At 36.3% G+C, this 144,179-nt stretch overlaps 7 protein-coding genes and 3 long non-coding RNA genes across 10 annotated transcripts in view; 7 read left to right on the forward strand and 3 right to left on the reverse strand.

Annotated features, from left to right (window-relative positions):
- The first annotated feature begins 9,349 nt into the window (after positions 1-9,349).
- LOC128559865 (uncharacterized) lies at positions 9,350-10,315 on the forward strand. Its single transcript, XR_008372687.1, has 2 exons — positions 9,350-9,911; positions 10,183-10,315. It is a non-coding gene; the product is annotated as an uncharacterized LOC128559865 (long non-coding RNA).
- Positions 10,316-19,372: 9,057 nt separating this feature from the next.
- Positions 19,373-22,066, forward strand: LOC123547610 (uncharacterized). The gene is made up of 3 exons (XR_006685679.2): positions 19,373-19,617; positions 20,468-20,573; positions 21,188-22,066. It is a non-coding gene; the product is annotated as an uncharacterized LOC123547610 (long non-coding RNA).
- Positions 22,067-35,049: 12,983 nt separating this feature from the next.
- On the reverse strand, positions 35,050-62,036 carry LOC123532151 (ecdysteroid-regulated 16 kDa protein-like). Its single transcript, XM_045313517.2, has 4 exons — positions 61,888-62,036; positions 56,511-56,627; positions 44,275-44,450; positions 35,050-37,312 (listed from the first exon to the last, which is right to left on the reverse strand). Exons 1-4 carry the CDS (start codon positions 61,961-61,963, stop codon positions 37,226-37,228), a joined length of 456 nt encoding a protein of 151 aa, XP_045169452.2. The 5' UTR covers positions 61,964-62,036; the 3' UTR covers positions 35,050-37,225.
- A 6,529-nt stretch (positions 62,037-68,565) lies between these two features.
- On the reverse strand, positions 68,566-73,639 carry LOC123545426 (uncharacterized). The gene is made up of 3 exons (XR_006685351.2): positions 73,305-73,639; positions 71,743-71,872; positions 68,566-70,089 (listed from the first exon to the last, which is right to left on the reverse strand). It is a non-coding gene; the product is annotated as an uncharacterized LOC123545426 (long non-coding RNA).
- A 317-nt stretch (positions 73,640-73,956) lies between these two features.
- Positions 73,957-74,698, forward strand: LOC123545424 (uncharacterized). Its single transcript, XM_053521313.1, has 3 exons — positions 73,957-74,061; positions 74,275-74,303; positions 74,467-74,698. Exons 1-3 carry the CDS (start codon positions 73,957-73,959, stop codon positions 74,696-74,698), a joined length of 366 nt encoding a protein of 121 aa, XP_053377288.1.
- A 131-nt stretch (positions 74,699-74,829) lies between these two features.
- LOC128545842 (tigger transposable element-derived protein 4-like) lies at positions 74,830-75,555 on the forward strand. Its single transcript, XM_053521366.1, has one exon. The coding sequence runs from the start codon at positions 74,830-74,832 to the stop codon at positions 75,553-75,555; it is 726 nt and encodes a 241-aa protein (XP_053377341.1).
- Positions 75,556-82,953: 7,398 nt separating this feature from the next.
- LOC123564765 (uncharacterized protein K02A2.6-like) lies at positions 82,954-84,676 on the forward strand. The gene is made up of 2 exons (XM_045358571.2): positions 82,954-83,652; positions 84,221-84,676. The coding sequence occupies exons 1-2, from the start codon at positions 82,954-82,956 to the stop codon at positions 84,674-84,676; spliced, it is 1,155 nt and encodes a 384-aa protein (XP_045214506.2).
- Positions 84,677-89,016: 4,340 nt separating this feature from the next.
- LOC123564751 (uncharacterized) lies at positions 89,017-90,228 on the forward strand. The gene has a single exon (XM_045358530.2). It carries the CDS (start codon positions 89,017-89,019, stop codon positions 90,226-90,228), a length of 1,212 nt encoding a protein of 403 aa, XP_045214465.2.
- Positions 90,229-90,687: 459 nt separating this feature from the next.
- LOC123564742 (uncharacterized) lies at positions 90,688-95,588 on the forward strand. Its single transcript, XM_053521582.1, has 6 exons — positions 90,688-90,752; positions 91,281-92,098; positions 92,200-93,798; positions 93,913-94,232; positions 94,456-94,602; positions 95,550-95,588. Exons 1-6 carry the CDS (start codon positions 90,688-90,690, stop codon positions 95,586-95,588), a joined length of 2,988 nt encoding a protein of 995 aa, XP_053377557.1.
- Positions 95,589-137,863: 42,275 nt separating this feature from the next.
- Positions 137,864-144,179, reverse strand: part of LOC123532141 (uncharacterized) — a 16,281-nt gene continuing 9,965 nt past the window's right edge. The window contains exon 3 of the mRNA XM_045313505.2: positions 137,864-139,002. Within this exon, the coding sequence (XP_045169440.2) occupies positions 138,446-139,002 (557 nt within the window). The 3' untranslated portion in view covers positions 137,864-138,445. The remainder of the gene's footprint in view (positions 139,003-144,179) is intronic.

Below are 144,179 nucleotides of genomic sequence, written 5' to 3' on the forward strand. Positions count from 1 at the left end.
TCAATATTATTTAGACAACTGAAGTGCTAAAATGCGAGAAAAGACATTTACTAGGTCCTAAAACGAACCAAAATAGTGCCACCTGGTCGAAAATTCGATCTAAATTCCAAAAACACAAGAAATTTAAGCGTTTTCAGCCATTTTTTACCGTTTTACATCACAAAGAATAGATTAATGGCATTTCCATTCATTTTCGAGGGGTTTCAGAAAATAACATGTATTGCCCCTTATATAAGAGAACTTTTTTGTTTGATTTTTCCATGAATTTGCATTCATTCTCAAGGTACACCTATTTCACAATGATTCTGCTTTGTTTTGGTGCAAAATATTGAGAAAATGTAGAGAAATGACAATTCATTACAGGTCACCCCCATGCCCAAAAATATGCAAAATTTAGCCCTGTGCAAGCAATATTTCAATTAATTTTACCTTATTCGTGGAATTTACATTTAACACCCATTTAATCGTTACGATGTTTGTCATTTTCATTCAGAAACATGCTAATTTCAATATTATTTAGACAACTGAAGTGCTAAAATGCGAGAAAAGACATTTACTAGGTCCTAAAACGAACCAAAATAGTGCCACCTGGTCGAAAATTCGATCTAAATTCCAAAAACACAAGAAATTTAAGCGTTTTCAGCCATTTTTTACCGTTTTACATCACAAAGAATAGATTAATGGCATTTCCATTCATTTTCGAGGGGTTTCAGAAAATAACATGTATTGCCCCTTATAGGCTGAACACCACTAAATCCAGCTGTTCTTTATTTCATATAAAATCCACTCACTTCATAACGGTGTTTCGACATTTTCTAGCATATCAGATTTTCAGAGACTTATATTCCCATAAAGAACTAGATCGCTACTTTAGAAAAACAAAAAGAAAAGGGGGTGTTAACTTTTATATAAGAAAACTACAGTTCGTTAAATACAACCCGCTGATTTTACTACTTTTCGCTTCTTTCAATTTATCTTTTCGTGACATTAAATTCTTACGCCGCCATTTTTATCTAGCAGGCAATAGGAACATGCCGATTTCATTAGAATGCAAAGTGATACATACTGAAACGCGGTAGGGTAAAAGTAAGCACGTTGCTGCCGAGAAAATGCACTAGGAAAGGAAAAAAAGATTAGTACTATTTATATTTGGACTACTTGTGACTAGACCTGCGGAGGCTTACATTCTATTTGGTAGTGATCAGCCTAAAGCAAGTCGAATTTCTCACTGGTAACAGAACTTGTAATAAACGAATCGTCTACAATGGGAGCATGATCCACGCTGGTTACCTGTCTCGGTTCTTGGTCATCTGGAAAATACATGTGAAAGAGAAAATCGTATTCACTGTCTTTAAATGCCATCGCATCATACGAATATCTGGAGAGCAACTGCAGACCGTCTCAACGACAAATCTGTTAAAAGTTCTCACAGAACCTGCGGCACAAATAACGAGTGTTATTCACATATTACTGCAAGATGTAACCGTATTGAAGTATGGCAAACAGCTCGATAGTTTTCCATGTTTTCAAGAAACTGCGCATTAAAGGCATTTTCACATGAATACTTTATCATTTTAACTGGACAAAAGCTAGCTTATTTGTAAAACGGCATTTGCTCCATTGTGATGTAAAATAAATTTCCTCTTTAATCGAGGTTTATAGTTTTAATGTACAAATTTAAATCATAGTTGCTTTCCTTGCTAAAAAACATTACCAGACAAAACAAACCCTTAACTGGTTAAGTACTGAAAACTATCAATGAGATATTTCTCTATATTACTCACAGAGCCGAACTTCTTTATTCCAGAACAAAATATCTCCTTTGAAATATATTCTTTAATTACCTCCCTTTGTTGCCTATAGAACTACTGGTACCTTATTGCTAGTCTAAATTTCAAGCCATACACGAGTCATGTACAGGTAAACAATCCAGCAGGATTAAACAACCTAGCTATCTTAAAGTTTTCAAAAGATATAATGGTAATGCTCTAGGAATGTTACGTTGGTTGTTGAACTTGCCATGCATGCATGTGTGTGCTTCTTCCACTTTTCATCTGTTTACTTTCGTTTGGTAGGTCACACTGGCGGTAGCACATTTAGTTGGTAGCTGTCTTAGTTACATATCACAAGACATCAACTCAACCTTACGTAATAAGCCAGCATTTTCGTCGAAGTGTTTTCCCAGCCAGTTGTCAGTTTTGTTCCATCCAAATTTTGCGACATAATTTGTTATGTTATGCAGCTCCTAGAGCAGTATTTCCTAGCTATTTCTTTTGAATATGTGATAATATTTTGCAGCTTAATTAATCATTCAGCAAGATAAATGGACAGTCCGATTGAAACTTAGTGGCACTACTAAACGTTCTTCTTACATGAAAATGTCTTAACAGTTAAGTATCAAACTGTGTAAGTGAAATGAATACAAAACTTCGAATCCAGTTTCATACTTATGTAGGGATAACGCATGTTTTTTCGTGTTACAACGTCTCAGAATCTTGGTACACTCTCGCCCTACAACGGAGACATGAAGAACAGATCGTCTACTTAGCTGACACTATATGACAAAATTCGTCTCTAGACAAAAAAGTTTTTCTAAAGAAAAATAAAGAGCATTCGATCTTGATGCAGTGATTGGAGGATCTATATTGTATGTTCTTCGCAAATTTATTCAAAAATTTATGAAAAGGAAAATACACTAACGAAAGTATTGCATATCTGTATTCAAACACATTGTAGCTAAATAAAATCAGGGTTTTTTCCAAGACTTCAAAACATCATGTTAAAAGTACCGAACTGATACATACATCCTCAGCCGTCACAACAGTTAGTACAAAACGTAGACAGTTATCGACATCAAACCGATACTCTACTCGTCATCTAACCATTCTTTGTGTTTCCCAAGACGCTGTATAACAGTTAATCAAAAGTTGTTTAAGAAATAATAAGTTCATAAACGTGGTTTATCGTAGAATAACCCGAGTTTTGAGTTCCTATGCGTAAGAATAAAACACGAAGGCCGTAGGCCTATAAGAATGAAAAAATCGGGTTATTCTACGATAAATCAAACTTGGGAACTTACTATTTCGATTCTAACACGACATACTAGTATCAAAAATGTTAGAAAAAATGGTAACTACTTTTTACGACCATGCTACGCACCTAGATCGGATAATGTCATTTCACGCGAGTGGTTTGTTGCAGAATAACCCGAGATAGATTTTGCTCTACATGTATGTAGGTTATTTGCTGGTCGTGTTAGAATATTTTATAATTACAATTATACTTAATAGACAAACTACGCGCAAAATCATGTATCTATTAACATTAGAAATGGGAAAAAAAGCAATTAAAAAGATAAAAGGTAAGGGTAGATTTCCCGGAAGCACAGAGCACCAAAAACACAGCCCCAGAGCCACGCATTTGCATAGTAGGCCCACAACAAAAAGAAGCTGTAATGGAAAATATTTCAGACGGGTTGCGTCAAACATCCAACAAGTACATATTAATTTATGCTAAATATAGATGGAGGGGAAGGAAATGGTAAGGGGCAAAATGGGGGCCGGGGGGGGGACCCTCAGGGGAATGTTGAAGAAGGACGAATATACAAGGGAATGCCATGCTCTTATTAACAGTCACACTACAACGTAAACCACAATAGCGCAGACACTCGTGTACCAAAAATAAACAACACACAACCACGATCAACTGAATAACATAGAAAAACGAACAAGCAACACATAAGAAAACAGTAGGACACCTTTATAGACTCACAAGCATACAAACGCACCCACACAAGTAGCAAAAAACAATCGTGTACCGCCTTAGGATTCCGACTGCCAAAACAAAGGGGAGCCACGAAAATAACATAATTTTAAAATAGCCTACTTTGGAATGATCCACCCTTAATATGCTGTATCGTTTTATGATCACTCTTACCATGCTAATGCCAAATTATTTGTTTGATTTTCAGATAGAGCAGATAACTGTCCAAAATATCCGGTCCTTACCTGATGTTGGGCATTTCAAGCTACTAAATCGATTCATTCAGTCTTTCACGAATGATAAGGTTTTACTTGCTGTTTTGTGTAGAACATTTCTTCAAGAAAACTATACAAATATTTACGTCACTGTTATTGTTTTTACGTTTCCAATTGCCAGATGAGTGTCATTTTCATCCCTCAGTTGTTCATTCAAAAAGCAAAACGAGTATGCCGGATAGATCTCCTGTTCTATTATGGATCTACGGTAAAACCTTTAGTACAATCATAGATATAATCCACGATTTACCTCTGACACCATACAACCTTGATTGATATCTGGATTTACTACAATTCAAAAGTAGACATAGGGTACTATGCAATCATAATTAACAACTGATTCTTCCAGGGATCCGTATTGCCTGGAAAGCACTTGAACAAAAACTAATACTATGCATCCTGACAGATACTTGGTTCTTCTTTGATACAAAGGTAGACCTAGGGTACTATGCAATCATGATTAATCACTTGTTCTTCCAGGTAGTCTTGGTAAATGTTTGATACTATGCACCATGGCCGATATTTGGGTTCTTCTGTAGTACAACAGTAGATCTAGTAAGGTACCATGCATTCTTCCGGGGAACCCCAGTAAAGCTTTCATACTATTCACCATCACCGAAACATGTTTTTTCTTTCGTTCAAAAGAAGACCTAGTAAGGTGCCATGCAATCTTCCACGGAACCCCAGTAACCAATTGGTACCATGCACCATGACCGAAGCTTGGTTCTTCTGTGGTACGTAAGTAGACCTAGTAAAGTACCATGCACTGTTGCAGGGAACCCAGTAAAATTTGATACCATGCACCGTGACCGAGACTTGTTTTTTCTGTGGTACCAAAGTAGACCTAGGAAGGTACCTTTATTAATCATTGCTTCTTTCAAGGAACACCAGTTACCTTTGATACCATGGACTATGGCCGTAACTTGATTCTTCTGTGGTACAAAGGTAGATCTTAGGTACCATGCCATCATTATTAATCACTGGTCATTTCAGGGAACCCCGGTAAACTTTTGTACTACGCACCATGAACGAAAGTTAAATTCTCGAGTGGACTTGGGCTTTGGTCGGAGATGTACTTAAAAAACTAAACTGGAAGCTGTTAAGAGTACTTGAATTAATTGGCGTCAATGAAAGTAAATTCTTTTTTAAGCGAGAGGGCTGTAATGGCCCTATATCACTCACCTAAGTGTTGGTTTTATCATATATACAAGGCGAACATTTTATGATTTAACGCTTTCCATGATATAACATATGGACATATTTGCAATATCCATGTAGAGTGCAAATATCGTAATGCAAAACGCACAACTTAATCATTTAAGCCAAAGATTTTCTTTAAAAATAAGCTTAGTATACGAAAGAGTCCGAATACGCTACCACAGACATTAAGGTCTATGACCCCCACCCTCATCCCTTCCTCCGCCCTTGTCAACTGTTGGCCAATATCTTCTTCTATATCCAGTACCTTACCAGAACACTGATGGTAAAATGCATTTATATCATGCTGTAAATGTAGTAAAATGTGTTGTAGGATCACCTATGGTTACTTCGTGTTCAAATGCAAAGATGTCTGCAGCTGGCAAGGGCGGGGGATAGGGAGGGGTCCTATCCCAAAGTGTCTGTAGATGGTAGGTGCATGTCATTATACTTGCTTTAAATGAAGAACTTTCAGCATGTGTTTCTTCAAACTTACCTTAATTATCGGTCAGAAGATGTTTCGCTATCTTTATGCTCCCCGAAGGGAGTGTAATAAAGCCATCAAATAAAAATGATAATACACTAGTGTAATAAAGCTTTGACGTCGACGTCATTTATAATATAGGAGACGTTGGTCAAATTGACTTGCTTATATAGTAAAAGAAAGTTGAATTTTTTATGTTTCCACAGAAAGACTAACATGTGATAAAAAGAATATTGCATTTGTGACTTTCCACATTGAATTTATTCAACTCGTTTAATAAATTCAGTATGAAAAGACATTCATATCATATCCTCTATATATAATGTCGCCGCATCGTCTGTCCGTCCCGCAATTCTTGTCCGAAGTATTTCTCATCAACCACTTGTTGGATATTTAGCGATTAAGAGAAGATGCTTAAATGTATTCGTGTTCATGTCGGATGATTTTTCACAGAGTTATTGCCCTTTTATTATTCAATAGCAGTATACCATAGTAAATTCTTGTCCGGAGTATTTCTCAGCAACCACTGATTGGAATTTTATTAAACTTCATAGGAAGCTTTCCTGTACGAAATTTTACAGCTGTTAAAGACCTGCATTTTTTTGTTCAAAAGTATAATCATGATTATTTCAAATTCACACCCGTAGATTTTATATTACATTTATTTTACAGCTGTAGATTTCAAATTACCGCTGCAAAACGACTGTAAAATAAGTCGAATTATGTAAATGAGATACTAGTACATCACTGGGTCTATTACTAGTGTTTAGACAGATACATACATAATAGGTGGCGAAAGGAACCAACTAGTCAGTTTCTTCCCCGTCACCGTCTATTATTCAGACATACAGATACATACATACTAGGGAGGAAAGAACCATGTAGTCAGTTTCTTTCCTCTTTTACCATGTATTATTCAGACATGCAGATACATGGGCACTAGGGGGAAAAGAACCAGCTACAGCCAGTTTTCCCCCTCCGTCATGTATTTTTCAGAAGAACCAACTGGTCAGTTTCTTCCTCCTACAGCGTGTATTCAGGTACTAGTATGTAGATATATATATTAGCGGGAAAGAACCAACTACTCCGTTTTTTCTCTCTTGTTTGTGTACAAAAACTAAGGTGGAAACAATTAACCAGGGGGTGGGGGTGGGGGGAGGGGAGAAAATACCAACTGATTTGGGTTTTTTTCTCTGTGTACAGGGGTAAAAAACTAACAAATTGGTTTTTTTTGTTCTTGTTCTTATCTCAGAAAAAATATAGGGGGAAAACTAACCAGAGGGGAGAAAAAATACAACTGGTAAGTTTTTTCTCCCTTGTTTTTGCACAAAAACTAGAGGTATGGAACTAACTAGGGGGGGGGGGGGGGGGGCGGGGGAGAGGGTAAACCAACCAGTTGATATTTTCCTCGGGGAAAGAATCAAGCGGCTTTTTTTCCCCGGAGAAGAAATAAACCGGTTACGGCGGAAGAGGTAAAAACTACGAGGGTCCTGCAAAATGTTCTGTCATTGGTTTCGGATTTCTAAAGTGCTACGTTTTATCAAAATTATTTTTATTACAAACCTTCCAAATATTCCCCCTTTATCGAAACACATTTTTGTAACCTTGTACCCAATCGTGAAAAGCAGATAAATAGTTTTTTTTTAAGGCGTTCTTTCTTTTGCTCCTCACCTAGCGAAAACCTTTCTCAGGTCCAAACGCATATTTAGGATTGTTTGCACACTGCTTCCTAATATGCCAGTACAACTGGCTAAACATTTCACCGACAATCGCGCATCCTGTTCGACCACATCTTTTACAGCAGCGATATTTGCCTTGGTAACAGAGGTTTTAGGCCTATCAGAACGGGTATCGTCTTCGACAGATCATTCCCCAGCTTTAAAAGCTTTAACCCACCTAAAAACTGTGCGCATTGAAATAGCTTGGGGTCTATATATACTACACAGGCCTAATGCGGCATTTAATATAGCTACGAATTTCAGTCTTTACGTCCATTCTACAATGTGAAAAGTAAATTGGCCAGTGTATATGACTGCATGTATTCCAATTTGAAATAACAGCAAATGACACGAAATAAACACATATCGTTAGCTAGTGGACACACCATTCAAGTGCAATGTCCAATGAAACGTGTTTTTCTTTTAAATACTGGGATAAAACTAGGGAAGCCCATTAGTGACAGAGCATTTTGCAGGACACTCGTACTCGTCATCCAACCATTCATCCTGTATAACAGTATAACTCAAAAGTTGTGATTTTATAGATACAATAATGCTTATTTGACAAACAACGCTCAAAAATCACGTATCTATTGATATGGGAAATAAAAAAATGTAGTTTAAAGAGACAACTTTGGTGCTCAGTACGAAAATAGGACCTGTTTTACAGCTGTAAAACGTCTGTAAAATATTGGAATTTTAGCTGTTATCGAGTAAATGCAAATGTTTAATTATCGAATACGGTTGTAAAATGACATATTAAATATTTACACTATATTTGAACCTGATAAGTTTAAAAGTCATAATGACTTAAAATCATAAAATGTTCGCCTTGTATATATGATTGCCATATAAAGATTGCCATATGTTTTCATGACAAAGTTTTATAAACAAGATATGAAGATATGATGCATGGTTTCTACTTTGTATCCTACTCTTTACTTTTGCAGTTGCTATACTATAAACATATTTTATATTGTTCTTTACTTAAAAGATCATTTAATTTTCTATTTGTGTAGCTATTGCTTTTCAGAAAATAACAATTCATCCTAGAATTTCTGTACCTCTGCTTTCGTCCCTTAAAATAATGTTCTCTTTTTCAACACCTGTAATATTTCTACAGCTGTAACTTTTCGGCATATTTACAGCTGTAACTTTTTTGATATTTACAGCTGTATGTTTTGTTTACAACTGTATCTTATTTGCCTAATTCGACCTATTTTACAATCGTTTTACAGCTGTAAATTGAAATCTACAGGAGTAAAATCAATGTTTTTATATAAAAATCTACAGGTGTTAATTAAAAATAATCATGACTGTAATTTTGAACAAAATACAGGTCATTTACAGCTGTAAAATTTCGTACAGGTATACCTCCTAAAAACTCTATATCGTTTTAGGTTCACTTTAAAATTGTTAATGCCAAATTATTCATTTGATTTTCAGATACAGCAGCTATAGACAAATGCCCAAATATCAGGTTCTTACCTTTTGTTAACAGTTATGGGCATTTTAAGTTAGTAAATCTATTCATACGATCTTCACGAATGATAAAGGTTTACTTGTAGTTTTGTGTATAACATTTCTTCAAGAAACATTACAAACGTTAATGTTATTGTTATTGCTTTCAAATTTCCTAAATGTTTTAGCAATTACCGTTGCCAGATGAGTGTTATTTTCCTCCATCAGCTGTTCTTTCAAAAAGCAATAGCAGTATGCCGGAATATACCTCTCGTTAAGTTATGGATCTACGGTAAAATCTCTGGTACAATCATGATCCACGATTTACCTCTGATACAATAAAACCTTGATCGATATCTGGTTTTACTGCGATTTAAAGGTAGACCTATGGTACTATGCAATCATGATTAACAACGGATTCTTCCAGGGAACCACAGTAAACCTATCCCAGTAAACACCTGACGTCGTACCGACGTTGGTTAGACGTTGGATTTTGATCGCGACGTCGGCGACCTGAATCCAACGTCTAACCAACGTCATATCCACGACGTCTATCAGACGTCAGACTTAGACGTCTAGAATACGTTGGAATTAGGTTGGATAGAAAGTCTGATAAATGTTTTTAGTTATAAAACTAACTGGTATAATTTTGCTAGTATAGTTTAAAGATATTTACTCGTTTTCATAAAGGCCTGGACATGCGCTTATTAATAATAGTTCATTCTTACAACAAACATTATATTAATTATGTTACAATATCGCATGAGATTGTCTATTTTCGGAGACGGATTTTTTCACGAACTTTAAACTGTTCAAGTTAAAAATGCATTCTATACACATGTATAAATTATTCTAAATTCACATACATCTTCTCTTCTACACATGTTGTCTATTAGTCACACATTCGCGAGATAAGCCTGCATCGGTTTACACAGTCTTCCTGTAATTTGATATTTATTGGGATAAGATAGAGCAAGTTTATAAATACTTTACACAAAGGGAAGGATCCGCAACGTGAGTAACAGATTTTTAAAAATTATACTTATTTTAAAAGTTATACTGATTTATATTCCGTATTTTTTTTTTTTAAATTGACTTATTTTTGTTTGTTACTTTAAAAAGCAATTTCATTTAATTACATTTTACGAAGTTATAGAATATTTTTTTTCATAGAATTTAAAATATTACATATTTGTTTGGCACGTATTAATTATGCTCTTAGTAATAGCACTAGTATTATTTGTATATGTTAAATAATGAAACTGTCAAATTTTATACATTTCAGGTGGAAATGTTGGCGGAGTTGAAGAATCATACAAAAATGACGAAACTTGAAAGTTTCAATTACTGCATTACTTTTTGGACTTATTGTATTAGACTTACGTCGCCATAATATGAAATAAAGATGATAAAATACATGTGTTGATTACTTGTTTGATTACGTTGAAAATTTGGTCAGATTTTGATTGAAAAGCGGTTAGATTTAGGTTGGAAAATGGTCGGATTGCGACGTCTAGCCAACGTCAGGATCCGACGTCTAAACGGTTTGCAAATCCAACCAAAATCCAACGTTAATCCGACGTCGGGGTCCGACGTCTATACGACGTCTAACCGACGTCAAATGCCTACTGGGATGCTACCATGCAATTATGACCTACTTGGTTCTACTGCGATACAACAGAGGACACTGGGTACCATTCAAACAATCTACTGGGAAAGCACTGTAGCAATACTAATAATATGCACCCTGACCGATACTGACGTGGTTCTTTTGTGATACAAAGGTAGTCCTGGGGCTCCATACAATCATGATAAATCACTAGTTCTTCCAGATTATCATGGTAAATGTTTGATACCATGGCCGATATCTGGGTTTATCAGTTGTACAAAGGTAGACGTAACAAGGTACAATGCCATCATTATTAATCACTGATTCTTCAAGGAAACCGCGGTAAACGTAAGGTGCCAGGGACAAAGCTTGTTCTTGTTTTTATCCAACTCATGTAATATACGTACCAGGGAATCATGCTAGAACTCTGCATGATGTCTTGGAATCATGCCAGAGTTCTAGTCAGTTGAGCGCGAATTTGAGTGAGCACTAGTTCTACATACGGTGCTTTGCAATCTATTTTTTTTTCAAAACTGAAATCAACGTCAAAATTTCTTTCAGAACAATTATGTTAAACGGACTGACCTCCAGATCGCACAATAAAAAATGAGAAAATTGCTACATTTCTCAAGTCGGCTTTGAAACTTTGTTACTAACCGATTACATGTTATGGAAATACATGCGAATTAGTTGGGGGTTTTACTTACCTTTCCATTCAAAATTGAATAGTCAGTACCGAGGGTCATCTGCCTCCGTTCTCAGTGTGGCTATACTAAGTCATCGGTCACGTGGTTTTTTGCTACGACGGGCAGCGAAATAAATCAACAAAACATCTATAAATCCAGGAATCAAAGACCCACCCATCACAAACTAGCGACCTACTTTTTCCTCCCGCATGTACTTCGTACAAATCATTCTGATACTACTGGTCTTCTACAAGATGAAAGGTGGACAATTTAGGCTGTGTTTCACAACTTCATCTGCAAACTTATTCCTTCATTTTCTTTTCATTATAGCTTTAAAACCTAGAATAACAACTATCGTACACTGTAGAAACAATTAAAGTATGCTCTAAATTCATCTTAATATTTCAAGAAATGTTCATGATACTACTACATTAATTCAATGATATGTTTAGACGTTAAACACATTGTCTTGGTCTTACATATGTCACTGTAAAGAGAAACTTGTTATTACTCAATTTTTTCATGCAAACCATGTATAATTACCATCATGAAAATACAAAAGAATACACTTACTTTGTGGCGCGTCTTTAAAGATTGACAGTGATATATTCAAAGCCAAGACAATAATTGTTTGCACGGTACTTGATTTATTAAGATGAGTTTAGACCACGTACACTTTGTTAATACAGTGCAAGATAATTATTATTTTTAAACTGTTTTTAAAACTATAGGTTACAATAGCAAAAATAGTATTCTCTATATATTCTATATAAAACTGACATTTTTTGATGAGCTACCAAACATAGCTAGACCCATTTTAGAGAACAAATCCTTACTTCATTTTAAAAGATAAAACTGACATAAAATGAAGAGAAAAGTAGGGGTCATGTATCTTCTAAGAGAGATTTCTCTTGTCACATTTGATTACTGTAAAATCACATCAAAATCACACTGCTGTGACCTGGAAGTACTACTCATACTAAAATCGAGTTTCACTTCACAAAATGCAACCTCCTCTCTAAATTTTTCTTCCAAGATGTCAAAAATACACCCACAATGAAATTTAAACAGAAACCAGCTTTAATTTAGACCTCGCTGGCCATGCCAAGTGAAAGAAAAATTAGTGTTCAAATACCTGGCAGCCATTACGCAAATAGACCAGATGGCTCCCACGCTGGTTCCTTTACTACAGTTAGGCCTATACTGAAACCGGTTCCAGTATAGATTACAAAGGCTGATGTGAAAATGTGCTGTATGTCCGTCGTTGTTTAAATCGCTTATTTAATTCGCATTGCACATTTATGCTGCATATACACATTTTTAGTCCGATCAATTCGTAACAGAAAATGTCAAAATACTTCAGAAAATGGGAAAAGCACCAAAATTGGCACAGCTTTTTATTAAAGCATAAAAAACATTTTTTTCATGGGACCCATTTGATATCTGTCAAGATGGCCGATACGGCAGCCATTTTCCAAAATGGCCGCTAAAACTCAATATTTACCTTACAAGATTCTAATGAAAGGTCATTATATTTACATTCATCCCCAAAAATGCATCAAATAATATGAAATAAGGCAAAGCCTCAAAGCGAGCTCAAAGAAATCGGATTAAGCTAAAAAATATATGCATCATTGTCACAAAGAAACTATTCACTACTCACAAGAATTCAGGAAAACCTATTCACTTGAAAAAGTTTACATTTAGTGTCACCATACCTATAACAGTGAATGTCATACGTTGCAAAATTAATGGGAAGCCGGTGTCACGGTGACGTCATTATCGCGTTCCCTTTTCTTTCTGCTTATTAATGACATTTTTTCCATTTTCTGGCCGATGCTTGATCTTTTAAATTAAAATAATAATTTTTTTAACAACTTGAAATCATTCTTTCATTATTGTTGGGTGATGAATAATTTTTAGCAATTGAATGAAGTTCTGTATTCACTCCGGAAAGAATTACTTCCTGTGAGCACCTATCCGCTAGGGTGCGCTTTTTAAAAACTTCCGACGAAACTTTTCAAATCCATCACCAAGTGTGCAAGTATACTTGCGTTACCGTAAAGCTCGATTCTCGAGCAGGCCCTTCGGGCCAGCTCTTCGAGCTCGCTATAAATGTATATGATAAAATAAATCCTAAATTTGCATCAAATGCAAAAATAAAAATTCAAATGATGTTAATTTCTTTCTGTTTCCATGGTAACGGCTAAAATCTAGCCTTTAAAACTCAGTTTAATATTATCATTGTGTTTTGTCATATTTTAAAGAATGTTTTGTTTTACTATATGTAATTTATATTATTTTACTTGCATTCCCTCAGCAGCAGCATATATAAACATTGTTGTTATTCCCCCACCAGTGTTAAGCCAGAGTGGGGCTTATAGGTTGCCCCATATACATGTCAATACGTCAGCCATGCAAAGTGGAATAGCAGACAGCAGATGTTTTCATGATACATTGTACATGGATAGATGGCAATGTGGAGAATGCCAATGTCATTTGAATTCTAAAGACTTTTTTATGAAACCTTGTTTATAGATGGTAGGTAATATGGAGAATGTGAAGGTCAATTAACATAGTTTCTATATAAAATTGTAGTTCATATGACACCAAGTACGACAACTACCCTTTTCGGTTTGGGACTTCGAAATGCAAGAATAGATTATAGCGACGGGCTAGTAGAATCAAATGAAACAATGTTCCCTATTATGTACAATATCTGCATAATAAATCATTGATTATGTAATGCTACCTGTGTAACAAAGAAGAGTAAGGCTGAAAATATTAAAGTTGCTTTCATGGATAACGTTAACTATAACGATAACTATTCTGCGAAATATATTACTCTGCACAGTGAGTTGAAATCTGAAATAAGGTACATGTCAGATACTTGTGTCAGTACACACAAGCACGAGATTGTCGACAACTTTAGTTAACTTGCATAAGGCAGTGCAGAGCATTTCAGCACTTTTGACAAATTACATCTCCCTCCACAGCCTTTATCTAGGTTGCAAATGCACTTGAGGAGCTATTGGTATAAGACTTGAGGCAAAAACTACCAGAAAGGTTCCAATATATCAAAGATACCTCTGGTCAGCCTTATTTGTATTGACTTGGAATTTTAGGAAAGTGATAGAACACATGACCCCCATATGTGCCCGACCTAATGGGCAACCTTTTTTAGTATGTTCAAGAGGTGTAGCAGACGATACAGGAATGCACACTATAGTCCTAATCTTTGTGTGAACAGATGGTTGATCAGCTACTTGAGATGTTTTGTTGTAAAGAAGAGTATCGAAAGCCTCCATCTATACCACAGAAATACTATTATATGAACAGTTTGTTTGTAGGAAGGTGTAGAAAATGCATTTAAAAGCTTGATTCACCGGTAAGCGCGAGCTGTACTTGTTAGTTTTGTTTTACAAGACAGTGTTATTCTTACATTGGACTGCTTAACTGGTAGTGGCATAGTCTTACAAATGGCAAATAGATAATATTTGTTGTCCTAAAACTAGGAAATTGGTATTAAAATTGTGTTTTGAATACATGTGCTCATTAGATAAATCCTCAAGTACTCACATTTAATATGTCCCTATCTAATATATTTTAATTTCAGTAAAAATGTCCAAAAATAGATATTAGAGCACACTTTTTTGTAGAAATGATAGATTCTTCTCTTAATTTATACACCTATCACAGCCACGTTCCCACTACATCCTAAAAACTGGCAGGACGCAGTAGGAACTTGTACAATGTAGAAGGAATACAGTAGACACCGATAAGAACATGATAATTATGGTCTCCACGAGTGTGGAGGACGCGGTCGAACTTTGGACATGTTCAAAACAGAAGTAGTGAGGACGTGGTCGAATCAGAAAGCAGGAAGAACTTAATAAGGACGTAGTAATGGTGTAGCTAAAACCTAGTAAGACATAGTACAAGCGTGGTGCGGACGGGAAAGACAGCATGGCATGCTCATTGCGCTATCACTGGGTTGTCATTGTGTTCTTGCTACGTCAATGGAGTTCTCTCTACGACTTATCTACGCTTGTGTGCTATGACCATGCTACGTCCATACCACATTGTAGAATACCGCATTAGGTTATCAATACGTTCTTTCGGTGCTTAACATGTCTATGTCACGTTTGCAGCAGGTTCTCACCGTGTCTGTTTCAGATTCTGAGAATTGAGTATGAATACTGGATCCAATTCCCCATCACTTCATTTCCAACCAGCAATGGGTTTGATTGCATATCATCAGGAATTACCACATATCATGGACGCATCAGCACTGGCAGCTTGTAGTAGATATCCAGACTTTCGTATATCCTTCACGCTGCCTTTGTTTTTTTCCACTATGGCCTCTCTATAAGACTGCTCTGATTTCTTCGGGGGAAGGATGGTGGCCTTGTCGTAAATTGTATTTGACTGTTGTTGAGTGTAGATGCGGACACAATATAACTTGCAGAAGAAATGAAAAAGAGGCGCGTGGCTTAGTATTTATAAGTAGCCGACGAAAGCAGTGAAGTGATAAGCGCATGGTTAAAGCATGGTAAGCGAGAGGTGCAATCTGACTGGTCGTACTAAGAATGTAGTAAGAACGCATTGGACGTGAAGAGGCGCGTGGTAAGAAAATTAGTGTGAACGTGTTAGACGCCGTGAGAAGCTGGCAAGGATGTTGTAAGGGCGCAGTATGATCTTTAGAATTGCACATTTTTCGAGTTTGACCCCCGTCCCCACCGTGTCAAAATTTTCAGGACGCAGTGTGATCTTCATGGTCTTCGTCTGAGAGTGATCAGGGCATTAGTGACTGTACATTATATGCTTATGACAGTAAACTATAAAACTATTGTTATGGCACAGTGTGCTACAATTTGACAAAAACAGAACATTACTGGAACTTGCAAAAATTTTAATGTAAATTTGATTAGGCTGATCAAACGGCAATGACTTTTTCCCAAAGAAATCATGATGGTCTGACAGGCCAGGGATGTTCACATGGTCTATCGCACTAACATAGTTAATGAATTATATAGTTTTACTACTAAGTGTCATTAGTTCTCTTAGTGTAAATAAATTGAAATGAATACAGCAACATTAACAATTTCTGAGTCGCGAAAACTAATGACAAAGCGAAACACATGTCATTTATTCACTTATTCATACTACAGACAAACTTCGTTCGCTCAAACTCTGATGATTCGAACACCATCCTTCACTTGAACCTATCGTCAGGTCCCAACCAAATTCCTTTATAATATATTCTTCGATCACTCAAACTACCGATAACTCAAATACATTTTGTCGGTCCTGACGGGTTCCAGTTATCGAAGTTCGAATGTATCTATATTAATTTACAATTGTTGTAAAGTTCTGCACAGGACTGTTGCCATTTTAAACATTCTTGATATGCCAGTTACTATTATATACTTAATTTTGACTCACATAATTGCATTCTGACTTTTCTTCTGCTTAATAGCAAATTTTATCCAAGGGAGACAACTTTTTCATTTTTGTTGGAAGAGCGGTATTTTTGTTAATATAATATGTTTGAATTTATTCAAACAGGTGATTTTAGCTAATTATACTGATGACTGTAAGTGTCTATAGAAGTTTTATAGATAATATTAGGTATTTCTGAAAATATATACATGCATGGTGGCCATCTTGGATTTTTCGGCCATATTGGATTTTTTGGAGTGGGTCTCATGCTCATTTTTAGTGTTTTGCCCTAAAGTATTTATTTACCAAGTTTTGTGCTTTTCCCATTTTCTGAAGTATTTTTACACCATTTTACTGGACTATTTAGCGTGTATAAATGTACAATGCGAATTAAAGATATCACTCGGTCAGACCAGAGTTATGGCCCTTGACTTAGTAGAAAAGTATGCATAAAAATGTGCCGCACATATCTAAAAAATTATCACATAGGGTCATGAAACATCATAGGAATATTATTCAGCATGTGAAGTTGCGTACATGGAACTTTGCTCTGGATGTTTATCTGTAAGGCAAGAGTTATGGCACTTGACTGTCAAAAATATGTATAAACAGGCCACTTGTATCTCAAAAAGTATTTAACATAAAACATTATAGCATGTGAAGTTGCGCTCCCGGTGTTCTGTTTGGAATTTCACTCAGCCATATTGGAGTTATGGTCCTTGACTTAGTGAAAAATATACATAAAGTGGTTGTGTTGTATATATCTTTAAAAATTCTCCTACAGTCGTGGAATCATGTAGGAATATTATCCAGCATGTGAATATTTGTGCACCTTTTTTTTTCACATTCCTTGACTAAAGTTATGGCCCTTGACATAGTAAAAAAAGTAAAACTTTTTGCTGCATGTATGTCAAAATGTACTTGATTAGAGTTATAAAACATTAGAGGATTGTTCTATAGCCTATGAAGTTTTTCGTCAGGTGTTCTCAGGGATTTTACTTAGTCTGTTACACTGATCTGTCTTATCGAATACAGTAGTATTTACGCGTGGAAGAGTCTAGGATTTTACTCAACTAGGCCAGATGTTTGGCCCTTGACTTAAGTGAAAAACACACATAATGTTCTCAAGTCAAAAATATTAACCATTGAGTCATAAAGCCATGCACAGTGACAGGAGTTCTATGTTCTAGTGTGTTTTTTTTTTTTGTAACGATGATGAAAGCATGAAATATGTGGAGTATCTCTGCAATACGAAATATTAAGACAATGTAGTTGGTGCACGATGGAAGATACATTACCAATTGAATTGTTCAATTCGTACCCATTCATATCGAACTGCGCGTTTTAGGTGAGTGTGTACGACTGAAATGAACATTTAGTGTTGGGCCAAATGTTTAGGGTAGGTCGGGATACCGGAAACAAACAATTGTTTTGTTTTTGTTTTTTGTTTTTTTTTTGTTCATGGTTCTCATACCTAAGGGTAGGGTATAAACATGTACAGTGGTATTTTCTGGTATGGTGCATTGTTTAAACTAGTTTAGAAATCTAATGTACACAGTATGACAAAAAAGATCTTTAAGCAAAATCTGAAGTCCTGTCCCAAACGAAAAAAATAGTTAACAAAACACTAACAAAACATCAACAAAACATATTTTGATATTTTGTTAGGATGTTTTGTTAGTACAGCATTTAACAAAACACCAATACTGTACTTCCAGGATTTTAGGTGTTTAGTATTTTGTTAATGTTTTGTTATATCAGTAATGTTTTATTGATGTTTTATTACACTTTGGAGAATGAAAACTATGTTTTCTTAGTGTTTCATTACACTTGAATTTGTACATGTTACATTTTGTTGGTATCTCATTTGACTTATAGAAACAGGAGCTTTTGTCTTGGAAAGTTGGACTTAACCCTTTGTGTGCTGGCGGCAAGTGTCTATGCCTTTGCGACCAGTGCAGACCAAGATCAGCCTGCACATCCCTGCAGTCTGTTCATAGTCTGCACTGTTCACTATTCAGTCTGTAAATTTTCAGCGAACACCCCTTTTAACAGTTAATGGTTCTGTCCAAATTGAAACATGGACAAGTTCATTATAGAAATTTAGCAGGGTAAGGGTTAATTAGTAAAATTTTGGAATGGAAAATAGCATGAAAATAATAACTTAGAAAGCTTTTGTGATGGAAACTATAGTCAGAGAAGTTTTGGGAGGTATTTCTTGTGAACATAAAATATTTTAATGGATAAGTATTTTTATGACCAATAACTACAATAAACTTAATAGGATAGGTAATAGAACAAATGGGATTAAAGCATGAAGTGTAATGCAACTTGTATATACTATAATGTATTCATGCACCTTGCAGAAAAGTTCATTTTGAACTAATTAGAAATTTATTGAAATAATTATCATTACTTTTTCTCCTAGAGTAACACCAAAAAGAACATCATTAACAGTAGTTGCAAAGATATATAATATTGCATTTTCTTCCACCTGGCTACAATTAAGGGGTGATAAATTAATTTACTGCAGTGTACATGTTGCTTATCTCACAACAGGAAATTACCACAGACTGATAAGATCTTGTCTGCTTTATATTTAGAAACACTACCAAGAGGTCAGCCAATGAAAATAAAGTCAGGGAACTACTTCTGGGGGCTGTGCATGTACCACAAAAAGTAATCCTTAACTTTTTGGGTTTTTTTTATCAGAGTAATCTTTAAAATTTATGTGTATCTAAATGGAATAAAATCTTACTCTAGTACAGAAATAGTTTCAACATCCTACATGTATCTTTCATTAGCTGACTGTAAATGACACATTTGCCCAAGAATATCAAAAATTCAAATCTAAACAGGAAGTTCTGTGAGAGCAGGAAGGAGTTATTTCACTATAAAGAAGTTTATTTATATAGCTCTTTGTTTACAATGTGCAGTTCATATTTAACATGGAAGTTTAAGCGTGATGAAAAGAATACAAATGGTGAGTCAATATAATTTATTCATTTTCCAACAGTAATCTAGATTACCTGTAACTATAATAAATCATGGATTCAAACTGGAAGCAGATTGTTTACGTTTGGGTATAGCTTTCACAAATGACTGTTGCTTCACATATTTTTTTTGTTCAAATGCTTCTGTTTTGCAAATTAAGCAGCTGTATTGTTTAGCTTATCATGCTTTTAATTTACTAAATGAAAAGTGGATACTTTTAAATGAAATTATTCAACAGAGACAAAAACTTTAAACCAGTAGAGTTATCTCCCCAATTACAGGGTAAACAATGCTACCAGTCTGCTTACCATGGCACTGCAATTACTTCAGTCTGTAAATTCAGAAAATAATATTTTGCTTTAAAATTAGTGTTTTAACCTGTTTTTTTTACTTACTAATTAGTCTATTGGTGTTGCACACATTTATGTTAAGGTAAATGAAAATTATTGTTAACAAAAATAATTGTTTATGGATTATTTACTTGCTGTTATAAATAATTATATGAGACACGCCATGAGAAAACCAGCCACTATGTTGGTTTTCTCATGGCACGGCTCATAAAAAAAGTCATATTGTTTATTTAAATAAGATTGGGGTAATTAAATTTATTAATTTAATCATGTTCATCCAGATAATTCTTTTAATCTATTAAAGAGTATAATGTAATTAGAATAAAGACTAATGTAGCTCTCTATTTGCTTTACATTTGGTAGAACTAGTGACATTTTTGACCCCATCATCATAATGTATACAGTTTAAATTTTAGTTCATTGACATACCCAATAATAAACTAAAGGTTTTTATGAACATTTTAAGTTTTAAACTAAATCTATTTTCAGGTATAGCACCATGTGTATATTAAATTTGGCACACATGAATGAATTGGGACCTTATCAACGTATTGTGTTCAAAGAAGACTTAACGAATCCAGCAGTTCAAAAACATGTAAGTATACTGGCATTATATATTACTATATACATGTATACACTACCAATACCATAGTTGTATGTTTGATTAAATGTGGGCAATTGAAAAAGAATTTCCTGAACATGACTTAATAGATCAATTTTAAAACTTATTTCCATCAAACTCATGGCAGGTTTTATAATAATCTCCTATTAGTCCAAATCAATATACGGGTATAATAATTAAAAATACCAAATTAAGTAATCACAATTTGAGGTGTAAGTGCAGGTAACTGGCAGAAATCAAACTAAGTTACTATTTATTATAACAATATGGTAATGGTAATAGCTCATAAGCACAATCTGTTAATCATTTTCCCAAATCATTGAATATCTGTCTGCCATCGTTGGAATCTTATCAACATTTGAAATCCAATTTTAAAAGAATAAGTTTCTTGAAAAGTATAACAAGTAATGTTATAGTTGTTACTGGATTAAATCTGCAGTGTTGCCTGTATCATAAAGATGCACTATTTTGAATACCAAATATTACTATGTATGATAATTTAATTTTGAAACTTTAAACAAAGGAAAAAAAACTAATGAAGAAACTGCTTTTATGGTTTAATATCTCTTGGTTTATTACATCTTCAGGTTTTGCAGTGAGACGAATGGTGACAATGGCTTTGTGGCAGTTAGTAAAATAAAAAAAAATGTGGCATTTTACACTGATAATGGCTACCATTTACAGAAAATTTCTCAACCAATAGTGACATTCAGTTGAAAGTAATAGCTTATCTTACACTGACTATACATCAGAATGGTGTTGAAAAAAACATGGCAAAAAGTGGAAAATACTGATCAATATACTTCAATGACTTTGGAACTGAGTAGAAAATGGTGACATTTTAGCACCATATTGTGTGTATACTTTTTCTTGCATCCGCACAGTCCGTTCGGGATCCATGCTGTTCACTAATGGTTTCAATGGTTGCAATATAGCATTTGAAAGCGAACAGCATGGATCCTGACCAAATCGAGCTGATGCACAGGCTGGTCTGTATCCATGCTGATCGCAAAGCCATTATGTTGGTTTTCTCCTGGCACGGCTCATATATAAATTTGTTTCATGCATGTAAATAATGTTTTGCTTATGGTATTTTGTCAGCACAGGTAATGAAACACTAAAAAAACATAAAATATTTTGTTAGTGTTTTGTTTAAATTTGTAACCTTGCTCTTTTGCTTATCATATGTTTTGTTGGTATTTTGTTAGCAGTGTTTTGTTAGTGTTTTCTTTGGCACATATAATAAAACACTAATAAAACATAAAGTATTCTATTAGTGTTTTGTATAAGCCTAATTTGCATATCATGTTTTGTTGGTATTTCGTTAGCAATGTTTTGTTAGTGTTTTGTTAGTGTTTTGTTACCTCATTTGCATGTCATTTGCTATACTAATAAAACATCATCAAAACACAGTGTAGTATTAGTGTTTTGTTTAAGTGTTTTGTTTCCCCTTTTTTTTCGTTTGGGGTCCTTTTAAACATTCTAAAGTCAACACTCTTTATAAAAGGAGGCAGTACATTTTAACTTATTTGCACAAAGTTTGACCCACATCAGTCCGAAGTTACGGAGTAAGATGCAGAACATGTAAAAGATGCAACAAATTGATAAAATACGAGAATATCGAACAAAATATAATTTGTATCTATGTCGAGCAGAAAAGATATTCACCAGAGTTGTTATAATATAAACTGGGCAAATTATTGTAAAAGCTTAAAGGCTTTCCAAGAATGTAACTACAAATACACACTACCATACTATTACAGATTGTTGTATGAATAAGCTACTTATTGAAGCTAAATATATGCATACCGTGTTCTTGTACAAAGGTCGATGCGAATTAATTGTCACGAGTGGACTTGAACTTTGAACGCAGATCCAGTTAAACCATCTAAACAGGATGCTATTGAGAGTACTTGAAATAATTTGTGTCAATGAAAGTAAATTCTTTTTTTAAAAAAACAAGAGAGCATCGCACATCTAACTGCTAGTTTAAACATATATGTTTAAGACGAACAATCATGATTTTACGCTTTTACGGATGTAACTTACGATCATATTTGCAATATCAGTGTAGTGTGCAAATATCAACTCACAACTCACAACAGTTTTTTTTTTAAATGATCTTAATATTAGAAACTGAGCTTGACCCCAAATGCTAGCACAGACACTTGGGGTCTCGGGACCTTCCCATCCCTTCCTTCGCCCTTGTCAACTGTTGGCCAATATCTTCTATATCCAATGTCTTACCAGTCTTCTAATATAACGCGCATTGATGGTAAAAAAATGCCTTTTTATATCAAGCTGAAATTGTAATAAAATAATTTGCATGATCGTCACCTATGGTCTGCCAAAAGATGTTTGCCAACCATTGGTAGGGGCGGAGGATGGGGGAGGGGTCCTGACCCCAGGTGTCTGTAGATGCTAGGTGTCATTATAAAACTGGCTTTAAATGGAAAATAGTCAGAATGTGTTATTTCAAACTAAACTAAGTCTAATCGGTCAGAAGCTGTTTCTCTATTTTTAATAATTGCATTGACCTTGCCCAACCAACAGAAATGCATAAAATTACTGAAGAATTGAGGCCGTATTGTCTATTTTCATAGCTTTTTCTATTTATCTCTAAAATCAAACAAAAGACCCCAAAACGAGGACAATTTCAACGCGAAGGGTTTGAACAACTTTGAAGGGAATAACTAGGTAGTGCTAAATACCGAAAATCTAAGATCAGTGCATTACTGTTTTAGACGAGATTATTCTTACATTTAGTTTTCCTGTAAAGGTCAATGTAAACAAAGGCAACCTTAAGACATGGTCAGAGTCAGATTTCAATATAAGTTGGTACTGGACAACTGTCCAAGGCTACATATGTCTAAGATATGGCGTTGATATTTTAGACAAAATGTGAAAAAAAGATTTTCTTGTATGAAAAAGTGACCCCGGGCTAGGCCTATTTTAATCCTAGAGGTATGACCATTTTGTAAATTACCACTACACAAAGCTACATGTAAAATATCTGAGCACTAGGCCTTGCGGCTTTCTAAAAAAATCCTATATAAGTCTTTGTAAAACAAGTGAATTTTGATCTCCAGGTTCATGATTGAGAGGATCACTTCATTAAAGCTTAATGCCAAATATTTTAAGTTCAGTGTATTACGGTTTCGAACAAGAATATTTTAAAATTTATTTTCTTTCTATATAAGTCTCGGTAGAACAGCTGTGCAGGTTTTGGCCACTGAGGCATGACTAAACAACATTGGTAGAGAACGACTACACAATGCTACAAGCCAAAAACTCTTAGCTCATGGCATGGCGGTTTTAGACAAGGAGATTTTTTCCTATGGAAGTATATGTAAAACAAGTAAAGCCCAGACAAGTCAGTTTCAATTTTGACCCCAGGAGCATTTGAAGAACTTGAAACTAGGTAGATGACTACACAATACCACATGCCAAATATTTCAGCTCTATTAAGGCAAGAAGATTGTTCCTAATGAAAGTCTCTGTAAAACAGGACTGGTGAACCCTAGGGGTATGTACATGACCTCCAGACGATCTACGTACCAAATGTCAAGCATTTGCTCTGATTCTTGCAGCTTGGGACAGGAACATTTTCAAAGCTTTAACTCTTTAGCTCTGGCAGTGCATCGGAACAATGTGAACAAAAAGAGAGTTGGTGCATCAAGCAAACCATGAAAAGCTGTTTATGCCAGTTGCTAGTGTCGGATAAGCACAGTGTTTAAGAATACGAACTAGATGCTTTTGTAGCAAAGCACATGTCTCCCTCAAAGGAAAAGGTAAGAAGTCATTAGAAGAAAGGAGAGAAAGTCAAAAGGACACAGATGGTTGGCTAAATGAATTAAATGCAATCCGGTTCTTCTGCTTGGCATGTCCAATCATCCCATGAAGTTTCAACATTCTGGGTCGAGTGGTTCTCAAGTTATGGATTGGAAACGGTTTTTCATGTTTCACCATGTGACCTTGACCTTTGATCGAGTGACCAGAAATCAATAGGGGTCATCTATTCTATATGTCCTATCACCTTATGATGTTCCCAAGTTATTGATCGGAAACGGTGTTCAATGTTCTGGCCCCTGTGACCTCGACTTTTGATAGAGTGAGCCCAAAATCATGCGGGTCATCTACTCTGCAATTCAAATCATCCTATGAAGTTTCAACAATCTGGATCAAGTGGTTTTCAAGTTATTGACCGGAAACAGTTTTCCATTTTCAGGCACCTGCGATCTTGACCTTTTGATCGAGTGACCCCAAAATCAATAGGAGTCATCTACTTCATACGCCCTACAACACTATGAAGTTTGAAGGTTTCAGATCAAATGGTTCTTTTATTTATTCTTCGGAAACTGTTTTCCATGTTCTCGCTCCTGTGACCTTGACCTTTAATCGAACGACCCCAGAGTCAACAGGGGTCTATTCTGCATGCCTAATCATCCTATGAAGTTTCAACATTCCGGATCAAATGATTCTCAAGTTACTGATCGGAAACGGTTTTGTATGTTCAGGCACCAGTGACCTTAACCTTTGATCGAGACCTCAAAAAATCTACTACGAAGTCCTATCACCCAATGAAGTTTGAAGGTTCTGGATCAAATGGTTTTCAAGTTATTGATCTGTTTTCCATCTAGTTGACCTTTGATCGAGCAAGCAAAAGTCAATAGTGGTGATCTACTCTGCATGACTAACTAGAACTGTCACAGGAGTGACGAATACCCCCACAATACGGAATTGTCACAGAAGAATGGCAACCATAAGAAAGACATGGCCACAAGAAGGTGCAATTTAAATCGAACTTTACCTGTATCTTATGATGTTCCACATGTGTACCAAAATTTATCTGAATTTGTCAAGCCTTTTGTGAGTTATTGTCCAGCAACCATGAATTTGACAAATTTTAAGTTGGAAAGGGGCCATAACTACATATAAAATTACGAAAATTTATCAAAATCTGTCAAGCCTTTTGTGAGTTATTGTCCGGCAACCATGAGTTTGACAAATTTTAAGTTGGAAAGGGACCATAACTACATATGAAATTGGTGGTTTGTAGCAAAAGTCAAACTTTACCTGTATTTTATGATGTTAAACCTGTGTACCAAAAACATTTACATCTGTCAAGAACTGTCACTTCAGTTTTTAATGACTCCAATGGTGGATGAATATTGCACAATAGCTTGAGTTTGTGTTAAACAATATCAAATAATAAGAGAAGTACAAAAATAAAGTGTATCAAAACACTATATAAGTATAATTCTAAGCAAAAAGGGGGCATAATTCAGTAAATATTGGTGCAAGGGTTATGCATCTTGTGTCATATGATGTGGGTGATGATGTGGAACAACTACTTCAAGTTTGAAACAAACGCATTTCGTAATAACCAGTAATTGATGGGAAATCAATTGTGACCAGACGGACACGGCAAAAACATGTGTAACGGATATGCTTATTTTAGAAACAATTACTTACTAGTCTACCGGTTACCATTAATTAAATAATCATATTAGGCAGTTTTAAGGCCTAAAACAAAGATATTTTAAGTCTGTCCTAATTCATGTTCAGTCAACTGGGACTTTTCTACCTATTTTTGATTCTTTATAGTGCAGAGCATGCATTTCTTACTTTTATCCTTTTCTTCATTTATTTGAATTAGTAAATACAAGAAGGACAGTTCAATAAACTTTCATACAGCTACTTTTTTTCTTTGGCAATTTGAAACTTATGTCATTTTATACAGTACAAGGATATTTTTGTATCATCCCTTTTTCAGATAATTTTATCAGTAGGTTGTATTTCATGTCAAGTATGACTTTTCTAATTTTGGCGGGAATATTTTGCTATATATACTGAATTTTCTGCATGTACTTTGGCCAGACCTACAGACGCTCAAGGAAACGTTTACCTGTTGTCGCCAGGCTGGTCATTTCTCCCTTCTTTCCTCTCACTAAATTTATAACTCAGATTTTATTTTCGAGTGCATTTCAGATAATTAACATTGATAAAATGCAGTAAAACATTATAAGTAAAATAAAGTATTTGTGTACTCTGAACTGGGTTTTCTTTTAGTTGCCAAACAAAAATAGATTTCCTAAGTCCAAAAGGGGATATAATTTGCCCAAAATACATGTAAGTGTTACGGGACTTGAGTAAGTGAGGATGGTAATTGACCTAGAAAAAGAAACAAGAGGGCCATGTTGGCCATAGGTCGCTCACCAGAGTAACACAACATAACAAACATATCTGACCTAGCGACCCAGTTTAAAACTCGTCTAAGTTCTCAAGGTGATAAACATTCTGACCAAGTTTCATGAAGATTGGAGCAAAACTTTGGCCTCTAGTGTTTTTTTCTTTGATTTGGCCTAGTAACCTAGGTGTTTACCCAGCCGGACTAATTTTTAACCTGTCCGAAATTTCATGGAGACAAATATTCTGACCAATTTTCATTAAGATTGGACTAAAACATGTGGCCTGAGTAAACAAGAATTTTCTTTCATTTGACCTAGTTTTGACCCTACATGACCCAGATTAAAACTAGTCCATGATTTCATGAAAACAAACATTCTGACAAAGTTTTGTGAAGATTGGGGCAAAAAAGTGGCCTCTAGAGTATAAATAAACGTTTCCTTTGATTTTACCAAGTGACCTAGTTTTTGGCCCTACATGACCTAGAGTCGAAATCATACAAGACTTTATGATACCAAACATTCTGACCAAGTTTTATGAAGATGGAATAAAAAAAATGTGACCCCTAGAATGTGAACAAGCTTTTCCTTGATTTGACCGGGTGACCTACATTTTTACCCACATGACCCTGATTTGAACTTGGCCTAGAGTTCATCAAGATAAATATTCTGACCAAGTTTCATGAAAATAGGGTCATAAATGTGGCCTTTAGTGTTAACAAACTTTTACTTTAATTTGACTGGGTGACCTGGTTTTTGACCCTACATGACCGTACATGATTCAATCTTGACCTAGAAATCATGAAGACAAACATTCTGACCAATTCTCTTGAGTTTAAAACTTAAAATGTGGTCTCTAGAGTGTTAACAAGATTTTCCTTTGATCTGGTCTATTGACTAGTTCTTGACCAAACATGACCCGGATTCGAAGTTATCCTAGGGGTCATCAAGATAAACATTCTGACCAAGTTTCATGAAGATAAGGGTCACAAATTTGGCCTATAGTGTTAACAAGCTTTTCCTTTAATTTGACTGGGTGACCTAGTTTTTGACTCCACATTGCCCAGATTCTAACTTGTCCTAGAATTCATCAAGACAAACATTCTGGCCAATTCTCACGAGTTTCAAACTTAAAATGTGGTCCTGAGAGTGTTAACAAGATTTTCCTTTGATCTGGCCTAAAGACCATTTAACTGTTCCGAGTCACTGTGACCTTGACTTTTGACCTACTGACCTCAAAGTCGAACCTGACCTGTACGTCATGATGATACACCTGTGTACCAAAATTCATGACCCTAGGCCCAAGCGTTCTTAAGTTATCATCTGGAAAACGTTTAACTGTTCAGGGTCACTCTGACCTTGACCTCTGACCTACTGACCTCAAAAATGATTTAAATCAGTCAAGCCTTTCATGAGTTATCATCCGGAAACCATGAAAACCAACAGACTGACAGACCGACCGACAAGCTCACTCCTATATACCCCCAAACTTCGTTTTGTGGGGGTATAATACATTTCAAAGCTATATGCCATTGAATGATAGCCATATAATATACTTGCATTCAAAATTTTAACCAAGGTGTGACACCGACGCCAGGGTGAATAGCTAGAAGAATAGTCGAGCTAAAAATAATTCTTTGGTATTTTTTGCTATCAGTCTAGTGGCTAGTCTAGATTTTTTTTTTGGATTTAACGTCGCACCGACACATGATAGGTCATATGGCGACTTTCCAGCTTTAATGGTGGAGGAAGACCCCAGGTGCCCCTCCGTGCATTATTTCATCACGAGCGGGCACCTGGGTAGAACCACCGACCTTCCGTAAGCCAGCTGGATGGCTTCCTCACATGAAGAATTCAACGCCCCGAGTGAGGCTCGAACCCACATCGATGAGGGGCAAGTGATTTGAAGTCAGCGACCTTAACCACACGGCCACGGAGGCCCCTGCTAGTCTAGATAGTTGCCTCTTGTGACAGCTGTGTGTTAAACAAATGGTTTAAAAACTCTACACAGCATGATTATAATAATTAAGAAGGCAGGTTACCTAAATATTTGTATGTGCGCATGCCCAACCGGAAGCTAGCGTGACAATTTACGACGACGTTTACGACAAACTAAATGTTTGCGTGCGTGCGTGCGTGTGTGTGTTCGGGTTTAACGTCTTTTTCAACAATTTTTCATATAAACGACGGTGTCTACTTGTAGCCACAGGTGGCAGTAACGTACCTAGGATACAGTATGGGTCCATGAGCAGTATGCCCTTAAATTTACTACAATTTTAATGTTTTCTTAGGAAAAAAATGACAAAAAGCCATTTTGAAAAAAAAAATTGCTCCTGTGACAATGAGCCATGAGAAAGGTGATCAAGAACAGTTTGACATGTGCACTGCTTCCAGGTCCGTATTTTTTTTTCAAAACAATATTTCCTTATCAATTGTTGGCCGCCTTTTCGGCAAAGGATTAATCTTTCTGAAAAACCTTACTTCGAAACCCAGTTCCAAACCGTTTACGCATCACAAGGGAGCAACGGCATACGAAACGATAGTGATTTCTCCACCCGAATAAATCCCACACATTTTTCGCATCGAAGTCTCCCCCCTAAAACACATCAAGCTCACAGTGCGAGTTTAAAATAACGATATAACCGTTCATAACAGACTAAACACAAACTGACAAGACCGAAAACTAGGTTCAACCCTACTTTGTTACTTACAAATTCGCTATTTAACATTTTCGCTTTCGGAAATTACCTTCGCCTGCCATGATTGCCGTTGACAAGACGGTGGTTGTAAAGAACGTTTTCATTGGCGGAGACAGTTTACGTATTTCAAACGTAGCGATAAAATCAAAAGAGTACCCGAATATAAACAAGCAGCGATGGCTCACGAGGATTATTTACCAAATTCAAATAAATAACAACTGGTAAGTAATTAAGTAGAATTGAACCTTATTTTTAGTCTTGTAAGCCTATATTTAGCCTATTCTGACTGCTTGCAGTGCTATTTTTAACTGACATGGTGTACTTGATTTGTTTTACGGGGGAGACTTCGGTGCGAAAAATGTGTGGGATTTATTCGGGTGGAGAAATCACTATCGTTTCGTATGCCGTTGGTCGCTCATGATGCGTAAACGGTTTGGAACTGGGTTTTGAAGTAAGGTTTTTCTGAAAGATTAATCTTTTGCCGAAAAGGCGGCCAACCATTAATAAGGTAATATTGTTTTGAAAAAAAAATACGGACCTGGAAGCAGTGCACATGTCAAACTGTTCTTGATCACCTTTCTCATGGCTCATTGTCACAGGAGCAAAATTTTTTCAAAATGGCTTTTTGTCATTTTTTTCCTAAGAAAACATTATAATTGTAGTAAATTTAAGTGCATATGGCTCATGGATCCATACTGTATCCTAGGTACGTTACTGCCACCTGTGCTTGTAGCAGTGAGCATAATGCCCACCTTTATAGTGCTGCCTCACTGGAATATCACGCCGTGGACACGTGACATGATACCCCACCCAATCACATTATACTGACACCGGACTGACCAGTCCTAGCACTACCCTCTTAATACTGAGCGCCAAGCGAGGAAGTAGCTAGTACCATTTTTCACGTCTTAAATGTGTTTGTATATTCATTCTTCTGAAGAAAAAAATCATGAAACTGTCTCCGATCTGATGCTTAATGGTTTAATAATGCAGAAATAATAAATAAATTGCCACAGAAACGCTTCAAAACACCTGCTTTAAAATGACGTCACGTGTCAGTTACCGCGCAAAATTAATACCTTTTATTTTTGAAAGTACGTAATTCTGTGCATTTTCTTTGTTCGAACTATTATTAAAAATCCACTATTTGCTGAATTATTTTTATGAGTCTTTCGCTCTGAATAATGATCAATATTTTGCTTCTTTTATGTAGTTATATTGAAATGTTATGCAGAGTGTAAGAAAACGGATGATGGTAACTGATGTTATTGGAAATATAGTTGGGTGAAAGGTTACTTATTATGATCATTTTCAAATAAAAATTGGGCAGTTTCATTTGTAATAGTTATTTTTCAGTTTCTGTTCATAATTTGTTACTTATATACTAAAACTAAGCTCTAAAATTGTTCAAATTTCAATTGAAAAGTGTGGTTTCTTGAATTAAATTGATGTTACCACGGAAACGAAGCCCGTGGCCTATATATCTAAATGCAAAATTCAAAAGCGTCGACACTGGTCTATTAAAGGGACACAGCTTTGGCTTATTATTTTCATTTCAAAAATATCAATGAGAATAATAGCAGCCTGCAGAACGATTTTTCCATGAAAAATGTCAGACAAAAGGTACTGTATTTATTTTAAGCTGTAAAATTTGTTAAAATAAATGCGAATAAAACATTATATTACTAACGTTAGAAATACAGTTTTCTAAAGCTACATTAACAAGAAAGATAATTTTATTTAATATATTTCTATAAGAAATTATGATAAAAAGCAAGATATAAGCTAGTTACCATGGTTACTTTAAACCATTAACAAAATTGCACTGAAGTCGTCGAAACACCCATTTTTAATACATAGTTGTTTAAAAATGAGAGCAAATGCGTTACCATTGAAACACGACATATACATTTTAAGCTTATATTAGAAAGCTAACACGCATACAAGTAAAATTATCAATTATGAAAACTTCTACGGATAACAATGAAACCAAAATACAAGGAATAGTGTTAAATATCTGTATTTTCCTTCTTCTTTCAATATAAAATACCTTTGGAGTGTCATGTATTTCAAACCTGGATAAAAATTCTACTTGAAGGGACAGAGATAAACGAAACTTAGATTGTAGCAGTTAAAACATTAAATTACACAAAATACAAAAAATTACTGCAGTTCAACTAAGAACATCGTACGATTTGATGGTATTTGGTCCTCATTTTCAACCATGAATATTTCAAAGAGTAGGCGCACAAGGGCAAAAAAGTGAATTAAATCTTGTAGTTTGATAAGTCTCCAGTACACATTCATTGAACAACTCTTTGAGTTTCGATTATTCAAAGAAAAATAAGATTAAATTAGCAATTGATTTTTAAAAAAAATATTTTTGAGTACATTTTTCATTTAGTAATGATCTAGGATTAAGTAATTACAATTTTGATACACGTTTAATATATAGTTTAGCAGAAAATATGTTTCAATTAAGAGTTTAAGATAATTTTCAATAAAAACTGCACAGAAAAACATCACATCGTAATAAAACTTATAGTCCACCCTGTATCATTGAAATCACCCATGCGTTTTCATATCAACCTTAACCACTCTATTGTGTATAAATCAGGACATGTATAAACAGATGGTATGTTTCTACATGTAGTGGTCAATATCTAGACTGATTTATATATCAATCCGAGTGCATTGTACATACCTGGGTTATTATATTGTAAAATATGGAGAGATGTATTTGGTGCAATACTAAACAAGAGCACCGCCTTGCGGGTGCTGACGCTCATCTGATTTTTTTTGTATAATAGAAATATTGTCCTACCCATGATTTTCTAAGTCTAAAAAGGGCCATCATTCTTGCAAAAAGCAGGATAGAGTTATGTTTCTTGATGTACAGCGTCCGCTTATGATGGTGAAAAACTGTTGCAAGTTTTAAAGCAATGGCTTTGAGAGTTTAGGAGAAAAGTTGACTTAAACATAATACTCAACCAAGAAAATGATTTTCTAAGTCCAAAAGGGGAATAATTATTGCAAAAGGCAGGATGGAGTTCTGTTGCTTGCTGTACAGGGTCAGCTTATGATGGTGAACAAGTGTTGCAAGTTTCAAAGCAATAGCTTTGATAGTTTAAGAGAAAAAGTTGACCTAAACATAAAACTTAACCAAGAAATCTGATATTTTCTAAGTCCAAAAGGGGCCATAAATCTTGCAAAAAGCAGGATGGAGTTATGTTTCGTGCTGTACAGGGTCAGCTTATGATGGTGAACAAGTGTTGCAAGTTTTAAAGCAATAGCTTTGATAGTTTAGGAGAAAAGCTGACCTAAACATAAAACTTAACCAAGAAAACTGATTTTCTAAGTCCAAAAGTGGCAATAATTCTTGCAAAAGGCAGGATGGAGTTATGTTTCTTGCTATACAGGGTCAGCTTATGATGGTGAACAAGTGTTCCAAGTTTTTGATAGTTTAGGAGAAAAGCTGACCTAAACATAAAACTTAACCAGGCAACGCCGACGCAGACGCCGACGCCGACACCGCTCAAGTGATGACAATAACTCATCATTTTTTTCAAAAAATCAGATGAGCTAAAAAGAAGAAATCTACATACAATAACAGAAGAAAACTGTTGATGAGGGCCTTTTAGGGTGTGATAATGCTGTTGCTAAGGGCCTAGTTTGGCCAAGTAATGTTGTTTCTAGGGGTCTTGTAATGCTGCGGAGAGCCTTAAAGCAGCATGCCTCCAGATTTGGCTAAAAATAATCTTTCTTTCAAATTGAAGTTTGGTCCTATTACGAACATTAGAATATGAATTTTTGTTTCTAAAATATTTTAAAAGTTCCAAATCAAGAAAAAATATGACCGCGCCGGGAATCGAACCCCGGACCGCCGCGGCAATAAAGACATTTCCCATCGTTGTAACCAATAGCGCTATATAGCTGAAGTAGTGAATAATGACTTCAAACTATAGATATTTGTAATCGAGACAGTTTAAAAAAGCGTGACAAACGCTTTCCGATTTTCATCGTAAAAAGTAGTAAAAACAGCAAATTCTCATGTGTTTCCGTAACATAAAGTTTGTCAGTAATTAAGTTTTAAAGCCTTCTTAAGAAATATAGCATATATTTCAAGATATCTAAAAAATATATTTATTTTTTGTTGTCGAACGATCTGAAGGCATGCTGCTTTAAAGGGCGTGATGATGTTGTTGTGAGGGGCGTAGTAGGGCGTGATGATGATGTTGTTATGGGTCTAATAGGGCGTGATAATGTTGTTGCTAGGGTCTTATATGGAGTGATGATGTTGCTAGGGGCCCAGTGGGGCATGATAATGTTGCTGAGGGCCTAATAAGGCGTGATGATTTTGTTGTTAGGGGCCTAGTAGGGTGTGATGATGTTGTTGCTAGGGGCATTGTAGGGAGTGATGATGTCGCTAGGGGCGTAGTAGGGGGTGATTATGTTGCTAGGGGAGTAGTAGGGGGTGATTATGTTGCTAGGGGCGTAGTAGGGGGTGATGATGTTGTTAGGGGCGTAGTAGGGAGTGATGTTGCTAGAGGCCTAGTAGGGCGTGATGATGTTGTTGCCGAGGATCTTGTAGGGTGCGAGGATGATGTCGCCGAGGGTCTTATAGGGCGTGATGATGATGTTGCTAGGGAATTCGTAAGGCATCATGACATTATGCGTATAAAAGCAAGAGTAGCCCCTAATCTCACGCAAGAGGTGTTGTTTGTGGGCGTAAAGCACTGGTAGGGGTGACATCAAAAATGCCCAAAGAAATGAGGTTAATAAGACCAATAGTATGATAATTAAAAGTGTCCAGGAACCATGAGAATGTTATTTAATGGTTAATATCGCCCTATTCAAGTGTAAAATATTTTCTTTGATAGAAACTCATCATACAAAAAAAATGTATGTGTCAATAATCATGGTAAGCCTGTATGTGCATTTTTTGGAAATAAAAGTACTTTCCCCCCAATGCATCAGAAAAAATATTAACACATAATGTTGATTATTGATATATACACATATTCCATGAGTGGCTTCTTGATGCACGGGGAAGGGTGGGGGTCATGCCATTTGAAAATGAAATTGTATATGAAATATAAGGGTAAAGTACTCAGACAAAACGTTTCTGTCATTTTTTTGTGAGTGAAGACATTGTGGGTCGTTTTTATTCATTATCCGGGTCATATTTTTCTTTCCATATAAGTTTAGTAGAAATTTTATTTTTAAGGTTACTTGAGGAGAATGATAATTGAAATCACACATTGTCCTTTGAATTTACCCTGGTAACAAGGTAACCTACCTCGTTAACATCTCTGATGGTTTATTTTGATTCTGGTTGTGTTTTCTTCACTCACCAAAAAAGAATTCTCACTAAAACTACAGGTTAGAGAATATTTGTTCACATTAGAATTTTTTTTTGATCTTCCTGAATCACTCACCGAAACACGTCCTAATAGAAGGAGGTGTTTCAATCATGTTACGAAACCACAGGGAAGTTATAAAACGGATCACATAATCAGTTTTAACAGGAAGTTAGAACATTCACAAATCATAAAAGAACAGTTCATGCTGGATAGTTTTATTACAAAAATAATCATTATATAAAATCAAGCACTTTATCAAGAAATGCAACAGCCATACTGCATCATTGTGATTTAATAACAATTTAAAAGTTCCTACATATACAATTTCTACATAATTTATATACAATTTGATCAACTTCTACAAAATGTTTTACCCATCATGGAGTTTCATGTGCTGTCATACTTAAATGAACCAGTTAGATTTACAAAAAAAGACTGATTTTGTACAATGACAGTTCAAGCAAACCATGTATACATACTAGTAACTGTAAAACGGTTGGATTCATTATTGTTATGTTTTCTGATTCTTTGGGATCATTTAGTCCATTCAATTTTACTGACAGAATTCTACTCAAGCCAGTGCTACGAGATGCGAGTTGTTTTGCACATTTCATTACATCTTATGAACAAACGATCTGTCTATAAATGATTCAGATCAGTGTATATCCATACTGTTGATTTATACACACATCCATACTGTTTGTTTGTCAATTGCAGCTTATAAAAGAACAGCATGGATCCAAATCAGACTGCAGAGTCGTAATGTTGTTTTTGCCGATGCACGACATTTGGTTTTGCAAAGCGGAACTCGCTATTAAACTAAGTAATCTTAAGAAAATGCTGAAAACCCACTGATTGAGTATTAACCTGTAAAACATACAGATGTAAAACCTCTTTTCAAATACAAATATATCAAATCAATGTCACATAACAATACAATATTCAGTTAGCATAATATATGGAGAGTTCGTATAATAGGCTTAAAACTGTAAGCAGGAAACAAAACTCTCAAAATGAACACACGAGATACTTAAGGACACTCGGTGCAAAAATTGTTTCAACAACAAAACATATCAAAAACATACAAGGCATGTGTAATCATCAATGTGACATTTATTCATTTGGTAGGAAAGCTAAATACATCTTTCAAAGTGTTTAGGTAGGCGAGTGCAGACACAGCAATCTTCACGTAAACCAAATAAGTACTAGACAAAAGGACTACATTTATATTTTTCTTTAAACCATTTGAATGTTTCCTAAATATTTTCACCACAAACTTGATTAGATCAAAACAGACAAAAGACTAAAATTACTAAAATACATTGATAAATTTTCATAGTTTATTGCATGTTTAATTGTCTCACATAAAAGGTGTTCCCAGTGTTCTCTAATTTTGGCATAAACTAAATTCTATTCTTAGACTAACACTTTCAAATAAACAAAGAAGGATTTTATCATGTATTGTTTTGTCGATTCGACCACATTTCACAAAATAACCTACGTTTGGCTATTCTAGTTTACTCAGTCCATTTATGCCTAAAAAAGGGATTCCAGATTAGTATCCCTTCCTGGTGTAATTCAAATAATATTATGTTAGAATGGAAATAGATTTTAGGTTTGCTTGCTTTGTTAGCACAAATGCTTCGTAATTAATCACTCAGACCTTTTGCCTTCGTGATTAGATTACTTCGAATCTGAACTCAAAACTGTGTTTTATTTGCCAACAAAGCACACAAAACTAAAATCTATTTCCCAATTGTACAACGTCAGGTATATCAGTAAGTTGGCTGTTACTCAAAATGCCCGAAACAAAATCTAAACATTATCTTATTATTAAAGGAGTTGAGATTATACACATATCTACAGATCTATTTGTTTTAAGATTCTTTAAAAGAAATTGGAATACAAAACAAATCCAGTGGATCTACTGGCTACTACTGCTAGCACACCACTGCATGAAGGAAATTGAATGAAATTAATCATAATGTATCTAAAATCATCTTAATACTTTATTTTGGACCATTTCAAATTATTATGCAAGATGTTTTATGTATTATAGTGCACATACATGGGAAATGCATGCAACTGACATCTGCTTTAATTTGTGTGATAAATTAATACCTCTGCAAAGCATCATTTAGCTTGCTTTTTTGGTAATCTTCAGATGCTGGTTTAAAAGTAGGCATATTTTTAATAAGTTATCATTAATTCTGAGAAATAAAAAAATAATATCCTGAATTCAACATTGCAAACATTACAAAATTAGCTCTAAAATCTTACTATGTGCATACAACACATACCCATACAAAAACAGAAATTTTGACTTCTCTGTCATTAGCATATAACACTTTTCTCAGCAGATTTTCATCACACTATTATTTAATTTGGGCAGGTATTAAAAGACACCACATATCCTCATTCGAACTGGCATCAACTTCTTCCCATTTGATTACAAGCCGAATCTGCAACAAAAATGTAGATACCAGTTTATACAGTGTATACGAAAGTGTGATACTGCTTTTAAATATACCCTGGCCACAAACTGAAACTCGTAACTACAAATAAAGGTAGCACCAATGCAGTTACATTGCAATAATCCACGTAAGTAAAGCAGTATTTTTGTTATTGTTGGGCTTAACATCGCACCGACACAATTATATATCATATGGCGACTTTCCAGCTTTGGTAGTGCAGGAAGACCCCTCCGTGCATTATTTCATCACGAGTGGGCACCTGGGTAGAACCAACAACCTTCCATAAGCCAGCTGGATGGCTTCCTCACATGAAGAATTCAACACCCTGAGTGAGGCTCGAACCCACATCGGTGAGGGGCCAGCGGCCTTAACCACTCGGCCACGGAGGTCGTTAATATTCCAGAGTAACTGTTGAAAAACTGTGGACAAATGCCAAACTTCCATGGAAAGTAGGTACCTTAAATGGAACAGCATGGGTCACCTGTTATAGGTCTACAGTGATTGCAAATATTTTCTACAGACATCTCTGGAAATCACTCTGGACATCTTTCAAAATGTTCATGGAATGTTCACTGACACTACGGAAATGAAGCAGTTACAAAAATTTCTGGTCCTTTTAACTCTGGAAAATAACTTTTAACACATCAGAAAACAATCAGCATCAGACTGGGTTCAGCCAATTAGATCAACTGATCTAACAACTAGAATGTGTCTGTAGGACACAGGGTGTGCCCCCCAATGGTACATTTGTCACAAATAAGGGGCAATAATTCAAATGTTTGCAGTCTTAATGGGGTATAACCTCAACAAACATTTTATGAAAAGGATTCATTATTCTAGGCCCTATACTTTTTGAGCTATGAGCATCACAAACAAAAAATCCACTATTTTGGCTATTTCAAGGGCCATAACTCTGTAAAGACTCCAGCAAGGTTTCCTGATTTTACATCTAATACTTTTTGAGCTAGGCACATAATTAGGTGGAAAAGTGCATCTTTTTACTATTTCAGGGGCCAAAACTTAAAAAAATAGGGGATGGAGCCAGCCAAAACATTAGAGATGTGCAAGTTTATATCATGATAAAGACATATGCAAGTTTTCCACCATTTATATTAAATACTTTTTGAGCTAGGTGCGTCACAATTTGAAAATGTACATTTTTGACTATATCAGGAGCCTTAACTCTAAAAATAGGGGGCGGACCCAAAGAAAAATAGGAGGTGCGCAAGTTCATATCATGATTAAGACTCATGCAAGGTTTCATGAATCTATATCAAATACTTTCTGATCAAATACTGTCACAAGGTGAAAATGTGCATTTTTGACTATTTCAGGGGCCATAACTCTGAAAATAGGGGGCGGAGCCAGATGAAAAATAGGTGCGCAAGTTCATATCATGATTAAGACTCATGCAAGGTTTCATGAATCTATATCAAATACTGTTTTGAGCTAGGCGTGTCACAAGGTGAAAATTTACATGTTTTACTATTTCAGGGGCCATAACTCTGAAAACAGGGGGCGGAGCCAGACGAAAAAGAGGAGGTGCGCAAGTTCATATCATGATAAAGACTCAGGCAAGGTTTCATTAATTTATATCAAATACTTTTCCAGTTAGGCGCGTCACGAACTTCGGACGGACGGACTGACGCACGGACAAGACCAAATCTATATGCCCCCACCACTCATGGGGTGGGGGGGCACAAGAAGTGCTCCACCAAGCGGGGCAATATATGCCCGAAGGGTTATATCAGATGATGGGAGCAAAATTTAAAGAACTTGACTGGTGAAGCCCAAAGGACAGGAAAAACAAAGGGAAGAAATTCCAAAAACAAGAGGACCATGAAGGCCCTATATCGCTCATCTGACCTGGGAATCATCAAGATTAACATTCTGACAAAGTTTCATTAAGATATGGTCATAAATGTGACCTCGAAAGTGTTAACTAGCTTTTCCTTGGATTTGACCCAGTGACCTAGTTTTTGACCTCGCATGACCCAGATTCGAAATTAACCTAAAGATCATCAAGATTAACATTCTGACCAAGTTTCATGAAGATATAGTCATAAATGTGGCCTCTAAAGTGCTAACTAGCTTTTCCTTGGATTTGACCCGGTGACCTAGTTTTTGACCCCATCTGACCCAGATTAAAACTTGACCAATCAAGATTAACATTCTGACCAAGTTTGGTCATAATTTATTTATTTATTTGGGTTTTACGGTGCACCAACACAGTATAAGTTATATGGCGCCAAACAGGACTACAAATTTTGATTCCACATCTCATTTAAATCGAAATAAAAACCTGAGGTATGTTATCAGAATTTGCATACCTGCTGGAATCACCGAGTTACTGCAAAACCAAGTGTTAAGACCCTATTAGTCGCCTCTTACGATCATGCAAGGGTAAGGCAGTGGTTCCAAAGTTTGGTCGTAAATGTGGCCTCTAGAGTGTTAACTAGCTTTACCTTTGATTTGACCTGGTCACCTAGGTTTTGACCCTACATGACCAAGATTCAAACTGGACCTTGATATCATCAAGATTAACATTCTGACCAGGTTGCATGCAGATACAGTCATAAATGTTGCCTCTACAGTGTTAACAAGCTTTTCCTTTGATTGACCTGGGGATCTAGTTTCTGACCCCAGATGACCCAATATCGAACTCGTCCAAGAATTTATTGCGGGTAACATTCTGACCATGTTTCATTAAGATTGGGCTAAAACTGTGACCTCTACAGTGTTAACAAGCCTTTCCTTTGATTTGACCTGGTGACCTAGTTTCTGACCCCAGATGACCCAATATCGAACTCGTCTAAGATTTACTGAGGGTAACATTCTGACCAAGTTACATTAAGATTGGGCCAAAATTGTGACCTCTTGTGTGTTAACAAGCTTTTCCTTTGATTTGACCTGGTAACCTAGTTTTTGACCCCAGATGACCCAATATCGAACTCATCCAAGATTTTACTGAGGTAACATTCTGACCAAGTTTCTTAAAGATTGGGCCAAAATTGTGACCTCTAGAGTGTTAACAAGCTTTTCCTTTGATTTGACCTGGTGACCTAGTTTTTGACTCCAGATGACCCAATATCAAACCCGTTCAAGATTTTATTTAGGGTAACATTCTGACCAAGTTTCATTAAGATTGTACCAAAAATGTGACCTCTAGAGTGTTAACAAGCTTTTCCTTTGATCTGACCTGGTGACCTAGTTTTTGACCCCAGACGACCCAATATCAAATCGTCCCAGATTTTATTGAGGGTAACATTCTGACCAAGTTTCATTAAGATTCGGCCAAAATTGTGACCTCTAGGGTGTTAACAATCTTTTCCTTTGATTTGACCTGGTAACCTAGTTTTTGACCCCAGATGACCCGATATCGAACTCGTCCAAGATTTTATTGAGGGTAACATTCTGACTAAGTTTCATTAAGATTGTGCCTAAATTGTGACCTCTAGAGTGTTAACAGTCAAATTGTTGACGACGACGAACACAGGGCGATCACAAAAGCTCATCTTGAGCACTTCGTGCTCAGGTGAGCTAAAAATATCCAATAATAAGAGAGGCCAGATAAAGTGTATCAAAACCCTATATAAGTATTTATTTATTTATTTGGGGTTTACGGCGAACCAACATAGTATAGGTTATATGGCGATAAACAGGACTACAAATTTTGGTTCCACATCTCATTTACATCGAAATAAAAACATGAGGTATGGAATCAAAATCTGCATACCTTCTGGAATCACAGAGTTACTGCAAAACCAAGTGTTAAGACCCTATTAGTCGCCTCTTACGATCATGCAAGGGTAAGTATAATTCTAAGCAAAAAGTGGGCATAATTCAAGAAATATTGGTGCAAGAGTTATGCAGCTTGTGTCATATTATGTGGATGTTGATGTGGAACAACTACTTCAAGTCTGAATCAAATGCATTTCGTAATAACTGAGATATTGTGAAAATGCATCAAAATTGTACATTATGTTACACATATGTACCAAAAACATTTAAATCTGTCAAGAACTGTCACTGGAGTGTTTAATGACTCCAATGATGTGAATATTGCACAATATCTGGAGTATGTGGTAAAAAATATCAAATAATACGTGAGGTACAGATAAAGTGTATCAAAACACTATATAAGTATAAGCAAAAAGGGAGCATAATTCAGGAAATATTGGGGCAGAGTTATGCACCTTGTGTCATATGATGTGGGTGATGATGTGGAACAACTACTTCAAGCTTGAAACATATGCATTTCGTAATAACTGAGATAAAGTGAAAATGCATCAAAATTAACATTAAATTCTAAGTAAAAGGGGGCATAATTCATGAAAAATTGGTGTCAGAATTATGCACCTTGTGTCACATGATGTGGGTGATAAGGTGGAACACCGTTTTTAAGCTTGAATCAAATCCATTTAGTAATAACTGAGATAGAGTGAAAGTGTATCAAAACTTTAACCTGAAATTCTAAGTGAAAAGTGGGGGGGGTGGCATAATTTATAAAATCTTGACCTTTGACCATAAGGCATAGGTGATGTGTTCAACACGTCATCTGGTCTTGAGGAATAATAATGTGAAGTTAAATTAAAAGCCTTCCAGGCATATAGATTTCGGGATGCGATGGGACTGGACATGCCAAACTGACTCCCATATAGCCCCCCAGCAAACATATTTGGTTGGGATATAAAAAACGTGGCCTCTTCAGTGTAAACAAGCAATCTCTTTGATTTGACCTAGTGACCTAGTTTTTTACCCCACATGACCCAGACTGAACTTGTCCAAAATTTCATGAAAACAAACATTCTGACAAAGTTTCGGGAAGATTGGGACAAAAAAGTGGCCTCAGGAGTGTATACAAGCTTTACCATTGATTTGACCTAGTGAACTAGTTTCTGACCCCACGTGACCCAGATTTGAAATTATCCAAGACTTCATGATAACAAACATTCTGAACAAGTTCTATGAAGATAGAATCAAAAATTTGCCCCCTAAACAAGCTTATTCTTTGATTTGACTTGGTGACCTAGTTTTGACCCCACAAGACCCAGATAAAGATTCATCTGTGATTTCATGCAGAAAAACATTCTGACAAAGTTTCATGCAAATCAAATGAAAAATACAGCCCATATTGCTTGCACAAGGCCTTTCTTTGATTTTAACTGGTGATCAAGTTTTTGACCCCAGATGATCCAGATTCGAACTTGGGCTAAAGATCACCAAGATCATCATTTTGACAAAGTTTTAAGAAAATCGGGTCATAAACATTGCCTCTAGAATGTTCGCAAGCTTTTCCTTTGATCTGACCTGGTGACTTAGTTTTTGACCCCACATGACCCAGATTCTATCTTGACCTAGAGATCATCAAGACAAACAATCTGACTAAGTTTTATAAAGACTGAGTCACAACTGTGGCCTCTCCGATGTTAACAAGCTTTTCCTTTGATTTGACCTAGTGACCTAGTTTTTGAACCCACATGATCATGTTTCAAACTTGACCTAGAAGTCATCAAGACAAATATTCTGACCAATTTGCAGGACATTCAAACTTAAATTGTGGTCTCTAGAGTGTTAACAAGACTTCCCTTTGATCTGGCCTAGTGACCTAGTTTTTGATCCAACATGACCCAGTTTCGAACTTAAGCTAAAAATGATCAAGGCAAACATTCTGACCAAGCTTCATAAAGATTGAGTCACAGCTGTGGCCTCTAGAGTGTTCACAAGCCTTTTCTTTGATTTGACTGGGTGACCTAGTTTTTGACCCTCTATGACCCATATTCAAACTTGACCTAGAAATCATCAAGACAAACATTTTTCTAAGTTTCATAAAGTTTGAGTCACAACTGTGGCCTCTAGAGTGTTCACAAGCTATTCCTTTGATTAGATCGGGTGACCTAGTTTTTGACCCCACATGACCCAGATCTGAAGCTGACCTAGAGATCATCAAGACAAACATTCTGACAAAGTTTCAAAAAGATTGAGTCGCAACTGTGGCCTCTAGAGTATTCACATGCTTTTCTTATGATCTGGCCTACTGACCTAGTTTATGATCCCACATGACCCATTTTCGAAACTGACATAGAGATAATCAAGACAAACATTCTGACCAAATTTCATAAAGATTGGGTCACAACTGTGGCCTCTAGAGTGTCCACAAGGCAAATGCTGACCGTCAACGCACGCCAGACAATGACCGATCACAATACCTCACCTTTAGCACTTCTTGCTCAGGTGAGCTAAAAGAATAATAATAATAAAGGTTTCCAACCTATCTACCCTAATTATTTTTAGCATGTTACCGGAAATGAAGTACTTTTTTTTAGGCCTAATTGACCAACTTCTGTGATGGAACAATATCAATACATACATTTCTTGTGAAAAACAAACTACCGGTAGAACTTTACAAGACATTGATTTCAGTTTGTGCTGTTTTGTTTAAAATTTCGGTTCGGCTTCTAGAAAATCAGTCTTATGAAAAAGTCGGTTTTGTTCCGACGCATACCTATGTTTATAGTTGATGGATCGTCCATACACTACACGAAAGCTGCAGGTCAGTACTGCCGCATGCACATAACTACTGACCAATTTTTTGTTGAGACTTAATCTCATGGTTGAGCAGAACCACGAAAATTAATCCCCCACGAATAATAATGATTTCCCAGTAGTTACCTTTGGCGGCCCCTATGTGTTACCTGAACATTTTTCAAAGGTCATCAAATGATAACCATTCCCTAGTTACACTTCAACTCCAGTCAAGAGATTACTGAGAAGTTTGAGAAAATGTGGGCAGGCGTATGATATGTGTATGTAAGTAAATGATGGAAAGTTCAACTTGGTGACTGTGCACTTGTTAGCTACAAGCAGAACAATAACAACAGTTACCGGTACTGCCACCTAAGACAGTCTGTTTCACTATTGTAACAAACGTGTAAATGTAAATCACTTACTGAAGGGTAAATTGATTTGACAAAAATGTTTGTAGTGAATGTTTCAGTAATTCCAGCAGCAATAGGACACTTTGGGTTCATTCCATCGCAACCCTTTTCATCAATGCCTTCAAATGGAACTGGAACGCCTCCTATTATCCCATGGCAAACTGATGATACACTTTTGTACCCTTTAGCTGAAAAGAAAATAAGTTGTTAGCAAAACAATGTCTTTATAATAGAGGCAGCATCAGTTTCCTCCACGCATTATTTCATCAAGTGCAGGCACCTAGGTAGAACTACTGACCTTTCATAAACCAGCTGGATGATGCCCATCCTCTTGTAACACCTTGGTGACCTTGACCTTGTGTATAATGGGCCCAGCCCCTGCACATACTTTGTTTGTATGCTGGACAATTTTTATGTGATCTTACAGTAAGATATAAGCAATAGTAACAAAGATAAAACAGAAAAATAAAGGTTGCAGAATACCTTTAACCTTAAAAATAACCTAAGTGAAAAACATCGGGAGAGGACCTTATAATGATGCTACAGACATAGTTTGATGAAGATCCCTTAAACAGTTCTTGAAAAGCAGTCTTTTAAAGGGTTTTCATTTTTTAGCCCTAGTAGCCCCAAAAAGGGGCCAAGTGTCCCAATTTGAACGCGAGTTGTCACAGGAGTGACGAATTATACCCCCACATTATGGTCTTGTCACCAAACTAAGCCAATGTCAAAGCCGAACTTGCTTGACCTTTGACCTATGGCCTCAAAATCAATACAGGTCATCTGCTGGTCATGATCAACCTCCCAATGAAGTTTCATGATCCTCAGCCAAAGGGTTCTCAAGTTATTGTCCAGAAAAGGTTCAATGTTCCAGGTCACTCTGACCTTCTAACTCCAATCAATAGGGGTCATCTGCTGGTTATGACCAACCTCTCTATAATGTTTCGTGATCCTAGTCCAAAGTGTTCTGAAGTTATTGTCCGAAAAAAACAAAGACAAATATCAAACAGGGAATGTTACGTACCAAAAACGCAGCCTCCCAAAAACGAAACCCACAGCACGCAGACGTGCACACACACGCACGCACGCGCGCAAAGCTAACACACCGTTTTAAATGTTCAGGGTCACTGTGACCTTGACCTGTGACCTACTGACCTTAAAATCATTAGGGGTCATCTGCTGCTCTTAACCAACAACCGTTCTCAAGTTATTATCCAGAAACCGTTCGTGTCTTTGTGACCCTGACCTTTGACCTACTAACCTTAAAGTCGAACTTGACCTGTATTTTATAATATTACACCTGTGTACAAAAAATTATGATCCTAGACCCAAGTGTTCTCAAGTTATCATCCATAAACTGTTTAACTGTTCCGAGTCACTGTGACCTTGACCTTTGACCTACTGACCTCACGAGTTATCACCCGGAAACCATAAAAACCAACGGAATTACAGACCGACCGACAAGCTCACTCCTATATACCTCCACCCCCAAACTTTCTTTTGTAGGGCTATAATAGAATTGGGAGAGGACCTTATAATGGTAATACAAAACAAGTTTGATGAATATCTATCTAGCAGCTATTAAAATTCCTTCGAATGGCAGAGTTATGGACAGGACAGGAAAAAAGCCCTGTTGATCTTTGACCTCCAATTGTGGCCTTGACCTTTCAGCTAGGGCTCCGGGTTTTGTGCATGACAAGTCATCTCATCATGGGGAACATGTATGCCAAGTAATATTAAAATCCCTTCATGGATGACAGAGTTATGGACTGGACACGAAATTGCGGACAGATGCACGGACGACGGAATGACGGACGGACGTAAAAGCGCATTCCTATAGTCCCCGAAACTGGTTTGAAACCAGTAGGGGACTAACAAGAAAGTAGGTCAATAGGTCACATTCCTTGTCACTGAAAGTCAAGATTGGTGTGCTAAACTGTACACGTCATCCAAATTTAAAGGCTATATATTAAAAATAAGAGGGCTATGATGGCCTATATTGCTCACCATATTTGATCTGGCCTACTGAAAAAGTTTTTCATTCCACACGACCCAGTTTCAAAATAATCATCAGGACAAACATTCTGGCTGAGTTTCATAAAGATAAAGTAACAACTGTGGACTCTAAGAGTGTTAACACACATTTCCTTTGATTTGAACGGGTAACCTAGTTTTGACCCCACATAATTCAGATTTAAACTTGACCTAGAGATAATCAAGGCAAACATTCTGACCACTTAGTTTCATAAAGACTGAGTCACAACTGTGGCCTTTAAAGTGTTAACAAGCTTTTCCTCTGATCTGACCTAATGACCTAGTTTTTAACCCCATATGACCCAGTTTCATACTTGACCTAGAGATCATTAAGACATTCTGACCGGATGCTGAATAATGAGCTAAAAAAATATGGATTTGTTTTGTACGATATTTTTCACTAAAACTGCCAAATTTCTGTACGTTTAGCTCAGCTGACATTACAAATATAACTAACTTTACGACAATTGGTCAATATTTAGGACTACCTTGAGTAAGACATCCTAAGAATACAAGAGCTCGTCGAACACGAAATGTCCCCTTGATTCATTCAGTAATCGCACAAGGAACAGAAATTATAGGCTCACTGTAAACAAAAGATCTACTGTTCTGGGTCACTGTGACCTTGACCTTAAACCTACTGAGCTAAACATGGGTCATCTGCTGGTCATGATCAACCTCCCTTTTAAGTTTCGTGATCCTAGGCCCAAGCGTTCTCAAGGTATCGTCCAGAAAGAGTTTAAATGTTCCAGGTCAATGTGACCTTGACCTTTGGCCTACTGACCTTAAAATCCATAGGGGTCATCTACAGGTCTAACCAACCTCCCTAACAAGTTTCATGATCCTAGGCCCAAGCGTTCTCAAGGAATTGTCTTGAAACGGTTTAAATGTTCCCGGTCACTGTAACCTTGACCCTTGACCTACTGACCTCAAAGTCAATAGGGGTCATGCCGGTCATGATGAACCTCTCTATAACCTTTCATGACCCTTGGCCAAAGCGTTCTGAAGTTATCGTCCAGAAACTGTTTAACTGTTTCTGGCCAATGTGACCTTGAACTTTGACCTAATGACCTCAAAATCAAAAGGGGTCATCTGCTGGTCATGATCAATCTCCTGATCCTAGGCCCAAGCTCTCTTATCGCCTGGAAACCATTTTACTGTTCCAGGTCACTGCTCGGCTCTCTGGATTTCGTCAATCGCCAGACTCCTGTGGCATCAGTGTACTCGTACTTATGGTTTTCTGCATCTCTGTAGGAAACTCAATACTCGTAGCAGCTTTTTACAGTGGCTATATTTTTTATGTTGATGATTTTGTTTATTCCAGTCTCACATCCTGTACTACTGCTCATTTGTTCCGGTAGTGTTTCCTAGTTGTCGGTCGCAGTCACTAATGCAGGTGTGGGATGTTCTAGGTTTAAGCTCCTTTTCAGCCATTGGGTTTTATCAGTTATCCACTTAGGTCCATGCCACCATAAATTGTTTTTCTTGTGCTGTTTCGCTTCTATTCAACGTGCGAGTAAATCAGCAGGGTTCTGTTGCGTAGGATATTAGTTCCCCCAGAAACATCCGGACAGTTCATGTATTTCATTGATGTGGTTCTGCACGAATCTTTGTTTATTTATTTATTTATTTATTTACATGTATTTGGGTTTTACGGCGCATCAACACAGATGGCGCCAAACAGGACGAATCTTTGTAATGGCTTTGACCTGTTTGCTTGTAACCAGTGTAATACAATCTGGCTATCGGACCACATGAACACTTCCTGAAAAAATTAAGAACGGTTTGAAAACTTTGAAGATGTCTGGCTAATCTTGCACCCACCATGGCGGCCAAAAGTTTGAGCTTCAGCAATTTCAACGGTGTCACTCTGTTATTCGCCATTACCAGAGCAGATTGTCTCCCTTTCACTATATACGCTGCTGCAACATATGACTTCATACTGGAATCTACGAAGACGTGGAGGGTGGTATTGTCGATAACTTCTGAATTCTTGTCTGATGCAAAGTTCCGGAAATAGTATCTTTCGACACACGTTTTCATAGCATCGTTCAAATCTTGAACCAAACTGCTCCAAACAATCTGTGTCTCAACTGGTAAAACTGTGTCCCACATGAAATCATGTTTCCATATATCTTGGATCAGTATCTTAGCTCGAACAGTCACGGGTGTGAGCAGAACTAAAGAATCGTAGATTTTGGAGGTCTGGCGCAGTATTTCGCGTTTGGTATGGGGTTTGAGAGAAATTCTATGTCGAATGGGGTATCCCAAGTACCTCTGGAGTCTGTTTTGGATCAAGGACATTCTCGGATCCTGCTAAAATTTTCAGGTTCTCCCTGTTTGGCGTCCTCGCTCTTAAATTAAATCCTGCGCTTACATGAGATCTTGTGAATTGCAGAAGTACTTCAACATGGCACCCACATCTGGAAAGCTGGATATAATGTTGTCTACATATAAATCGTTTTTCATTGTTTTACTAGCATAGTTTTGGCTGTTTTCTTGTAGATGTTTTTGCAAAGTGGCATTTAAAATAAAAGGTGCGCAGGTGGCTCCAAATAGAACTGTTTTAAACCTGTATGTCTGGGGACTGTGTACATCAGATGGATCAAGTAACCACAAGAACTTAATTACATCTCTGTCACTTTCATGTAGGCCCACCTGAAAAAACACCTTCTCTATGTCTGTGGAAACCGCCAATACACGTAGTTTAAACCTCTCCAGTAAGGTAGTAAAGTCATTCAAGGCTGGTGGGCTTGATTGCAAACAATCATTCAGACTTGGAACTTCTTTGGATTGGTAGCAACTACAGTCATAGACTATTCGTATGGGTAATGTGTCCGAGTCTTTCTTCACGGGATGATAGGGTATATAATGGATATGTCTATCGTCTCTCTGTAGTTCTACTTCCAGCACCTTTTCAATAAAGCCTCTCTTCTCTTGGTCTGCTATAATGTCACTGTACATTTTAAGTATCTTCCTATCTTTGCTCAAATATCGTATCGTACTCTCTGTGCGTCTCTTTGTTACTTTATAATTCATGGGTAGGGGATCATGATCATGTTCTCATGGTAATTGTGCCTTGTATTTACCATTATTAAAAGAAATATGGGATTGTTGATACTCTCTCATTGTGTTGGCTTCTGCTATGTCATTTTCGTCTGCTGATATGCCTAATCTCTCAAGTTTCCAGAACCGGTCGGTGTTGTCTGCTGTAGGTGGTGCTGTTACAACATTCATGATATAGTCTGCATGTGTTTGGGTAGAATTCTGGCTCATGAAACCTGATAAATATCCTATCTTGGATTTTACGGCTATGTGACGATTTCAACGAATCACCCTGTCTTGTACAATATGCCAATAATAATCGGCACCTATTAACAAGGAACTTTCAAGAATGTCATCTGCTGTAACCAGATGTGCGAGCCCGAGTCCCTGTACTGGTAAGGTAACAAATTGTGCTTCTTTCTGGATGCTATTTTGAAACAGAACAGCAATGGTAGGTACTATAAGCACATGTATTTTTATCTTTTTACCATAGTCTGTTTTTCAAATTTATATATTTCAGCTTTGTGTCATACATCTTAGTACTGGTTCCCAAACGATGCTACAGAAATAACTTCAGTGCCAGTACGACGTAAGTGTAAATCGTTCGCAATTTTTTCAGTAATAAAAGTTCTCTGCGCTCCTTTATCAAATAAAATATTTGCCGATATCGTAAACTGGACATAAACTCGTAATCCAACCTCGGCCACAGCAGTTTTTAACAACATGTCGGGCCTGGTGTCACCTGTGTTTGCGTAAAGTATGGCTGCTTCCGAACTGTTTGGCGGCTCCCTATGGAATGTTGTGTTTTTAGAGCAAATACTCAAATGGCGTCTTCTGTTACAGAAATGGCAAGCTTTCCTCTATTTACAGTGTAAAATTTGATGTTTGCCCAAACAATTAAAACAAAGATGTATCTGCTTTACATCAGTTAATCTCGTATCCATGTAGGGAAAAGTTCTACACTTGTTTCTATGTTGACCTTTCTGTCAAAACGCACATTTGACAGACTGTTGTTCATTTAAATTTGATGCACTAAAATTTGAAGCGTTCTTACCTCTAGCTCCGGCATAGAACAGCGCAGCTGGTTCGTGTGCATCCAATTCCGGCCTGGGATTCGAACTTCCGATCTCAAGAAATTTGATTTCTTGTAACAATGATCACACGTCTCAAGTCTTGAATTATCCAATCATTATTCTCATTCACACGGGTGAGATTTTCATCCACAGATCCTCATCTATGCAGTGCGTATCCTGGGGCTTTATCTCGATTTCCTGTGTTTCTTTATCTTTATGACTAGATCTCTCTGGGATATATCGTCTGAATTTGCGTAATCAGATTTCTAGGCTGAGTGTATATTTTTCGGATTCTACCATCTTATTCTCTGTGGCATCTACATCGGTTTGTGCAAGAATTTTCTTGTTCAGGCTCTGGAGAATGTCAACTCTACTCTGAACAGTCTCTAAGGTAGCCTCGAACTCTATCATGTCATTTTCTTCACTCTCTTCTGCTAATTTCGTGATAAATCGATCGATGATTTTCTTAATACCATTTCTCTGGCTCTGTAACTTCTGTAAATTCATTGTCTTTTTCGCAGCACTCCCCAACATCAAGTAACAAATGGCGTGTCACGTTACGTTACTTTTTCCCAAAACCCAGATTTGTACTTGGACTAAAGATCATTAAGATTAACATTCTGACCATGTTTCATGAAAATACAGTCGTAACTGTGGCTTCTAGAGTGGAAACAAGCTTTCCTTTGATTTTTTTGGCCTAATGACCTAGTTTTTGAACCCGCATGACCTAGATTTTTACTTGAACTAAAAATCATTGAGATTACTATTCTGATCAAGTTTCATAGAGGTACTGTCATAAATGTGGCATCTAGAGTGTTAACAAGCTTTAGTGGTTACTGACATAGCAGCTTCTATACAGGAGGGCCAAGTTGACCCGAGGTTGCTCACCTGAGAAACACCATAACAGTGTAAACATGTTTAACCTAGTAATATCATGGAGACAAATATTCTGACCAATTTTCATTAAGATTGGACAAAAATGTGGCCTTTTGAGTGTACACAAGTAGTTTTTGACCCCACATGACCCAAATTCGTGCTTGTCCAAGATTCCATAAAAACAAATATTCTGACAAAAGTTTTGGGAGGACTGGAGCAAAAATATGGCCTCTAGTGTATACAAGCTTTTCCTTTGATATGACCTAGTGACCCAGTTTTTGGCCCCACTTGACCGAGATTCGAAATCATCCAAGACTTTATGATAAAAACATTCTGACCAAGTATTATGAAGACAAAATAACAAGAGCTGTCAATAAGACAGCCAACGCTCTACTATTTGAATTATTGTCCCATAAGCAGGAAAATTTTACCCTAAATGTAAAATATATATAGAGTTTCAGTCAAGTGTTTGCATTAGTTTTAAGTTCAAAAGGGGATATAATTTGACCAAAATGCATGTCAGAGTAATGTATTTGTAGCTAATTGAAATTACTGACATTTATATTTTTATGCCCCCGGCATCTACTGATGCGGGAGGCATATAGTGATTGTCCTGTCCGTCCGTCCGTCCATTCGTCCGTCCGTTTTCCATCTGTACGAGGTCAGAGTTATGGGACTTGATGCAATCAAGTAGTTTTATAACCCTGAAGGCACATGTGAGGTTTCAATTTAATATCTGCATTTGTTCTGCAGATAGTAACTTACATGCAAAACTTTACCCAGAATTTCCAAGTTAAGTCCAAAAGGGGCATAATTTGCCCAAAATACATGTCAGTGTTATGGGACTTAACCTAGTGAGGTTGATTATTGATCTAGAAAAAGACCAAGAGCTCCGCCAAGCGGGGCAATATACGTCCGAAGGGTGACATCAGGGGATGGAAGCAAAATTGAACAGAGGGAAGAAATTCCAAAAAAATTCTATGTCCACAAAAACCTCCTTACCAAATAAAGGTATGTCAAAATTCACCTAAAAATTGGAGTTACCATTCATGTTGTACCACAGAAAATCGGTCTTGGTTTTTTCCTACGTCAAATAATAAAAAAGTTTCAAAATAGGCTATTTATAGTAACAAGAAAGGGAAGTAATTCAAAACAAGAGGGTCATGATGACCCTGAATCGCTCACCTGAGTAATATAATATATGTATATTCCTATATAACTCATATAACAAGTGACCCCCAGGGCGGGGCCTCTTTTCATCCCAGGGGCATAATTTGGGCAATCTTGTTAAAAATCCACTTGGCAATTCTACATACCAAATATCAAAGGCCTAGGCCTTGAACTTTCAGACAAGAAGATTTTTCCCTATAGATATGTCTATGTTAAATCTAGGACCCACAAGGGCAGGGCATCTTTTCACCCAATGGGCATTATTTGACTAATTTTGGTAGAGGAACACAAGGCAAGGCAAAATACCAAATATCAAAAGCCTAGGCCTTGCAGTTTCAAGCAAGTAGATTTTTGAAGTTGTTTCCTATATATTAAGTCTATGTAAAACTTGAGACCCCCCTTGGCAGGGCCTCTTTTCACTCCAGGGGCATAATTTGAAAAATTTTGGTAGAGGACCACAAGGCAATGCAACATACCAAATATCAAAAGCCTAGGCCTTGCAGTTTCGGACCAGTTTTTTCCTATATAAGTATATGTAAAACTTGAGACCCCCGGAGCAGGGCCTCTTTTCACCCAAGGGTTATAATTTGAACAATTTTGATAGAGGACCACAAGACAGCAATCTTCATAGAGGACCATATGATGTCACATGCCAAATATCAAGGCTCTATGCCTTGCGGTTTTGGACAAGAAGATTTTTAAAGTTTTTCATTTCGGTTGCCATGTCAACAAGAGTTCTGCATGGAATTCCATTCCTTAAACAATTTTGAAAGGGGGTCACCAAAGGATCATTCCTGTGAAGTTTTGTGTAATTCTGCCCAGTGGTTTTCAAGAAGAAGATTTTTTTACAAAATGTTGACGGACGGACGACGCACGTCACACGACGGACACTGAGTGGTCACAAACCTCACCATGAGCCTTTGTCTCAGGTGAGCTAAAAATTATTGTACATGTAAGTGAACAAAAAAAGTATCTGCAAAATACTAGATGCCCACGGGCAACATGTCGAGCCTGCCAGCTGTAAAAAGGACTAGGAGTTGCACATGACACCCTGTCTCATTGAGGCAAACATTTATGCCAAATGAAAAATGACTGCAAAGAGTTACAATATAAGTTATCTTTAGTAACAACAAACGGAAGTAAATCTTTAAAAAAATCGAAGTCCACACAAAAATCCTTACCAGCAGAGATAGGTCAAAGTACACCTCAAAATTGGATGTAACATGCATATTACACTACAGAAAAGTGGTCTTTTCCATACGACCAGTAATAAAAAAGTTACAATATAAGCTATTTATAGTAACAACAAAGGGAAGTAATTTTAGGTTCTTGCACATGACACTCCGTCTCATGATGGTGAACAAGTGTGCCATGTTACATCAAAATCCCTCCATGAATGAAAAAGAAATGCTCCGGACAAAGTCATTCTTGTATCTGACCTTTGACCACTAAGTGTGACCTTGACCTTAGACTTAGGGACCTGGTTCTTGCGCATGACACTCCATCACATGGTTGTGAACATTTGTGCAAAGTTACATTAAAATCCCTCCATGCATGAAAAAGAAATGGTCCGGACAAAGTCATTACTGAATTTAACCTTTGACCTCCAAGTGTGACCTTGACCTTTGAGATAGGAACCTGCGGTTTTCGCATGACACTCCGTCTCACTGAGGTTAACATTCATGCCAAATTTAACGAGATTGCTCCATGCATGTCAAAGTTATGGTCTGGACGAACAAATCCGTACGGGCGCATTCACATAAACTGAACAGCCATTTGGACAACTATGCCTTCGCTTCCTCAAGCGGGCTCGACAAAAAACAAGAGCAGTGCAATGCAGAGCAATATACACAAAGCAAAGTCATATATGAACTTTGACCCCTAAGTGTGACCTTGACCTTGAAGCGAGTCATCCGAAACATGTGCTCTGCATGTTGCCTCAGTGTGGTGAACATTTGTGCCAAGTTTCTTTGAAATCCTTCAAGCAGTTCAAGAGCTACAGAGCGGACACAGTAAAATCATATATGGCCTTTGACCCCTAAGTGTGACCTTGACCTTGAAGCGAGTCATCCCAAACATGCGCTCTGCACGTCGTGTCAGTGTGGTCAACATTTGTGCCAAGTTTCTTTGAAATCCTTCACAGTTCAAGAGTTACAGAGTGAACACGAAACAAACTGATATGACCTTTCACCCCTAAGTGTGACCTTGACCTTGAAGCAAGACATCCAAAACATGAGCTCTGCACGTCATCTCGGTCTGGTGAACATTTGTGTCAAGTTTCTTTGAAATCCTTCAAGGGGTTTAAGAGTTACAGAGCGGACACGAAATTGCTAACGGACAGACAGACAGACAGACAGACGGATGGACAGACAGACAGACAGACAGACAGACACTGGGACCATAACATCAGTCAGGGGTGTAAAACTGGTTTAAGTTATGTAACCTAATTCAGTTACTTTTTCAAGCATTTTATAAGCTGTATTAGTTACAAAATACAGTTTACTCAGTTAAGTTATTCAAAAAAGTCTTTTTGCTGTTCTCACAAAGTGACCTTTAAAGTGAAATTAGTAGCAGACTGTGGTTAATCAAATTCTCTTTTCGTCTCATCATGACCTGATAAGCATAATGGGATATTAGGAGTTTTATAGCTTTAAAGCTTTTGCGTAAAACTTTATCAGCCTTGCATAAAAAAATTTACTGCATAGCTGGAAAGATAAAAGTTCAAGGATTCAGGAAATAATTGCATTAGTCTCATTCAAAATGAGGAATTGGCACATTTATTTATTTATTTATTTGGGTTTTACGGCGCACCAACACAGTATAGGTTATATGGCGCCAAACAGGACTACAAATTTAGGTTTCACATCTCATTTACATCGAAATAAAAACAGGAATTGGCACAGGAGGGCTTTGTAATATTTTATGATAACTGAAACAAGTTATGAAAGTATAGGCAATAACTCAAATGGGTTATATACTGCGATAACTTGAAACAGACACTCCTGACTGAACATAATACGTCCCCTCTGGCATATAAAAAGTAACTTTCATGTGTATGCCTTTAAGTAATTGCTGTATGTACTTGCATGCAAAATTTTAACCAGGATTTTCTAAGTCCAAAAGGGGGCATAATTTGCTCAAAATACATGTCAGATTGGACTATGGAGTGTTAACAAGATTTTCCTTTGATCTAGCCTAGCAACCTAGTATTTGACCCCATTAGACCTTGTTTCAAATATGACCTAGAGATCATGAAGACAAACATTCTCCCAAAGTTTTGTAAAGAATGAGTCACAACTATGGCCTTGTGAGTGTTCACAAGCTTTACCTTTCCTCTGACCGGGTGACCTAGTTTTTTACCCATCATGACCCAGTTTCAAATTTCACCTACAGGTCATCAAGACAAACTTGACTAATTCTCATTTGTTTCAAACTTAAATTGTTGTTTCTAGAGTGTTAACAAGATTTGCCTTTGATCTGGCCTACTAACCTAGTTTCCGACCCCACATGACCCAGTTTCAAACTTAAGCTAAAGATCATCAAGGAAAACATTCTGACCAAGTTTCATAAAGTCACAACTGTGGCCTCTGGAGTGTTCACAAGCTTTCGCTTTGATTTGACGGCTGACCTAGTTTTTGACCCCACATGACCAAGATTCAAACTTGACATAGAAATCATCCAGATTAACATTCTGACCAAGTTTTATAAAGATAAAAGTAACAACTGTGGCCTCAAGAGTGTTAACAGCTTTCCCTCTGATCTACCCTTCTGACCTAGTTTTTGACACCACATGAACCAGTTTCTAGTGTTCACAAGGCAAATGTTGACAGATGTCGCATGACGGACTACGCACGATGGCGGACGCCAAACAATGACTGGTCACAATACCTCACCTTGAACACTTTGTGCTCAGATGAGTTCAAAAAGCTTACCCAAGTAGGAAAGCCAAGGAAGTGATGTGTACAATAACTTAATCTATTCTTCGCAGTCAAGACAGAAAGATGCAGTAAACCACCTACAGTAGCTACCAATACTGTTATTGTAGTTTCTTACTTGTTTTAAACGTAACTTGAAGAGTAGCATTTTTCCCTTTGGTCAAAATGCATTCTGTTTTTTTGTTTACATCTTCACCATTACAAAGGACTTTTGCCACTGTAGCAGGACCACCACCTGAAAAAATTAAGTTTCCATGCAAATGACATTTTATACATTCATCTTTTCCTCTTATTTTAAAGGCTAAGCACATGCTTCCTTAGCTAGTTCTTTTTTCTTGCCTTTCTTTGCCACATGCCCTTTTTACTGCCTGTTTTCTTAATCTGACATGAACTGAAGACACCTTACTGTGTATTTCACGCTTCTCACTTCCCACAACAGGTGAAATGTATCAAGAGATGTGACCATGCAGATGGCGGTACTTTTGCATACACGTATATTAAGCTTAGTACTAAAATAATTAATTTATCAATTAACAAGATGGCCATGATGGCCCTTTATCGCTCACCAGAGCTGGTCTGGCCTACTGACCTAGTTCTTGACCCCACATGACCCGGTGTCGAATTTAACCTAGAGATCATCAAGACAAACATTCTGATCAAGTTTCATAAAGATTGAGTCACAACAGTTTCCTTTAGAGTGTTCATAAACTTTTCCTTTGATTTGACAGTTCTGGGTGAGTACATCTTCATCCTTTTAAACTGGAGGGATCCGATGTATTCATGCCTCGCCGATTTTTTATCAGCAAATTAATTAAGTCATGGCGAGTGCACGCAGTTGATGAGAATCAATGAAGTGTTAAAATCAATCGATAAAGAGTACTGATCTTTTGTACTGTCAAAATGGTGCCAATTAATGAATTGTCCATAAGCTGATTACCGAGCGCGTGAAAAGCACCCTGTACGATTTCTTCATGCAAGCCTTAAATTAGACCATTGTTTAATACAAGAGGGTCATGAAGGCCCTGTATCGCTCACCTGATCTAATGACCTAAAGATCATCAACATTAACATTCTGACCAAGTTTCATTAAGGTATGGTCATAAATGTGGCCTCTGGAGTTTTAACTACTTTTTCTTTTAATTTGACCTAGTGACCTAGTTTTTGACCCCCACCTGACCCAGATTCGAACCTGACCTGAAGATCATCAAGATCAACAGTCTGACCAAGTTTCATGAAGATATAGCCATAAATGTGGTTTCTAGATTGTTAACAAACTTTATTTTTTATTTGTCCTTGTGACCTAGTTTTTCACCCCACCTGACTCAGATTGGAACTTAACTTTAAGATCATCAAGATTAACAGTCTGACTAAGTTTCATAAAGATATGGTCATAAATGTGGTCTCTAGAGTGTTCACTAGCTATTCCTTTGATTTAACCTGGTGACCTAGCTAAGGCTAGCTTTTTACCCCAATGACCCAGATTCCAATTTGGCCTAAAGATCATCAAGATTAACATTCTGACCATGTTTCATGAAGAAACAGTAAAAAAATTGACCTCTAGATTGTTAACAAGCTTAATGCTTACAAGCTTTACCTTTGATTTGACCTGGTGACCTAGTTTTTGACCCCACCTGACCCAGATTGAAACTTAACCTGAAGATCTTCAAGATTAACAGTCTGACTCAGTTTTATAAAGATATAAATGTGGTCTCTAGAGTGTTCACTAGCTATTCCTTTGATTTGACCTGGTGACCTAGTTTTTGACCCCACCTGAGCCAGATTCAAACTTGGCCTAAAGATCATCAAGGGTAACATTCTAAGTTTCATTAAGATTTAGTCTTAAATGTGGCCTCTAGAGTGTTAACAAGCTTTACCTTTGATTTGAACTGGTGACCTAGTTTCTGATTCCACCTCACCTAGATTTGAACCTGACCTAAAGATCATCAAGATTAACATACTAAGTTTCATTAAGATATGGCCATGAATGTGGCCTCTAGAGTGTTAAGTAGCTTTTCCTTTGATTTGACCTGGTGACCTAATTTTGGACAACAGACCCAGATTAGAACTTCATCTAAAGATCATCAAGATTAACATTCTGACCAAGTTTCATTAAGATATGGTCATAAATGTGGCATCTAGAGTGTTAACTAGCTTTTTCTTTGATTTGACCTGGTGACCTAGTTTTTGACCCCACATGACCCAGATTAGAACCTGACCTGAAGATCATCAAGATTAACATTCTGAATGAGTTTCATGAAGATACAGTCACAAATGTGGCATCTAGTGTTGACAAGCTTTTCCTTTGATTTGACCTAGTGACCTAGTTTTTCAACCTGCATCACCCAGATTTTGAATTTTGTGATGTTGTGTTGTCATCCTGGAGAGAGCTGAAGCTGTTGTGTAAAGATACAGGAAGAATGCTAGAGATATTTGTGAGATTAAGGTTTTCACATGATTTGCATGTCCAAATAAAGGAAGTGTCATTTTCTACTAACTGCTGGTACCAACTGGGATCAATATTTTGGCATGAAATGTGATACCACATTGAGCAATTATCACATTCAACAGCAGGGTCATTGTCTTGCACTTCTATACCACAAGAACCACAAGGAAATTCAGGACCTGTGTTTAGAGATGGTACCTAAGGCTACGTATTCAACGACAACAACAACAAATCAAGTGCAAAACTGAAGCACATATTGTTTATCTCACGCTAGCAATACTTTAACATAGCACCTTACAGTAAATACGGGAACTTTTGACAGCGAAACCGGCTTCGTTCTTTTGATGGATTAGCTAAAGAAAGGTGATTGTCATTTCTTTTTAACTAACACAACCATTTCATTTATACTAAAGAACATCTATATTATATTAACAGAAGTTTCTGTAACAGTAGATTCGGCAAGGTAAATGCGATTTCGCACACCTCAGTCAATATGTAAACACAATGTGCGTGTCATAAAAAGTGAAATAACTTCTTTCGGCACAGTTTTTGCTCATCTAATCAGATCACCTGTTACAATGCAGGTTCTGCCAACTCCAAGATGGCTTCCAACTTCTCAAAATACCATGAAATTGAAATATTTTGCTAGAATATAGTCATTTGTTGGATCTGAACAAGGTAAACTGTGGAACTGCATACCATTTTGTTTAAATCAGTGGTAGTTATAGCGATATCATATACCGTCAGAATGCGTCTGAGTCGCCGAAACGACGATATCCTATATATTCCACATTGTTTGGCAAATGGACATATAGCACACTTTATACCTTCTAAGAAGTACTGTTTTGATAGTTGGGAATTTTTTCTCAAGGTTGTATCAGGGCTCTTGTATGGGATATTACGGAACGCCCAAGAATAGTCAAAATAATTCGACGTTCAGATTGTTTTATATTTGTGACGGGCAATCTCAATGTCAAAACTTTGAAGGACCAAAATAATGGAAGTTAAATCACAGTACACAGTCATGTAAAGTTATTGGTTTTATATGGCGTGTAAACACACGGTAAACGTTGATCGTGTACAGTACATACAAAGGTTTAAATCACCAGAAAATTTGTAATTTTGGATATTATTTGATAATTTTTACATAAATTAATAAGGAATTGAATCCCCTTTCGATACATGTAAGTTTTATTTTAATTTATGGCCAATTCTTGAAATAATCGGCATTTAATCCTATAGCATGTAAAGCGTCGGCAGCGATGAAAATTTCATCGGAAGTTGCTTCAACTATTTTGGTCTTTTCAGTGTTTGACGCGAGTGGGGATATTGCCCATTAGTCCAACTTATTTGACGCGATCATAGGAAATATTGTAATGAGATATTTTTTCATATGGGCAATATCCCCACTCAAATGACCAAAATAGTTGAAGCAACTACCGATGAAATTACAAAACCATATAAAACCAGCAATAACTTTACATGACTGTGTACTGTGATTTAACTCCCATTATTTTGGTCCTTTAAAGTTTTGCATTAAGATTGCCCGTCACAAAACAATCTGAACGTCGAATTTATTTTGACTAATTGCCCATATTAAAAAAAAACAAAGAGCTGTCTCCATAGGATGACACATGCCACCGATGGCACTTTGAATGAATAGTTATGGCCGATGTTAGAGTTAAGGACCTTTGACCTACGGAGCTGGGTCTTGCGCGCGACACGTCGTTATTTTAAAATCCATGCATGAATGACAAAGATATGGACCGGACATGCCCATCAATGCACTATCATGAAAAATGACCTTTAACGTCTAAGTGTGACCTTGACCTTTGAGCTACGGACCTGGGTCTTGCGCATGACACGTCGTCTTACTGTGGTACACATTCATGCCAAGTTATTTGAAAATCCATCCATGGATGACAAAGATATGGACCGGACACGCCCATCAATGCACTATCCTTTAACGTCTAAGTGTGACCTTGACCTTTGAGCTACGGGCCAGGGTCTTGCGCGCGACATGTCGTCTTACTGTGGTACACATTCATGCCAAGTTATTTGAAAATCCATCCATCGGTGACAAAGATATGGACCGGACACGCCCATCAATGCACTATCCTTTAAAGTCTAAGTGTGACCTTGACCTTTGAGCTACGGACCTGGGTCTTGCACGCGATACGTCGTCTTACTGTGGTACACATTCATGCCAAGTTATTTGAAAATCCATCCATCGGTGACAAAGATATGGACCAGACACGCCCATCAATGCACTATCCTTTAATGTCTAAGTGTGACCTTGACCTTTGAGCTAGGGACCTGGGTCTTGCGCGCGACACGTCGTCTTATTGTGGTACACATTCATGCCAAGTTATTTGAAAATTCATCCATCGATGACAAAGATATGGACCGGACACGAAAATTGCGGACAGACTGACAGACGGTTCAAAAACTATATGCCTCCCTTCGGAGGCATAAAAATCTCAATATTTCCTAGGATCGCCTCAAATTAGTTGGACTAGCCTAAGAATGTCAGAATTTGTTTCAGGGTTGTAGCAGGGGTCTTAGGGTGGGGCGGGTTTGACCAGGGGATGACCAATCTATGATACTGCCATCTGTGACATTCACTGACAATCGGAAATAGACAAGCTTACTGTCACTGAGTGGCTGCTTTTCCCTTTCTGACTTTTGCAGCCACCGCTTGACCGTCACAATATAAAACAAACTGTATACGTCGGATTAGTTAACATGTCGGAGACTTCCCCTGGATTGAGTGACAGTCTCAATAACAAGTTGTTTCAATGAATAAATAATGCGCCTGTAAGGAAATTATTTTTTTAATAATGAGTTCATGTTTTTTCAACACTTAAGCTAAATACAGTCTTTCGATCGAAAGACATTTTGTCTTTCAAATGAGAGACAGTGTTTAGATCCAGAGACTGTCTCTCAATCCAGAGGAAGTCTCCGACCTGGTTAATCGGAAACTGGTTCATCCGGGATATGACCTGATGACATGCAAATCACCTGTTTTGAACTTAATCAATAGTTTACTTACAAGGTTTCCATGCTCCATAAACCGATACAACAAACAGAACAACGATACAAAATATATTCATTATGTACTTGTCCATGTTTATGTTTTCAGCTTTCAGTCATACGACCTGTGACGAAAGATGGTACGATTTACTGGTTCCCTGAATCTGCCTGGAAACGGGCATGACTAGATACCGGAAAGGGCCCTTTCCGTGATATTTGATCGGAAAGGGCCTAACATGATCGGAAAGGGCCTGCCATATGTTTATTATTGGAAGTGATTTAACTATTTCTTCATATTTCATTATGACATAATAAAAGAAAATAAATTACGAAAAAAAGTTATCAATTTGTTATTTTTAAATGAAAATACGAGTATCAATACTCGAATTTTAAATGAATTATAGATAAAATACGGGTCATGACATATACCGCGCTGATCGGAAAGGGCTTAACATGATCGGAAAGGGCCTGCTATATGTTTATTATTGGAACTAATTTTATTATTTTTTCACATTTCATTTAACAAATAAAAAAGAAATTATTTAAGATAAAAAAATTATCAATATTCGATTTTTAAATGAATTATGGACAAAATACGGGTCATGACATAAACCGCGCTGATCGGAAAGGGGTTAACATGATCGGAAAGGACCTGCTATATGTTTATTATTGGAAATTGTTTATTTATTTCTTCATATTTCATTTATCAAATCAAAAAGAGAAGAACATACGAAAAAAATATATGAATTTTTGATTTTTACATAAAGCGCGCTGATCGGAAAGAGCTTAACATGATCGGAAAGGGCCTGTTATATGTTTATTATTGGAAATTATTTATTTCTTTCTTCATATTTCATTTATCAAATCAAAAAGAAAAGAACTTAAGAAAAAAAAAACATTTATTTTTATTTTTAAATGAATTATTGACAATATACGCGTCAGTACATAAACTAAATGTATTTTAGTTATATGTTTTAACTCCGTGTAAATTGCACATTGATGAGATGATAATAAATACAGATCTCCCTTAAATATTTAATAAAACATGTATTTATTTGAAGTTTAATATAACAAATATTCTTGCAATATACTTTTAAAGTTATTGCTCATCGTTCTGTTAAAAGTACCTTATAATTGTTATTAACGAACGGACAGGTTATTCATATGTCACCTATCAATCACAAGTTGAGTAAACACTGATTGCTACATGTCAATCAAAATATTTAAAGAAGGTTAGATGTTTTTACGGCTTTTCGTTGACAAAATAATTTGCGATTGAGTAAATGATGCTTTATCCAATAATATAATATATAAACCATAGACTGATTTCAGAAACGCAACATTCGAATAATAATGCTATATTTGGTGACAGTTACGTTACACGCCTAGAAAAGCATACCAGTGGCAATATGCATTTCAAATATAAATGTGCCTTCTATGGTGTATCTGGAATGTCAACACGTAAAAAATTCAGGCCAATGTATGATAGATTATTAAAGGACAAACCAAGGTAAGAAGTAAATTTCTATTTTTGCTAAATATTTATAATATTTTCTTTCGGTGAAAGAAAAAGACATTATAAACTTTTTCTAATCTAAGTAATGGAAATAGTTACAATTTGTAAACCAAGTACTATCATAATCATATGTTAAGTGTAAACAAACATGTGCATGTTGGTGCACATGCCATGCACGTGCTTAATATGCAACACTGTTACGCCTTATGTGTTACTACCGTGAGTTGCCAAAAACACATTATAATAATTAGCTTCAGTACCTATTCAAATGTTGGTATGTGAAATGACGTGTAGTGAATACATACATTATTAACAAAATAGTAATACAATATAAAATAAAAGCATCAATACGACGTTTAGAAATAGCATTACAGATTGGATATACCAATTATTTTTTTTATATCTACGAATACGTATTATTTTTATAAACGTATACGATAATGATTTTTAAATACATATGTTTTATATTTCAGGTATGTCTTCTTAAACATCGGAGGAAACAACATTGTCAACTACTGCTCGCCGGCTGATATATTTACGGCTTTATAAGCATTTCTTGTGCAAAATAAAAATACTAAACCCAATGTACTTGTTTTTTTTCTTCAATTCTTCAATTTGCAGGAATAACGACAAGTATTAAATTAGATAAAAGCTTATCATATTAACTGCACTTACCTCACAGAATATACAGTTCGTCTTACACTGTTCCGTGCAAACGGTACACACATGCATGCTAAGAATCAGGTGACTTTTTACCCAAAACATTTAGCGGCATTGTTTGAAGAAGCAATTAAAGTCAATAAAGGCTATTATCTGTCCAAAAGGCAAAGTGTATAAAAATATTGTTATAATATAAAGACATTATTTGTCACATGGCACTTGTGTGTGCTTACAAATATACTGATTAATTGATATAATCGATAGGTGTGATAATCCAATCAAACTCTATCAGGACTAATCAGAGGCACGTGTTTGTTACGCCGCATATATTCAAAGGCCGGTCCTTTCCGATCAGCGCGGTTTATGCACTGACATGTGTTTTGTGTATAGTTCATTTAAAAATCGATAATGATCTTTTTTCTTAATTTATTTTCTTTTGTTAAACGAAATACGAAATATGAAGAAACAATTAAATAATTTCAAATAATAAACATGTGACAGACCCTTTCCGATCATGTTAGGCCCTTCTCGATCAGCGTAGTTTATGTCATAACCCATATTTTGTCTATAATTCATTTAAAAATCATAAATAGCTATTTCATAATTCATAATTTATTTTCTTTTCTATTTCATAAATGAAATATGAATAAATAAATAAATAAGTTCCAATAATAAAACAAACAGCAGGCCCTTTCCGATCATGTTAAGCCCTTTCCGATCAGCGCGGTTTATGTCATGACCCGTATTTTATCTATAATTCATTTAAAATTCGAGTATTAATAATTGTTTTATTTTAAATTATTTCTTTTTCATTTGTTAAATGAAATATGAAGAAATAATTAAATAATTTCCAAGAATAAACATGTGACAAGGCCCTTTTCGGAACATGTTAAGCCCTTTCCGATCAGCGCGGTTTATGTCATGACTCGTATTTTGTCTATAATTCATTTAAAAATAACAAATTGATAACTTTCTTTTTGTAATTTATTTTCTTTTATTATGTCATAATGAAATATGAAGAAATAATTAACTAAATTCCAGTAATAAACATATGGCAGGCCCTTTCCGATCATGTTAAGTCCTTTTTGCGGAAAGGGCCCTTTCCGGTATCTAGTCATAGCGCCTGGAAACCGGTCGGGTGATCCTAATCCCGTACCGTACCGTACATCTTCCAAAATGATTTCCGGTGGTGCTGCGAGAGAAAATTGGATGAAAAATAGTTTTATTTCTTTATCTTAAGAATATTCTATTGATATTTTAGCGCACAAGAATTAACTGATCGATCACTCTTTAATATAGGCAAATAGCGGCTGTGAAAAGCTCATATTTTCGAGACTTTTGTGTGTGAGACATTATAAACGGTGGCGCCGTTGCTGGCGGTCACCTGCGCCGCCATAAATTATGAATTTTCACTATCCTTATTAAATTTAATCCGTGTTTTAGTATTTTTAAGCGTATTATTTAAATTGTAAAGGGAAATTTACCGTCCAATTTTGAGATACGGCACTTGTTATCATAAATATATATGTATTGGAGTGATTTCAAGTGTATTGTGATCTAGTGTACAACCGACAGTAGTCAGAGGTGTCCAGAATTGATAGCAGTGATATAAGGTCAGTTATCTATCTATCTATCTATCTATCTATCTATCTAACTAACTATCTGTCTATCTATCTATCTTTTTCATATTGCTATCTATCTATCTGCCGTTGAGGTCAAACCCCTTGTTTAAAGGTGCAAAATAAAGACAAATGAATAGACATAAATCTTAAAACAAGATTACACATTTTGAAATATACTACTAAACATTACGATAGCCGTGCAATATACCCTTGAAATCAACACGAGGACAGATAAACAAAAGATTGTTTCTGTATTTTCTTAGACTGACACGGGTGGTCATTTTGTCCTACTTTCGTGTTTATAACTTTTCCGTAATCGGTCGGAAATTCTTTGGGATCACGTGATTTTAAAATTAATTCAAAAGACGCTCGACAAAACAACTGTATTTCCATGATGGTAGTTATACACAATTTGCATGAAAAATATGAGATTTACAAATTTTTAGTTTCAAATTGATTAGGCCAAGACAATGTATTTAATGTCTAAAATTTTATTGAATTAATGTAGCCATATGTACATAAATCAAGTGTATTTAGGTAAATATCAATCATATTTTGTTTCTACAATGTAAGATAGTTATTCAGTTATATTCTTAAAACTATGCTGAAAAGAGATTAACTGAAAAGGTTTGCAGACGGTGTTTTGAAAACACTTTTATTCGGCAAGGGCCTAAATTAGCCTCCCGAAGACTTGTAGTATAACTGTATATTACCTGTATCATAAGAATGATTTTCATGAAGTTTTTGTGAGTTACAAAAATGTTGAATTCCCTGTGCTAAGTTTGTAAAAATCATGTTATCGTCTGGGTATATAATATATGTTGCAACTATTTATAAATTATAGTCTCGTTTCGGATGATTCTTCCGAAAACAGCCGAAGATGCGCGACGTGTTCGTATGCAGTCGGAAACCATACTTCCGGTTTGAAAATTGGCAATCTTTTTTGTTTATTTGTTGGGTATCCTTGAACATATTGATGACCTCTTGGTCAGATCCGATGAATCGGGTCATATTTTCAGTAAATAGGAAGTCTCAGCTACAAACTCTGGTTTTCATATAATATTCGTTCGGGTGTTAGTTGTGGTCCTTTAAGTTCCTTTCGGGTAAACTAGCAGGTGCGCGTCAAGTGCAAGAATATAAGTAGTTTAAAGGGGGATGTTGGTAGCGGTAGGTGGTCATAGCATGTAGCTAATTGTCAGGTTATTAAGAATCATAGTTTCATTTGTTTTATTACCCAGTGATTACTGGAAGCAAATATGACCATCCATTTCCAGCTTGGCCATATGGCCTGCTGTGATTATCTCTCAGTCAGGAATATGTACTATACATGTATACTATTTGCAATGAACAACAATAGTACATTGATATACTAACTGGTAATTGTCAAAGTAGCCAGTATGTACCCAGCCAGAACGCATGGGATCAATTAAGGACCAAACTGTTCACTAATATGTGAGATATTTCCATTTTATTTTATGGATTTCAAGAAAAAATTCCTACAGAGACAAATATTTAGGTTTTTATCAGAAATAGTTTGTTCTCATTATTGTTTATTTGATAGTTTATTCTTTTTTTTAAATTAATACCCAGTTTTGAAAATTCCATATTGACCTACGGAGTTGTCATTAATAATCTATTACAGCTACAAGAATAAAATGTGAAATGACCTCTTTTGAGGTGCATAATGACACTATTTTGAGAGCAAGAATATGTGATTGTTACATTGGTCTTTTACATTTTTAAGTATAGTTCAGTATATTGTAATTATATAGTATAACTGTAATTTACCAGAGTCTGAGTGCAGAATGAGGCTCTCAGTTGGAATAATTACGTCTAGACACCTCATGGCTAGTAATCCAAGCAAAAAGGTACCAAAATTTATTTTCAGTACACTTATAACATTTCCATAGGTCTTTCTTATCTACATTTGTAATAGCGCATTTTGTATATTTGAAATTCGAGTGTTTGAGAATGCCAAAATATGTATCCCGAACAGAAAAGTACTGATCAGAGAGGGTGAACCGTCTTGGTTCACGAATGAAATCAGATTACTAATTAGGAAACGTAAACGTTACTATAGAAAGGCAAGACAAAGAAACACTCCGTATCACTTGGAAAAATTTCGAAACCTCCGCAATCTTATAGTTAACAAAATCCTTCTTGCAAAGAGTCAACAGTTGGATCTTCTTTCTAGAAAGTTAAAATCAGAATCTCAAACCAACAAAACCTGGTGGTCTTGTTTCAAATTTTTCATAAAACCATATTCATCCTCCTCTATTCCTCCCTTGTCATATGATGATACAATTATTGAAGATATGCCTGGTAAAGCCAACTTGTTCAATGACTTTTTTGTTGGTCAAACACGTATAGATGAGAACTCAGCACCCCCGCTGCCACACCCACAAACTGTTGATCACGACCTCCTTGTTAGTATTACTATTTCCCCAGATGAAGTAATATCTGTTTTACAATCTCTTCAACTAGGTAAAGCTGCAGGCCCTGATAGTATAAATAATCGTATCCTTCGTGAGCTTTCTCTAGAACTATCCGGCCCCTTGTGTGACCTCTTTAATTACTCAATGCGTATTTCTACAGTTCCAAACAGTTTGGAAAAACGCTAATTTAAAACCTACTTTTAAGTCTGGAGACCCCTCTCTTGTAAATAACTACCATCCTATTTCTCTCATAAGTACTGTCAATAAAGTGTTTGAAAAAATCGTGTTCAAACATACTTTCAATTTTCTTCATGAACATAACATCCTCTCTCCCCTGCAGTCTGGTTTTGTTCCGGGTGACTGTACAGTAAACAAACTTACATATATCCACAATTTATTTTCACAAGCTATTGATTCTGGTAAAGAGATAAGGGCTATATTTTGTGACATAAGTAAGTAACAAAATAGAGTCTATCATCCTCCACTATTAATGCAGGGTCAGCAAATAAACGAAGTCCATAATCATAAACATTTAGGTATTTTTCTATCAAATGATCTTAGGTGGACTACACAAATTGAGTACATAACAAAGAAAGCCTGGCTGCGAATAAATGTCATGAAAAAGTTAAAATTTCAGCTAGACAGAAATTCTCTTGAGGTAATCTACAAATCATTCATTAGACCTATTCTTGAATATGGTGACGTACTTTTTGACAATTGCACTCAAAATGAAAAACAGGAACTTGAAAAAATTCAGCATGAAGCAGCAAGAATAGTAACTGGAACAACGAAACTCGTTTCTATTGACAAACTTTTATCTGAAGTTGGCTGGGAAACCCTTGCAAACAGAAGGAAAAAACATAAGTTAGTGCTGTTTTATAAAATGAAAAATAACCTCACACCGTCCTATCTTTCCGACCTTGTTCCATCTAATGTAGGAAGAGACCACAGATTCCCTCTTAGAAATGCTGAAAATATTCAGACTATATTCACACATACTGCATTTTATTACAATTCCTTCCTTCCATCAGTCATACGGGATTTCAACGCTCTTCCAGACGAAATACGTAATGCTTGTTCTCTAGCGTCCTTTAAGCGTATATTAAATAATGACATTCCTACTGTTCCAAAGTACTTTCTGACAGGAGTAAGAAAATCTCGAATACTTCATACAAGGCTACGTACGCAATGCAGCTCTCTATCTTCTGAGCTCTTTGCTAAAAACATTATTGAGTCTCCAAAGTGTGACTGCGGGGATGTAGAAACGCCTTATCACTATTTTTTCATATGCCCGAGGTATTCTCACTTAAGAATACAATTGTTCAATATCATATCCCAGTTTTGTACTCCAACATTAAATGTTATCTTACAAGGTAATCCTGCCCTATCAGATGATTCCAACGTAGAAATATTTACTGCTGTTCAGTGTTACATTGTTAAATCCAAACGATTTTGATCTACAAGAAGTAAACATGTCAGAAATAGCTTACACGAAAAATAGCATATCAAACCCTTTTAACTGTGTTAAGTGATAGTAACTCCATCATGTAATTGCCCCTGGTTTTGTTGTCAATTTCTTACTATTTCTGTTCCTTTTTCTTTCTTTTTTTAAACCAGTATCTCTTACTACGTATAACTTTATAAATAGTTACTTTACACCTGTGTAATATTCATTAGTAAACTTTTGTATTTTTTTCCATGCATTTGAAGGTTTCTATTGCCATGACCTATATATGCACATTGTTGTAAAAGGGAGAGGACAACCTTAAGCTTATAAAGCTTCCTGTCCAATCCTTTATTGTATATTTGTAATCATGTTGTAAAAAATATTGCAAAATAAAATATGTTTAAACCAAATTCGAGTGTTGAGTGAGAGTAATTTTTGTTGTAATTCCACGCCAGGTTTCATACCAACACATGATATGGTGTCCACTTTGAGTGTACACTGTATTGAATTCATTCTATGGATTTTATACTGCAAATTTATTCTGAAATAAAATTCACAAGAACCCATTTAATTATAAAGATACAAAAGTTGCCGTCATAATATTGTAAAAAGGAATTCCAAATAGTATTGCATTATCAAGATTGACACGGAATCAAATGCCTACCAGTCGGCGTGATTCCAATTCATAGGTTGAACCGCCCCGTCTCATCCTCAAAAGTATACGTCGACTTATGATCTAGTACGATATTTTGATTTAACTTAAAAAATGGTATATACGGAACATTTGCAGACAGCGCACATAACATTTACGATTTGATATTGACCAGTGTATACATAATAATCTTATAATTATTTGATATAATTAATCATTGATTCTAACACGACTCGGTTTGATTTCCAGTTAAACAAAGAAGGAAATCAAGCTCTAATATTCTGCGATAAACAACGGTTGACGCGCGGACCGGTAATAGAGCATTATGACGTCAATTATGACGTCAAATTGCCGCATGACGTCTGATACATTACTCCTCGCGGAAATGAAGTCCAGTATAATATCTATTAAAATTTATCAATGAGCATGTCAGAATGAAAACAAGCAATGCCTTCTTGTTATTTATCGTCTAATTTACCACGGTTCAGAGTTCAGATGCTTCAGTATTTAACCACTCGGGCTAACGCCCTCGTGGTTCAATCCCTACGCATCTGAACTCTGAACCGTGGTAAATTAGACGATAAACAACTCGAAGGCCTTGATTATTTGCTAATTACATCATGCTATTTTTTATTAAATGCATCCATAATAAATTGAACTTTAACCAACTTGGTATTTGCATTTTGTTTCAGTAGTTATAAACTATTGACGAATTAAAGTTTACTAACTGTGACTGCACGACCTCAAAGAATTAATAGCGAGAATGGCATTGCAAAGAAAATAATACTACAGCAGCAAAAATCATCAGTCTTTTTATCTTGAAAAAAAGAAAGGACTGATAACATCAAGCCAAACCATAAAACACATGTGATGGTAATTAATATGTAAGATAAATATATCTGGCTGACCACTAACTGAGTATCCAATTTGCAGATGACTATTAATTATTGACATGCTAGAGTGCTAATATGTTTCCCTGGGAAATGAACATCCCTCTTTAAAAGCATTGAAAGAAGACTCAACTTGAATAAAAACAATGAGAATTAAATAAAAGCGTAAACGTTTTAACACAAGGTGAAGGTATTTTTCGGTTAAAAGCTGGTAAAAACAACTGTCTCCGGTACTCAGGGGCGGTAGTTGTAGCTTTGTATCTTCGTGTTGGTAAAAAAACCCCGAATTTTATGGCCCCAAAGTACAATTAATTTCCCATAGGGTTACATACAAATATATCAATGCAAGGCTTTGACACAATGTTCTGAAGACAAATGCAAATACCTTCTCTTTAGAAATCTATCCAAGAGAAACACAAAAATCACTTTGAAGTGACCTGTTGACCTGCTACTTTTCTCCTCACATCTGTCAGAATGAATACTGTATTGCATTTTTACAAAGTGAAGCGGTCCAGCCTACTTTTTGTACAAATCCGCAGACTGTCATTTGCACAAGAAACCATGATTTTCCAGAATTTTTTACCCCTTTCTCTTCATTTACATCAGGTCTATAAAATTTGGCTACTTTCAGAAGCTCAGAATATCTACTTACAATCAAATCCATCATGAAATGAGGGACCTCTTTTCTCTCGGATACACCTCCTTTAGCTGGGGTAACGAAGGGCAGGTAACTGTACCTTGTTACCTTATCATCCACAACCGGGAGTGCAGTGCAGGGTAGGCTAGGAAAGAAAAAAGATTTCACAGTCGAACAGTAAGACATAAAGGAGAGGTATCTGTTAATTTTAAAACTATTACAACTTCGTAGTCCGTACTATAGACCAAAATACAGAAATATGAAGATTTAATAGCTAAATGTAGCGCTAAATACCAATACCATAGCAGAATTTTTATGCATGTGTCCAGTGATGCTATTACAAATTCAGTGTATCTATGCCCACTAAAGCTACATAAACCTGTATGTGACGCTCGGTGTGATTAAGACTGCATTACCCATTTAGTACTGTTGCATAAATGAAACCATATTAGTTTACTAAAATATCGGTCTAATGTCTGTCAATCACTGTTAATTAGTACATGTGGCTCTTAACTTTCAGCTGTGCGAAAGATTTGTTCTATTTCTGAATCCGGTGTGTGAATGAAACATAATCGTAACTACCAAAACTTTTTCCCTGTGCATCAAATTGTAGAAGGCAGAAATTATTACACAATATGTTAAGCTTGTAAAGCTAATAGAAAAAGAAAATTGCTTAAACAATATTATTTTTAGTGTTACCTTAATAGTGTAAGAATACAATTTGGTGGTGAAAGAATAGTGTGATTGAAATAAACAAGAAACTATTTGTAAATCCCCTTAGGCAGAAATTCTTAAATTTGTTGTGCTATAAAATCAATCACAAACTACTGGTGGAGAATTATATAGACAAGTTAGAGTGAAAGAAAGTGTGTAAGGAAATTATCTATCACTTCTATGCTATTGCATTTATAAAATTATACACTTGCAAAAGATATAAAAGGCAGAATAAATTAAACAAGAGGAGGAGAAAAAACTACAACAACAACAACAACAACAACTAGCCCTTCCGCCAAAAGAAAAGAGGCAAAACAGAGAAAGCCCTTCATACAGATATAATACTACCTCTATACCTCTAGTACCTTGATTTAGGAATAGTAGACCTTGAGCTGACAATAACCATTCGTCCTCACTCTAGGGATATTTCTTTGCTGTGAGTTTCTTAAAGCATATGATATGAGCTATCATTCCAGAAATTCTACCATCTGGCAGTCGGGTTCTTTTTACGTTAAAGCCTACTTTATACATTACAATTAATATTTTTTTAGAAAATACTTACTGGCACTACAGTTAGCCATAAATGGTTTAAACAGATAAGAGCTTAACATACATCAGTTGTAAAATATTTCTAATTATTACGGAACAAATAAGCGGTAATGTATAGTAAAGATGGTACAATATTATATTATTGACTATTTGAGTTTATAATATTTTTTTTTATAAAAAGGTAAAAAAATAATTGGGATATGGTAAAATATTTTGTTTTAACAGATATATAACATGTACAAATTCTATAAATATGTATCATATTTTCTATAACATATAAATATACATGTATAACAAAATATAAATACACCTACAGTTGAACTTCAATGGCTCGAACTCGGATCTTTCGAACACCCGGGATCGCTCGAACTCTTTGCCCGGTCCCGAATTTATTCCTTCTTTATTCTATATAGTTCTACCTCGGATCGCTCGAACTTCGAAAATTCGAACTCTCGAACTCATTTGGTGGTCCCCTCGGCACAATTACAGTGATAATTACACCTATTCAGTCGAACAGACAATTTGTCGCCGGAATGGCTTGTGTTTACAAAGTTTTTCACACCTCTGCCTGACATTCGCCAAGCTTCCCCTTTAACCGGCGCGTGCGTAATTTTCACACGCTTATGTACTTAGCGTCGGTATAAGACAAACAAATTAAACAAAGTGACTTTCGCACACTGTAATGCTTTAATGAGCTTTGATTATCACAAATAAAATTTATTAAGATAATTGAGCAATGTCTGTCTTTATTTTTCTGCATAAAAACAAGAGATCTGATGTCAATTTTCATACTGCTTTAGCATGGCTGAACAACTTAGTAAAGGACCTGGAAACGGGGGGATAGCTAAGTCGGCTACTGGAAAGCAAAGTACAAAACGAAAATTAGATTCCAAAACTTTAGAAACAAAATATAACGCCATCATCGAATGTGAAAAAGGTCTGAAATCAAAAGCAGAAATCGCTAAAATGTTTGATGTTCCAAAAAACACGCTCTCTGGCTGGATAAAAAAATCAGAGTCGATCAAGGAGGGTTACGCTAAATTTGGTCCAAAACGACGAAATATGAGAACGGTAAGTTATTTAAAATACTTTTATTGTTTATTATTAATCTTGGATCTCTTAAAAATATTTCGAATGCATTTATAATTAATTTGAAATGTGTAATTTATTTATTTAATGTAAATTTTTTATGAAAATTTCAAAGGACCTATAATGTGCATTTATGTTCTATGGAAAATTATGTTATAATCATTGCTAATCATGTGATATTTTTTATATTTTCAGGGCAACTACGAAGAATTAGAGTCAGCATTGTAACGTTGGTTCACTCAGGTTCGTGACCCCGATATCAGCGTTACGGGGCCGATCCTGCTCCAGAAAGCCAGCTTCTTCGCCGAACAACTAGGTATCGACGACTTCAAACAATCTACAGGGTGGCTCGATAGGTTCAAGGAGCGAAATAACATTACATTTAAGACTGTTAGTGGTGAAGCGAAATCCGCTGATCAGAATGAGGTTGACAAGTGGTCGTGACATCTATAACGCCGACGAAACAGGCTTGTTCTTCAAACTCACACCAGATAAAACTCTAGAATTTAAGAATGTGAAATGTGTAGGTGGTAAACGTAGCAAAGAGCGGATTACAGTTTTAGTTTGTGCTAACATGACAGGTGAAGATAAAGTTCCATTGTTTGTGATAGGTAAATAAAAAAACCCGCGGTGTTTCAAAAACGTTAAAACTCTACCATGTAAGTACGACTTCAATACCAAGGTGATATCTTCAGTGACTGGCTCCTTGAGCTTGATAAACAATTTCAAATTCAGAAACGTAAAATCGCGATGGTTGTTGACAATTGTCCGGCCCACCCAAAAGTGGTCAAGGGTCTACGGAACATTGAGCTAGTGTTTCTTGCTCCCAATACAACAAGTGTGACACAACCGATGGACCGGGGTGTAATCAAGAATCTGAAAGTTAAGTATCGAAAAATGATCATCAAAAAACAAATCCGATCCATGGACAACAACACCGAATTCACAGTGACAGTGCTAGACGCTTTACGGTATCTCCGACGAGCGTGGTCCCAGGTGAAACCAGAAACAATCGCCAACTGCTATTCTCACGCCGGGTTCCGACTGAGTGAAATCACTCCACCAGCCGTTTCCGTGGTCGACGGCGACGACGATGATGACGACGTTCCGCTAGCAACTCTAGTGGAACTCTACAAGATCCAGCAGGATGAGATGGACTCATACAACAACATAGAAATAGATATTCAAGTGTGCGCTGAGGTAACTGATAGTGACATTGTGAATGATTTGATTATGGCTAAAATCTGTGATGTTAGTGAGCCAGAAATCGACGACGACGAGCCAGCACCAACACCGCCACCGTCTCTGTCTGACGCTATGAAAGCGTGTGAAACACTCACTCAGTTCTTCGAGTGCCAGGACAATTCCAATCACGAACTCAGTCTCATGTGTTCTATGTACAAATATCTCTCCAAATTAGAGTTCAACAAGCGTTCGGCGGTTCAGTCCTCCATCATGGATTTCTTCAAAAAATAAACTGTATACTGTACATGACACACTGATATTGTAAATAAACTGACGTATGCTCATTAAGGTATTAGACCCCTAATAGTAATGTTTAAAAAATGGCATTTGCTTGGTATATTCTTACAGTTGACCGTGCTTCGCACTTATATGCAAATTTTTAAAAACTTTTACCGTGCCGTTTTTTATAAATTTTGTGTAATTTATGGTATTTCCTAAAGCTCAAGTAGACAAATTTCAAAGTGGTGGCCTTTATCCAAAACGTTTTCAGAGAATTTATTATTCCATTATTTTTTATGAAAGAAACATCAAACTATTGGTAAACAATCGTAAAACTTTAAATAAAAACTGTCAATATTATTTTTTCTAGGGTGCCACAAGTAAACGGATTTAATCAGACAGAATTCCATCTCCAATATTGAAAAATTATGGTCGAATCTTGCGGGTCTGTTTTGAAATTTGCTCACTTCATTCAAAAATAACCTTGGGGCAGAAGTAAAACCTACTTACATTTCTTCCACAATATGTAATCTAAAGAATGAAGACAAAATAGAGAACTTTTACCGCATGTAACTCAGTATTTTTAAAGATGTCTAACTCTACCCCTTTTGTTTAGAGGTAAATTCACTTTTAACAGCAAGAAATCGCATATCAAATGAATTTTTTTCCATTTTAGTACAATAAATCAATAACAAGTCTTAAAAGAAGTAAAATCTTACTAGAAAAAAAGAAAAACAAGGAAAAAAAAATTTGGTCCCAGTAGGGCTTGAACCTACGCCTCCCTGAAAATTGCTGTCAAAGTAAGTTTATGGTAGGAATTGAATACTCCTCAAAAAGGAGGTACTCAATTATGGGCCTAATACCTTAATGTTGTGTATTGATTTCAAGTGTCTATTTATAGCCTATGTCTACATGTGACGTCATTTAGTACTTCTGTGTACATGTCCGTGAATTAATTGTTTTAACATGTTTATATTTGATAGTGTTTGTACTGGGCTATGATTCATGAAGGTTTGCTATTCATGTTTTTCTATTTGATGCTGTCTTCACTAATTCTTGTAATTATAGCAATGTTTTATGTGTGTTTTTTTTTATTATTCGTTTGAAAATAAATAATAAAAATATTTCAGCGTTCGTTTTTTATTTATCATCGTATCATACACATATTTAGGTAAAATATGACAATATATTACGATGTAAGGTTTGTAACAAACTAATTCCCTCTTAATTCCCAAATTCAAAATAGCCGCCATTTGGATGGCTCGAACAACGGAAAACTCGAACTAATTTCCACGGGACCCTCGAGTTCGAGCCATCGAAGTTCGACAGTTGAACTTCAATGGCTCGAACTCGGATCTTTCGAACACCCGGGATCGCTCGAACTCTTTGCCCGGTCCCGAATTTATTCCTTCTTTATTCTATATAGTTCTACCTCGGATCGCTCGAACTTCGAAAATTCGAACTCTCGAACTCATTTGGTGGTCCCCTTGGCACAATTACAGTGATAATTACACCTATTCAGTCGAACAGACAATTTGTCGCTTGTGGTTGAATGGCTTGTGTTTACAAAGTTTTTCACACCTCTGCCTGACATTCGCCAAGCTTCCCCTTTAACCGGCGCGTGCGTAATTTTCACACGCTTATGTACTTAGCGTCGGTATAAGACAAACAAATTAAACAAAGTGACTTTCGCTCACTGCAATGCTTTAATGAGCTTTGATTATCACAAATAAAATTTATTAAGATAATTGAGCAATGTCTGTCTTTATTTTTCTGCATAAAAACAAGAGATCTGATGTCAATTTTTATACTGCTTTAGCATGGCTGAACAACTTAGTAAAGGACCTGGAAACGGGGGGATAGCTAAGTCGGCTACTGGAAAGCAAGGTACAAAACGAAAATTAGATTCCAAAACTTTAGAAACAAAATATAACGCCATCATCGAATGTGAAAAAGGTCTGAAATCAAAAACAGAAATCGCTAAAATGTTTGATGTTCCAAAAAACACGCTCTCTGGCTGGATAAAAGTCAGAGTCGATCAAGGAGGGTTACGCTAAATTTGGTCCAAAACGACGAAATATGAGAACGGTAAGTTATTTAAAATACTTTATTGTTTATTATTAATCTTGGATCTCTTAAAAATATTTCGAATGCATTTATAATTAATTTGAAATGTGTAATTTTTTTATTTAATGTAAATTTTTTATGAAAATTTCAAAGGACTTAGAATGTGCATTGAAGTTTAAACTTACATACATGTAATTTTCTTCATCATGATTAACAAACAAACCATTTTCATGTAAAATGAAACTGATTTCATTGAGTGGAAAATGAAATGAAATGAAAGGAAATGAAATATTTAAATAAATAGATAAATAAATAACAAATGTGTGAAATGATTTGCAGAGACAGAGAGAGAGAGAGAGAGTGTGTGCTCAAATTTGCTTCATATAAACGGCACCTTTGAATTATCCATACAATGATAATGCTGTAGTCCAGCATATCTTACAAATATCGGTAGATGCAAGTGTAGTTTATCATGATTCTCCTTAAGCTGTGACCTGATAAACCCAAGTAGTCTCTCTGATAGCAGACGGCTGGATGATAGTTATAGTTAACATTATGAGCTTAGAGTATACGCATTGTATTTTTATATATTAAAGTGACCATATAACATTGCTGGCTTCTTTCGTCTGTTCCAAAGATATTACATCTGACGACGAGGATAAAAATGGTTTAAAATAAATTGACATTTTACTTTTGCAAACTGTGTTTATTAAAACTGATAAATTATGGCGAACATTGGCAAATTTGGTGAATTTAAACCAGACAGAGAAACTTTTCAAAACTATGTTGAAAAGATGAAACAGTACTTTAGTGCAAATGGAATTAAAGACGAAAAACAAGTTGCTGTATTTTTGTCTGTTATGGGTCCAGAGCCATATGGAATTTTAAGAAATCTAGTGTTAAAAGGACATTATATGCCAAAGCCATTGGTTATTTCAGGACGTTTCAAGTTCAATAAACGTAACCAGAGAGAGGGGGAGAAAATTGCAGATTATGTGGTGGCATTGAGAAAGCTGACCATATCCTGTGAATTTAAGAATTTTCTACATGATGCCCTCCGGGATCGGCTAGTTTGCGGCCTGAAGTCTGAAGTTATCCAGAGGAAATTGTTATCTGAAGATGATTTGACATTTGACGGTGCATGTCAAATTGCGACAACCATGGAGATGGCTTCTGAGGACACAGCGAGTTTCCAGCCTCAGGGTGCGGCTGCTAACATTAATTCCATACGCCACAAAGAGAAGCACAAGGTGCATAAAGGTTTTCAGAAAAATGTGCACACGAATACTGGCAGAGGTGGTCAAGGTACAAGTATACGATCTAAGGAGTGTTTCCGGTGCGGAAATATGCACGACCCGGACAAATGCCGTTTTAAAACATCCAAGTGTTTTAAATGTAAGCGTAAAGGGCATGTAGCCAAAAAGTGTTTGGCAGGGACAGGATCGGCGAAATATGTTGACTCCTCGGATAGCGAAGAGCTAAATAGTGTACATCAGTTTCGGTCGTCGGAAAACAGTTCTGTTAGCATTGTCTCAGAAAATGTGTATAAAAAGGCCTTACGAGACTATCCAATAGAAAAAACTAATTTGAAACTAAGTCGTATTCGGGGGATAAAATTGAACTCTTAGGTCAAATAACGGTGCCTGTGACATATGGTGAGAAAACGTATGAACTTTCCTTAATCATAGTGAAAGGAAATCGACCGGCATTATTTGGGAGAAATTGGTTGCAGGAAATTCCATTGAACTGGAAAAGTATTTTTCATGTGCAATCTGCGGATTCGCTTGAGAGTGTGAAAACGGAATATGCACACCTTTTTGAAAGTGAAAAAGGGCACAATTTATCTATAAAGGGTTTTAAAGCGAATATCAGGCTACGCGACAACGCAAAACCAGTATTTTGTAAGGCTAGGCCGGTACCTTACGCGGTCAAGGAAGCCGTGGAAAAGGAGTTTAATCGGACGGAGAAATGTGGGATAGTTTACAAAGTAAACAAGAGCTGTCTGATGACAGCGCGCTCGACTATTCGAAGAATTGATTGAAGAATTGGGTCAAAATATTTCCACGGATATTCAGACAAAAGAAATAATAGATTAGACAAACAATGTTCCTGTATTACTTCGATTTCGATAAGTCTTGCACTAAATGGCAATATATGAGCCAATTTCAAAGTCCAAAAAGGGCCATAATTCAGTCAAAATAGTTACGTACTCTTGCCTACAGATGGAAATCATAATGATAAACAAGTGTTCGAAGTTTAAAAGCCATATGTCAAACAGTTTTGACAAAACATAGACTTGTATGAAAACAGAACCAATTTCAAAGTCCAAAAAGGAATATAATTCAGCCAAAATAGATGACAGAGTTATGTTCTCTTTCCTACAGATAGAGACTATTATACTAAACAAGTGATAAAAGTTTCAAAGCCATATGTCAAACACTTTACAAAAAATATGAACTGGTACGGAAAACTTAACCAAGATTTCTAAGTCAAAAGGGGCCATAATTCAGCCAAAATCCTTGATGGAGTTATGTACTCTTGCCTATAACTGGACATGGTGATGGTAAACAGGTGTTGAAAGTTTCAAAGCTTTATCTCAAAAGACTTTGTCAAAATATGAACTGGTACGAAATATTAACCCAGATTTCTAAGTCAAAAAGGGCCATAATTCAGCCAAAATCCTTGATGGAGTTATGTGCTCTTGCCTATAACTAGACATGGTGATGGTAAACCGGTGTTGAAAGTTTCAAAGCTTTATCTCAAAAGACTTTGTCAAAATATGAACTGGTACGAAATATTAACCCAGATTTCTAAGTCGAAAGGGGCCATAATTCAGCCAAAATCCCTGATGGAGTAATGTACTCTTGCCTATAACTGGCCATGGTGATGGTAAACAAGTGTTGAAAGTTTCAAAGCTTTATCTTTAAAGACTTTGTCAAAATATGAACTGGTACGAAAAACTTAACCATGATTTCTAAGTCTAAAGGGGCCATAATTCAGCCAAAATCCTTGATGGAGTTATGTGCTCTTGCCTATAACTGGCCATGATGATAGTAAACAAGTGTTGAAAGTTTCAAAGCTTTATCTCAAAAGACTTTGTCAAAATGTGGACTGGTACGAAAAACTTAACCAAGGTGTGACGCCAACGCCGACGCCGACGCCGACGCCGACACCGACGCCGACGCCGTGGTGAGTAGGATAGCTCTACTTATTCTTCGAATAGTCGAGCTAAAAATAGTGATTGGGCTACACCCCTGGTGGTAGTTCCCAAACCTGATAATAGTGTTCGTATATGTGGAGATTATAAAGTAACCGTGAACCGCGAAATCAGTGAAGAACAGTACCCAATACCAAATACAGAGGATCTATTTGCGACGTTAGCTGGTGGGGAGAAATTTTCAAAGCTAGATTTGTCCCAGGCTTATACTAGAGACCGTACCATAGCTCTTCGCATACTTTGATTTTTCAAACTAAAGTGATTTTTACAAGTGCACCGGTTACGATAAAAATGTAAACAACGGACTCTGTCTATGAAACTTTGAAATGAATGAATGACAGTCGATCTCAGTCATAATACTGATTGACAGTGAATGCTAATGACTCCATGTGTTGCAGAAAGGTATTTAGTTTGTAACTGTAATTTCCCATCAATTGAAATCCTCTCAAAACTGGTAAAATGATTACTTATATTTGGACAAATCTCATCGTCTTTGCCGTTCGGCAGCTGCAAAAAGGGCAAATATAAAAGATTCAGTGTAAGTAATATTTCACTGGTACTGCCAGTTAGTAAGTTCATACTCTGAACAACACGTCAGAGAAATTTGGGCAGATTTGACCAATTATGACGTTGGCAGCATTAGATCATATTTTTTCTTTACACAAAAATTGCCGTTAGGTAACAAAGCGAATACGCCGGTAATCCGGAGTTCACCGATTATTGTTCCAGTTCACGCAATGTAATCCAGCAATTAAACTGCATAGCTATTAGCTACTGCTGTTATAGGGAAGTGGTAGAGTGTCTGCCTTAGGGGTGAGAGGTCCTGGGTTCGAGTCCCAGTAAGAGCTTAACTATTTAGATTCTGCTAAAGCATAGTTTTGCTGTTAATAGACTGTTCCAGATGTTCTAAATTTTTAGCACACAGTATCATGGATCAGTATTTAGCAGTCCAGATCAAAGTTGAATGTTAAATCAAATGTACCCAATTAGAAAATATTGACTATATTATGTCCCTTTGATGTTTATGCTCTCCATGTTCAAGAAGAGTTACATTTCCTTGATCACAAAATTTTCGTTATCATGAAAATATTAAATGCTCATAACTCCGCACTTCTGGTTAAAATATTGTCTATATTTCTGTTTTTGAGAAATATATGGACATTTCTCTTCATTTCAAAGCTTTTTAACTCCAAACCTATGATTTGAAAAACTTAGGTACTATCTCTACTTATACACAGTTAGAATTAGACAAGGACTCTGAGGAGTTATTAACGGTGAATACACATATGGGTCTGTATAGATACCGAAGACTTGTCTACGGTGTGAGCTCGAGCCCAGCTATATTTCAGTCAGTTATGGACAAAATCTTGTCGGGTATCCGCATGTTGTGTGCAGAATTGATAATATTTTGATAACAGGGCCGGATGATGAAACGCATTTGAAATGCCTACGAGAGGTACTACGTCGGCTGAGTGAGCACAATGTGAAACTTAAAAAAGAGAAATGTTCCTTCTTGGAGGACAGAGTGATTTACATGGGACATTTTGTAGATAAGAACGGAATACATGCTACAGAGGATAAAATAGAGGCGGTACGAAATTGTCCAACACCGACAAATGTCAGTCAGCTGAAATCATATTTAGGACTGATAGGGTATTATAGATCATTTCTACAAGATCTAGCAACGGTTCTTCATCCTCTACATCAGCTTTTAAAGCAAGGCGAGAAATGGTCATGGACTAGTGAATGTGACAAAGCATTCAATCAAAGCAAGGATCTGGTAATAAACAGCGGTTTATTAGTTCATTATGTCATGAAAGAACCAGTGACACTTGCGTGTGATTCTTCACAATATGGAACAGAAGCAGTCATACCACATATCATGGAAGACGGCAGAGAAAGGCCGATAGCTTTTGCTTCAAGAACGTTAAGCCAGAGTGAACAGAATTACTCACAGATTGAAAAAGAAGCACTGTCAATAATATTTGGGGTGAAAAAGTTCCACAAATACTTATATGGCCGGAAGTTTACGTTAATTACTGACCACATGCCGTTGACAACCATATTGGGTCCGAAAAAAGGGATACCGACATGGCAGCAGCGCGTATGCAGCGTTGGGCTGTGACATGTCAGCCTATGATTATGACATAGTGTACAGGAAATCTGCTGATCACACGAACTGTGATTTTCTATCGCGATTACCGATGAACACTAGTTATAAAGAGGACGTTGACTTTGTTTCATTTATCACAGATATACCGTTGAATGCCAAGGATATCGCGGAGGCTACACGAAAGAACCCTATACTCAGTAAAGTGTATGAGTACACACTTAATGGATGGCCAAAGTACGTGAATGATCCTGATTTGAAACCATACTTTTTCAGACGAAATGAACTTTCAGTTGATAATGGAGTTATTTTATGGGAATTACGAGTGGTCATACCCGAACCGTATAGAGAGCAGTTGCTTAGTAAATTGCATGAGGAACACATGGGAATGTGTAAAACTATAGCTCTAGCGCGCAGTTATTTACGGTGGAATAACATTGACTCAGATATCGAAAGAACGGTCAAAGGATGTGCGACATGCATGTCAGTTCAAAATTCACCAGCAACAGCACCACTACATCCATGGAAATGGGCAACAAGGCCATGGCAACGTATCCACATTGACTATGCCGAATTCAAACAACAAGTATTTCTAGTTGTGACGGACAGTTATTCTAAATGGTTAGAAGTAATTCCGATGAAGCCAACAACAAGTGAGAAAACCACTGAAAAATTACGTGGATTGTTTTCTACATGGGGTTTCCCAGAAGAATTTGTGAGTGATAATGATCCTAGGTTTACATCTGCAGAATTTCACATGTTCATGAAAAATAATGAAATAAGGCATACTTTAGTCCCAGCATATCATCCAAGTTCGAATGGAGCAGCGGAAAGAGCCGTTCAAGTTCTGAAAAAGAGCCTTAAGAAACAATTATTTGAGGCGAGAAACAATGGAAAGAACAATACTTTACATTACAGGTTATCCAACTTTCTGTTAAGGTTTTTTTGTTTTTGTTTGTTTGTTTTGGGTTTAACGCCGTTTTTCAACAGTATTTCAGTCATGTAACGGCGGGCAGTTAACCTAACCAGTGTTCCTGGGTTCTGTACCAGTACAAACCTGTTCTCCGCAAGTAACTGCCAACTTCCCCACATGAATTATCAGAGGTGGAGGACTAATGATTTCAGACACAATGTCGTTTATCAAATAGTCACGGAGAACATACGACCCGCCCGAGGATCGAACTCGCGACCCCGCGATCCGTAGACCAACGCTCTTACCTACTGAGCTAAGCGGGCGGGCTGTTCTGTTAAGGTACAGAAATACTCCTCATTCTATTACAAAGGACTCTCCGGCTGTGTTATTTTTGAAGAGCCAATTAAGAAGCAGACTTACTTTGCTTAAACCGAATAAAGAGTTGGATATTGAACAAAAACAGGAAAATATGGCGTCAAGTCATGATAGAAATCGTAGTGTCATGAGACATTTCGTTGAAGGAGATACCATGTTGGTAAAAACAACTTTACCTGGCGGGAAAAAGTGGAAATGGTTACCAGGAACGGTTACAAAGCAAAAGGGACCAGTAACATATTTAGTTAAAGTTGGGCCTAAAATCAGATACTGTCATTTAAGGAAAAACGAAGCAAATTTCCCACAAGAAGATGAGAACTTGAACTCTGGAATTCCATTCATATTACCAACAGGACTTAATATCTCGGGAAGTAAAAAACGTGAGAATATTTCAGATAGTGGACACTCTAATCTGAAACCAGGAATTCCTTCGGAAAGTGGATCAAAGTAGATCTGAAGGTCAATCCTTAATTGGCAATGAAACTGAGATTACGAGAAGATAACCAACACGTGAACGAAAACCTCCTGATAGACTGAACTTAAAAGTGTTTTTTTGAGTGGTTCAATTAAGATACTGTTAATTACACCACAGGGATATCATGTTTATTTTATCTGTCTGTGTCCTTGTAATGGCATACCTGAGAAACAGGTGTTTAAATATTGTGCTAAGGATATGCAATTAAGGTGTTTACTTGTATTTCATTAGGGAAATATTTTCACTATCTGTGTTCATGTTAAACTCTGAGAAAATAAGATAAACATAAACACTTCTTTATGAGAGAGAGAAATGTAGTATATTCATTCATGATTCTCCTTAAGCTGTAACCTGATAAGCCCAAGTAGTCTCTCTGATAGCAGACGGCTAGATGATAGTTAGTTAACATTATGAGCTTAGAATATACGCATTGTATTTTTATATATTAAAGTGACCATATAACATTGCTGGCTTCTTTCGTCTGTTCCAAAGATATTACAGCAAGTAATGAATGGCCAGAAATATACTATAGTGACTGTGACTGTAGCTAAGAAGGCATATTCATTGATTCTGCAGTCTAGAGATGAACTTGGTAACATAATTGTTAGAATGGGTGTATTCACACAATCTACTCTATCTGGGACTGTAGGAAAATTAGTGAAGGGCAATGGTCTTGCAGAACTTGTAATAGAATCAGGAATTTGTGCTTGTGGTTCACTTGATGAAGTATTACCAGGTAAACACTACAACTGCACCCCAAATGTATACACGACTTTAATTGAAGCTCTTGAACAGCTGCTTCTACGCAAGTTTGAAGAGATAGCATCCCGCAAGGAAAGCATCTCAAAAGACACATCCCTAATAGTTCAGAAACGGGCTGGCTGAAAGTCCATGTCAAGAAAGGGTGTTTTGAAATAATAACTCCCCTGACTTTGAAGAGTATTTCAACAGATATCAGCAGTTCAAATCAGAAAGGGTGAAAATGGCAAAACTGCTCAATTTTGGTTAATGTATGTAGACATAATTCGCATGATATTTTTGCTCATCAAAGCGACAATTATTAATGCTCTTGATTTATATATAGCCTCTCTGTACAAACTGTGTTCTTTTTTGTTTGTCGCATTTGACCACTATAATTACGCCCGGTAATTCCCATTTACCTGTGTTGACATTGATAAATATTGATCCAGCTGCAGAAGTAAGTAAGTAAGTAAAGACTTTATTTAGTGAGGCTACACATTTGGCTTCCCAATTTTCAATGTTGGCCCCAGAAGAGCTACTCCGAAGTAACAATTTTATTTATCTAGGCCATCTCAAGAAATGCTGTAGATATTCGTAATATAGACCAGTCTGAGGGTGGCATAATTGGTTTCAGTAGAAGTCCTGTCCGAACACAAACCTGCTCAGATACATAGGAATGAAGAAGAAGTTAACAACGTTATCATGGCATAGAATCCTTCAGAAACCCATTCCAGGCTTAAAATCCAACTTATATGAACTTTACTGAGTGTTTTCTGATATTCCTGCGAAAGCAGAAGTCTCTTAAAGACAATGGATGAATTTATTAAAAGAAGATTGATAAAAAATCAGTTCATTTCCATGACCCCATAAAGAGAAGCAAACTTAAAAACATTTGCCACAGCTGAAATACAAGGAAAGTAACCAATTCTTAAAACAAAACACCACAGATAAGAGCAGAAGTAACGTGTATGAACCGTTGGTACCTTTGGCTGTTCTGTAAGACATAGATCTAGAATTGACACTTTCTTTTCCTCTAGGACCTGTCCACTGGCTGTTATAGCTACTGCAGGTGGAATGCCAGTGAAAACAGACATGTCAAAACTACCTCACTATGTAGAGGCTAACCAGCCGTCCAAAAAAATGACGTTGTTTTGGTGTTTGACGGTAACGCCATGCTGCAAAGAGTAGTAACCATCTCTGCAACATTCCAAGACGTAGCCGAAACTGTGTTCAGTCAATTACCAAAGATAGTTTGACGTGTCAAATTCTTACTGTCTCGAGTCGAAACCAAAATACCACGTGACTGGAAAGCATTCATGTCAAATAGTGAAAACAAAACACAGTTGATCAATCTAATTTTCGAACATTGAAAATGTGATTCTATGCACCAAGTTGGAGGGAAGACCAATGTATTTTGAAAATGGTGAAAAGTGTTATTTACTCACAAATGAAGATGGGAACAAAGTTCAAGCTCGGCTTTATGTACCACTGAACTCTATACAGGAAGAAGCGGACACAAGAATTATGTTCACTGCTTAGACATCAGTACTGTTAGTATTACACGAAAGATGACAATCAAAGTCAGATCCCTAGCTACAGACGTGTTTGTGTTATTGGTGATATCTTAACAAATACGAAGAACTGTTTTATTTGACACGGGGAAAGGCAACAAGAGACGCCTTTTAAATGCTCACAACATCTAAAAAAGCAAAGGAGAAAGAATCTGCTCAATTTTACTCGCGATACACTGTCTGGTTTACACAACAAGTGCTTTTGTTTGCACTGGGAAAGTAGCACCGTTCAAATTAGTAGAGAAAAAACAGGGGCATGTTGCAAACTTAGCAGAAGTAAGTCATACTAGTACACATCACTGTTCCGATGACTCTTTTTACGGCATCCATCGAAAATATTGTCTGCGCAATCTATGGATACAAAGACTACATACAAACATCAACAAACTTATATACTAGTATGGCATGTTTCTTGAAAAGTATCAAGTACGTGCTATATAATTTGGACATGAATCTATTGCCACTGTGCAATTTGTTACTTAAAATGCACATGGAACGTGTGAACTATCAATTGTCCATTTAGACTCATACTCATAAGAACTACCCAATTCTACCAAAAGGAGATAAAAGGATCAGAAAAATTGTTGAAATATGACTGATGTTCCGATAATATAGTACCTCAAGAACTAGCTGAAATTATTTGTGACACCAGCAACATGCGATGGGGATGAGTCTGATGATGACTATGAAGGAGTAGAGATGACCAATATAACTGACACCATAATATACTAAACAGACAGTGATTACGGCGAGTTAGGTGACTGAAAATATCAAACTGAAAAAAATGTTTAATAAATAGCAGTAAATACTAAATTGCTTATTACAAGATAGCAAAAGAATGATTAATGCTACAACTTAATTGTTTCTCATTTCTGATTCATGTGAATTGATTTGGTTAAGCATATAAGCAGCTGTAAGCATGTATTATTCAGTTACTAAAATACACATTCGGTAACGTATCGTAACGTAGGTTACAATGTCAGTGCTGTGCTACATGCATTTCAATATGAAACTAGCGCATAACCTAAGTCTAAACATCATTATAAGGATTATATAAAGAATCTATTGACTGAGAAATGAAAAGTTATATCGAGAATTTTAGTAACGTATATAATAATGGTAACGTACTTTGTAAGGAGACCTGCTGACCTTTTTATCTTTAACAAGGGAAGTGGCTGATAATGTTGGTTGAATATATCTCTAGTATAATATTGCATCTGGCAGTCGTAATTGCTAAAATATTTTCATTGTTGTTTGGAATTTGTCAAAAATGTTAACTAAGCACTGTCCATATTTGGTGGAATCTATTCTTAGGTTTGTATCCAAGGGTATTTTTTCAAGTTTTCATTGGTTGCTTATTACGCAAATATATATTTTTGAAAACAATAGCCATCGCGCATGTACTAAAAATCGCCCAAACGGACATTAAGAATTTATACACTGAAAGCGAAAGACATACTTTTTAGTTTGTTAAAATAGATTTGTTTTTCTGAGTTTACGAGGGAAATACGTGGCATTGTTCAGTAAGTTTGAATTTTGTTTAACTTTTTATTTCTAATAATTTTAGAATGATTTTTTGCATAGTTTTAGTAAAGAAATACGGTAATGAGCAAACAACATTTTTCACTTATTGTTTGTTGCTTTTTTTGACAAGTTCACGAAGTCCTTTGTTAGAATTTAGAACTGATTTTCATTTTTCACATTGTTTCTTAAACTTTTCACCTTTCATTATATTAAACATGTTTATTTGTATTTGTTAATTCTGTACTATTACTTATTATATGTTATTGTTAATTTTAGATAACCGTTGTTGATGTACGATATTGATTGTGGTACTAATAAAAGACTTAACGAGTATATTGAATAGTCCAATTGTAAACCCCTGGAACTCAGATATATCAGGCTCGTGCCAGTGTAAATGGTGCGAGGCCTTGACATTCTTACAGTTATTGAACAGTCATTTTTGGATTAAGTTAAATTCGTAAGTGGGCTTTTAGTATCATCATGTCAGTAGCTGAGTCTACAAGTGTAAGTGACAAAAGAGCATTGATTAAGTCATGTGCTTCGAAATTCGCGAAGGCAATGAAAGCCTTGGAATTAGCTTTGATTGGCACAGATGATGGGAAAATATCACAACTGAGAAGAGAAGTTCTTGACAGTTGGAATGTTTATGAAAAGGAACTTAGTGATATTGATGTGTTCGATCAGGAACAGCAAACACAGCTCCAACGATCATGCCGACAGAGCCTACAAGAGCTGGATTTAATACTGGAGCAAGTTAGCCAGCGAATTGGAGCGATCGACGAAACTCTATCGTTGACGCGCTCACAAAGTCGCCATAGTGCTGCGCCATCCGAACGCAAACGACAGCGGGCAGAGCTGAAATTAGCGCATATCCGCAGACGTCAAGATTTAGAAAGACGGCAACAAGATCTTGAATTTCAGCAAGCAGAAATAAGGCGTGAAATGGAGAAAATCGCGGTTGAGAACGATCTGGCTAGGATCGAAATTGAAGACGACAGCGGAAGTTCGAGCAGTAATAGTGTTGCGTCGAACAATGTAATTCTGCCCGAAATGAGGCAGAGTGCTAGAGAAAAGACAGAGGCGTACGTGCGAAGTATTCCCGACGTGACCCCTACTCTTGGTCAGCCGGAATTAAACGTAGTTGCAGCATCCAATCCCAAACCCAGTGACAATGATCTTTTCAATGGATTTATGGCTATGACATCTAGTGTACAGGAAAGTTTGAACTTACCAAAACCAGAGTTACTGACATTTAGTGGAAATCCAGCGGATTATTGCAAGTTTATCAAGAACTTTGAAACAAACATTGAAATGAGATTGAAGGACAATAGATTAAAACTTAGTTACTTAGTGCAATTTTGTAATGGTGATGCTCGTCGTAGCATCGAAGATTGTGTTGTTTTGCCATCAGATGAGGGGTATGTAAGAGCGAAACAAATCCTCCAAGGCAGGTATGGTAAGCCTCACTTAGTTGCTAGGTCCCATGTTGAACGACTGATTGATGGTAGCCCTGTTAAACCAAAAGACGTACAAGGCCTCATGAATTTGTCGCTCGACATGGAAAAATGTCAAATAACACTTTCGCAAATAGGGTTTGTTTCTGATATCAATAATACTGAAAACCTCAAGAAAATAGTTAGGCGACTACCCATGCATATTCGGTCAAAATGGGCCGAACGCGCTAGTAGCTGATCGAGCAGGGATCCGAACCGAATTTCAATGACCTGCTCACCTTTGTCCACGAGCGAGCTATAGTAGCAAAACAAATGTATGGTACAAGACTTAGCCAGTGCGTCAAAAGGCATGTATACGGCAAAGGTTAAATCTGCCCCCAAAGGCACTTCTCCTCGTGATAAATATGTCACGCTATACTACTTCTACTTCGGGTAATTATTCGGGCAATGAGACACCTCTGTATCGCCAGAGAAGTTTATCTTGCTTTTACTGTAAAGAGGCTCATTAAACTGATGCACTGCGAAAAATTTAGATTAATTGAATTAGGAGAAAAATTAAATTTTATCAGAAAGCACAAGATGTGCGAAAATTGTCTGAATTTTAAACACCTGGCTAAATTTTGTCGCAAAGGTAGTTGTTGCGAGATTAATGGGTGTAATGAAAAGCATCATACGATGATTCATAGTACTTTGAATCATGACGAAAGTCAGACATCGGGGAACAATAATTGTTGTGCTACAAATGATCCACGGAAGAATAAGGTAAGTTTGCGTATTGTGCCAGTTATTATCGAAAATGGGCCTGTGCATGTAAAAACATACGCCTTATTGGATGAGGGTAGCGATGTTACATTGTGTACGGAAGGGTTAATTAAGAAATTGGGAGCTACAGGTACACCCCGAGAGTTTAGCATCACAACCGTTAATAAGTCTTCGAACGTAGGAATGGGGTTGAACTGAGTTTTAAGGTAAGTTCTATTGATAGAAGCGAGACGGTGACCTTGAATAAGGTATGGTCAGTTATCGCCTACCTATTTCACTTAGATCACCCCCTGATTGTTCGCAGGTTGGAAGTGGAAGCATTTAGCAGATATAAGCTTGCCACGGATTAAACAAGGTCAGGTAGAGTTATTGATTGGCAGCGACACCCCAGAGGCGTTCTAGGTAGAGGAAGAAAGGAGAGGAAATAGAGGTGAGCCGTACGCTATACGGTCGATTCTAGGTTGGAGTATACTTGGACCGACAGGTAAGACTGTTTTGTCTACAGATATGAATGTAAACTTCCAACAGACTTCTAGTGTGCAAGAGGAGATTGGATAGGTTATGGAAAACCGACTTTCCGGAATGCAGATTAGACAACAGCACAGGTATGTCGTCTGAAGATCGACGTGCACTATCAATCATGGAAAGAACAATAGAGAAAGATGGCGGACATTACAAGATCGGACTACCATGGCGCGATGAAAACGTGAATTTACCAAATAACAGAGTGTTGGCAACTACCAGACTTGCGTATTTGAAGCGCAAACTTCAAGGTAATGAGGATTTATATACAATGTACCGAAGCACGATGAATGATTATATTACAAATGGGTATGCTACTCCTGTTACAGATGCAGACGTAATGGAAACTGGTAAGGTTTGGTATCTTTCGCACCATCCAGTTATCAACCCAAAGAAGCCAGGAAAGGTAAGAATAGTATTTGACTGTGCAGCTAAGTATAGAGGTACGTCGTTGAATGATAACATTTTACAGGGTCCAGATTTTATGAATAGCATTGTAGGAGTGCTGATACGATTCCGAGAGGAACCTGTCGCTCTTCTAGCGGATATTGAGGCAATGTTTCACCAGGTAAAGGTACAAGACAGTGATAGGAACTCACTTCGATTTCTGTGGTGGCCTGATGGTGATCTAGAAAAAGAGCCATGTGAATACTGTATGACTGTCCATTTATTTGGAGCAACGTCGTCGCCTAGTTGTGCAGCATACAGTCTTAGACGTACAGCAAGTGATAACGCTAAGGAGTTTAGTGATGATACAGTGAAAACGATAGAACGCGACTTTTACGTCGATGACCTTCTGAAGTCAGTGACAGATGCAAAGGTAGGTATAAAACTTTCTTCTGAACTCCGAGATATCTTATCTAGAGGAGGGTTTAGGTTAACAAAGTGGTTATCTAATAATAAGAAATCATGGATTCGATTCCAGACATGGAGAGGGCAGGCTCGACAACGAAGATCGACCTTGAAACTACCCCACGAGTTAAACGTGCTCTTGGACTGCAGTGGCGCATAGATAAAGATGAGTTTGCATTTGATGTAAGTCTTCAACAAAAGAGTCATACGAGACGTGGTATATTATCTGTTGCAAGTTCGTTGTATGACTCCCTCGGGTTTGTTGCACCGGTGACTCTTATTCCAAAGTTGGTCTTACAGAATGCTTGCAGGCAACAGTTACAGTGGGATGAAAGGGTATCTGAAGCCGACGCCGAAAAGTGGTCTCAGTGGTTAATGAATCTTCCAGAATTGTCGAAGGTAAGTATTGACAGGTGTTTGAAGCCAGGCAAGTTAGACAAATCTTCCAAGATAGAGTTACACATGTTCAGTGATGCATCTGAACAGGCGTACGGATCAGCGGTGTATGTGAAGATTTACGACGCCGAAGGAAACAGTAAGTGTAGTCTCGTTATGGGAAAATCCCGGTTGGCGCCGATTAAATCTATTGCAATACCTAGGCTGGAGCTAGATGCGGCAGTGCTTGCTGTGAAGTTGTATCGGTTAGTGAAACAGGAGTTAGATTTGAATATAGATAAAAGATACTTCTGGACAGATTCTATGATCGTTCTGGGGTACATCCAGAATGAGAAAAGACGATTCAAGACTTTCGTTGCCAATAGACTGGCAATTATTCATGATGTAACAACGCCGCAGGACTGGAGGTACGTACCTACAAAGGAAAATCCTGCTGACTTGGCGTCAAGGGGCGTGCACCCTCACGAAACGGATAAGCTTTCAACGTGGCTTAGAGGTCCAGAATTCCTGCAGTCCGATAGTTCACACTGGCCAGGGACCCCAGGCCTTGTGACGATAGATGTTAATGATACAGAATTAAAGGCAGAGGTTAGTACGCACGTGACACAAGGTAAGTGTGATAAGAGAATAAATGATCTTTTGGGAAAGTATTCCGACTGGAATAAACTACAACGAGCTGTAGCTTACATTCTTATGTTCAAACAGTACTTCTTTCAAAGAAACTCGAGATCAAAAGAAAGTTCTGGAACTTCAGTAAAACGCGGGTGTTTGACTATATGTGAGATTCGAGAAGCGACCAAAGCTATTCTTAAGTTTGTACAAGGGAATACGTTCGATATTGAAATAAACAGTGTCATGAAAACAGGTCGTGTTCCAAAAGTAAGTTCTCTTACCAAATTAAGCCCCGTTTACATAGGAAGTCTCCTGAGAGTCGGCGGACGACTTGATAATTCCGACTTACACAGTGATGTGAAGCACCCGATTATTTTGCCAAACAATCACCATGTGACGAGGATTCTGATTAGGAAATATCATGAAATCAATGCGCACATGGGCGCTCACTACATTCTGTCGTTGATTAGACAGAAATACTGGATTGTCCATGGACTTAAAACTGTGAAGTCGGAACTGAGCAAATGTATTGAATGCAAGCGAAGACTACAACGTCCCCAAACGCAACAGATGGGCCAACTTCCAGCCGAGAGACTCACACCAGACAAAGCACCGTTTACGTACGTTGGCGTCGATTATTTCGGTCCGATGTATGTGAAATCTGGTAGGAGGCATCTGAAAAGGTACGGCTGTTTGTTCACTTGCTTGACTACCAGGACGGTACATATATAAATAGCCCACAGTCTTGACACGGATTTTGTTTATATGTGCCTTACAGCGGTTTGTAAGCCGTCGAGGACGCCCGTAAAGATCTTCAGCGATAACGGAACAAATCTTAGAGCAGGAGAAAGGGAGTTACGAGAATCAGTTCAGCAATGGAACCAAAGTCGCTTGTCTAAATATTTCCTTCAAGAGACGATTGATTGGCACTTTAATCCCCCTTATGCAAGTCACATGGGTGGTGTCTGGGAAAGGTTGGTAAGATCAGTCAAAAATGCGGTAAAATCGGTTGTTCGTGAACAGCTTCTGCGTGACGAAGCTTTAATGACACTGATGACGGAAGTCGAAAAAATACTGAATGATCGACCAATAACTCAGGTAAGTGATGACTCACGTGACCGACTACCGTTATCTCCAAACAAACTTCTTATTCTGCGCTCGAACTCGTGCATACCACCTGGTTTGTTTGAGAAGGACGATAGCTATTGCAAGCGTTGGTGGAGACAAGTTCAGTATCTTGCAAACATATTTTGGAGAAGATGGACGAAAGAGTACATACCCTGTTTGCAGGTAAGACAAAAATGGCACAATGTATATGTAGAGAAATTTGACGGTAAATGACCTTGTGCTTGTCTGTGACGAACCGTCTACACGCGGTCGCTGGCCTCTAGGACGTGTGCTTGAGGTTAGTAAAGGGAGAGACGGACTTGTGCGGTCATGTAGGGTTAGGGTAAATGGTTTAGAGAAAGTAAGACCGATTTCAAGTTTGTGTATTCTCGAGCAACGTGTTTTATAAACATACGCGTTATGGTAGATAGTGTTTGTTTACGAACAAATACTGTAGGTCGTTATAATTCGCGTGTAAATATTTTTGAAATCGATTTTTTGTTAAAATACAATATAGACTATGTAGATCGTATATATTCACTACATTAATGAAATATTACATTGAATAAGTATATTTTTCTTAGTCTCCTAAAGTATTTTTTAAATGAACTTCTATTGAAATTTGAAGGTTCATTGAGGGGCGGTGTAAGGAGACCTGCTGACCTTTTTATCTTTATCAAGGGAAGTGGCTGATAATGTTGGTTGAATATATCTCTAGTATAATATTGCATCTGGCAGTCGTAATTGCTAAAATATTTTCATTGTTGTTTGGAATTTGTCAAAAATGTTAACTAAGCACTGTCCATATTTGGTGGAATCTATTCTTAGGTTTGTATCCAAGGGTATTTTTTCAAGTTTTCGTTGGTTGCTTATTACGCAAATATATATTTTTGAAAACAATAGCCATCGCGCATGTACTAAAAATCGCCCAAACGGACATTAAGAATTTATACACTGAAAGCGAAAGACATACTTTTTAGTTTGTTAAAATAGATTTGTTTTTCTGAGTTTACGAGGGAAATACGTGGCATTGTTCAGTAAGTTTGAATTTTGTTTAACTTTTTATTTCTAATAATTTTAGAATGATTTTTTGCATAGTTTTAGTAAAGAAATACGGTAATGAGCAAACAACATTTTTCACTTATTGTTTTTTTTTGACAAGTTCACGAAGTCCTTTGTAAGAATTTAGAACTGATTTTCATTTTTCACATTGTTTCTTAAACTTTTCACCTTTCATTATATTAAACATGTTTATTTGTATTTGTTAATTCTGTACTATTACTTATTATATGTTATTGTTAATTTTAGATAACCGTTGTTGATGTACGATATTGTTTGTGGTACTAATAAAAGACTTAACGAGTATATTGAATAGTCCAATTGTAAACCCCTGGAACTCAGATATACCAGGCTCGTGTAACAGGCTCGTGCCAGTGTAAATGGTGCGAGGCCGTGACATTCTTTCATACTTGTTCTTAAAACTGTTAAATGATAAATTCTTAAATAATATGTATATGAAAATACTATATTTTAGACATATCAGATATTTTCTTACAATTAAACCTATTGGAATAATTGATATGAGTACTTCTATAAAATAAATGGTAATGTAAATTACAAAATGAAATTGTCGATTGAGAGAACAAAACTAAGCGGGAATATTGACAACAACATACTTTGCATACCACTGAACCCACTTACTAATGATTTTAGTTGTTTCTGCCACATAAATCACCACATTCCAGTTTTAACATTTATTAAATAATTATTAAGGTAACGTAAATAACATGCTGTAATTCATAGAGAACTCGCTTGCCAGATGACAGAATTCAGAAGTATGATCTATAGACAAGGGGCTTCAAAAACAATGGGGTTTACAGAAATCCCTAGAGGGGGGAGGGGGTTCACCTTTCAGCTCTAGGCCTATTACACTGATTTTTTTTATTTTTAATATTATGAGCAATTGTGTAAATATTTAATGTCTAATATTGCTGTTAAATGCTGTTATAAAGAATCGAATATGTAATAGTGTTAGTATCAGTGGTTCTAGTTCTAATATAGAAACTAAACATAGTGCAGATATTTTCTGTTCAAAATAGCTGTGGCTACGAGATCACTTAAGAAAAGTGCTATGCAAATCAACATAAATGAATCAGAGCAAATACCCTGTGCTTCAGTGCCCAACATACGACAAGTTAAGTATGATCTAAATATTGAGAAAGCCCTTTTGAAGAATGCTAGGGCGGCTAAAAGAGTTCAATATGTTTCACACAATTCAAAAGAAGGAGGTTTTGTTGGAACAGCAGATGCGGCTACCTTTTAACTTATGAAATGTGCCTATATTAATTACTATCGACAAAAAGGATCGAAAGTTCAAAACGATATTGATAGTTCCAGCAAGGCTATTGTGAAAATTACAATCTGAATTGAAGAGGAAATTTCTGAAAACAGTTACACAGTAAATCTCTATCCAACAACTTCGCGCATTATTGTAAATAATAAAGGAACTGAAAAGAACTTTGTGTGAAATGATCTAAAGAAGATACATAAAGTAATAAAAGACTATCTTCCAAATGAAAAGTCGATAGAGAATTTGAATAAATTATTGGAAGAACAATTGGCACAAGCAGTAAATTCAGTAAATAACTTCAAGGAAAAAAAATGTACCCGCTACGAATCAACGACAAGAAAACATGACAATGAATGTAAAAAAGAAACAAAAAGAAATCAGTTAAGGACAAAACTACAAAAGATACTGAAACTGAAGAGAATAAAGAAAACATTGAATGCCTAAAATGTAAAAGAAAAACATTAAGCGAAGGAGTATACTGTAACAAAGGAGATCACAGGATATATGTACATGTATCTTCTTGTTTTTGTATGTAACCGTCCAACTGCTATGCATTTATTGTGAAATACTGTCGGTGAGAACCGTTTACTGATGTTGTTAGAAATCGTGGTTCAACCCTTTTGCTACTTTCAATATCATTAAATGTATATGCATATATATTATTGTACATGTAAAAAAAAGGACCAATAAAATATGTTTAAATAAAAAAAATCATTCAGAAACTAGAATTATTTCAAACGCAAATAATCAAACAGGTCTTATCAATACCCCAAAACACAGCAGATCCCACTCCGTACATTTTATCAGGATTTCTCCCATTTGAAGCTCAAAATCACATCCGTGTTTACTAATGTCTGTCGAATGGAAGATAGCAGTACCGATAAGAGACTAGCGAAAAGGCAATTATATGTGCAAACAACTGGTACATAGAAATTTTAAAAAAAAGCTGATATGGAATACAACCTAGGAAATGCAACTGAATTACTAGATAACCCACCTCGCAAAAAAACGAATGGAGGAAAAATGTATATAACCAGTCCTCCATTACATGACTGAAATATTGTTGAAAAACGGCGTAAAACCAAAAGAAAAACAACAACAAAACACATACACACAGAAACGTTATTAAAATGATAGCTTTTCAAATGCATGAAGTATGTTACAAAGAATTTTAAAGTTCACAAATGGCCACCTGAAATAGGTCACATGTTTAAAAAGTGATGAAAACGGTTCAAATATTCATTATAAGAAATTAAAGCATAGCAAAACTTCCTTATAAGAAACATCTATATAAATATAAATTTTGTGTAATAATAATCATCGTGTAAAATTTTGGTTGCAATGTCTGTTTTAAATATTGGTCATCGGCTAGCGTGTGGAACCCCAGGATTGCACATTTTGCACCAAGGGGGCGTTTACTTCTGCACCAAAATACAAAATTTGAAAACGAACTACATTTGTATGTTGTTTTATATTGCCTTAAAAATGTCAAGTCCGCTATGTCCACAGTATTTACGCTAACCTAAGTTGTTAAATCCAACAACAAAGTAAATCCGTTACCACTTTCAGAAATACGACAATTAAGAATATAAAACAAATCTGTTAGAAGATCTTTTGGAAGCAAGGAATGCAACCCAGAAGAATAGTAGCGGACTCGGTTTGATTGAGACTGTTTGAACAATCAAAATCCTGGTGGAAAATTATTTAAACATTTCATTGTAAATATTTTTATGGTTGCTTTTAGTTTAAGAACTATTCAGAAGTGCGTTTAATCTATGTAATTTCAAGCCTCATTACCGCCCAATGCGCAGGTGCCCTCGGGACGGATATTTCTATCCGATTCGTAAACACATGTCTGATATTTTTTCTTGCATATCGTATACATGTTAGCATTTTATTCTGGCAGATTATTTTTCTTGCATACCGTATTTTACATATAACAGGTAGAAAAACACGTATGTAGCACTCTTTCTTATTGCAGAGAATGAACGCAAAACGCGGGAAATTAACGTCCGTAAGTGACGTCATCATGTTTTGCGTTATGCACAATAACAAAGTTCACTTGTTTTATCATTTGTAGCATAACGTTGTGTTTTTACGGGAAACTAACGTATTTTGAATCGGAAATATACAATAAGGAACGGAGAGAAACTACAAGGTACCTGCTTTTTTTCGTATTTTACATAACCAATATATTATCAGTGTATGAACCACTAGTTGTCATTAACAGCACGAGAGTCATCTGGCATTGGGGGGGGGGGGGGGGGGGGGGGTGCAAGATGGGTTTTGTCGGCATGGGTAAAATCACCGGAAACGCCAGTCCGCTGTGCAAGAAAATACATTCATAGCGTGCTATCTCATTTGAAAAAGAAATTAGAAAATCACCTGTCAATGGCACAGGGACTTGAAAACCGTTTCTGATCAATAACTTGAGAACCACTGGACCCAGAATGTTGAAACTTCATAGAATGGTTTGACATGTATAGTAGATAGCTTCCTATTGACTTTTGAATCACTTGACCAAAACTTCGCAATCATTTAACCCAGAACCTTCAAACTACATGCGGTGATAAAAATTACATATATTTACAGAATAGATGACACTTACCTTTACTGGGGTCACTTGAGCTAAGGTCAAGGTCACAGATGTCTGAACATGGAAAAACACTTTCCGATCAATAGCTTGAGAACCACTTGACCCAGAATGTTTGAATTTCATGGGATGATTGGACATGCATAGTAGATGACCCCTATTGATTTGTGGGTCACTCGATCAAAGGTCAAGGTCACAGGGTTGAACATGGGAAACGGTTTACTTGAGAACCACTTGATCCAAAGTGTTGAAACATCATAGGATGAGTGGACATGTCAAGATTATCCCTATTGCAGTCAGCCATTAGTGTCTCTTTGACTTTCGCTGCTATCCCCTATTGACTTCTTGCCTGTGGGGAGGGAGATGGTCTTTTCCACAAACGCATCTTCTAGTTTAAAAATTACCCCTTTCCCCCACCCTTCGAAGGAGGACGGGTATATTGCAAATATTATTGTTTGATGGTACAGACTAATCGGTTTCCGGATGGTAACTCAAGAACGCTTAGGCTTAGGATCACGAATGTTGATCGGGAGGTTTGTCATGACCAGCGGATGACCCCTATAGTATTGATTTTGAAATCTGTAGTTCAAAAGTCAATGTCACAGTGACCCGGAACAATAGAGCTGTTTTGCCAGATAATTAGAGAATACTTCAGTCTAAAATCACATTTGAAATGGAGGTCACTTGTGACTAGTAAAAGACCCCTAATTACTGATTTGAGGTCTGTAAGTCAAATGTCCAATGCACAGTGACCAAATAATTTCGGTTCCTTGTGCAGTTACTGAATGCATCAAGAGGGTATTTCGTTTTTATGAACTCTTATAACCAGAATCTCCAAACATCACATAATTATCAATTATTGCATGACCTTCGCTCACACTTATTGTTATTACCCTTGTTCCGGTAAAAACAGAGTGTTTCCCATTGATTTATTTAAAACATGAAAATGCTTATAATTCAAGGTTATGAGCAAGAATAACCAAATCTCACAAAATTATCAATAAGCACATAAACTTTGCTCATATATCGTTTTACACCCCCCCGCCCCCAATGCCCCCCTACCCACCCACCACACACACACCTTGACTGGGTAAAAGCAGAGTTAACCCCCCTCCCACCCCACAACACACACAAACACACACATATCACCCCATTGTAAAATGTTGAACTGCCTAAAAAGTTGAAATGCTTATTAATGAATTAATCAAAAGTAATTTAACCAAATTCATAATTCACACACCTTGACTGGGTAAAAGCAGAGTTCTCCCCCCTCCAACCCCACCACACACACGCGCGCGCGCTTACTGGTATACCTTACATTACGAGGTACTCTTACCGAGGTACATGTGTGTTTGTGTGGTGTGTTTGTGTGTGTGTCTGTATCAAATGTAGCTTCTGAGGACCCACACACAGTCTGGCATCAACATCATGAGGTACCCACCTTTCCGAGGTACATAGGTTTTTACGGTATTTCATACGTTATACCGAGGTAACACCTACCCCCCTATAGACGCAATCGGCATGTCCTTTTACGCATGTTCAGAGGTTAACATACCGAGGTAATGGGAAAAAGTACCTCAGTATTTTTTTTTGTACATCGGTATGTATGTGTGTAATTCAATGATGTACCTCGCTACGTAAGGTATACCAACGCACGTTTGTTTGTTTGTTTTTGTTTGTTTTGGGTTTAATGCCGTTTTTCAACAGTATTTCAGTCATGTAACGGCGGGCAGTTAACCTAACCAGTGTTCCTGGATTCTGTACCAGTACAAACCTGTTCTTCGCAAGTAACTGCCAACTTCCCCACATGAATTATCAGAGGTGAAGAACTAATGATTTCAGACACAATGTCGTTTATCAAATAGTCACGGAGAACATACGCCCCGCCCGAGGATCGAACTCGCGACCAAGCGGTCCGTAGACCAACGCTCTTACCTACTGAGCTAAGCGGGCGGGCTACCAACACGTGTGCACACACACACACACACACACACACACACACACGTACATGTAAACGCAACCAATCGGGGATGTAAGCTATAAACCTACCAACTGGGAACTTCTTTATTACTGTAGCTACAGTTATCATATTTCTATCAACTCTTATTCTTATGATCTTAAAATTATCCGAGGCTTTAGATTAAAGCTATCTTCTATTGTTAAGCAATGAGATTTTTCACATTCAGAGCGGGGAATTTTGTGTTTAAACCAACTGAGGTGAATGTGTAACAAACCGGGTGTTTGTGTATAGACGAAATGTGGAATTGTGTGTTTCAACAAAACGGGGAGTTAGTGTAAAGACTAAATAAAGGTACAAGTGTATAACTAACCGGGTACGTGTGTAAAGTTGAAACGAGGAACTAGCTATTAAAATGGTGAATGCGGAAGCTCTTGTTACATATCATATATATGAGAAAATACAACCGAGGGACTTAATTTGATTTGTTGGGGTTTACGCCATTTTAAACACTATTTCAGTTATGTCAGGTGGGCAGTTTACCCAACAATCGTTCCTGGAAAGATCAAGTACTAGTACTCAAGCTGCCATCTTTCTTACATAAAGAGACCTGGTCGGTAGCAAAGATTGAACCCATGCCCTTAATCAGTGAGTACTTAGGAGTGATTTTAAGCCAGCGATTCTAACCACCCGAAAACAGAGGCGGTCAGACAATAGAGAAAGTTCTACATCTGCACCTATAACCATAGGTAGAATCTTTTTCTTGCATACCGGTTTCAAGAAATAATAATAAAAATAAAATCAACTGAACAGCTTTCTTTTTTTAAAACTATTTCTTATGGCAGTGTATTTAAACAAAGCGCGGGAAACCAACGTCCGTAAACAGGAAAGACGTCATGACGTTTCAAAACAAACAACAATGTTTAGTTCCGGTTTTGTTTTACCAGTTGCAGCGTAACGTTATGAATTTTTGATAAAATAACGTGATTTGAATCGAGAAATATACTATCAGGAACCAGTAGGAACTGTCAAGGTGTTGAATTTTTATTCCGTTTTTTAAATAGAATATAAAATACTACACAAATTTTTTACATATATGTAGTTCTTATACGTCATTTACAGCACGAGAGTCATCTTACACCACCCCGGGGTGTAATATGGACTTTTCCAGCACCGGTAAAGATATCGGAAATCCCCGTCTGGTTTGCAAAAATAAGTAATATTGTATGTTTAAGTTCCTTCTTTATGTTTTAACAAAAAAATTAGTTAAGCATTCACAAATCTCAGGGTGGATACAGGATTTGATGTAAAGGGTGCAAAATATTTGTAGTAGAACAACTAGGAGGGTCCGTGGGCATGTCCCCATCTCCCCCTCCCCCACCCCACCGGAACATTTTGAGAACAATAGATCCATCTGGTGCATTCTTGGTGTTCTGAGGTGCTTTTTTGGTATTGAAAAAGGACAGGTTTTATGATAAAATCAACCCAAATAACATGCTACGTATAGTCCATGTTTTAATGACTCGTCAGACTATTCTTGCTTAAGTATCTCGGAATGGAATTTCTAAGCCCGATTTCTGAGTATTTTTATGGGGAGGGGTTACAAAGTTTTTTTAAAGAAAAATAAATGCTATATAGGACCCCAGAAAACTTGTGGGATTTTATAGTGCGAGCGTAGCGGCAAGAAAAAAATCATTGTTTTACCCAAAAAAAGACAAAGTGCCTATGCAGCTTTGCGAGCGAAAAAAGCAATTTAGTAACAATTTCGGGGGTGCTATTTTTTATCCGAGCTTAAAAAAAATATACTAATATCATAAAAAGAAAAGAAAAGTATCAAAGCAATAACAAAAAAATGAAAGTACTTAAAATGCCATATAATAATTTTCCTAATGACTGTTTTCAAATTTGATTTATGTACGAAATGCCTATTATATAAAAAATTCCTCAAGCTATCTCTTATGATTTAAAAAAAATGATTCGAAAATGTTACTTAAAAAAGGATCATAGAATAATTAAAGATACAAAAATGAAAAAACAAACGTATAAAAAGATGCCCCTTACTAAGAAAAATGCCTTACAAAAAATCACCAGAATCCCCACGACCCAGGCTTCATTCCCAATAAAACACAAATGCCTTATTGTTCTTTGTGGGAATATCACCCAAAAGTTGGTGCAACGGTATAATAAGCCGCAAAAACTCTTAAAATGCCCCTAGAGTACTAGCCCCGGCCTCCAATCCTTTCAATATATTAGCAAAAGAATCCTTCCTTTCGCTTGAAATTGTCTATTGGGCACTTCGTCCCAAAGCCCCACTTGACTATGAAAAAAAAATTAATTAAATAATTAATTATTATCGAAAATGTCTCCTTCGAATCCCAACGCGAAGGAAGTCTTTAAAAGGAAGCCAGTCCTTTGATTTTGTTTCTTGATCTGCGCATGCCTAACATACTTACCCCATGAAATTTTTCTGGGAAAATGCTAGTGCACGAATTTTTCTATGAAAAGCTAGATGGAAAAAAATATTACTTCTTTCAAGAACGCCTCCTTGAATTGACTGTTTAAAACAACTAAATCAAAAATACCCAATTATTGATATCATTAATAAGCTTTAAAGCCCCCTTCACAATTAACAAAAGTATTGTAAATGATTGATGAAAAGAATCAATCAATGTTTCATTTACCCAAAATACTTACATGAAGTGATTTATAGCTCGTTTGCAAACACTTGTTTTGTTTCCCAAATGATTTGCATGACAAAGGGAAACATACGTAAATTTATCAAAAGCTGTTTTTTTAAAGGTAACAATTTAAGGAACAATCGTATTAGTTAAAGGGCATTTTGTACTTTTATATTTTCACCCAGAAAAATGATAAATTTCCCTAGAAGCGTACGGGAAAGAAAAAAACCCCCAATCCCTGGATCAAAACCCTTGAATCGGCTAAGCGACTTTTTTTTTTCCTTCAATTCTCCCTTTCAAAGACAGGAAAAACAGTAAAACAAAAGTGTGGTTTTTTTAAAAACCCATTCGGATTAACGAACCCTCCCTACAACAAAAAAAAGACAACTTTTTTGTAATCCCCAATCGGCTATATTCAGTATATTTTTCAGTTGTTTTTTCCTTTTTTAAACTGGGGTATTATTAATATAATTGTATACATTTCATGATTTAAAACTCTAGTACCTTTTGCTATTTAAAAATGTAATTTCAAAAAGAAAGGCATTAAAAAAAGCGTTCCCAGAGAAATATCAACCATGATCGGGGCTTGAGACAAAATAATAGTTGTAGGAAAAAATTTGAAAAAAAGAAGGGGAGGAAACACTGCCTAAACCCGGAAAATGACAGAAACAAAGCAAATTTATTTTTATTGCGCTTTTTCTCTCCAAAACAGGTTAACGAACTTGATTTTCTTAGAAAAAAAATTTTGCGCTTATTTAAATGATTTGTAAAATTTTTGGGTTCGATAGGGGAAACAGGAAAAAAAAAAGGGGAATCTTAATTCAAACTTCGCAATGACCGCACCCCTGACTTTTTGCATGAAAATCGTTATTTTTTCCCCGGGGAAAATAGCAAAAAATTTTAAAAAAGATTTAAACAAAGTTTACGCTTTTCCCCTTATATTATTTTTTTTAAAACTTTTTTCCCATTTTAAAGGGTTTTGTTTTTAAAAAAAAACCGGCTCATAAAAACGTTGACTTACATAGTTAAATTTAAAAATTTTGTAAAGGGGTCGTGTGTTCGAATCCCACACTCGGAAAATCCCCCCAATTTTGGCGTTTTTTTTTTAGAGACTGAACATGATTTAATTGCAAAAAAAAACTATCTGGAGTTTCGATCACGAAAAATGTTTAAAAAGTAAATCATTAAAAAGAAGGAGAATGAAAACTGAAGAACAGCTAAAATTTTTCCCGCAAAGTTTATCATACTCTTTCAAAACATATACATGCAAAAACGGAATGCCGTGTAAACTCGTTCTGATCAAGGGAAAGTTAAAAGAATCGTCTGGGTTTTTTAAAAATTCATGATTTTGTTTTTTTTAATCAAAAATTTATACGTAGTATTTTAGATTATTAAAAATTTGTGTTTCCCTAAAGCTATCAATACATAAATCATACTATCCCACTGCAAAACTAAAGAAAAAATATACTTGCACCCAAATAAATACTGCGTTTATGTGCCACCGAAAAGGGAAAAATTTCTTATTTTTTTCGGTCAGTTTAAGAGTGAAGAATGAAATAAACCCAAATGTAAAAACGAAATATCGTTATTATTAAAAGCTTTATTTTAATAAAATCCCCACAATCGAATAAAATTTCTCTGTTTTCAAATTTCAATCAAAAATTAGTCCCTGTAAATAAGTTGTGAATTCTACGATGCGTACATATTGTATTTTCTAATACCCCGGGAAACCCTAGGAATACTGTGATTTTTTTCTATTTTAACAGCACTGTCAGTTCCATCATCAAAATTTTCGTTCTTTTTTTCCCCAAAAAACCAATAAAAAGCACCCCAATAAAAAGCACGGCGTGTAATCGCTGAAAGAACAAAACTGTAACAGGGGGTAGGTCATTCCCACCCTCCCAAAAAACAAAATTTCTTTAAAACTTTTTTTTGATCAAATTGAACTTCTATGGACCTGAAATTGAAGAAAATACATGCGCTATAATTGATGTCATACTCAATTATTGTAGAATGAAGGAAAGTCATGACAGAAAAAAAATCCCTTTTTGGGTTAATGGGCATTGCATTGTAAAAAAATTTCCCTTGGGATGTCGTAACGCACTGAGACTTTGAGCTTTCAAACTTACAAACAATGGTTTTTGTGTAACAATTTTTTAAAAACTTTTATAATGCTAAAAGTGACAGTTAATAAAAGATAAGACCTTATTAAAATAAGCAAATCATGATATAAGTTTTAAAAAAGTTCTCTAGGGGCAGAAACTGGGGACAAATTTTTTTTGTAGGATATATCGTTCCCTTTGGAACATCAAAATTTTTTTTTATTTTTTTATTTTTTTTTTTTTTGCATAGAATTGTTTTGCTGTGATTCCCGTGTTTTTTAATTTATGTCTCACGGTTTCATATTTTTTGCCAAATGATCCTAACCCGTGCAGCCCCAGCATTATCATTTATTTAAACCCTCGAAACTACAATTATTTTGGACTGTACAACACCTTTTTTGCCATGCTTTTTTTAAACATTTTTCTATCAAAGAATTTCTAGACTTTGGCGGTCGTAAACAAAAAGCGCAAAAATAGCATGAAATTCCCGTGTTAAGGAAATGCACGAGTTTTTTTGCATGTTTTAGGCTTTTGAATTTCCAAGTGTTTTAAAAAGTTTTAAAAATGTATTGGGGTCAATCCTTGTGCTATTTTCTTTTATTATAGTAAAAAACATTTAGATAAGTACAATGTTATGATTTAAAGGGTCCTAAATTTGACAAATATTAAAAAAAAAAACTGTATTAAACATTTTGGCTTTGTGTAACATACCTTCAACATACGTAGATAATCGTAACAATTTTACAGCTGCTTATACATGTAAAACACGTAGGAGGTAAAGACAAAAACAAATGCTGTTTCAAATGCAGCACAGGTTTTTGAGAGGTAAGTAATTTTTTTCTTTTGGGGATTTTTTTCATCAAGATTTCAACATTACGATTTTGAACAAAATCAGCGCAAAATAGCAGAAAAAACCCGTTTAAATAATTGATGAGTTAGCTATTGTATGATATGGTTTTATTTTTTCACGTTTCATAAACAGTATTTTTAAAAGACTGGGGCAGTCCTCTATCATTTCTTTGATGTGTGGTAAATAATTCAATAAATTAATGTACAAATTTGTTGTCATTTTTTACAAATAAAAGAAACTGTAAAAATTCTCGGGGTTTTCTGTATTAATTACGTTGAATTTTCATAGGGAATGCATTGAGCTGAAATTGAAAAATCTTTGGGGGTAATATACATTTATTTTTTTTTAAAAAGCCACGGTAATTCAAAAGGAATCAGTATGTTTCACACCGCGCCTGAAGTTGAAAGTGTGTTAAAAGCGATGAATATATATATTAGAATTTATATTTTGATAGTGTTCCGGTATTATAATTTTCATTTAACATAATATTTTCAAAAAAGTCATTACTTTGAAAAAAAGCGCAAACACAATAACCGGGAAAAAATATTGGTAAATAAATAAATAATACTGTTTGTGAACGAAAAAACCGATATTTTTTTGGTAATTTATGAATTAATCACATAATCTTTTATCAAAGTTATAATACGAAATCATTAGTTAAATTAGTGAAAAAAAATTAAACCCTTTGTGGTATGTACTACGATTGTAAAAACAGGTAAATGGGGGAAATGCAGAAAAAAGCGAAAGATACACACCCGTTGTAAAATTCTGATTGTGTGTGAGATATGTGTATGACCAGAACCGGCGTATGGCACGCGGATTGCACAATAAATCCAAGAACCTATGTTCTCAGGTGAGAACCTAGGTTCTCGGCTGAGAACCTAGGTTCTCACCAAAAACATAGTTCCTCACTCCAGATCACAATTTTTTTCAGAGAACCTAGGTTCTGACTTAAAAAATGTACAATTTCTCTGAGAACGTAGGTTCTAGGCCGAAAACTTAGGTTTTCGTTTCAGAACACAAGTTTTTTCTTTCAAGAAAGCAAATCAGTCCAACCTGAGATCCGGGTTTTTATTGGATAATTAATTCCAGCTCACGGGTTTTCATTGGCTAATCGTTTCTTCTGTTATTATTCTCCAATGCAGTCGGCATTTTCAATCGCACGAAGCATTAAAAAATCTGTTATCAGAATATAAGATTGAATTTTTTTTTTTAAAAATAACTGTGTCTCATGCAGAGCAGTTCTGGTTTCGGTTCGAAACATGTTGTCGGATTTGGCAAGGAAAGCTGAAATTTTTACCGACATTCTAGATCGTGCTATGGTATTTAAGTTTTAACTTTTAAATTTGGGGAGTAAACAAACTTTTAAAAGTATTTGCTGATAAAAGCCGGGAGGACAGAATAAAAGAATAAAGAAAATAAAGTATTGAACTTAACTACATATTACAATTGGTCAAAATAAAATCAAATGAAACTTAGATAATTTTCATGTTTATTTAGGATACTGCATGCATTCAAATTTATTACAAATGGCACCTTCTGGGCAATTAAGATGTATAAATGATAAATTTAAACCCAGTTAAGTTTAAGTAATTTGTTTGACAATTTTAATAAAAACCCTGTATGGTTTTAAATCTAGCTATTTTCCGGCCGTATAAAGAATAAGGGATTAGTATGTGAAAAAAAATGGCAAATGACCATAAATGCTACATCTAACTCAAATATGAACAGAACAGAAGTTACAGTAACAAAACTTTGATAATTATCTATATATATAATGTGCTAATTGAGCCGCTTAAAGAGGTTGCGTAAATCACCACATGAAATCGCTATCAGCTGCAATCATTCCCATACCATTGAAATGATTCGGTGATAATCGACGAAATCGAGGAATTAATTAAGTGCAATATAATGGTGCATTTATATACTTACCCTTTTGAGATGATTTTTTAAAATGAAATTACTACTTATGACTTAAAAGATGACGGAAATAATGAACAGTATTTTCAATAAAAATGCAACATTTTGCCTAAGTGTATTGCAATGTCTTTTTTTTAAATTTCAGCTATATTTTTAAGTATTGTAAACTGTAAACGGAAATAGAGCTCGTTGACTCGTTGATAGCTTGAGAATGTCGTACAAGAACTCGTGTTTGTAAAAACAACAGTAAGACAGTTACATAAGAATATTGTAAAATCGTTATAATCGATGGATTATCAGAGTTGTTGGAGGAGGGGTTTTTTAGTTTTATAAAAATTAACAAAATCTGCATCTTAATATGTAGGGCTTTGAAATTTAAAGATATGTAGACATTAAATATAAAAAGGGCGCGTCGAAATAATGGCAGTTTCAAATAGTTCTCATACTATTCTGCATTCCACTTACAGAAATCATATTAAAAGGGTTTGCTGGACATTTTGGTAGCTTTTTTCATCCTTCGGTGATGAAAGAAATTGGGATGAATGGAAATCCGGATTTGAAGGTTCCAATTCAGGTTAAGCATTTAGATCGATGTAAATCCGTTGCATTTTCGTTTCTGGGATTGGTGTTGGGGGAGTTGGGTCGAGAATACCAATCTAAAAAACATAACAGTGGTCCGCAGATGTAAACATTCAGCCAAATTATTTCTATTATTGAATATGTAAATTTGATAACAAGGAAATTTCGTGCTGTTAAAACCTAATTCTGTGTCAAAACGTAAACGTTTTACACCCTTTAAACGTATCATAAAAAAAAAACATTCTAATAATATGATTGTCTCTGTTAACACACGCTTACGCTAGAATGACGTCACGTTAACGTGTGTTGACGTCAAAGCTTTTGTTGCGACCAAAAAGAGACGCGACGTTGGAGCTAAGTCATTTTTGTCTAATTTTCTAGTAAAAGAATTTTCACTATCGCTATTTATGATACAATATATGTATTATGAAAATATATCTTCTGAAACTAGAAACCAAACTCTACTTCATTTTATAGCTTTTAGTTAGTCCAAATAAGCTATTAGCGATTTTTGCGGCCTGAAAGGCCCTAACACAAAGAAATTCTGCTGTAGAGATGTAATGGGAAATTTCATGCATCTACGAAAAAAACAGACAGATGAAAAACAAAAACATGTCTGATGTTCAGGGAATTTCCGGAAATGATCGTCTGCCGTAAGGTACTGACGTCATACACGTAAAACAATATAAAGTAATCAGAAACGCGTAAGACACACTTTAAAAGTTCAGACATGGATGTGTAGAGATTCAGTAGAAAAGGACTTGTGGATTTAAGAAAATTTTTTAATTCTTACTTAACTCTTTTTTTTTTTAAAACAACAGATCTAAAAATATTCCATGCAGAAAATATTATTATTGTACTTATTCGGAAAATGTAATATCTGGCATTTTATTTCAATTTCGCTAGTACTGACACAACCGCCCCAGTTTTCCCTAAATAAGTTTGCAGCAGTTACATTTTTTGGGGTTAACTCGAGTTTGCTTTTTTTGTTATTTGAATCTTTGCTCTCCTTAATATGTTTGTACTTCTTTGAACAGTATTCATTCTAGGATTCAGTTAAGTATCAATGCCAAATAAAAGTTTCTTAGCGCTTAGAGGATGAAAGGCTCTAGTATAATGAATAATGTTCGCCCCTGAAGTGTATATCGTTTGCAAGTAAAAAAGTTATTTCTTATACGGGCATGATGAACGATGAAAATCTTTCGCCTTTAGTGAAAAAAAGATGGAACTACTTGCGGTTGATATAATTCTTTCAGTTTACTTTTAAAAGAAGATAGTGATTCTGAGTCTCGAATATTTAACGGAAGATCATTCCAAAGTTGTAATGCTGATGGTAAGACTACGGTGTTCCGTTTGGACAATCGTGACATTTTATTTTAAAACTAAACCGCTTTAATGAACTGAGCGCTGAACATTTTGTAAAACATTTTTGCAAACAGCAGAATCTAACTGGTAAATTACGTCTAACAAAATACATTGGATACTTCATCTCTTGTTGACAAAAATACAACAGTACGAGACTACGCATTTCTATCCGGAAGGCGATGGTACGATGGTGGAACGCGATGGCACGATTGTGAAACCACGATGGTACGATGATGATAACGCGCTGGCACGATGGTGAAAACGCGTGGTACGATGGTGAAAACGCGATGGCATGATGGTGAAATCGCGAAAGGTACATGGTGAAACCGCGATGGCACGAAAGGTGAAACCGCGATGGTACGATGGTGATAACGCGCTGGCACGATGGTGAAACGCGATGGTACGATGGTGAAAACGCGATGGCATGATGGTGAAATCGCGATGGTACGATGGTGAAACCGCGATGGCACGATGGTGAAACCGCGATGGTACGATGATGATAACGCGATGGCACGATGGTGAAACCGCGATGGTACGATGATGAAAACGCGATGGCACGATGGTGAAAAACGCGATGGCACGATGGTGAAAACGCGATGGTACGATGGTAGTTTTTTCATATTTAAACAATTAAACATCAACTTGTTGTTCATAAAGGAGTGGCTATAAATACTACCTATTTTAGACATATTTTTTGATATATTCTTTTCCCTCAAACCTTGAAGGCAAACAAAATCTATTTATGTTTAGCCTAGTAAAATATGGCTAAGATTTTGTCAGCATTTGACCGTATTCATATTTAACACTCAGATAAAACTTCTACCTTTTTTTCAAGTTATGTTATTATTTTTAGTTTGTTTTGCTTGAACCCAAAAACCCGGTGATATGAATTAACTGGAGTATGAAATATGAAAGATCGGTGCCGTTTCCAAATTCCAAATAGCTCTAGCACAAAAGTTTAGATTCCGGGGCCCCGAAACATGACACCCCGAGTCTGTTTTAAAACAACTTTAATAATAATAATAATAATAATAATAATAATAATAATATAATATGAATATGAATATGAATATGAATATGAATATGAATAAACTGTAGGGTAGTGATAACAATGAATTTGCGTTTTAACAATTAACTGCTAAAATTTTTATTTTAACATATTTGGTTGCTTTTTGTTCATACACAAATTAAACTAATACAACCATATCTTTTTAACACAGAAAAAAAAAACCAATTGGGTCAGGCTACAAGTTATTTCAACATCAGCATATACAGTTATTCCCATAATGTTAACTTTTATCTTTTTAAATGAACATTTTAAACCATGGTTAACATATATGTGCAATTCAGATTTTAAAATGATTCCAGTTTTTGAAACTTCAAAACCAAGTGACTCGTAGAAAACAGTATACTGTTTAATTCATCCCGTCAAAAATTACCCCCCCCCTGTCGGACGGAACGGCACACTGGTTGGAGCGTTCGGATCATAGGTTTGGTGTCCGGGATGGGCACTCTATCCGTGACTAATACTTATTCAATGGAACAGTTGCGAATTATTGTGGAAAAAAAGCATTTTAAGTGCTTGTAAAATAATAAATATTGACGAAAACGGATGTAAAACCCCAAGCCAAGCAGTAATTATTCCCGGCTAATTCTGACTTTTACTTGGTCGAAATATGTACATCAAAAAGACATGAAGTGAATTTCAGACGTTAAAAGTGTGCGGATATGAAAATTATTATGCTTAAGCAAATTTTATTTCAAACAACCTTCCAATTATGTCACAGCGGTCTGCTTACACAACCCCTCTATATAGATTCTAACCAGAAGGTACTCTCCCCAAGATATTGACAAAATTTCCCCCTTCATGGAGCGCTGTAGCTAGTCGGGCTCGAACTGACATCCCCGGATTTCCGGGAAAATTGTATTTAATTTTTCCACGAAACAGTTGAAATAGGCATTAACGCAACACACCGTTGAATAAATGCTTCAAATAAATCCTACAAAAAGACAATGTGAACTTTGGGTTTAAAAAACACTGGAAAAAGACGTACGTTTTAACTGTGCTTTAAAATTCCCAATTTTCATAGCAACCGGTTTGTCAAGGAATTTTATATCTTTTTTTATTCAAAAATATTTAAGGAACATTTTCAGACTTTAAACAAACTCTATGGAGGAGAGAACGAGCAGTTAAATGCTTGATAAGAATATCTTTTTTTCATTACGCTTTTGTGTGTGTAACAATTAGAATACGCCTAGAATGAAATTAATGTTGTTGAAAACTTTTTTGTGATTAACTTATTTTCCCCTAAAATACAAACAGTTGTTTGCGAAATTTTGGTGCACAAAATCTGCGCGTGAAAAGTGAGGTAGAGGGAAATTTAAAACAAAACCGAATTTTTTCGTTAATTTTGCAGTAAAATAAATTTATAGGATAATTTAAGATTTTATTTAAGGAAAACTATGCCCCGAGGTGTAAATCGATATTGACACGTTGTGTATTGTCTTCGTGTAGTGTTAAATATCGGATAATCCGTTATTGCGTCATTGAGAAAGATCAGATCGACGATTATCTTGTAGGCGCCAATGAAATTCGCCAATTGAAGATTTTTAGCGCCAGAATTTACATTTTGTCGCATTTGGCGCCATTGGCGACCGACAGCGGGAACCCTGCTGAGCAGTTTTGTAATAAGTTTTTGGCTTGATTTTCGCATAAATACCTTACCCTAAATAACTGTTGAACAAAGTAAAACCCTTTAAAAACGGTCGTTAAAACTCGGGCAGTTATGGGCACTGAGTGTGTCATTACGGAAAGAAGACATAACCAAAAACCAGACAGGATTTCCCCTGTTTTTGCAGGTGCTGAAAAAACTCATCTTTCACCCAGGAATGTAAGATGAATGGCGTGATGATGAAATTTAAAAGCGTAAATACATACGCTACTATAGTAAAATAGTGCTTCAAGAAAAACATTTGTTTTATCTTATTTCTTCCAGCAATTGAAGAATTCGGTATACAAGAAAATAATATGTCACTAGTTGAAGGTGCGAGGAAGGAAATATTTTGGTTTGAAAGTAACTGTTTTGCGGTAACTCGTCAGAGCCTCTTTACAGCTTGAACAGTTACCCTTTAAACCAGATATTAAAATCCGCACCTCCAAACCCGTGAACATTCTCTTATTTTTATACATCTTACTATCTAAAGTAACAAAAAGCCGTTGAAAACAATCATTACGGTCGCCGTTGACGCAATAAAAGTCACGCGCCATAAAACATTTATGGTCCAAGGTAACCGGAAAGTCAACGGTTTGACGTTAACGTCATAAAAACAATGCCGGGTAAAAGGGTGCTGAATCGTTTTCTGAACGATATATATGAAGATAAGTTTATATAATACAAAAAGGTCAATAATAGGTTTTTGTGTACTTTTTATTCATAATAGAACTTTAACAAATATGCAAACCGCTGTACCGTTTGTATATCTTAGCAACAATACTGCTCAAAGAAGCCATGATTTGTCTTTACAAGGCTGAGAAATACAGTGGGTATTTTCATTGCCCGAAATGGGAGACAATCAAAATCCCCTTGATCAAAATCCCCTTCACTGAAAAATGACAGGCCCGAAATTCCTATCTTTTGAACAAAATACTAGATAAAACGACTTTTCTCATGAACCACTTGATGGATAATCAAGTTTTATTTTCTATAGAATTATCATCAGGCCCTCTCCATTTTTTGTTTCAAATGGGGGATGCGTTGTACCTTTTAGGGGCCGCTAGAGCTTAAGATAGAAGTGAATTCTTCAGATTTGATCGCTAGCATTAGCATAAGGTCCTCTCCCAATGTTTTTCAAATGCTTAACTTTTTTTAGGAGCCGCTAGATTTTTAAGATCATAGAGATACGTTTAAACTACTTCTTCTCAAGAACCCCTTGATGGATCTTCATTAAATTAGATCTGTAGCATCAATATAAGATCCTTTCCAATTTGTTTTCAAATGTGTGTATGTGTGTGTGGGGGGGGGGGGGGGGGGGGGGGGGGGGGGGGCACTAGGTCCCTTGTATGGGGCCGCTAGACCTAAAGATAGAAAGTTTTATATGTTTAAACAAACTCTCTTCATTAACATCTACATGGAGCTTAATCAAACTTTGTATGTAGCATTACTGTAAGGTCTTCTCTCGATTTAAATCAAGTTATGTGCAATTAGAGCTTAAAATGGAAATACCATTAAACATCTTCTCATGAGCCGCTTGATGAATTTTCATCAAACTTTGTCTGTTGCATTTTAATAAGATCCTCTCCGATCCTTGTTTCAAAAGTGGGTGCTTGGCCAATTTTCGGGGCCGTTATAGCTACAGATGGAAATAAATTTAGAAAAAAACATCTTCAGGTTTGATCTGTAGCATATTATCAGGTCCTCTCTAATATTTATACAACTGAGGGAGCTTAGCATTAAACGACATCTTCTTATGAACCTCTAAATGGATCAGTCTCTGTCTGTAGCGTCATAGTTTGGCCCTTGTCCGAATTCGTTTAAAATGTTTGGCCCCCTTTTATGGGCTGCTAGACCTAACATAGAAACAGCTTTAAACGACTTCTTCTCATGATCCGCTTCATGGATCTTCATCAAACTTGGCATGTAACATTATAAAAAGATTCTCTCCTAATTTAATTTAAATAGTGGCATTGGTCCCTTTTACGGGCAGCAAGAGCTAAAATATAAGTATCTTTAAATAACCTCTCTTCATGAATCGCTTGATGCCGGATTTTCATCACATTTGGACTGTAGTATCAAAATAAGGTCCTCTTTGTTTAAATGAGGCACTTGGTCACTTTAAGGGGTCTTTAAAGTGAAATGTAGGATTGTCACAAAATTTGTTAAACTAAACCAATATTGTGCTTTAAAATATCACACGGAGGCTTCATAAATAACACATCATATTTAAGGTACTATGCGCCACCTAACGATTTTCAACGGACTGTTAAGAAATTTTGCTAAATTAAAGCTGACGATATTTCCGATATTTAAGAATTGAAGCTGTAACTACAAATAAGAAATCAGCGTAAGCCAGGTGAATACGACTTTTGGCTATAATGCACTGTACCCCGGAACGCGTTTCCTGTTTCAATAAAAGGACTGTTTGTTTTTCTATGCCATGTATAGGAGAGCATTCCCTCGAAATCTTTCATTTATTTCAAGAATTTCATGAAATAATATCTTCGTTTTATCATTATTGGATCCAATATCATTATATCCACAAATATAAACAGAAATTGAATTTAAATTAATGGATATTTACGAAATAAATATAAAAAACATTGTTATTTTAACTGGGGGTAGGGGAAGCGCCACGATAAATAGAGCGAAATCTAAAATGGCGACCCCCGTTTTTCTTTTACGGAATCGATAGCGATTGAAATTTTGCACGCTTGTTCAAATTTATCAGAAAAACTATCTGGCAGTTTCTTAAATATGGGCGTCTTTACGTAAAAGTTTGGGCGAAGCTCGTCGTCAGTTTTGCGTGTTTTGCGTTCATAAATAGTTTGCCTCCGATGTGAGGTCGAAATAAACTTGACAAATTATATATCATTAGAGAGATCATTTTAATACAAACTTGAAAATAAAGAATTTTTGCCGTATTTTTGTTGTATATAAAAATCGTCTTAAAAACCTGTCAGGTACATCATTTTGCGCTTTGCTGAAAAACGACGTTAGTGTTCATGTTTGAAGATTTACAGCTTCTAAACTGATAATATTAGAAAACTGAAAAGATTACTAGTCAATCGGATATATTGTCAGCTTTAATTTAGCATAATTCCACATTTATTGTAAATAATAAAACTTCCAACAAAAACTCTCTCCCCACCCCCACCCCCGTGGCCACCGATGTGTCTTTATTACACATTCGGACAAATCATATAACTCCCATCATTCAATAAATCGATACTTGATCAGCTAATCGAAACTCCGTCTCTCATAAAAATTAGCCAATTGAAACCAGGGCGCCTAGAATGCGTCACGCCCTATCAGCCAATAAAAACCTATGCGCTCGGTTTAATTACAACAGCGCCAGAACGTCGGTTAATCAAAAACTTATGATCTGAGGCTGAAATTAAAACCTATGATCCCGACTGAAAACACAGGTTTTGGCCATTTGCACAAATATTCTGAGAACCTAGGTTCTCTGAAAAACTTGTGATCTGAAGTGAGAACATAGGTTCTCGGCCGAGAACCTAGGTTCTCACCTGAGAACATAGGTTTTTGTATTTATTGTGCAATCCGCGTGCCATACCGGCGTACCGGGGAATAAATTACTATCGCTCAGAATCAGCTCAAATTTCGAGATATGACTAATTTGAAGGTCAGGAATAACGTGGTATTGTTAAAATGAACTGGGGAATTCCCCGGTTCGAGGCGTATCCCCAGTACGTTGGTGTGTATTCATACGGAATTACCCAGTTGGCAGCGTTTACAAACTCACACGCACACACACACACACACACACATCACCCCATTGTAAAAAGTTGAAGTGCCTAAAAGGTTGAAATGCTTATTAATGAATTAATCAAAAGTAATTTAACCAAATTCATATTTCATGCCTATTAGCAGAAGAGGTCAACCGCTGACCACATCAGTCCTCTCAGTGCTTTAATTATAATTATAGTATTGTAATTTATATGTAAAGTAACGTATATTGCAATCCATTTTAGAATGTAGTATCAATAAAATAGCTTTATGATATTACCACAAAATAAATCATCAGGGGTGGTAAAGTACGTCATCAACAGGTGCACACAACACTTCCTGATGCGGCTTTTTTATGTCAAAACACCTCGATTCGGTGAGTAAACTTGGGATTATTTCACTTGTAACGAACAGATTTGGAAATGTCTTATAGTCTGAAGTACCCGCCTGTGTCCCTAGTTTATCACTGAAGCTTGCATTTTTCAACAAAGTCTTACGTTTAAGAGAACATTCGAGCATAATGCACTTCATGGAAACCGCACCATATTAATCGCATAAAAAGAGCTTTCATGCATTTCAAATGACAGGTGTTCTTTTATTGCAAACGGAGGTCAGTGATACCTTGATAAATTATCGGAATCAATAGTTTCAAAGAAATCAGTAATATAAAATTTCGCCTTCCCGGTTCACCAGGTGAAACGATGCACTTCCCGGCTCACCGCCCGTGTGGCATCGTGTTTGACTTATCTATACTTTTGAGTAATCTTTTAATTTATTTTGACGCATTATACTTAAGTTGCCGTACCAGCAAAACGAGTATTTAGCAATGAACATTTATATCAGTACTAAACAGTGCTTCATTTACCTTGTAAGGGCTATGTTTTGAGAGATTTACTCTTTCTTTTTTAGATCACTACTAAAAGACCTGAGATATTCGTAACTGTTTATAAGAATTAAATTTTGAAGCCAGACACTTGGGAGTTCAGCAGTATGATATCCGTGGACAGAGGAACATGAACTGCATATAGTCATTCATGCATCCTGGGGAATAAATTACACGTCAAAATACCAGAATTGTAGAAAGAACAATACCCTTTTGCGGATGTTTGTGAAAAATGTCAAAATGAAGACAACATTTTCTTTTCCTTTTTTATTTTTTTGAGATTCACTCATTGGTAGTATGTGCAGACACCGTTTAAAACAGCTCACTGTTACGTGTGACCACTACCGTACAATATGTAGCCATGGAGAACTTCTGTAGACGGAATTCAATGTGAATTTGCGTGACTATGGCGCCCTTAAAACAATTGTGATCTTTTATAGAAACATTTTTATCTGTCTGTTTTGAAGTCACAGAGTCTTATCAGTGCCTGTCCTTTCTTCTAAATACCATCAGAAGGTTTTGATGAAATGCAACAGCAGTATGAAACTTTGTATGAAATATAGTTGACACTCATAACGGATAAAACACAACAATGTAAATATTCTTGTTTTCTGTATTTTGGAGTTATAATAAGTGTAGCTGTGCAAAACCTCAACATTTTCTAGTTTAATGGTTTAAAGTGTTATGATATTCTGATTTTTTTTGTTGATTTTGAAGCATAGGCAGTGCATCTCCACTTCAACCTTTTTATAATTTTCATAACTATAAAAACATGTACATGGTGTATATCAAGGCAAAAAAAAGGTTTTGAACGGTAAATTATCAATAACATTCAGAGCTATCTTTTCAATGTTATTCCTTCCTCTATATGTTTGACACTTTCTTCCACAGAAAGGTACTGTCGTCTATTCAGCCATTTGTAATAAAACACCTTTAATTTCATAATAACCATGTTGTTGAGGGTATTATGCATTCTAGAATATGTAAGACTAATTACCAATCGTCTTTATCGTTTTTCTTTCACAATAAAATTACCACAAAAGTTGTTTACTTATTTTAGGGTTTCCTGTCGTGTCTGAATATTACCCATTGTTGAGAATATTTGACATAGAGATGTACACTACTTTTTGATCGAAGAAAATTAAGGCATACAATGTGGAACGAATTTGTCAGATATGCGATCTTAATAAAACTTAAGGTGAATTTCATTTTTTAAATGTTGAGTTTATAAAGAATAACGTCCAAAGTTAATGAAACGCTATCATTATACTCGTTTAAGAACAGAACAGAACAGAATTTTATTTCACGTGAACTAAAAGTTCCTCGTGATAAATACATTTACAAGCATATTTGCATGGCATGAAAATACAGATGACATTCAAACAATTATAACGGATTTTGACATTAATCCTATACATATATTTATGAATTATTTGTAAGATATTTCAGGATTTGGATGGACGGATTAACATTTAAATAGCATACAAGTACTATACAGTTAATTATATAATATTCAATGTCGCACCTATGCGCCGCAGGTCAATTAATTACGCTACACAAAAAGTAGTTCGGAACTGTTTAACATCAGTTTCTTAACTAAAAAACAACAACAAGAGCTTACAGTGCAGATGAGTAAACGAATTACACTACACAAAAAAGTAGTTCGGGACTGTTTAACATCAGTATTTAACTAAAAACAACAACAACTAGAGTTTACAATGAAATTAGTAAGATACAAGCCGAGTGGCGCATAGGTTCAACAAAACCATACATGTCGGTAAAATGTCCATGTTATGCAACGTTGTAGATAGATGTGACCTCTATGCTTACATAGCATTTATCTCATTTTTGGAATCTTTATGTCTGATTCATGTATAGTTAACTAAGGTACTGACTTTTATAATGTAGCGATACGTAAAATGGACACATTACAAAAACATGTTGCGTTACAATATTACGCAGTTTTGAAACACGATATAATGACATTTATGCTTTAATAACAACAATAAACGGCTAAAGTCTATAGAACACAAAAAGTAGTTCGGAACAGTTTAACTTCAGTTTGTATGAACATAATTCCACATATACATGTATTACATTTATTGGACTAACTATTCATGATCTGGTATCGCAGTTCCATTGCTTCATAAATAAATTTGCATAACATTTCAATTTCATTTTTTCTGCTACTATTTAATAATTGTATAAATTTAAACATACTTGGTCTATTTCTGTAATAACTTTTAATATACAATCGTCTTAACCTTTCATGTGGTGGACACTTAAAAACAAAATGGAATTCATCTTCAATATCATTTGTATTACAAATTTCACAAAACCTTTGGTTACGATCTACTCTTTCACGTGAAAATCTACCTGTTTGTATTCTGAGACTATGTGCTGAGATTCTTATTTTTGTTAATGCTATTCTTAGTTTTCTCGATACTATATTTTCTAAATAAGATTCCAATCAAAAATTAATTTTAACAGATCTATACAATATAAGAACATTATTCGAATCTATACTGGCTCTCCATTCTTGTATATACTCGTCTAATAATCTCTGTTTAAAAACACTCAAAAACTGACTCTGGTTTACATTTGTAGGATTTAACCAAACATCTAAAAAGCCATATCTTTCAAGTAAGTTTCGTACTTGTGTGAACCAGTTATTGAATCCCTTACGGGCATCTTTCAAACCAGAATCAACTATACACTGGATAATAATATTATTTGCATTCGTTATTTTAAACCAATATCTAATGATGCGGATGTATCTATTTATATATAGCGGATATCTTCCAAGCTCACCGTACACAGCTACATTACAACTAGACTGTCTTACACCAAGAAGAACTTTACAAAATCTAATATGAATATTTTCTAATTTTTTCGACTTAGAAAAAACCCATATTTCGCTACCATACATAATTGTCGATGCCACAAAGGAATCAAATAGCTGTAACGCCAGTTTTGGTTTTGTATCATATTTCTTTAAATTAGCTATGAGGGTACTAAGAGCTTTTAAACCTTTACCATACAAAGTTTGAGTATTTAAATTAAAATTTCCAGTATAATTAAGTGTAACCCCTAAATAATTAAAGTCATTGACTACCTCTATAACATCTTTTCCGTATGTCCATTTTTCATCAGCTTTCAGACCACCTCTCTTACGAAAAACAACTATCTTAGTTTTGGGCACATTTACCTCCAAACCCCATTTATTACAATATTCGAGTAATTTATCTAATGAACATTGCAGATCAAAAGAATTTTCACCAATAAGAACCATATCGTCAGCGAACAAAAGTAAAATCAAACAAACATCTTGAAAACATATACCAGAATTATCCGAACTTTGTAAATATAGTTCTAGATCCTCTATAAACAAAGAAAACATTACAGGCGAAATTATCTCCCCTTGACGTAAACCTATAGAAATATCGAAAAAGTCAGAAAAACTTCAACATGACTTTATACATGATTTTACTGAGTTGTACATACTTGTTACAATTCTTAGTAATTTACCATTTAAACCAGTATTATACAATTTATACCATAGTGCATTCCTGTAAATGGAATCAAAACAACGGCGTAAATCAATAAATGCACAATGCAATCGTTTATTTTCATTCAAAAATTTTTCAATCAGGGATTGTAAAATGAACACAGCATCTATTGTTGAGCAACCTTTTTTAAATCCAAATTGTGCATCGGATATCACATTATTTTCATTGCACCATTTAGTAATTCGTTGGTTTAATACACTAGTGAACAGTTTACCAAGATGACTTAGTAAGGTTATACCTCTGTAATTTTGTACATCTTCTTTATTTCCTTTTTTATGCAACGGTATTATACAACCTTTTGTCCATATTTCCGGGAAAATACCGGATTCTAAAATATTATTAAATAATTCAGTAATATGACCTGAAAGAATATCACTTGCTTCAATAAAGTATTCATTTAGCAGGTTGTCCATACCAGCTGCTTTATTTCTGTTAAGCATCGAAATTGCTTTACATACCTCCTGATAGGATATATTTCTATCTAATTCAGAAAAAACAGGGTTAAAATCATCAAAATCGTGACTATTAATAAAATTTTCTGCACTCTGGTTGGATTTGTTAGAAATGCATGGAAACTCTTGTTATACGATATACTATGGTGTAGTGAATAGGGAAGTGTTTCAATGAAGTGCATTGTGCACGAATGTTCTCTAAAACGGAAGGCTATCTTGAAAAATGCAAACGTCAGTGATAAACTAGACACACATGCGGGTACTTTAGACTATAAGTCATTTCCGAATCTATTCGTTATCAGTGTAATAATCGCAAGTTTACACACCGAATCGAGATGTTTTGACACAATAAAGGCCGCATCGGGAAGTGTTGTGCGCACCTGCAGATGACGTACTATACCACCCCCGATATATGCATTTAAGGTTTAGCAGTATATCACAAAACAACAGATTTTTTTGAACGAATGAACAGCATCTTGACACTTATCTGTCCAATACATGTTTTACTGTTCTGTCCCACAGAGTTGGATACTTAAAATATTCTGAATGAGTTGTCCCCCTTTAAATAAGAATGTTATTTGTAAACAAATAAATGTAAACAATCGTCAAAAACGATGTTTTACTTAGTTATGTAAAGTTTAAACACTTGCACGATGTTGCAAATGCATCAAAACGAAGACGTGTAACAGCTTTTAAAAAATGGTGAGTTTTTAAACTTGCTGAACTGTCCAGAAGTGTGGCCCCTTCATGCAGTCCCTTTCCGAAATTCAATACATATATCAGTAAATTGACAATGGTTTTGTAGAATAATATAAATGTTTTACCCTCCGTTAACTTTTCAGGTAAAACAATGCTTTCTTTCTATGATTTGATGACGTTCGAACTTTTTTCTCCGAAACACGGACCTATACCTTAAAGTTGCAAGTCGATTGTTTTCTACAGGACGTAAAACTAAAACAAGTAAGCACTTCTACTTTTCAGCAATTTCCCTCAGATGAACTTTGACATCGTTTACAAAATTAGTTTTATGTCATCTTGAAATGAGTTGAACATTCGGCTAAAACGTTTAGTTTCCGGAATAGTTCTAAAATGGTTTATTTTAGAGATTTTTGTTTTATTTAAATATTCAACACAATGTGCAGTATTAACAGTTTTTGAAAATGATTTAAACGGAACTTTGTTTCAGAAAAAGTTCCAAACTTTCTTTAATAATTATTTTGTCAGCGGATGCTTACATGCAAATTTTAAGTGAAAAGTCTTTCTTGTCCAAGAAAGGTGTGCAAAACGAAAAACTATATTTACACATTGCGTTTTTTCTTTAAATGTAAGGATCGGTAACAGATCAAGGAGATCGGACAGTGCAAAACTATACTAAATTGATACCCCTAGCCATGAATAAGGAGACATATATATTTCAGTAAGGAAATCTGAGGTAAAAGAACAATCATATAACACCTTCTATCAATGTCTTTTGACTTTTGTCCCCGACAAGCAAATTTCAAATTATAGTGGAAGCAATTCAAAAATGGGGCAAGGAAGAGCTATGATTCTTAAAGGCTCTACTTGTCAATGCATGGAAATTCACTCGACCAAGTCACGAAAGTGGTAGATAACATGTCAAATTGATTTGCAATCCAATAATCCATGTTGTTTTCTGAAATAAGCATACATAATGCATAAATACATTTTGCGACTTAAGTATGCGATTTATGTCCTGAAAGGGCGTAAAAGAAATAAAAATTACATACCGCAGTGTCTCTATCAATCAGTTTTCATGTATATAATGTAATTCAATATCAAACCCTCGTGCTATGCATTTACTAATCCATTGGGGTGGGGTGTATTCTGGGACTACCTAATTGTATGATGCAATTGAATGCTTCAGAATCGTTTACTTGCAAGTATTTCGTGTTGGTTTTACAGACATAATTATACTCTCATAAAATAATGAATTAGAAACCGAAAGAATACAGTGTCCCTAGTATGTCACGTAAAAAATTACCTTCTGTCGATTCACTATGGAAGCCACGCGGAGAAATGTTTCCTAACGACTTCAAAAAGTTGAAGAGGAGGAACTATAGGGTACCCTCGTCCGTCAGTCCGTGTGTCTGTCTGTCTGTTCATCTGCCAAATCTTCTAACACCCCCTTTCTTTTCATATTTTGACAGCTTATTGTATCCCCCGACAACAAAGTTGTAAGGAGGGTATACTAGTTTCAGGTTGTGTCTGTCTGTCTGTCCGTCCGTAGACACAATCTTGTGCGCACTATCTCTCCTCATCCCCTTGACACAGTTTAATGAAACTTCACACAAGTGATCAGTAACAACAGTAGTTGTGCATGAGGCATGTTAGGTTCTTTCAGAAAAAAAAATTGCAGTTACAGGACTTTTGTTTTTTGTAACTATACTAGATACATAGACACAATCTTGTACGCACCATCTCTCCTCATCCCCTTGACACAATTTAATGAAACTTCACACAAGTGATCAGTAACAACAGTAGTTGTGCATGCGCCATGTTAGGTTCTTTCAACGACAAAAATTGCAGAGTTTTTGGACTTTGTTTCTTGTTAACATACTATGTACATACAGTCTGCATATGCAATCTTGTGCGCGCCTAATCTTCCGAACCCTTGCAAACAATTTAATGAAACTTCACACAAGTGAACAGTACCAATCCTAGTGGTGCATGGTGCATGTTACGTTCTTTTAAATATTCTGCATAGTTATGGGACGTTGTTTTTTTTTTTGTTACTATACTGTATACATACAGTCTATATACATACAGTCCCTATAATTATGCTACCATGTGTGCGTCAAATTGCAATGTTCTGTGTCAGTGCATACGGGGGGTACATTCATCACCTTTAGTGATAGCTCTACCTTATTGTAATTTGCGATGATATAAGGGTTTCAACGGGTTGAAATTTTAGAAAGTATAATAAATGGATCTAAACTGTGATGAATATACAGTAGAACCCTATCGAAAATGTTTTACTGGTATATAACATCTACAATAACGCGCATTCTCCATTTTATGTGTAATAAATGTAGGAAAGGCACGCTTATAAACCGTATTTATATCTTCGAAGAAGCTACAGCTGCCGCCTAACGGTCACTAAATTATACCTCCGCTTCTGCCATCCTGGACCAATTCATAATAGCAACCCTTTTTTACAAGAGGGCCAAGATGGCCCTAGGTCGCTCACCTGAGAAACACACCATAACAGTGCAAACATGTTTGAGCTAGTGATTTCAAAAGAACGAATATTCTGACAAATTTTCATTAAGATTGAACCAAAAATATGGTCTCTTGAGTGTAAACAAGTATTTTCTTTGATTTTACCTAGTGTCATAGTTTTTGCCCCACGTGCCCAAGATTCGAAATTATCCAAGACATTATGATAAAAAACATTTTGGCCAAGTTTTATGAAGATAGAATAAAAATGCTTATTCTTTGATTTGACCTAGTTTTTAACCCAATGTTACCCAGATAAAAATTAATCCGAGATTTTATGCAGACGAACATTTTGACAAGTTTCATGCACTTAAAATAAAAAATGCAGCCCTATTGCATACACAATGTTTTTCTTTTATTTTAACAGGTGATCTTATTTTTGACCCAAGATGACCCAGATTCGAAATCTGGCAAAAGATCATCAATATAGACATTTTGACCAAATTTCATGAAGATATGGTCATAAACATGGCCCCTAGTTATCAAGCTTTTCCTTTGATTTGACTGGCTGACTTAGTTTTTGACCAAACATGACCCAGATTCAAACTCGTCCTGGAGGTCATCAAGACAAACATTGTGATAAAATTTCATGAAGATCCAGTGTAAAATGCAGTCCCTATCGCATACACAAGGTATTTATTTGATTTGACCTTGCGACCTAGTTTTTTAACCCAGATTACCAATATTCGAACTTGACCTAGATTTGATCAAGGCAATCATTCTGACCAAACTTCATGAAGATCAATTGAAAAATACAGCCTCTATCGTATACACTAGTTGTTTTATTTTATTTGACCTCCTGACAAAGTTTTAGCCCCCAGACGACCTATATTCGGCCTTGACCTAGATTTTATCAAGGCAATCATTCTGACTAAATTTTATTAATATCCAGTGTAAAATGCAGCCCCTATATGACCAAGTGACCTAGTTTTTGATACTAGATGACCCATATTCAAGCTTGACCTAGATTTCATCCAAACCAACATTCTGATCAAATTTCATGAAGATCTGGAGTAAAATAGTCCCTACTGCATACACAAGGTTTTTCTTTGATATGACCCAGTGACCTAGATTTTGACCCCAGATGACCCATATTTGGCCTAGATTTCATCAAGGTAATTATTCTAAAATAAATTTCATGAAGATCAATTGAACAAGAGCTCGTAGAACACGAAATGCTCCCCCCCCACCACCCCTCTTGATGTATTCAGTAATTGCACAAAGAACAGAAACTACTTGGTCACTGTACATAAAACTTCTACTGCTCTTGGTCAATGTGACCCTAACCTTTGGACCTATTGACCTCAAAAACAATAGGAATCATAAGCTGTTCATGATCAACCTCAAAATTAAGTTTTGTGATCCTGGGCCAAAGCGTTCTCAAGTGACCTTGACTTTTATCCTACTGACCTCAAAATCAATAGAGGTCATGATCCTAGGCCTAAGCGTTCTTGAGTTATCATTTTAAAATCATTTAACTGTCCCGGGTCACTGTCACATTGACCTTAAACCTACTGACCTCAGAATCAATAGGGGTCATCTGCTGTTATGACCATCCTCCCTATAAACTTTCATGATTCTAGGCACAAGCATTCTTTAGTCATCATCAGGAAACCATTTAACTGTTCTGTGTCACTGTGACCTTGACCTTTGACCTACTGACCTCAAAATCAATAGGGGTCATCTGCTGGTCATGACCATCCTCCCTATCAACTTTCATTATTCTAGGCCCAAGCATTCTTGGGTTATCATCAGGAAACCATTTAACTGTTCCGGGCCACTGTGACCTTGACCTCTGACCTCATAATCAAAAGGGGTCATCTGCTGGTCATGACTAACCTCCTTATCAACTTTCATGATCCTAGGCCCAAGCGTTCTTGAGTTTTCATCCAGAAATTGTTAACTGTTATGGTCACTGTGACTTGACCTTTCACCTACTGATCTCAAAATCTATAGGGGTCATCTGCTGGTTATGACCAATCTCCTTTTCAACTTCCATGATCCTATGCCAAAACGTTCTTGAGGTATCATCCGGAAATGGATTTTTCTACATACCAACCGACAGACCGACCGACCAACCAACCGAACGACATCTGCAAAACAATATACCCCTCCTTCCAAGGGAGGCATGAAAATACAGCCTCTATTGCATACACAAGGTTTCTCTTTGATTTGACCTAGTGACCTAGTTTTTGACCCTAGATGACCCATGTTCGAACTTGGCCTAGATTTCATCAAGGCAATCATTCTGATCAAATTTCATGAAGATCAATTGAAAAATACAGCCTTTATCGCATACACCAGCTAAATCTTGACAGACAACAGACAGACAACGGACACCGGACATCGAGCGATCACAATAACTCACAATTGCTCAGTAACGAAACAGGTTACCAATTTCATGTGTTCTAGAGTTTATGTGTAGGCCTACAGACTGGTAGCATGTTTTTTTTGTAAAATGTGTCCACCTTCCAAGAAAACAGATATCACAGACCTACAATTGACTTTAGTCGTACTATGTTTGATAAGACAGACCCCTGTATCTTATGCGCTACATATTACCTCTTGATGGAGAATATTTGTAACAAGTTATTCCAGAATCCCTTCATGCATAAAGACGTTAAGGCCCGAATACGAAAAATGAAGCAACCCTGTTTTTAAAATTTGACCTCTAAGTGTCACCTTGACCTTGGAGTTAGGGAACAGTGTCTTGTACGTGACACTTTGTCTTGTGATTGTGAACATTTGTGCCAAGTTATTTTAGAATCCTTTAATGCATAAAGACGTTATGGCACGAAAACTGGACCTTTTTACCTTTGACCTCTTAAGCGCGACAATGACTTTAAAGAGAAAAGAAAAGGAAGAGGACTGGCATTAACTACATATTGCCAATGTGTGTGTGTGAAGTTTGCGAGAGGTAGGTGTTTAATAGTATTCAAGTAATTGCAGGACAAACATACAAACAGAACGTGCAGACAGACTGCATGGTGACTCCCCTTCCTACAAATTTCATCTGTGGGTTATAATATTGAAGAAACATTACAGAAGCCAGGGAAAGACGATATTTTATAAATAAGTCAGTTGCCAACAGGCATACAGTCTTTTTAACGAAAGTCGCAAACATTTGTACAGTACCGCAAGCAAACATGCATAGTCAGGACATCACACCGAATCCTCTTTCATTTGCGATTATAAACAAGTTGGAGGTTTTAGCAATGATTTTATTTAATTTTATTAAACTAGCATTGTTTCTTCATTCATAAAACAATGGGATTTATATGTAGTTCATTCCTCAAGCAAGAACATGTTTGTTTTGTTGGATTTAACGTCGCACCGACACATGATAGGTCATATGGCGACTTTCCAGCTTTAATGGTGGAGGAAGACCCCAGGTGCCCCTCCGTGCATTATTTCAACACGAGCGGGCACAAGAACATATGTACTTTTGACGCCAACAATGTGCAATTTCTGGACAAAATCAGTGATCAATCAAGCTTTGAACGAAGTATTAATATGCACACCAACAAAGCATATTAATCAGTTTAAAATAGGTTTTTTCCAACTTTTAGCGGTCAGATTATAGTTTTGATCAGTTGCAACAGGAAGAGGGGGAGTACAGTCGTTTATAGAGTGTGAATGTGGTATCTACAACATTAACAAGCTTTTACTTTGATTTTACCTGGTGACCTAGTTTTTGACCCAACATGGCCCAGTTTCGAACTTGGCCTAGAGATCATCAAGATAAACATTCTGTGCAAGTTTGTATCAAATAGAAAATTTTGCCCCTTTCAGTAGCAGTAACTTTAGGCCCCATGATGAATTCTAGCTGGTTTTAGAAAGAGACCAAGATCGTATTGTGACACAAGTTGTTTGAAGTGCAGTTAAAAATCTAATGTAAAATGTCACTTCTATCGTGTTCACAAGCTCCGGAACCTATGATTGGATCTGACGGATTCAACATGGAATCCAAGATCTACTGTTGTTAAAGGTATTTTGCAAGTTTGTATCAAATCAAACCATAAACTAGAGCTGCTTTTGAGAAAAGCGCATGTCTCCCACACTGCCTAATCATCTGAATAGTAAAAGAAAAGTACACTTCAGGAGTAAATTTTGGTTCAGTAATTCAAGGGCCATAATTCCGAAGTACCTGGGCCTATTTAGCTAGTTATCGAACCTTGCCGAGTACGTATTGGCAAACACATTTTGTTCAAGTTTGATGAAGATCAGATGAAAACTGTTGGACTTACAACGCGGAAAAGATTTGTGACAGATGGACAGACACACAAGCAGGTGTAAATCAATATGTCTCCCACCATATGGCCTAAAGATCATCAAGCTAAACATTCTGACCAAGTTTCATGAAGAAAGGGACATAAATATGACCTCTTAAGAGTGTTAACAAGCTTTTTCTTTGTTCTGACCTAATGACCTAGTTTTGAACCCACACCTAGATTTGAACTTGGCCTAGAGGTTATCAAGATAAACATTCTGACCAAGTTTCATGAATATAGGGTCATAAATGAGACCTCTAGAGTGTTAACATGCTTTTCCTTTAATTTGACTGGGTGACTTAGTTTTTGACCCCATATGACCTAGATTCAAAACGGACCTAGAAATCATCAAGACAAACATTCTGACCAATTCTCATGAGTTTCAAAAATGTGGTCTTTAGAGTGTTAACAAGATTTTCCTTTAATCTGGCCTAGTGACCTAGTTTTTGACTCAACATGACCAAGATTCAAACTTAGCTTGAAGATCATCAAGATAAACATTCTGACCAAGTTTCATGATGATAGGGTCAAAAGTGTGGCCTCTAGAGTGTTAACAAGCTTTTCCTTTTATTTGACTGGGTGACCTAGTTTTTACCCTATTTGACCCAGATTCAACCTTGACCTAGAAATCATAAAGACAATCTTTCTGACCAGTTCTCATGAGTTTCAAACTTAAAATGTGGTCTCTAGAGTGTTAACAAGAGTTTCCTTTAATCCGCTAGTAAATTTTGATCCAACATAACCCAGATTCAAACTTGGCCTGAAGATCATCAAGATAATCATTCTGACCAAGTTTCAGGACGATAGCTTCAAAAAATTGGCCTCTAGAGTGTTAACAAGCTTTTCCTGTAATTTGACTGGGTGACCTAGTTTTTAACCCAACATGACCCAGATTCAAACTTGACCTAGAGGTCATCAAGACAAACATTCTGTTTCAAAATTAAAATGTGTATAAGATTTTCCTTTGATCTGGCCTAATGACCTTGTTTTTGACTCGACATGACCCAGGTTCAAACTTGGTCTAGGAATCATCAAGATAATCATTCTGACCAAGTTTCATGATGATAGGTCTTAAATGTGGCCTCTAGAGTGTTAACAAGCTTTCGTTTGATTTGACCGGGTGACCTAGTTTTTGACCCCAACATGACACAGATTCGAACTTGGCCTAGAGGTCATCAAGATAAACATTGTGACCAAGTTTCATGAAGACAGGGTCATAAATGTGGCCTTAGAGTGTTAACAAGTTTTTGACCCCAGATGACCCAGTTTTTGACCCCAGATACCCAATATCAAACTTGCCCAAGATTTTATTGAGGGTAGCATTCTGATCAAGTTTCATTTAGATTAGGGAAAAATTGTGACCTCTAGAGTGTTAACATTCAAATTGTTGACGACAGATGACGACGGATGATGACGGGCACAGTGCGATCACAAAAACGCACCTTGAGCATAGTTCCCTCAAGCAGAGAATCATGTATAACAAGAGCACCGCCTTGCGGGTGCTGACGCTCATCTGATTTTTTTTGTGTAATAGAAATATTGTCCTACCCATGATTTTTTAAGTCTAAAAAGGGCCATCATTCTTGCAAAAAGCAGGATAGAGTTATGTTTCTTGATGTACAGTGTCCACTTATGATGGTGAAAAACTGTTGCAAGTTTTAAAGCAATAGCTTTGATAGTTTAAGAGAAAAAGTTGACCTAAACATAAAACTTAACCAAGAAATCTGATATTTTCTAAGTCCAAAAGGGGCCATAAATCTTGCAAAAAGCAAGACGGAGTTATGTTTCTTGCTATACAGGGTCAACTTATGATGGTGAACAAGTGTTGCAAGTTTTAAAGCAATAGCTTTGATAGTTTAGGATAAAAGCTGACCTAAACATAAAACTTAACCAAGAAAACTGATTTTCTAAGTCCAAAAGGGGCAATAAATCTTGCAAAAAGCAAGATGGAGTTATGTTTCTTGATGTACAGGGTCTGCTTATGATGGTGAAAAACTGTTGCAAGTTTCAAAGCAATAGCTTTGATAGTTTAGGAGAAAAGTTGACCTAAACATAAAACTTAACCAAGAAATCTGATATTTTCTAAGTACAAAAGGGGCCATAAATCTTGCAAAAAGCAAGATGGAGTTATGTTTCTTGCTATACAGGGTCATCTTATGATGGTGAACAAGTATTCCAAGTTTCAAAGCAATAGCTTTGATAGTTTAGGAGAAAAGCTGACCTAAACATAAAACTTAACCAGGCAACGCCGACGCAGACGCCGACGCCGACGCCGACGCCGACAACCGCTCAAGTGATGACAATAACTCATCATTTTTTTTCAAAAAATCAGATGAGCTAAAAAGGGTTTTAAACTTAGTTGTAACGCTTGTTCAAAAACTGATGATGGGCAAAACATTTTTTACATAAAGTGGCCTATGCCTTTTTAAAACCATGATCTATTGTATATGCTTCTTTCATTTTCTTAAAGACTGAAAATACCTTTCCAACAAGCGGACCACGATGTCCCAACACTCAGGGAAACATCACTCTCAATAGCAAAACATGGAGCTCATATCCTACTATATCTGAAGTTTAGCCAAAATGTGCCATCCCAAACTCAAGGTATTTGCGGAAAATTATTTTTCTTTTCTAGTAACAATGGTTCTAGTTTTGAAACTGTGATGTGACCCCTGAATGCAGTGCAGTCAATACATCATTCCATTGCCATATCTCAAACCTGTAATAGCAGTTATTGAATGAAAATTTTAATTTCCATTTTCATTAACAATGACCTTGAACCTGAGATCCATATGTTTGTTACATTAAGTCTGCTCAGAATAATATTGTCGTGACATACTCAAGTTGCCAAATAACAAGAGCTGTCAAAGGAGACAGCATGCCGGACTATTTCGATGCTAGAGAGTGAAACCTGGCACATGTGAAGAAGCTGGAGCTGGAGCTGTCACTAAAGTGTTTCATAACTCCAATGTGGATGAAGATATTGGACGACAGCTTAAGTCTGTGTCAAATGTATTTAGTAATAACAGGGATAGAGAAGTGTATCGAAACATTAAATGAGTGTAAATGGGACATGATTCAAGGAAATTTCTGCAAAAGGAATGCACCAGGACATTGTGTAATATAATGTGGCTAATCATGTAGAGCAACTATTTAAGTTTTAATCAAATACGTGAGATAGAACAGAAGTGCATCACTACCTGAACCTGAAATTCTAGTACAAGAGGGCCATGATGGCCCTATATTGCTCACCTGAGTTTAGTTGCTTCCTTAAACAAATTTCTTTGCTGAAGCTTCACTAACAAAAGAGGGCCATGATGGCCCTATATATCGCTCACCAGAGTTGATCTGGCCTACTGACCTAGATTTCTGACCACACATGACCAAGAGTTGAACTTGACCTAAAGATCATCAAGAAAACTATTCTGACTAAATTTCATAAAGATTTGGTTACAACTCTAGCCTCTAGAGTGTTCACAAGCTTTTCATTTGCTTTGACCTGCTGACCTAGTGTTTGACCCAATATCAAACTCGCCTAAGATTTTATTGAAGGTAGCATTCTGATCAAGTTTCATTAAGATTAGGGCAAAATTGTGACCTCTAGAGTGTTAACATTCACATTGTTGAAGACAGCCAACGACGGATGATGACAGACACAGTGCGATCACAAAAGCTCACATTAAGCATAGTTCCTTCAAGCAGAGAATCATGTATAAAATGCAATAACACTTTTCAATACAGGGTTTTAACCTTAGTTGTAACCCTTGTTCAAAAACTGATGATGGGCAAAACATTTTTTACATAAAGACTAGTGGCCTACGTCTTTTTAAAGCACGATCTATTGTATATGTTTCTTTCATATTTTTAAAGACTGAAAATACCTTTCCAACAAGCGAATCATGATGTCCGAACACTCGGGGAAACATCACTCTCAATAGCAAAACATGGAGCTCATATCCTACTATATCTGAAGTTTAACCAAAATGTGCCATCCCAAACTCAAGGTATTTGCGGAAAATTATTTTTCTTTTCTAGTAACAATGGTTCTGTTTTTGAAACAGTGATGTGACCTCTGAATGCAGTGCAGTCAATACATCATTCCATTGCAGTACCTCAAATCTGTAATAGCAGTTACTGAATGAAAATTTTAATTTCCATTTTTATTAACAATGACCTTGAACCTGAGATCCATATGTTTGTTACATTAAGTCTGCTCAGATTAATATTGTCATGACATATTCAAGTTGCCAACTAACAAGAGCTGTCAAAGGAGACAGCATGCCGGACTATTTCGATGCTAGATAGTGAAACTTGGCACATGTTAAGAAGCTGGAGCTGGAGCTGTCACTAAAGTGTTTAATAACTCCAATGTGGATGAAGATATTGGACGATAGCTTAAGTCTGTGTCAAATGTATTTAGTAATAACAGGGATAGAGAAGTGTATTGAAACATTAAATGAGTGTAAATGGAACATAATTCAAGGAAATTTCTGCAAAAAGAATGCACCAGGACATTGTGTAATATATTGTGGCTAATCATGTGAAGCAACTATTTGAAGTTTTAATCAAGTAGGTGAGATAGAACAGAAGTGCATCACTACTTGAACCTGAAATTCTAGTACAAGAGGGCCATGATGATATTGCTCATCTGAGTTTAGTTGCTACCTTAAACAAATTTCTTTGCTGAAGCTTCACTAACAAGAGGGCCATGATGGCCCTATATATCGCTCACCAGAGTTGATCTGGCCTACTGACCTAGTTTTTGACCACACATGATCAAGAGTTGAACTTGACCTAAAGATCATCAAGAAAAACATTCTGACTAAATTTCATAAGGATTTGGTTACAACTGACTGTAGCCTCTAGAGTGTTCACAAGCTTTCCCTTTGATTTGACCGGTGACAGAGTGTTAATAAGTTTTTCCTTTAATCTGGCCTAGTGACCTAGTTTTTGACTCGACATGACCAAGATTCAAACTTAGCTTGAAGATCATCAAGATAAACATTCTGACCAAGTTTCATGATGATAGGGTCAAAAGGGTGGCCTCTAGAGTGTTAACAATCTTTTCCTTCAATTTGAATGGGTGACCTAGTTTTTGACCCCACATGACCCAGATCCGAACCTGACCTATAGATTATCAAAACAAACATTCTGACTAATTCTCATGAGTTTCAAACTTAAATTGTGGTCTCTAGAGTGCTTTTCCTTTGATTTGACAAGGTGACCTTGTTTTTAATCCAACATGACCCAGTTTCGAACTTGACCTAGAGATCAGCAAGACTAACATTCTGACTAAGTTTCATAAAGATTGGATCACAAATGTGGTCTCTAGAGTGTTCACAAGTTTTTCCATTGATCTGACCTACTGACCTAGTTTTTTACCCAACATGACCCAGATTCAAATTTGTTCTAGAGATATCAATACTAATGTTCTGATCAAGTTTCATAAAGATTGGGTCAAAAATGTGGTCTCTAGAGTGTTCACAAGCTTTTCCTTTTATCTGAACTACTGACCTAGTTTTTGACCCCACATGACCCAGTTTCGAACTTGGCCTAGAGATCATCAAGACAAACATTCTGATCAAGTTTCGGAAATATTGGGTCAAAAATATGGTCTCGAGTGTTCACAAGCTTTTCTTTTGATCTGACCTATTGACCTAGTTTTTGAACCCACATGACCAAGTTTCGAACTTGATCTAGAGGTCATCAAGACAAACATTCTGACCAAGTTTCATAAAGATTGGGTCACAAATGTGGTCTCTAGAGTGTTCACAAGCTTTTCCTTTGATCTGAACTACTGACCTAGTTTTTGACCCAACATGACCCAGTTTCGAACTTGACCTAGAAATCATCAAGACTAACATTCTGACCAAGTTTCATAAAGATTGGGTCACAAATGTGGCTTCTAGAGTGTTCAAAAGGCAAATGTTGATGCACGACGGACGCCGGACACTGACTGATGCCGGACAGTGACCGGTCACAATAGCTCACCTTGAGCACTTTGTGCTCTGGTGAGCTAAAAACAAAGTGAGGTCATAATTATAATATATAATAATTACTGAAATGTGTTTAGAAATTAAACTGGTGGTCCAAATTTCTTTGCTGTAGCTTCAAAAACAAGAAAGTAGGTCAGTAGTTCAGGGTTTAGAATATTTAAGATGCTGATGAGTATTGAAATCAGTATCAAAAGTTATAAAATGTGGTCCAAATTTCTATACTGTACCTTCAAAAACAAGAAAGCAGGTCAATAACTCATGATTAAGAAATTTCAAGATCAATATTGAAATCTGTATCAAACATTATGCTTGTGGTCCAAATTTCTTTACCACTGCTTCAAAAACAAATAAGTCTATGTAAAACAAGGGACTGCCCGGATGTGGCCTATACTGACCCCAGGGTCATGATTTGAACAACCTTGGTAGAGAACCACCAGAGCAGAATACATACTAAATATCTAAGCTCTGGGCCTTATGATTAAAGACAAGAATTTTTAAAGGTTTTTCCCTATACAAGTCTATTTAAACCATGTGACCACCCATGGTGGGCCGATGGTCTAGTGGTAACACACTTGACTGTCAAGCCAGAGGTCCGGGGTTCGAATCCCGGTCCAGGAACTGGAAATTTCTGACATGCTCTTGAGTGTCTCCCACCTAACTAGAGGCCTGTACTGGTTCTTCCAAGGAAAGACAGCTTTGCATGTATCGGTGCTATACACTGGGCACGTTAAAGAACCAGACTGTCTATCCCCAAAGAGCTAGGCTAAGTTAGCTGGACACGTCTGTATCTAAAACATTCTCTCTGTCTGTTCTGGGGGCTTTATCTCACTCTGTCCCTCTGGTCAAATCGCTCTGTCTGTACTAGTACAGGATGAATTTCGCGCCCTGTGTGGCTGCGTCTGCTATATGTAAAGCGCCTTTGAACGTGTTTATCATGAAAAGGGCGCTATATAAATCTGGTATAATAATAATAATAATATTTGACCCCTGGGGGATAATTTGAACAATCTTGGTAGAGGACCACTAGATGATAATACATACAAAACATCAAAGCCCTAGGCCTAGAGGTGTTGGACAAGAAGATTTTCCAAGTATTTCCCTATACAAGTCTATATAAACCATGTGACCCCCAGGGCGGGGCCATATTTGACCCAAGGGGGATAATTTGAACAAACTTGGAAGAGGACCACTAGATGATACTATAAACCAAATATTAAAGCCCTAGGCCCAGTGATTTTGGACAAGAAGATTTTGGAAGTTTTTCCCTATATAAGTCTATATAAACCATGTGACCATCGCGACAGAGCCATATTTGACCCTAGGGGGATAATTTGAACAATCTCCCTGGGCGGGGCCAGAGGACTACAAGATGATGCTACGTACCAATTATAAAAGCCCTATGACCTGTGGTTTTGGACAAGAAGATTTTTAAAGTTTTTGCTTTTCGTTACCATGGCAACCAGTTCTGTATGGAATTCAATTCTTTGAAGTTTCATCAAATTCAGCCTAGGGGTTAGGAAGAGATGTTGTTTAAAGGAAAGAGTGGACAGATGACAGATGAATGATCGCCGGACACCAGACGGTGAGTGATCACAATAGCTCACTCTGAAAAAAGGGGCATAATTCAATTCTTTGAACAATAATTATTTTGAAAGGGGGTCACCTAAAGATCACTCCTGTGAAGTTTTGTGTAAATCTGCCGTGGTTTTGAAGAAGATTTTTTTAGTATTTGTTGACGGATGGACGGACGACGCACGACTGACATTGAGCGGTCACAAAAGCTCACCATGAACCTTTGGCTCAGATGAGCTAAAAAGAGAAAGTGTGCATCAAAACTTTAACCAAGGTATGGATGCAGAAAGATGCCAACGCTGATGCCAGGGTGAGTAGGATAGCTCTCCATATACTTGGCGCAGTTGAGCTGAAAGCTGCTTTTCTATCTTATTGTAAATAACACTAATTCTATCTTTAGAAACAGTAACAATGACCCCCTAAACCATTTTACAGTCACAGCCCATAATGTCATTTTAAATTAGTGTAACTGCAAAAATAATTTCTATTTACAGTAACAGTGACCTTGAGCTTGACCTAAGAGGCTAGGTCTTCATACATGCAAGCTATTCACCAAGTCTGTTCTGAATATGTTGAACCACACTAAAGTTACCAGCCATAGTGTTTTTCTATTTAAGTAACAGTAACGCAGAACTCCAAAAGGATGAAGGTGATTTTGAAATTGGAATAATGACTTCTTACAAAAATTCCATGTTCTTCCTATACATTAGTATGTAAAGCAAGTAACCCCTACTTAATGGTACATAGTGACGTGTCCCATAACTGCCACACTTTTGATAAAGGGTCATTAATCAGCATTTTATTCATAATAAAATTAAAATCTGACAAGTGGTTTCAATGAAGATTTTACAAGTTTCAATCTAGACTATTACCCTGTGCATATGCTCAACAGAGCTTAAAACAGCAATGAACAGAATTTCAAACACCACGGTACTTCATCAAGTGTAATAATAACTTAACCTTTAGCCTTCTAGCGGCAAGTTAGTCTGCCTTTGCGACCAGTGCAGACCAAGATCAGCCTGCACATCCATGCAGTCTGATCATGGTCTGCACTGTTCGCTATTCAGTCAGTAAATTTTCAGCGAACACCCCTAGTAGTAATAAATGGCATTGCCCAAATTGAATGATGGACCAGTCCACTTTAGATATTTAGCAGGCTAAAGGTTAATCAAAGACTGATTAATCAATACTAAAATGTTCAAATGGTTCTGACTCAACTGTAGTCATTATTTTACAAAGTAAGCAATATTTACTTTATTTGTTCACCATTAGTGCATTGCAATAATCTGTTTTAATGAAAGCTGAATCGTGCACCTGCAGTTCACCTTTTGGGCCGCTAATCTAGGACAATGAAGTTTATACAATTTCAGTCACCAAGTGAGGGAAATTTTCCTGTATTTTCTGGTGCTTTGTATTTAGCTAAATGGTTCTTTACATGTTTACATCCGCCCATTTTCAGTCCCTCCTGATAAATCTTAAAAGTCCTATCCATGTGCAATTTAAAATCAGCTGTATAGCCAAACTCTTCATGAGCATGTTTAACACCTGTGCAAAAATGGCTGTAATTGATTGCAAGCCACATGGCAACAACAGTTGTGATATTGAACTCCATTCCTTGAAGTGGCTCAAATAACTGAATTTCTGAGCTTTCATAAAGTAGATCAAACTGTGGGTCATACATAAATATTTTCAAGTTTTCCTTTGAAATACCAATTGTTGGCACAAGTCCACATTTTTGAATGAATGAAAAGACAATTGTTTCTGCAATAATCTGGCTTCTAGATTCTTCTAACTCTCCCCTTTCCAGTTCAAAAGCTGAATTACTTTCATCACATGCTTCCTCAGATGTGTCTGCACTAGATGACACTACTGCTACTGGCCCCAACAGAATGTCTACACTGCCATGCCAAACCGCTTCATGACCTGCAATAGAATATGCAAATTCATTGAATTATATGCCCAAGTAGATTTATGTCTAGTTTTAAATTTTCCAACTCTGACCTCCTACCACAACAAGTAAATAGAGTATTGCAGCAATACTAATATCACCTACTAGTAAAGAGTCAAGACTGCATTAAAATTTATCATTGCCTTTAACTAACAAATGTTCATGGGACAAAAATTTATGGCTAGCTCCCTTTAACATACTTAGCTGCTGACCCTAGACACATCTGTGACCATCATCTAGTGACCTAGAAGCCAATAGGGGTTATCTTTAAGCCATGACTAACCATCTTTCATTGATTGTGACATTGCAATCCCTTTTCCCTCGGACTTTTACATTCGTTTCAACTGCAATTTAGTAATTGACTGGCATGCTGTTGACCTGACCATCGTTGCTGGGAAAAAGTATTAGTAGACTCTCATCCTCCGTAAGAAACTTTCAACTTTGTGACAATCAGAGCTAGGTCATGACTGTGGTTTGAAACCTAGACACTCACACAGTAATAGGTTCAAAGTGGTTTACAAGCTGGCGACCACATCAGTTGTCTTGACATTGATGCAGTCATCCAAACATTTGTACGGGTTATGGTCATAACCAACTGCCAAACCCGAGTTGAGGGCTAAAACATATGTGCACTTACTGATTTGAAGCAGTTTTGATATTGAAGATCACTGTGACCTTGACAATTGAATGGGTAAATACTGAATAGGGTTCATTGATTGTTGATGACCAATCAACCTAATTAATAAGAGTGTCCCTAGTCTACATGCTGTCTCCTTAATAAACGATAATCATTTGAACATTGAAGGTCAGTTTTTTTATCCCAGATGACATGGATACAAACTTGTCCAAGATTTTTTGAAGGTAAGTAATAGGAACAAGTTGAATTAAGATTTGGCCAAAGGTGTGACTAATTATAGGGCCAGCAGGTGAATTGTTGAAAATGGACAGAAAATCAGGCAGACAACACAGACAATTGTTGAACCCAATTACTCATCCTTCTTCATTTCATGCTCAAGTTACATATAATTGAGGCCCACCAAAAGGGAGTAGTTTTTTATCTATAATCTATAATGAAAATTTTAAACAAGGATATCATTGGAAATGATGGCGGCTCTCCGAAGTAACGCCTAACTCCACTAAGCAATGCTGTTATAACAGGAGCTGTCTGTAAGACAGCGCACTCGACTTTTCTCAGAGCTTGACTCTGAATTAGAGCTTTGCCAATAAAAAAAAATCCAAGTTAAAAAGGGACATAACTCTGTCAAAATTCAAATCAGAGTTATGGGAATTGTGTCTCCTGGTGTAGACTTAGATAGTAAATAACTATTTTGAGTTTCAAGTCAAAAGCTTTAATAGTAACAGAGATATTTGACTTTATCAAAAATTTTAACAAAAAATTCTAAGTTAAAAAGGACATAATTCTGTCAAAATTCAAATCAGAGTTATGGGATTGTTCCTCCTGGTGTAGACTTTGATGGTAAACAAGTATTTTAAGTTTCAAGTCAAAAGCTTTGATAGTAACAAACAAGGAGCTGTACGTTCAATAAACGCTTGATGACCCCAGTGGCATCCTTGTCGATCAAAAAAAGCAACCTAAGTCCAAAATGAGGTCAAGGTCAAACTGAGATCCGGTGATGTCTGAAGATGAGGAATGGTCACAGGTTACATCTGCATTAGTATCAAGTCATTCTAGTGAGGGGTACTGATGCTAGACGAAACGGTCCCATTTGGTTAACCTCGTACGGACGGACCAACAGACAAACGAACGAACGGACAGGACAATCACTATATGCCTCCCGCATCAGTAGATGCCGGGGGCATAAAAATTCTAAGTAAAAAAGGGGCATAATTCTGTCAAAATTCAATCAGAGTTATGGGGATTGTTTCTCCTGGTGTAGACTTTGATGGTAAGTAAGTATTTTAAGTTTTAAGTCAATAGCTTTGATAGTAACAGAGATATTTGACTTTATCAAAAACTTTAACCAAAAATTCTAAGTTAAAAAGGGGCATAATTCTGTCAAAATTCAAATCAGAGTTATGGAGATTGTTTCTCCTGGTGTAGACTTTGATAGTAAATAAATACTTTAAGTTTCAAGTCAATAGTAACAGAGATATCTGACTTTATCAAAAACTTTAACCAACAGCGACAGCGACGCCAACGCCGACGCCGACACCGGGGCGAGTACAATAGCTCTACTTTTTCTTCGAAAAGTCGAGCAAAAATTGTACAAACAATGAGGTGCATCCGCTCTAGGTTCTGTAACTTTTTAAGCAGTTTCATTAAATTTTCTTCAGTAGTTTTTGAGTTATGCTCCAGACAAGAAAATATAACAAAGGGAGATAAGCAAAAATATGTATGCAGTTCTTGCACATCTCGCTTCCTCTAAATGTCCTCTATCAGTGCATGGAATATCAACTAAATCTGTTGAATAGTTTTTGTATTGTGTTCAGAACAAGCATTATAAAATATAATAAAGGGAGGCAATTAAAAAATGAGCAGTTATTATGGTTCTTCAACAATGCAGTTTATCAATGTCCTCTATCATTTTATGAAATATCAACTTAATCTGTTGATTAGTTTTCAATTACGTTCACATCAAGCATAATAAAAATGATAAAAGGAGATAATTCAAAATGACAAATTGTTTATTTCATGATTAATAAGCCTCCTCTAAATGCCCTTTATCAAAATGCAAAAATGTTAAATCGGCAGAAAAGTTTTTTTTTTTATTTAAGTTCAGATCAAGCTTACATAAACAAGGCAGTCTAAAAGACAGCTAAATCCACCTCCACTGTTATGGATAGTGAAAGGGTAAACCTTTGACCTTGAGCTGTGACCCTGACCTTGAACTGACATGACTGACTCATGAATTCTGCACATCATCTTGATGAGGTGATCATTTGACCCAAGTTTCATGAAAATCCTTCAAGGGGTTTAGGAGATACAGAGCTCAAAACTTTGACCTCGAGTTGTGACCTTGACTTTGAGTTGACATCGCTGAATCATGAGTTTTTGATGAGGTGATCATTTGATCCAAGTTTAATGAAAATCCTTCGAGGGGTTTAGGCGATACACAGTGGACACAAATGGAAGGCTCAAACCTTTGTGACCTTGACTTTGAGCCGGCATGGCTGACTCATGAGTTCTGCACATCGTCTTGATGAGGTGATCATTTGACCCAGGTTTCATATGAATCCTTCAAGGGGTTTAGGAGATACAGAGCGGACACAAAATGGAAGGCTCAATGCAGGGATGCAACAAAGCAAAATTTTGACCTAGAGTTGTGATCTTGACCTTGGGCCAACATGGCTGACTCACGAGTTCTAAACATCGTCTTGATGAGGTGATCATTTGACCCAAGTTTCATGAAAATCCTTCAAGGGGTTTAGGAGATACAGAGCGGACACAAAATGGAAGGCTAAAACCTTTAATTCTAAGCTGTGACCTTGATCTTGAGCCGGCATGGCTGACTCATGAGTTCTGCACATCGTCTTGATGAGGTGATTATTTTACCTAAGTTTTATAAAATTCCTTCATGGGGTTAAGGAGATACAGAGCGGACACGAAATGGAAGGCTAAAACCCTTGACCGTGAGTTGTGACCTTGGCTGACTAATGAGTTCTGCACATCGTCTTGATGTGGTGATCATTTGACCCAAGTTTCATGAAAATCCTTCAAGGGGTTTAGGAGATGTGGAGCGGATACGAAAGTGTTACAGATGGACGGACGGGGACCATTCCTATAAACCCCCCACAACTCGTGGCGGGGGATTAATAAAGTAAAGGGTGGTGATTAAATGGCCAGAAGTTGCTCATCTGAACAATCTGTATTTGGTCAACATCTGCAATGTGAGAAGAAGCCATTTAAAGATTTATGTACTGTAAAGTACTGTGTCTACTGTAGTATACTGTTACTGTGCAGTATACTATTATACTATATGTACTTTGCTGTACTGCAATCAGTATACTGCATGTGCTTTCTATACTGTATATACTGTAGTACTGGGGTATATTATGTCTATGGACTGGAATTTCCTGCTGCCAGGATAATACAGAGCAAGTTTGGTGATGTTCCTTCCACTGTTTCTTGAGAAAACATTAAAAGATGTTTGTTTTTTTAGTAACAGTGACCCTGTGCGCAATGGACCGGAACTATTTCCTGTTTTTAGATAAGGGCCAATGCAAGGATACTACAGAGCAAGTTTGCTGACACTCCTTTTACTGGTTCATTAGTAGAAGCCATTTAAAGATTTTACTATGTTTCGTGACAGCAGCCGCTGTGTGTAATGGATCAAAATTATTTCCTGCTGTTTTAAAATGGGCTAATGCAATGATGCTACAGAGCAAGTTTGGTGACATTCCTTCCATTGGTTCACGGGAAGAAGCCGTTTAAAGACTTGTATTTTTAGTTTTAGCAGCCGCAGTGTGCAACTGACTAGAACCATTAAATTTTTAATTTAAATTAAATAATAAATTAAATAATAAATTAAATTTAAAAAAGCCCTCCATTTCCTCTTTTCAGAAAGAGACCAATGCAGGGATGCTACAAAGCAAGTTTGGTGACATTCCTTCCATTTGTCCATGAAAAGAAGCCATATATACACTTAAGATTTTTCTATTTTTAGTAACAGCAGCCCCTCTGTGTCAATAACCAAAAATTACTGGCTTGAGTTGTATTCTTGTGCACTGCACTTCCACTCATTGTCCTCTATTAATAATATAAGAAGAATCAACTGATCCACATAAACACTTTTTGAGTTATGCTCTGCACAAGAAAACCTAACGAAGTCTATACAATTATGGTTCTTACAAGTGAATATTGACCTTTATCAGTATTATACTGTATATGATATAGGGATGGGAACGAGTGGAGATTCTGGTATGGAATGATATTTAGGTAAATATTACACAATGCCTGCTGACTGTTACAATTTACTCACTGACACTCCCATTGTGCTTACTGGTATAGTTATCATGCATGCTGGCACCTTTAACACGCTTGTTGACAATGATACCATGCTTGCTGACAATGATACCATGCGTGCTGGAAGTTACAACTTCTTTGCTGCTTAGACCCTGATGTCTATATCATAATTTCATTTGGCAAAATGACAGTGCCGTGTACCGTATTGTAATATTTCAACATGCCGGG

Source organism: Mercenaria mercenaria, chromosome 1 (assembly GCF_021730395.1).
Source record: "Mercenaria mercenaria strain notata chromosome 1, MADL_Memer_1, whole genome shotgun sequence".
NCBI classification, from domain to species: Eukaryota; Metazoa; Mollusca; class Bivalvia; order Venerida; family Veneridae; genus Mercenaria; species Mercenaria mercenaria.

Coding starts and splice junctions, on each gene's coding strand:
- LOC123564742 (XM_053521582.1), top strand. CDS start 90,688: ATGACGAAAGTCAGACATCGGGGAACAATAATTGTTGTGCTACAAATG. Junction 92,099..92,199: donor AGTGACAGATGCAAAGGTAG/GTATAAAACTTT, acceptor ATTCGATTCCAG/ACATGGAGAGGGCAGGCTCG. Junction 94,233..94,455: donor ATGATCGACCAATAACTCAG/GTAAGTGATGAC, acceptor ATGTATATGTAG/AGAAATTTGACGGTAAATGA.
- LOC128545842 (XM_053521366.1), top strand. CDS start 74,830: ATGGTTGTTGACAATTGTCCGGCCCACCCAAAAGTGGTCAAGGGTCTA.
- LOC123532151 (XM_045313517.2), bottom strand. CDS start 61,963: ATGGACAAGTACATAATGAATATATTTTGTATCGTTGTTCTGTTTGTT. Junction 44,451..56,510: donor TCAAGTTACGTTTAAAACAA/GTAAGAAACTAC, acceptor TTTTCTTTTCAG/CTAAAGGGTACAAAAGTGTA. Junction 37,313..44,274: donor TCAAATCAATTTACCCTTCA/GTAAGTGATTTA, acceptor TTTTTGTTGCAG/ATTCGGCTTGTAATCAAATG.
- LOC123564751 (XM_045358530.2), top strand. CDS start 89,017: ATGTCAGTAGCTGAGTCTACAAGTGTAAGTGACAAAAGAGCATTGATT.
- LOC123564765 (XM_045358571.2), top strand. CDS start 82,954: ATGTCAGCCTATGATTATGACATAGTGTACAGGAAATCTGCTGATCAC. Junction 83,653..84,220: donor GGGGTTTCCCAGAAGAATTT/GTGAGTGATAAT, acceptor TCTATTACAAAG/GACTCTCCGGCTGTGTTATT.
- LOC123545424 (XM_053521313.1), top strand. CDS start 73,957: ATGTTTGATGTTCCAAAAAACACGCTCTCTGGCTGGATAAAAAAATCA. Junction 74,062..74,274: donor AACGACGAAATATGAGAACG/GTAAGTTATTTA, acceptor TTATATTTTCAG/GGCAACTACGAAGAATTAGA. Junction 74,304..74,466: donor GAAGAATTAGAGTCAGCATT/GTAACGTTGGTT, acceptor ATTACATTTAAG/ACTGTTAGTGGTGAAGCGAA.